The sequence below is a fragment of the Gasterosteus aculeatus genome, chromosome 13 (assembly GCF_964276395.1).
Source record: "Gasterosteus aculeatus chromosome 13, fGasAcu3.hap1.1, whole genome shotgun sequence".
Lineage (NCBI taxonomy): Eukaryota > Metazoa > Chordata > Actinopteri > Perciformes > Gasterosteidae > Gasterosteus > Gasterosteus aculeatus.
This window is the reverse complement of record NC_135701.1, coordinates 4,730,343-4,833,402: the sequence shown is the minus strand read 5'-3', so window position 1 is coordinate 4,833,402 and position 103,060 is coordinate 4,730,343. Positions and strand designations below refer to the sequence as shown.

At 45.5% G+C, this 103,060-nt stretch overlaps 7 protein-coding genes and 5 long non-coding RNA genes across 14 annotated transcripts; all 12 read right to left on the bottom strand.

Annotated features, from left to right (window-relative positions):
• Nucleotides 1-28,449: 28,449 nt before the first annotated feature.
• LOC144386335 (uncharacterized) lies at nucleotides 28,450-29,652 on the bottom strand. The gene is made up of 3 exons (XR_013452038.1): nucleotides 29,197-29,652; nucleotides 28,862-28,977; nucleotides 28,450-28,767 (listed from the first exon to the last, which is right to left on the bottom strand). It is a non-coding gene; the product is annotated as an uncharacterized LOC144386335 (long non-coding RNA).
• A 4,334-nt stretch (nucleotides 29,653-33,986) lies between these two features.
• Nucleotides 33,987-38,117, bottom strand: LOC120830617 (NMDA receptor synaptonuclear signaling and neuronal migration factor). The gene is made up of 6 exons (XM_078087082.1): nucleotides 37,977-38,117; nucleotides 36,801-36,890; nucleotides 35,739-35,866; nucleotides 35,560-35,643; nucleotides 34,453-34,486; nucleotides 33,987-34,164 (listed from the first exon to the last, which is right to left on the bottom strand). The coding sequence occupies exons 1-6, from the start codon at nucleotides 38,005-38,007 to the stop codon at nucleotides 34,061-34,063; spliced, it is 471 nt and encodes a 156-aa protein (XP_077943208.1). The 5' UTR covers nucleotides 38,008-38,117; the 3' UTR covers nucleotides 33,987-34,060.
• A 734-nt stretch (nucleotides 38,118-38,851) lies between these two features.
• LOC144386329 (uncharacterized) lies at nucleotides 38,852-42,902 on the bottom strand. The gene is made up of 5 exons (XM_078087079.1): nucleotides 42,520-42,902; nucleotides 41,909-42,000; nucleotides 41,374-41,541; nucleotides 40,408-40,512; nucleotides 38,852-39,873 (listed from the first exon to the last, which is right to left on the bottom strand). Exons 1-5 carry the CDS (start codon nucleotides 42,551-42,553, stop codon nucleotides 39,631-39,633), a joined length of 642 nt encoding a protein of 213 aa, XP_077943205.1. The 5' UTR covers nucleotides 42,554-42,902; the 3' UTR covers nucleotides 38,852-39,630.
• A 573-nt stretch (nucleotides 42,903-43,475) lies between these two features.
• Nucleotides 43,476-48,709, bottom strand: LOC120830990 (leukocyte surface antigen CD53). The gene is made up of 8 exons (XM_078087076.1): nucleotides 48,672-48,709; nucleotides 48,239-48,576; nucleotides 46,951-47,139; nucleotides 46,215-46,289; nucleotides 45,913-46,023; nucleotides 45,648-45,755; nucleotides 45,387-45,470; nucleotides 43,476-44,415 (listed from the first exon to the last, which is right to left on the bottom strand). Exons 2-8 carry the CDS (start codon nucleotides 48,299-48,301, stop codon nucleotides 44,347-44,349), a joined length of 699 nt encoding a protein of 232 aa, XP_077943202.1. The 5' UTR covers nucleotides 48,302-48,576; nucleotides 48,672-48,709; the 3' UTR covers nucleotides 43,476-44,346.
• Nucleotides 48,710-52,776: 4,067 nt separating this feature from the next.
• LOC144386334 (uncharacterized) lies at nucleotides 52,777-60,613 on the bottom strand. The gene is made up of 3 exons (XR_013452037.1): nucleotides 60,511-60,613; nucleotides 53,573-53,655; nucleotides 52,777-52,938 (listed from the first exon to the last, which is right to left on the bottom strand). It is a non-coding gene; the product is annotated as an uncharacterized LOC144386334 (long non-coding RNA).
• On the bottom strand, nucleotides 57,291-58,416 carry LOC144386332 (uncharacterized). The gene is made up of 3 exons (XR_013452035.1): nucleotides 58,038-58,416; nucleotides 57,703-57,818; nucleotides 57,291-57,608 (listed from the first exon to the last, which is right to left on the bottom strand). It is a non-coding gene; the product is annotated as an uncharacterized LOC144386332 (long non-coding RNA).
• Nucleotides 60,614-61,307: 694 nt separating the features above from the next.
• On the bottom strand, nucleotides 61,308-69,688 carry LOC144386376 (NMDA receptor synaptonuclear signaling and neuronal migration factor-like). The gene is made up of 11 exons (XM_078087427.1): nucleotides 69,307-69,688; nucleotides 68,696-68,787; nucleotides 68,161-68,328; nucleotides 67,204-67,308; nucleotides 66,547-66,669; nucleotides 65,210-65,262; nucleotides 64,045-64,134; nucleotides 62,975-63,102; nucleotides 62,796-62,879; nucleotides 61,688-61,721; nucleotides 61,308-61,411 (listed from the first exon to the last, which is right to left on the bottom strand). The coding sequence occupies exons 6-11, from the start codon at nucleotides 65,238-65,240 to the stop codon at nucleotides 61,308-61,310; spliced, it is 471 nt and encodes a 156-aa protein (XP_077943553.1). The 5' UTR covers nucleotides 65,241-65,262; nucleotides 66,547-66,669; nucleotides 67,204-67,308; nucleotides 68,161-68,328; nucleotides 68,696-68,787; nucleotides 69,307-69,688.
• Nucleotides 69,689-70,260: 572 nt separating this feature from the next.
• LOC144386328 (leukocyte surface antigen CD53-like) lies at nucleotides 70,261-76,573 on the bottom strand. Of its 2 annotated transcripts, none has more exons than XM_078087077.1 (9): nucleotides 75,951-76,573; nucleotides 75,461-75,503; nucleotides 75,028-75,365; nucleotides 73,738-73,926; nucleotides 73,002-73,076; nucleotides 72,700-72,810; nucleotides 72,435-72,542; nucleotides 72,174-72,257; nucleotides 70,261-71,202 (listed from the first exon to the last, which is right to left on the bottom strand). In XM_078087077.1, exons 3-9 carry the CDS (start codon nucleotides 75,088-75,090, stop codon nucleotides 71,134-71,136), a joined length of 699 nt encoding a protein of 232 aa, XP_077943203.1. In that variant the 5' UTR covers nucleotides 75,091-75,365; nucleotides 75,461-75,503; nucleotides 75,951-76,573; the 3' UTR covers nucleotides 70,261-71,133. The 2 variants fall into 2 exon arrangements, with proteins under 2 accessions (XP_077943203.1, XP_077943204.1); XM_078087078.1 differs by having other exon boundaries at nucleotides 75,780-75,969.
• A 2,910-nt stretch (nucleotides 76,574-79,483) lies between these two features.
• Nucleotides 79,484-87,377, bottom strand: LOC144386333 (uncharacterized). Its single transcript, XR_013452036.1, has 3 exons — nucleotides 87,275-87,377; nucleotides 80,281-80,363; nucleotides 79,484-79,645 (listed from the first exon to the last, which is right to left on the bottom strand). It is a non-coding gene; the product is annotated as an uncharacterized LOC144386333 (long non-coding RNA).
• On the bottom strand, nucleotides 84,001-85,179 carry LOC144386331 (uncharacterized). The gene is made up of 3 exons (XR_013452034.1): nucleotides 84,801-85,179; nucleotides 84,413-84,528; nucleotides 84,001-84,318 (listed from the first exon to the last, which is right to left on the bottom strand). It is a non-coding gene; the product is annotated as an uncharacterized LOC144386331 (long non-coding RNA).
• A 682-nt stretch (nucleotides 87,378-88,059) lies between the features above and the next one.
• LOC144386330 (NMDA receptor synaptonuclear signaling and neuronal migration factor-like) lies at nucleotides 88,060-96,796 on the bottom strand. Of its 2 annotated transcripts, XM_078087081.1 has the most exons (11): nucleotides 96,414-96,796; nucleotides 95,432-95,523; nucleotides 94,897-95,064; nucleotides 93,930-94,034; nucleotides 93,273-93,395; nucleotides 91,976-92,028; nucleotides 90,798-90,887; nucleotides 89,738-89,865; nucleotides 89,559-89,642; nucleotides 88,452-88,485; nucleotides 88,060-88,175 (listed from the first exon to the last, which is right to left on the bottom strand). In XM_078087081.1, the coding sequence occupies exons 6-11, from the start codon at nucleotides 92,004-92,006 to the stop codon at nucleotides 88,072-88,074; spliced, it is 471 nt and encodes a 156-aa protein (XP_077943207.1). In that variant the 5' UTR covers nucleotides 92,007-92,028; nucleotides 93,273-93,395; nucleotides 93,930-94,034; nucleotides 94,897-95,064; nucleotides 95,432-95,523; nucleotides 96,414-96,796; the 3' UTR covers nucleotides 88,060-88,071. The 2 variants fall into 2 exon arrangements, with proteins under 2 accessions (XP_077943207.1, XP_077943206.1); XM_078087080.1 differs by lacking the exons at nucleotides 88,060-88,175; nucleotides 88,452-88,485; nucleotides 89,559-89,642; nucleotides 89,738-89,865; nucleotides 90,798-90,887 and having other exon boundaries at nucleotides 91,475-92,028.
• A 570-nt stretch (nucleotides 96,797-97,366) lies between these two features.
• LOC144386327 (leukocyte surface antigen CD53-like) lies at nucleotides 97,367-102,350 on the bottom strand. The gene is made up of 8 exons (XM_078087075.1): nucleotides 102,313-102,350; nucleotides 101,880-102,217; nucleotides 100,587-100,775; nucleotides 100,110-100,184; nucleotides 99,808-99,918; nucleotides 99,543-99,650; nucleotides 99,282-99,365; nucleotides 97,367-98,308 (listed from the first exon to the last, which is right to left on the bottom strand). Exons 2-8 carry the CDS (start codon nucleotides 101,940-101,942, stop codon nucleotides 98,240-98,242), a joined length of 699 nt encoding a protein of 232 aa, XP_077943201.1. The 5' UTR covers nucleotides 101,943-102,217; nucleotides 102,313-102,350; the 3' UTR covers nucleotides 97,367-98,239.
• Nucleotides 102,351-103,060: the final 710 nt, after the last annotated feature.

Here is a 103,060-nt window from a genome sequence, read left to right as displayed (position 1 = left end):
CCGTGTTGTGGCGTTTCAGTGAAGAGTTCATCTCTAATATCCATTTCAATTTATCAGGATATTTTTGTTAAGAGATGAAATTACCTGCAGTTTGTGCATAATAGCCTTTTTAAAAATGGAAAAATACACTGCGGCAATTTAGTATTTCACTGTCAGAAACACTCGGATTATCATCTTCATTTCCCATAATGCAACTGGATAGCAAATTTGTGTTGCCCTCCGAGCCTGGTAAATATCCATTTCTTTCAACCCTAATATCTGTGACATCCACGCACACTTCAGTGGACTTTTCTCCCCTTTTCATGTGGACAGATCTTCATCTGAAGTACAATCATTTGATAGAGAGGCCTTTAAAACTTTACCAGGCCGATCCTCCATCGCATTAGACAAGGACCAATGTCCCCCTTTTTAAAACAACTGCCAGTTATTTGAAAGGAAGTATTTCTCTATTCACACTAATGATAAATAACTAGCTGTGAAAAACTAACATTGAAAGCTCTGGGGCTCGCGTCACATTTAGAAGAGTGTCCTTGCTGGTATCATAGGACATGAGTGACGTTCTCAAGCTTGTACATACACGGTAAAAGTCTTTTTGTGTGTGTGTGTGTCCATGTGAGATTTCTTGCATAGTTATACAACATGTATCATTCATGCACATATGCTTCCTAACTTTATACCCTCGGTTCCCTGCACACCGTGACTGTGTGCGTCACCGCCCGTCACCGGCTGAGCGCTTTCCGTGTCTTGTGTTGTTGTTGTTGCTGCTTCCTGAACCGTGCAAGTCAACCGAGCTGCAGGAATCGTTCATTGCGTCGGAGTGATGGAGGACTCAGGATGGGGCATCCAGGTGCCAACGCTGTTTATCATAATGTATAAGGAGAGCTTCTGGTCCAAAATGGGACCTTTTGAAGTATTTGGACCATCTCCTTATTACCGGTGAGGATGTAAAGCGTCCCCTAGTAACCGTCTTAAGAACATCACGTCATAGTGTAACTGCTTCATACAACGGGAAATCATCCCTGCTGTGGAACAACTTGAAGTGAAATGTTAAACGGTCTAAGATGACTGAAAAGGTTTTTGGAGCGGAGCACTCTACGTTTAATTATCTTACTATCATTGTTTGAAGAGCATGTGTTTTTTCTTCTGCAAATGATTGTGTCACTGTAAATTATGATTTGGTCTCTGGTGGTGGTTTCGCAGTGCAGTCCACTCATCTTAACACAAAGTAGCACGTTGCACTACATCACTGTCAAATAAACTCAGATCATTACATGTAATTACTGTTGTTATTAAAACTAGGACAATAGTGGTACACAAGTAGTGAGAATATACTTTATTTGACATCATTTTTTAACATTATGCTACCAGACCCCATTAGCAGCACATGTTTAATCGGACCCTTCTGCTGGTTTGTGCTATGAAGACAGCTATTTACAGCCAACTAGAATTTTTCACATTTTAGCAAAATAGTGATGCTCTTTGCTGTGCTGATGATTCCAATGTGTTCTAATAATCATCTTTTCTTTGGTAGTGTTGATCTTTTTCTTTGCAACATCTGCAGGAAGTTCAAAGGAACCATGTAGAAGTACATGATGGGGAAATAAATATAATGTTGGATTTATCATGCGAACTAGTACAGGCAAACACACAACAATGGTGCAGCAATTACTGGAATTCTTGCTTTTATTTGACACGTGTTTTTTTTAGAGCAACATTATAACATAATAGCTAACAGTGGCTTCCGCTCTCACTGTAATCTCTCGTTCGTGGTATTTTTTACCAACCAAGTAATGAAACGTCCACCAGTGTTAAATGGTGTAAGTAAATGTTCAGTCCTTTGCTTGGAGGTACAGTAGGATCTCGCCTACATTCATGAAACTTGTTTAAAAATAACCTTCTCTCAGAACCTTTCTTCGGTAGCAATATGCTGTGTGTGGATTTTTAGACATGTAATCTGTACATTGTTCTCAGTATTGATTTACAGCTGTGGATGACGGACTGAAACAAAGTAGAAAGGATGCTGCTCTGTTTCTTTTTGTTCGGCTGGACTCATTTAGGACTCCTCGGCTTTTCCTCCTCGGCTGTGAGTTTTGTTAAACCCTGATTACACGGCCGCTCAATTGTTGAAACCGCATCTCAAATCAATTGAATTAATCCCGCTGCTCGTTTCCCTTAAAATAGACACAGGCTGAATGGATTTCTAATGATTTTCTGATCACAATAGAAACAAAGACCTTTCGTACAGTGCTGAGGCTGCGATAACGGGAGGCATTAAAGAATCCCCGTAGACCCGAAGCTTCTAATAGTTCTGTAATTGCAGCTAACTAACCTGAAATAGAAACGCCTTTAAAAAGAGCGCCTGTCCACGTAAAGGAACTCGCCCAATGAGCGGCGTCCACGCCTCTTCACACACCCAGGGGTGCTGCAGGTCACATGCTGCACAAAGGACACACGCAGGACTTTCACTGCTGTTCGTGTCCTTCGTGCTCTCACTTATTTGCAGTTTCCACACTGTGTTTATGCTTTTTATCCACAACCCATCATCCTTTATTTTAAAACCATAACCGAGTACGTTCTGTTGCATAACTTGAAAAATGACTTTGTTTCGTAAATGTCAACATTCAATATACACTGTATCTGTGGTTTGCATAAATGTACAATGTAAAAGTCTTCTCTGGTGACGTGTTCTGACCGCTTCAGATCATATTTCTCCTCCATCAGGGGGGACAACACAGAATGCCGCCAAATATAACTGGGTGACATTTCTTTGCCGGGTCGTCGTCGTTAAAAAGAAAACAAATTGACGGTTGCGCCTTTTAAATTGAAAGTACTGTACATACGTGGTGAGCTGTGGAGAAAGCAGGAGGAGTAACCTAATGTTGTTTAGTCAAATGAAGACGAGACAGTCACACGGGCCCCGGGGAGCCAGCAACACACCATTTGATTTCCTGAGAACATAATTACACCACAGATTGGTTTTGGAACGCTCACCCTCCCCTGTTATTTTCCAAATGAAGTCCTGTGTCACTGTTGCGAGAAGCAGACCCCCCCCCTCAACCCCCCTCAACCCCTTCGAAGTTCAAATTGTTTATAAGCGCTAGAATGTCGGGGCTCAGTCGGGAGCTCGATCGACTTTGATGAGGATGATGGATTGATGCCGCTTTTGATTGCCCCCGTCGACCTCCAGCCGGGCTGAGATCGTATTTTGGGAAGAGGAGAAGATGATGTGTTTGTGTAGCGTCTGTTTCACTTGAACTCCTCAGTCACCCAACTGAGTCTACATGGTGTAAAGGCTTCCGTGGACGTAACGCGAGGCGGTGACTGTGGGGGTAACACAGGTTTGATCGTCCATAAAAAGGTATAATAGCAATCAACTTTGTATCTGGTGATTTTGATACTAGAGAAGGTTATGAATACATCTGGGTAGCTTTTCTGAGCATTTGGGTTCTTCCTTAGAATAGACATTATAGATGGAACTTTTATCCAAACTGTGTCTGAAATACTAACAAAGAAATGTGGTTGTGTTTGTCAGAAGATTTGGTTTTAATGCATTTTTCTCATTAAACATGAGCTCTACACAACATGTTTCAACGTGTTATTGAATGACTGTCAGTTATGTTATGTGACTTATGATGTAGCAGTAACTCTTTTAATTATGAATTGGCACGAGATGCGTCAATGCGCTTCGGATAAGAGGCAATAAAATATCCAATGAATTAATAAATGATCACTTTCCCTCTGACCATTCAAGCAACGGATTACATTAAATTAAACTTCATTAGTTAATGCAGAATTTAGATCCTTCAACAAAGCGATTAGTCTGGATACGACGAAGATGATCAATCTATTATATTCATACTGAGAATACTCATCAAATGCAAACTACAGCCACTGTACATGGAGATGGATGACATCACCGATCGCCTGAAGGCTAAACACATTGATCGCTGCCTGGCGGCTGGCAGTGATACGGGTCGTAAGCCCCGCCCCCTCCATGTTAGCCAATGGACTTTCTATTTTGGTACTTTTTCTCACTCTAATGTACGTTTACGCTCCGGAAATTGTGTTTGTGGGCAGGAACTCGTTTTCCGCGGCTCCGCAGCCGAACGATTCCTGAGAATTAGAATGTCTGTAGTCGCGATACATATTATATCAAGGATTACACGGAAATGACAATAACATAGAGACTATTAAGATTTTTGCCATGCATAATGTAAATGTGACCTGGAGTGCAAATGTGGTGGCATGTTACACCCCGACTGTGAGAAACCAATCTAATTATAACCCGAGCAGATGGATGTAACGTATGTGCAGAGGCTGCGTGAACCCATTGTTAGCTCTCAGCTGGGAAAAGGTCCTCAAGGGGGGTTTGTTTCAGTCCCGCTGTACGGAAATGGTACAGGAACAGACCCACACAACAAAAACACACAAATGTAGAATTCTATAAGCTGAGTTTACTGCACGGTCCCAGAAAAGACCACAGAAGCCTAACAGAAGCCAGCATGGGCTGAGAAGTTGGAGAGAGGGCCATACTCCCCGAAACATACCACTAAAATACAGCTATAATTCAAATGTGTTATCTCTCATTTAGAAAGAGCAATGGACTACGCCTGTTAAGACGCCTATATCTTCCATGGGAAATACAGATTCTCAGCCTAGAAAAAAAGGTTATAAATACAAAGCTGTTTGTAACAACACCGTACAAGAATAGCCGGGCGAACTGATTGCATCACCGCGGGAGCCCACATGATTCATCGGGCGATACAGAGAACCTGAGAAAAAGTTTGTGATTTATATATAAGTTGTTCTTGCTCTCTCCGAGTTCCTGAGTAGTGTTCCTTGACTATTTATCAACACCTTTTCTAAAAGAAGCCTTCAACACATTAATAATAAAGCTTCACTGTAATCAGTGAAGAATTGCCTCTTCCATAAAAAGTGTGACAGGACGTTAAGACTTTTGACACATTTGAAATGATGTATGATTCCTGTCATGTGGTGTCGGCCGAGTCCTTTTAACATTACGAATCCCCGATTCTGCTTGTCCTCGTCGATGTGTTGTTGGCTCAGAGTAGATCGGGTGAGCGATACTCGACACATGCGAGGGACACAGAGACAGGGAGACGCACACAGGCTCCCCGCTTTATGGACACATTATTTTAAAAAGAAATCAGAGATACATGGAACTGTTCCTCCACGTTTCAGTTTGAAACTGTTCTGCACAAGAAAAAAGGAGGAGAAGTGTGAACGCTGTCAGCGTGATTGACCTTTGCCCTGTGTGTTATCCTCCCTCACAGCTTCTGCTGTCCGCTCTGTGACAGTCGGCCATCCATCTCTCTGCAGCTTTCCTTCAGCTCCACCTCTGACTTTGTCGTAAGGTTAATTGGGTTGAGCCTCAGCTGTAGATCTTACAGTTAACATCAATCAGAGGGCTCTTACATCATTGCATATGTGTGTGTGTGTGTGTGTGTGTGTGGAGTTCCAGTGTTTCCACACTAGGTTGATATTGACTCCACCATCGTTCGCCTGCAGTTCAATGTTCTTTCTGCTCACAGTGACGCTCATCTGGGACCAGTTTCATCGCGGCGGAGTTCCAATTACATTGCAACAGCCGAATTCCAAGATGGTGACAGGAATATCGGCAAACGTTGCGTCATTATGTCAGTCCACAAACCGCTGGGTGACGCCATTCGGAGCTGAAGGCGCGGGAAGAAGACCTGGTCCAAACGCTTCAGAAGCGAGGTCCACCCTGCAGAAGTTCCCTCGGTGGGTGCTGCACTGGGAGGGGGGGGGATGCTGATGAAAGCTGGCGAGCAACACAACAAAACAACCTCTGTGGTTATTTGAGAGCCGAGTGAGGGAAGAATATTGCATTCCTCTAGGCCTTTTCGGCCAAGATACCACTTTCCCCGTGCTGTTTATGTTGGCAGAGTGTAATAAAAGCCCTCTAATCGGAGTGTGCGTTTACATAACCTTCAATTAGATCTGCTCCTATGGTCACTGGGCCTGTTCTGCAGGGAGTCAACTTCCTGCACAGGTACACATGGAAAGAATGCACGTCCATGCGTTTTTATCTATGTGACTTGATTAGTATTTTAATTTGTGATTATTATTCGGATGTATTGTATTTTATGGGTGGCACTATTAACATGTATTTTCCTTGAAAGGAATTGATGTCGATTCCGTGGGGAACCACTTCCTGACACCGAATGGTTTAATGTAGAGAAAGTTTCAGAGAATAAAAGCGTCAACGTAACCATAGTTCAAAAAGATGCTATTAGAACTATTAGAACGAGAGCAGCCGACTGTGATCACTCTGAGCGACATGCTTGGGATTTAATTACAATATAAAGCATGTGATATATTTATAGCTTTTACCCTGATGCTCTGAATACGCTGTTAAATGTATCAGTGCTTACGTTCTAGACATGAAGTCACTATCTGGGTCTTAACACAAAATCTAGCGTCTAGAAAGTCATTAAATACTAAACACGAAGGCCTAATTTAGCTTTGACCTACTAACTAACAATTTATAAACCGTTTATAAAGCTGGCTCATTCGAAGTTCGAAGTTTTTTTTTTTATTATCAGAAACTGCATTAAAACAACCTTGTTGTTCTCTCAGCCGGACTGTTTCAGCACTGTCAGCGCTCCACCTGTGTGCTGAGAAAGCTGCCTCCGTAGCACACTGCCTGGAGGGGGACAAATTGAGATAGTGAGAGAGAAAAATCAGTTGAACTCGTGCACCCGCTGGTCTGCAACATCTCTCTGCTGAGTACATTGTTTTCATAGGGCTTTTTTTTTGCTTTTCTTGCAATAAAATAAATGTCGAGAACCTCAGCATCCCCCTGATGCAATTTGTACTTTAGACATTTAAATCTGCCTTCGGCTTCCCAGGCTGGTTACAGAACATCAAATGCAATCACAGCACATACATTAGATAGCACAACACGTACAGCAGACATCAGGAAATCATCTGTCCCCCCGTGGTCATCATAACGATGGTGACCTGGTGTCGATGCGGATGATGTCATGTACCGTCACGCTGATGTTTCTTTTTAAAGTCAGACAATTATTATTTACTAAACTGTAATATCAATGAGTCGCCAATTACCCTGAAGTTTATGGAGCCAGGATTGCTTGATTGCTCCAATCGTCCAATCAGGATGCTACTAATTCCTGCGGGGCAGGTAGGCTGGAGGTGGAGGCGTGTGGGGGTGAGAGCGGCCGGCAGGGCAGGGGGACGCACTGCGTCGTGGGGGGGGACAGGAGGGCCTGCTGGGGGCCCTGCAGCAGAGGGATCAGGGACACAACATGCGTTCACTCCGTCAGCAGGAGAATCCCATCAGTTTGAGACCAAATGAATCCCGCCATGAGACATGTAACGTCCAGACCTTCTGGGTAGTTGTTGTGTCTGTTTCCTGTTCCTGTCACTCACCCCGCCTCTGGTTTCAGACACCTCCCTTCCTGTGATTGCAAGCCCCGCCCTCATTGTTTCCCCTCGTCTCCTCCCCCTGTGTATTGAGTCTGTGTCTACTACTCCTGCCAGTCTGTCTCTTATTGTTCATCAGCTTACCAGCGATTTATTACGAGTGAGACTTCCCATGTTGTTTTACAACTACAAGCAGTCCTGTGTGACACGAGTCAGATGTTACTGCGATATGTTTTAACCCCGACCTGAGGGGCGGTGATCAAAACACACACACACACACGGTTTTATAAATGTAGCTGTAATTCTGTTGTTATGTACATTCTTTATTATTATGTACTCAAGTTGTCAACACTAATGTTACATTTTAACGATTTCTTTCTATCCACATTGTCCTTTTTCTCCAATAAAGCCCTGATGAATTGAATGGAAACCAAATCAGTGTTATTGTTGTCGGTAGCTTGTATGCACATGTGACATCCCTGCATGTTTCAGCATTATAGTAAGTCGGCGGTTCATAATAACTGCGTGAAGTTTTTATTTCTGCTCCATGATCGCATCTAAATATAGTCATCATAATGAAGGCCTGTCGCCAGGAGGAGACGGCATTGTGCGATTTCTGCAAACCACGGAGACGTTGCATAACTACGTCTCTGCAACCTCTCAGAGCAAAGGACATATCAAGGGAAGGTTTTTTGAAAGTGGCGAGTCCACCGAGGTCGACTCGATGGTTGGTTCAAATTTGGCCACAAAAGACGTTTCGACACCATGTTCCAACAGAACTTGGAGGACAGATTTTGCTCCGCTCTTCACAAAGGCTGTCACACGGAATTTAAATCATATTATTATTATAGTCAGGCACTTTGAAACATAATTAACCTCAACTAAAAACCTGGAAGCGTTGGATGCAGTTATCTTCAATAATACGGATTTGTCAGTCAGAGAAGTGTTTCTGTGGCCAGAAATGGATATTACTGAATAATGACTCTTTATGCCCTGAGTTTCATAAAGATGGTCCTCAAACTTGTTCAGGTGGAATCACAAAACGGGTCCTCAGCATCGTGTAATACACTTAGTTCTCTGGGTAGGTTGAGTTATATATATGCATAAGATTTAAAAGGATATATTTCTTTGATGATATATGTAATCGTATCTATATATGTTATTAACTATAATCTATCTGCCTGCATGAACTTTAGAATTTCCCCTCCTTTCCTTGAAAGGCAGTTATGTCCCTCTGACGCGAGACACCATGTTGTCTTGATCAATTTTATTATTAATAGGGTGTCATTTTCTGTCCGCAGTAGGATCTTTTAATATCTCACTTCTGTATCATAATCTGCTACGACCTGCCCTGACTTCTCCCACTGCTGCACCACCAGGTGTGAGCAGATCTGGCAAAGAAATGACTCGCCTGTATCTGAGCAGTTTGACAGGAAGGTTTCACGGGGATTTTGAGGTGGGGTTTTTTGACAGTTTTTTATAATTTCCTGCAGAGAGTTGACCTGAACTCCACAAGCTGGTGCCGCAGGTGCTTCATGTTGCAGCTCCCGCTTCTTTTGATTTACAGGCTTTTAGTGTCAGCCAGGCAAGCTGAATATTTGTTAAATCCATCCACATGAATGATATCAATGTGCATGTCATTGTTGTGCATGCATTTTATAAATGTTTTATTTTTTGAATAGATGGTTTCAGTGCTGCACGGACAAAAGCACCACATGAATAGGACACAGGACTCCGTCTAGGTAATGTAACAGGAGACGGACTGTTAAACATTCCATTAATATATTTTGTGACCTGTAAAGTTGCTTTTTGTCTGACAGGATAACCTGCTTTGGTGACCATGGTAACCGCAGAAACTACTGGTTTATAGTTAGTTTCTGAGCTCCCTGCATATATGTATATACAGTACATATAGGCTCCCTGCATATATGTATATATGGTCCCTGCATATATGTATATACAGTACATATAGGCTCCCTGCATATATGTATATATGGTCCCTGCATATATGTATATACAGTACATGTAGGCTCCCTGCATATATGTATAAATTGTATATATGGTCCCTGCATATATGTATATACAGTACATATAGGCTCCCTGCATATATGTATATACAGTACATGTAGGCTCCCTGCATATATGTATAAATTGTATATATGGTCCCTGCATATATGTATATACAGTACATATAGGCTCCCTGCATATATGTATATATGGTCCCTGCATATATGTATATACAGTATATATAGGCTCCCTGCATATATGTATATACAGTACATATAGGCTCCCTGCATATATGTATATATAGTATATAGGCTCCCTGCATATATGTATATATAGTACATATAGGCTCCCTGCATATATGTATATACAGTATATAGGCTCCCTGCATATATGTATATACAGTACATATAGGCTCCCTGCATATATGTATATATGGTCCCTGCATATATGTATATACAGTACATGTAGGCTCCCTGCATATATGTATAAATTGTATATATGGTCCCTGCATATATGTATATACAGTACATATAGGCTCCCTGCATATATGTATAAATTGTATATATGGTCCCTGCATATATGTATATACAGTACATATAGGCTCCCTGCATATATGTATATACAGTATATAGGCTCCCTGCATATATGTATATACAGTACATATAGGCTCCCTGCATATATGTATATATGGTCCCTGCATATATGTATATACAGTACATGTAGGCTCCCTGCATATATGTATAAATTGTATATATGGTCCCTGCATATATGTATATACAGTACATATAGGCTCCCTGCATATATGTATAAATTGTATATATGGTCCCTGCATATATGTATATACAGTACATATAGGCTCCCTGCATATATGTATATATGGTCCCTGCATATATGTATATACAGTATATATAGGCTCCCTGCATATATGTATATACAGTACATATAGGCTCCCTGCATATATGTATATATAGTATATAGGCTCCCTGCATATATGTATATATAGTACATATAGGCTCCCTGCATATATGTATATACAGTATATAGGCTCCCTGCATATATGTATATACAGTACATATAGGCTCCCTGCATATATGTATAAATTGTATATATGGTCCCTGCATATATGTATATACAGTACATGTAGGCTCCCTGCATATATGTATAAATTGTATATATGGTCCCTGCATATATGTATATACAGTACATATAGGCTCCCTGCATATATGTATATACAGTACATGTAGGCTCCCTGCATATATGTATAAATTGTATATATGGTCCCTGCATATATGTATATACAGTACATATAGGCTCCCTGCATATATGTATATATGGTCCCTGCATACATGTATATACAGTATATATAGGCTCCCTGCATATATGTATATACAGTACATATAGGCTCCCTGCATATATGTATATATAGTATATAGGCTCCCTGCATATATGTATATATAGTACATATAGGCTCCCTGCATATATGTATATACAGTATATAGGCTCCCTGCATATATGTATATACAGTATATATAGGCTCCCTGCATTTGTGTTATGTATTGTGTGTACAGATATGTACATATGTTTTAATGTTTTTCTATAAGGGAGTGTCGTGGTGTGATTTTTGATACTTGTTGTTTTGTGTTCTTCCATTTCCCTGGCAGTAGGAGACGGCGGAGGGCGAGGTTGGTGCTGAACGAGACACACCTGGTTCCCATCCCACCTAATCACTTGTGCCATAAAGACAGGCTCTGCTCGTCACTCCGGTGTTGAGTATTCCCGCTCGTACCCGCTGCAACTCGTGGCTCCCGGCTCTCTTCTCCCGTGCTCTACGCCAGCCCAGCCAGCTCAACCTCCGTCGTCTCCTCCGTTTCCAGCGCCTTGTGTTTTTTGTGTATCCTGCTGTGAGGATTAAACCTTTTGAAGACCATCTTGTCTCCTGTCTCTGCATTTTGGGGTCCACCGATAACCGCACCGTGACAGAATACTCTGGCCAGTCATGGACCCCGCAGAGACCGACAAACTACGGCAGGCATTATCCATGCAAGGCACCCGAGTTGGACAACACGAGCAAGTAATCCACGAAATCATGGAAACGCTCCAGAAACTCTCCTCCGGGGTCACCCAGCTCAGTAGTCGTCTGGATCAAGTAGTCACCCGGATCCCCTCGTTGGCCCCCACCGGAGATCCACTGGTTTCGGCCGCGGCAGCAGCAGCGCCCTCAGCCCCGCTTCCCAGCCCTGTCCGTGAACCTCACATCCCCACCCCAGACAGGTATTCGGGTGAGTTAGGGACATGCAGTCAGTTTTTACACCAGTGTTCTCTAGTCTTCGATCAACAATCTGTGACCTATGCTGCTGATAAATCTAAGATAGCTTTTATTATGAGTTTATTGTCTGGCCGGGCCTCTTCTTGGGCGCTAGCCATCTCAACCAGGGATTCTGCAGTTACAAACTCCTACCTAGCTTTCGTGTCTGAGATGCGCAAAGTATTCGATCACCCGGTGCAGGGTAAAGAAGCCGGTAACCGGCTCCTTTCCCTCCGCCAGGGGTCGGCGTCAGTCTCTCACTACGCTATTGATTTCCGCATCTTAGCAGCGGAGAGTAATTGGGACGAGGCTGCACTACAAAGTGTTTTTCTAAAGGGGTTAGCTGACAGTGTTAAGGACGAATTGGCCGCACGTGATGAGACCCAGTCTCTGGACGATTTGATCTCCTTAGCTATACGGCTGGATAACCGGCTACGAGAGAGACGTAGGGAGAGGCTAGGCAGACAGGGAAACCCCCTCCCCTCCTTGCTGAACTCACCGTCTCCGGCCGAATTCCTACAGCCATCTCCGGCCACCGTTCCTGCAGCAGCTCCAGGACCCCGTTTTTCTTCCACCCCCAGTCGTGAAGAACCCATGCAGTTGGGAAGGATGAAACTGTCCCTGGCCGAGCGGGAGCGCAGAGTCCGGAACAGGCTGTGCATCTACTGTGGGCAGCCCGGACACTTCCTCGCCACCTGCCCTCAGCTGCCAAAAGGGCAGGCCCATCAGCCACCGGAGGGACGCTGGTGAGCCGAACCACATCCCCCTCCACACCCTCCAACCGCATTCTTCTCCCCGGCATTCTCCGGTACGCCCAGAACTCCTTGCCATTACAGGTTTTTGTTGATTGTGGGGCAGATGATAATTTTATTGACTCCGAACTATGTACTCAAGCTAACCTGCCAACGGAGACTCTCTCTGTGCCCAAAGACGTTTTTGCATTGAATGGTCAGTTACTCGCTCATGTTACTCACCGTACTGCTCCTATTTCCCTCCAGCTCTCTGGTAACCATCAGGAGATCATATCTTTTTTTTGTCATTCCCTCGCCCACCTGCCCTCTGGTCCTAGGTCTCCCCTGGTTAAGATTGCACAACCCCCATATTGACTGGTCTAACTCGACCATCACCAATTGGAGCATTTTCTGTCATTCCCATTGTCTACATTCGGCTATCCCTTTCCGTACCCCCTCACTGCCAAGCCCGTCTGAGACCATTGATTTGTCCAACGTCCCCTCCGCCTATCACGACCTCCAGGAGGTTTTCAGCAAGGACCGTGCACTGTCTCTCCCTCCTCACCGTCCTTATGACTGCTCCATTGAGTTACTCCCCGGCTCCCCCCTTCCCTCCAGGAAACTGTACAATTTATCTAAACCCGAAAGAGAATCCATGGAGCAGTACATTACAGACTCATTAGCGTCGGGCCTCATTCGCCCCTCCGCCTCGCCGGTGGGGGCGGGTTTCTTTTTTGTGGAAAAGAAAGATAAGACCTTGCGGCCGTGTATTGACTTCAGGGGCCTTAATGACATTACTGTTAAAAACAAGTACCCGCTCCCCCTGATCGATTCCGCTTTTGGCCCCCTGCATCATGCTACAGTGTTCTCAAAGCTGGATCTTCGTAACGCATACCACCTCGTCAGAATCAAGGAGGGGGACGAATGGAAAACTGCCTTTAACACACCACTCGGCCATTTTGAATATCTGGTCATGCCTTTTGGGCTGACCAATGCCCCCGCAGTTTTTCAAGCCCTCATCAACGATGTGCTTAGGGATATGCTCAATCGTCTCGTGTTTGTATACTTGGATGACATTTTGATTTTTTCCAGAGACCTGGAGGAACACGTGCAGCACGTAAGGCTGGTGTTGAGAAGACTGCTGGAAAACAGATTATTTGTAAAGGCCGAAAAGTGTGAGTTTCATGTCACCTCTGTCAGCTTCCTCGGTTTTGTGGTGGAAAAGGGACAGCTGAAGGCGGACCCTGCCAAGGTCCAAGCGGTGGCAGAGTGGCCATCCCCTTCCACCAGGAAGCAACTCCAGAGATTCCTGGGATTTGCTAATTTCTATAAGAGATTCATCCGTAACTACAGTCAGGTATCAGGACCACTTACCCAGCTGACGTCCTCCAAACTCCCCTTTTTGTGGTCACAGGCAGCCGAGACTGCATTTAGACGTCTTAAGAACTTGTTTACCTCAGCCCCTGTGCTCTCTCACCCAGATCCCTCTCTTCAGTTCATCGTGGAGGTGGACGCGTCGGACACCGGTGTTGGAGCGGTGCTCTCCCAGCGATCCCCTGTCGATCAACGAACTCACCCCTGTGCCTTTTTCTCCCGTCGTCTGACCCCAGCCGAGAAGAACTATGACGTGGGTAACCGGGAGCTTCTGGCTGTGGTTCTCGCTCTCCAGGAGTGGAGGCATTGGCTGGAGGGATCCACACACCCGTTCCTAGTATGGACCGATCACAGGAACCTCTCCTACCTACGCTCGGCCCGTCGTCTGAACTCGCGCCAGGCTCGGTGGGCCCTGTTCCTAGGCCGCTTCCAGTTCACCCTCTCCTACCGTCCTGGGTCGCGGAACATAAAACCAGACGCCTTATCCCGCCAGTTCTCCTCCCCTGTGGAAGACCTTCCCGTGGAGACCATCCTCCCTGCCTCCTGTGTGGTAGGAGCAGCTAGGTGGGAGGTCGAACAGGTGGTCCAGGAGGCACTACGTGACCAACCCGCCCCGGAGGACTGCCCCCAAGATCGGCTGTTTGTTCCGCCCACGGCCAGGTCCTCCGTGCTCCAGTGGGGACATGCTTCAAAGATCGCCTGTCATCCCGGTTCTCACCGGACCCTCACACTCCTCCGGCAGCGTTTCTGGTGGCCTACCATCGCAGCCGACACCAGGGAATTCGTCTCAGCCTGCTCCGTTTGTGCTCGCAGCAAATCCTCCCACCAAGCGCCCGCAGGCCTCCTTCGCCCACTGCCGATTCCCCACCGCCCCTGGTCCCATATTGCAGTAGACTTTGTTACTGGACTCCCACCTTCGGAGGGTAACACTGTTATCCTTACTATAGTTGATCGTTTCTCCAAGGCTGTGCACTTCGTCCCTCTGCCCAAACTCCCCTCGGCTCTAGAGACTGCCAACCTCCTCGTCCTACATGTGTTCAGACTCCATGGCATTCCTCTGGATATCGTGTCGGACCGGGGGCCTCAGTTCGCCTCTCGGGTCTGGAAAGCCTTTTGCCAAGCGTTAGGGGCGTCGGTCAGCCTTTCGTCTGGGTACCACCCTCAGACCAACGGTCAGACGGAGCGGGTCAATCAGGACCTCGGGTCAGCTCTCCGTTGTGTCTCTGCTAAACACCCTGCCTCTTGGTCCACCCATTTAAGCTGGGTGGAATACTCTCACAACTCCCTGGTCAGCTCCGCCACAGGCATGTCTCCTTTCATGGCCTCCCTGGGTTTCCAACCTCCCCTTTTCCCCATTCAGGAGACCGAAGTGGCAGTCCCCTCTGTCCAGGAACATCTCCGGCGAGCCCGCCGGGTATGGCGCGAGGCTGGTGCGGCCCTCAGACGTACTGCTGCTCGCAATCAGCGATTGGCGGACCGACATCGCTCCCCAGCGCCCCCATATCAGCCTGGTCAGAAGGTGTGGCTCTCCTCTCGGGACATCCCGCTCCAGACCGTGAGTAAGAAACTGGATCCCAGATACATCGGCCCTTTTGAGATTGAGATAGTGATCAATCCCAGTGTGATGAGACTCAAATTGCCTCCGGAATTACATATCCACCCTGCTTTTCATGTGTCCCTATTGAAACCTGTCTCCACCAGCGATCTGTGCCCTCCGGCCGAACCCCCGCCACCCCCCCGGCTTGTTGACAACCATCCTGCTTACTCAGTCCGGCGGCTGCTGGATGTCCGCAGGCGCGGCCGGGGGTATCAGTACCTCGTGGACTGGGAGGGTTACGGTCCTGAGGCGCGGTCGTGGGTGTCCCGCTCGCTCATTTTGGGGCCGGACTTGTTGAGGGACTTTTATCGGGAGTTCCCCGACAAGCCTGGTAGGCCGCCAGGAGGCGTCCGTTGAGGGGGGGGTACTGTCGTGGTGTGATTTTTGATACTTGTTGTTTTGTGTTCTTCCATTTCCCTGGCAGTAGGAGACGGCGGAGGGCGAAGTTGGTGCTGAACGAGACACACCTGGTTCCCATCCCACCTAATCACTTGTGCCATAAAGACAGGCTCTGCTCGTCACTCCGGTGTTGAGTATTCCCGCTCGTACCCGCTGCAACTCGTGGCTCCCGGCTCTCTTCTCCCGTGCTCTACGCCAGCCCAGCCAGCTCAACCTCCGTCGTCTCCTCCGTTTCCAGCGCCTTGTGTTTTTTGTGTATCCTGCTGTGAGGATTAAACCTTTTGAAGACCATCCTGTCTCTGCATTTTGGGGTCCACCGATAACCGCACCGTGACAGGGAGACAAGTGTAAAAGCTTGTTCAGCGTGTGTATTTTACTCATCAGGCGTTTTCTCGGTCAACGACCAAATTGATATTTCAAAAGCTGGTCACACAATTTCAAGACTGCATTTGACCTTTTACCAAACAAACCATGAATCATCTTTGAGTGTCTGCTGCGCTCTGTGAGGTCATTATCGCGGGGTTAATATGGGACTGCGTCTTGGGTCGATGGGGATTGCAAAGTGCCAATTATCACGGAACATATAACACTTCATCCAATTAGTCTTTTTTCCTGCAATAGTTAACGTTATATTTGTATTGCTGATGAGAACTCCCCAAGTCTCAATCTATCTTGAATACAATTACATTTCAAAGTTTGGGTAGAGGTTCGGATGGAGCCGCAGTAAAGAGAAACCGTTGACCAATCAACCTCCGCTCGCCCTCTTTGACATCCTTCATTCATGACACTCGAATGTGACCCTAAGGCGGCACCTTTTAGGGTGCTCGTATGTGCAGTATGTGCAGCGCATCCACAGGGCCACAGCAAACACCCTTCCAGCCCCCCCCACCGTCCTCCTCCTGCTGGAGCCACTTCAACATCCCACCCTGCGAGCACTTCATCACTGCTCGCTCACTTTTCTGCTGCTGAGGTCCCGGCGCTGGAATGGTGCCATCCTCGGCGAGTGGTCAGCGGATAACAAACGTCTCTGTCCCCGAGGCCCCGGCAACGGTCTCTGATCCATCTTCAGCACTCGGCTGTTGGCGTGCCGGTAAATCCTCAATTTCGCGGGCGCACTCCAGTTAAAGAGAACAATCGTAATGTACGACACCGGTTGCACCTACAGAGTGCGGAGAGACAGCTTTCCCAGAATGCAGATGAGGCACCTGTGGGGGGGGGGGGGGGGTGGTCCTTCACTTCCCAAATCAATTTGCGCTTCATTCTTTGATCCGAGGTCACCTTTGAAGATCCTCTCTGATGACCACAGAGTCTCCACCTGGCCCACTTCATACACACACACAAACACACGGAACCTCCTTTTTTTTCACCCTCATACTTATGAAGTTCAGAAGAACGACATGAACACAAAAGTACCCATCCGATCTGACAGAACACTTTCCCAGCAGACACTGACGGAATAAATCGTTAACCAGATATGTTTTCTTTACCTCTGGCTATTGATCAAATACGGGGTCTCTCCCTGCTCTATTTCACACGCAGCCTATGAGTCCTTTGGTTGTGAATCTGTGGGGAACTGATCAGACGCCGCGTCCCTCTGGCCTGCTTTATGTTCATCAGTCACAGCGTTAAAAGAGCATGCGGGCAGAGGTGCAAACGCCACTGTACGGGGAGATTAAAGTGTAATCCGTGTTAAAAACAACCATTATCGGGTTTTTGCGGTGATGGTTTGTTTTTTGGCCGTGGGTTGATGGTGGAGAACATGAGGCGTCTGTGCCAACAGCGATGCATCTCGGTACATTCATTTGCTTTAAAGGAGGAGTGATTTATACAGAATGGAAGCAACCTGTGTGTCCATCAAAGGTTCATCTTAAATCACCTTTCTATTGTTTGATCAAAAGTATTCTTCTCGTTTCATTTTCTAATGACAGACTTCATAGCTTTGTTTAAGAACACAGCGCTCTGAAACATTGAAGGCAAATTGCTTCTTCGAAAGCGTCCGGTTGTTACTCAGAAACCCAGCTGGATACATGCTGGCTGTGATTGTTTGATAACTGCTCCGTCTCCATAAAAGCGTCTGTATGAACCGTAGAGGAGGGTCGGCATAGAAACAGCCGGCCGCCAGAGGAGGAGAGACGACAGTCACAGCTCCATCTCCTCCCCTCAGGCCCGACATACCCGACCCTGAGACAGGGACATTTCCCAGGGTAATGAAGATGCATCCGGAATTTCAAAACAACAAATAATCAATCAATATGCACATTATTTAATGATTAAATATCCATACATACATTGATTCATATGATATTTTAAGAAATTGTAATTGTAATTGCTGATGTGGTTGCCTTCCAAAGTGAGCCACACAAGTCAATACCTGCTCAATACATGGTTACATTATTTTCAAAATAAAAGAAGGAAACTTCTCTTTGCGGTTTAGGCAACGAGACTGCTTGGTTAGATCGAGGAAAATATGGTTGTTTGGGTTAAAATAACCACTGAAGTGCATCAACAACATTCATGCAAGTTACGCTTTTACGGGCTATATACTTCCTGGATGTAGATCATTCGGATGACAAACCAAATAGTTTCTTGGGATATTTATGAATCGTGAATGGCCGTGAATGCTGGATGAGACCTGCCTGAAGATGTCACACAGCCGTGGTTCAGAAGAGAGATTTTTTTGTCCGGGAACTCATTATCTCACCAGCGAGCTCATCACATGTAAATCCAAATGTCAAGGAGGCAGTGCAACATCAACACACAGACACACATGCAAACACAAATACAGAATTATTTGCTTTGCAAACCCATGAAAACACCCAACTGGGACAAGGACTTGACCTGTTGTTGCTAACTGGGACAGACGACATGAATGCTAAATCTGTGAAGTCCTCATGCACACACACACGTACACACACCAAACATAGACAGTTAACGACTATTCAAAAGGTTAGTAATGATCAACAATGTGAAGTGAAGGACACTGTCGGGTTTTAATTATGGCCACATTAACGCTTTTTAACATTACCTACAATGTCTTCATCTGTCACTGCAGCGTGACAGTGATTTATATCTGCATCAGCAGCCATTAAACCAGGGAGGTCTATCAATGCGCTGACGTTTCTGTCCCAGCAGCCACAGCTGCACAGATTGTTGGTTGAGTAAACACTTCCACTCTGTGGACACTCAGGGTAACGTGTGTAACAGGTAGTATGCTGTTGAACTCGCTTTCAGAGTAATTATATTTGTAGATTCAACGGTTGATAAAAACATTTTTATTCCACTGCATTGATGTTGCGAGATGGCTGTAGGAGGTTCTACAGTCTTACATGTTTAACACAACCGACTCCTTTGAAATGGTCCATTCTTCTGACTGGCTGACCTGTGATCCTGCTCACCGGACCAGGCAAAAGGAACAGTCCATGTAACTCGTCCTCACCGAGCCTGTTCTTTGCCTTCTGCTGTTGTTGGAGACGAGGAGAGATTAAGGAGTGTGTTGGGATTGAATCTTTGAGGATCTTTTAATGTGAACGTGAACGCTGAGGAAACCTCAAGGTATTTCAAAGCGTCTCAGAGGGACGCCTCGCTTGCGTTGCTGTTTTCTTTATGTTTGCACGCTGGTTATGCTGGAAAAGCCTCGCTTCACACACGTAATATCAACAGAGATCTGTCGTCTCTGTGGGATGCATGCAACACACCAACTCACATGTGTCATTTTATAAAAGGGAATCTTATTTTTTCCTGGAACAGTCACTATTTTGGTTGTTTAAAGGTAAATGTTGAGAATTTCTGTTTAGGTACCTAAGCTATTTGTTCATAGGCAGTCGTATACATTACCAATTATACCACTCATACCTTCCTTTTCACTATGTAAAAAAGGTCGTAGCACAGAATGTCATGAATATGTCACAGAAAGTATTTGATAATCGTCTTATTAAAGTAAAATAGGTAAACAAAAGGGTAAAAGTATAAAATTCCATTAAACATTATGAAAAATGAATAATGTATGGGCTAAAATGTAATGTATAACGTATAGTATAATACATTGAAATTATCCATTCTACTGTATGCCAAAAAAATCACAGTACAGTATGTCATGAAAATGTAAATGCAGTACAGAATATGATTCATACTATAGTAAAACATTTCATACTATAGTGTGTCACAAAACAGCATATTATACTATGGCTGAAAAAATATAGTATTGTATTTCAACAAGTGTCAGAGTATACTATGTTGAAAAATTCAAAGTAAAGTAATTTTACTATGTATTTTTAAAAAAGTGTGAAGTTAAAATAAAATATGTAACAAAATGAATAGTGTGTAATCCAAACGTCTTTAGTATGACAAATATATTATAGTACTGCATATGAAAGTTAAAGTTAAGTCATCAAATGGTATAGTGAGTCATAGTGAGTCATGGTATAATGAGTCATAGTGAGTCATTGTATTGTGAGTCATGTGAGTCATGATATAGTGAGTCATGGTATAGTGAGTCATGGTATAGTGAGTCATAGTGAGTCATGGTATAGTGAGTCATAGGCAGTCATGGTATAGTGAGTCATAGTGAGTCATTGTATAGTGAGTCATTGTATAGTGAGTCATGGTAAAATGAGTCATAGTGAGACGTGGTAGAGTGAGTCATGGTATAGTGAGTCATAGTAAGTCATGGTATAGTGAGTCATAGTGAATCATTGTATAGGGGGTCATAGTGAGTCATGGTATAGCGAGTCATGGTATAGTGAGTCATGTGAGTGATGGTATAGTAAGTCATAGTGAGTCATGTGAGTCATGGTATAGTGAGTCATAGTGAGACATGTGAGTCATTTTATGGTGAGTCATTGTAAGTCATGGTATAGTGAGTCATAGTGAATCATTGTATAGTGAGTCATAGTGAGTCATGGTATAGCGAGTCATGTGAGTCATTGTATAGTAAGTCATAGTGAATCATTGTATAGCGAGTCATTGTATAGTGAGTCATGTGAGTCATGGTATAGTGAGTCATAGTGAGTCATGGTATAGTGAGTCATAGGCAGTCATGGTATAGTGAGTCATAGTGAGTCACTGTATAGTGAGTCATGGTAAAATGAGTCATAGTGAGACATGGTAGAGTGAGTCATGGTATAGTGAGTCATAGTAAGTCATGGTATAGTGAGTCATAGTGAATCATTGTATAGGGAGTCATAGTGAGTCATGGTATAGTGAGTCATGTGAGTCATGGTATGGTGAGTCATAGTGAGTCATGTGAGTCATGGTATAGTGAGTCATAGTGAGACATGTGAGTCATTTTATAGTGAGTCATTGTAAGTCATGGTATAGTGAGTCATTGTGAATCATTGTATAGTGAGTCATAGTGAGTCATGGTATAGCGAGTCATGTGAGTCATTGTATAGTGAGTCATAGTGAATCATTGTATAGCGAGTCATTGTATAGTGAGTCATGTGAGTCATGGTATAGTGAGTCAGTGAGTCATGGTACAATGAGTCATAGTGAGACATGGTATAGTGAGTCATGGTATAGTGTGTCATTGTATAGTGAGTCATAGTAAGTCATGGTATGGTGAGTCATAGTGAGTCATGGTATAGCGAGTCATGTGAGTCATGGTATAGTGAGTCATAGTGAGTCATGTGAGTCATGGTACAATGAGTCATAGTGAGACATGGTATAGTGAGTCATGGTATAGTGAGTCATAGTATAGGGGAGACGGAACACCTCCGCAGTCGGCAGCGGCTCGGGGACACGGAACACCTCCGCAGTCGGCGGCGGCTCGGGGACACGGAACACCTCCGCAGTCGGCGGCGGCTCGGGGACACGGAACACCTCCGGGGTAGTAGTCGGCTCGGGGACACGGAACATCTCCGCAGTCGTCGACGGCTCAGGGACACGGAACACCTCCGCAGTCGTCGTCGGCTCGGGGACGCGGAACACCTCTTGGGTAGTAGTCGGCTCGGGGACACGGGTCATGAGTCTCGGAGCGGGGACTGGGGGCGTCGGGGTCATGAGTCTCGGAGCGGGGACTGGGGGCGTCGGGGTCATGAGTCTCGGACCGGGGACTGGGGCGTCGGGGTTATGAGTCTCGGAGCAGGGACTGGGGGCGTTGGGGTCATGAGTCTCGGAGCTGGGACTGGGGCTTCGGGGTCATGAGTCTCGAAGCAGGGACTGGGGGCGTTGGGGTCATGAGTCTCGGAGCGGGGACTGGGGGCGTCGGGGTCATGAGTCTCGGAGCGGGGACTGGGGCGTCGGGGTTATGAGTCTCGGAGCAGGGACTGGGGGCGTTGGGGTCATGAGTCTCGGAGCGGGGACTGGGGCTTCGGGGTCATGAGTCTCGAAGCAGGGACTGGGGGCGTTGGGGTCATGAGTCTCGGAGCGGGGACTGGGGGCGTCGGGGTCATGAGTCTCGGAGCGGGGACTGGGGGCGTCGGGGTCATGAGTCTCGGAGCGGGGACTGGGGCGTCGGGGTTATGAGTCTCGAAGCAGGGACTGGGGGCGTTGGGGTCATGAGTCTCGGAGCGGGGACTGGGGGCGTTGGGGTCATGAGTCTCGGAGCGGGGACTGGGGGCGTCGGGGTCATGAGTCTCGGAGCGGGGACTGGGGCGTCGGGGTTATGAGTCTCGGAGCAGGGACTGGGGGCGTTGGGGTCATGAGTCTCGGAGCGGGGACTGGGGCTTCGGGGTCATGAGTCTCGAAGCAGGGACTGGGGGCGTTGGGGTCATGAGTCTCGGAGCGGGGACTGGGGGCGTCGGGGTCATGAGTCTCGGAGCGGGGACTGGGGGCGTCGGGGTCATGAGTCTCGGAGCGGGGACTGGGGCGTCGGGGTTATGAGTCTCGAAGCAGGGACTGGGGGCGTTGGGGTCATGAGTCTCGGAGCGGGGACTGGGGGCGTCGGGGTCATGAGTCTCGGAGCGGGGACTGGAGGCGTCGGGGTCATGAGTCCATGTTCCATGTTTGAGGAAACCTCTCCTGAGTCAGATGATTCCTTATTGCTTTTAAAATCGCTGAGATATTGATGACATTTGTCTGAATCAAACCCAGGGCAGACGACCATCAGCTCAATGGCAGCTCGTGTATAAGAGCTTCTGTGTGCAAACTCTGCCAGGTGTCTCATGGTGACAAAAGAATGTTCCAAGGCTTCCTGAGGTTTTATTCTCATCTTGGCACTTGAATTGAGCAACATTTGAAGGAGATTTAAAAATGACCTTGTGTCTTCAACTTCAACCTCCTCAATTGCATTTGAATATTTGTTTACTGCATCAGCCAAATTTCCAATTTGGTCGAATTCCCACTCTGACAATTGCAGCCGGTTATCATTTTCCTTTTTGTACTCTTCCGGTGTCTTCAGTCTCCATTGTCCAAGGGTCCTCTTGAAATACCGGTGAGTGTTTTTTCCAACATTAAGCAGGAGGTGTTGTGGCTGACCGAGCAGACAGCAAATAGTTTTCATTACGTCGTACGACGATTCTCCATTGAAGATGTTCTGGCAAAAAAACAATGCTGCCAAGAGACATCCCAGTGACCACATGTCAATGGGTACAGATATGGGGAGTCCCAAGGACACTTCTGGTGCTCGGTATGCATAAGGTTGTACAATCATTCTTTCCTGTACACCGGAGGCTGTCAGGGCCACACCAAAGTCAATTAATTTCACTCTGAAGGGCTCATCTTGGTGGTTGACGAGCATAACGTTGTGAAGTGTTAGGTCTGCATGAAGGAGGCCGATACCCTTCAGGGAGTTGAGTGCTACAAGTAACTGATGAGTTATAGGACGGATTTCATTAAGAGTCAATCGTTCCTCTCTCTTTAACATCAAATCCAAAAGACTCCTGTCTAGCAACTCAAAAGCGATGCAAGACTTGCCATCGACTATGAAACTGTCCATGAATCTCACCAAATTGTTTTTCTCTGGGTCAAGTGTCCTGAGCTTTTCCAGCATTTCTACTTCCTTGCCATAATCATTGCCGTCTTTGAGGATCTTTATGGCCGTATTCTCATTTGTATCCATATTGACACACTTGGCTACTTTGCCAAAACCTCCTTCTCCAATAAACTCCAATACTTTGTATCGTACAGACTTGTTGTGGAGTATGAAAAGCTCGTCTTCCTGCAATGGTTCCGGTGAGGTTGGAGTATCACAGTTGGATCCCATGCAGTATGATTCCTCAGTCCCGGAGTTGTACATGTTTGAGAAAACCTCTGCTGAGTCAGATGATTCCGTGTTGCTTTCAAAATCGCTGAGATGTTCATGACATTTGTCTGAATCACACGCAGGGCAGACGACCATCAGCTCAAACGCAGCTTGTGTATAAGAGCTTCTGTGAGCGTAGTCAGCCAGGTGACTCATGGTGACAAAAGAATGTTCCAAGGCTTCCTCAGGTGTGATTCTCATCTCAGCATCTGGATTGAGCAACATTTGAAGGAGATTTAAAAATGCCCTTGTGTCTTCAACTTCAACCTCGTCAATTGCATTTGAATATATGTCTACTGCGTCAGCCAAATTTCTGATATGGTCAAATTCCCACTCTGACAATTGCAGCTGGTCATCATACTCTTCTGGTGTTTTTAGTCTCCATCGTGAATTGGGAGTGCAGCGATTCCTCTTGAAATACCGGTGAGTGTATTTTCCAGCATCTAGCAGGTGGTCTTGTGGCTGACCGAGCAGACAGCAAATAGTTTTCATTACGTCGTACGATGATTCTCCTTTGAATATGTCCTTGCAAAAAAACAAAGTTGCTAAGAGACATCCCAGTGACCACATGTCAATGGCTTCAGATATGGGGAGGCCCAAGGACACTTCTGGTGCTCGGTATGCACAAGGTTGTACAATCGTTCCTTCCCGTACTTCGGAGGCTGTCATGGCCAAACCAAAGTCAATTAATTTCACACTGAAGGGCTGATCTTGGTGGTTGACGAGCATAACGTTGTCAAGTTTCAGGTCTGTGTAAAGGAGGCCGATACCCTTCAGGGCGTTGAATGCTACAAGTAACTGATGAGTTATAGGACGGATTTCATTAAGAGTCAATCGTTCCTCTCTCTGTAACATCAAATCCCAAAGACTCCTGTCTAGACACTCAAAAGCAATGCAAGACATGTCATCGTCTATGAAACTGTCCATGAATCTCACCAAGTTATTTCTCTCTGGGTCAAGGTTCCTGAGCTTTTCCAGCATTTCTACTTCATTGTCATAATAATTGACGTATTTGAGGATCTTTATGGCCGTATTCTCATTTGTATTCATATTGACACACTTGGCTACTTTGCCATAGGTTCCTTCTCCAATAATGTCCAATACTTTGTATCGTACAGACTTGTTGTTGAGTATGAAAAGCTCTTTTTCCTGCAATGGTTCCGGTGAGGCTGGATTTTCACAGTTAGATTCCATGCAGTATGATTCCTCAGTCCCGGAGTTGTCCACGTTTGAGAAAACCTCTCCTGAGTCAGATGATTCTGAGTTGCTTTCAAAATCACTGAGATATTCATGACATTTGTCTGAATCACAGGCAGGGCAGACGACCATCAGCTCAAAGGCAGCTTGTGTATAAGAGCTTCTGTGAGCGTAGTCAGCCAGGTGACTCATGGTGACAAAAGAATGTTCCAAGGCTTCCTCAGGTGTGATTCTCATCTCAGCATCTGGATTGAGCAACATTTGAAGGAGATTTAAAAATGCCTTTGTGTCTTCAACTTCAACCTCCTCAATTGCATTTGAATATTTGTTTACTGCGTCAGTCAAATTTCCGATTTGGTCGAATTCCCACTCTGACAATTGCAGCTGGTCATCAAACTCTTCTGGTGTCTTCAGTCTCCATCGTGAATTGCGAGTGCAGCGTTTCCTCTTGAAATACCGGTGAGTGTATTGTCCAGCATCTAGCAGGTGGTCTTGTGGCTGACCGAGCAGACAGCAAATAGTGTTCATTACGTCGTACGATGATTCTCCATTGAAGATGTTCTGGCAAAAAAACAGACATGCCAAGAGACATCCCAGTGACCACATGTCAATGGCTTCAGATATGGGGAGGCCCAAGGACACTTCTGGTGCTTGGTATACATAAGGTTGTACAATCATTCCTTCGTGTACTTCGGAGGCTGGCAGGGCCACACCAAAGTCAATTAATTTCACTCTGAAGGGCTCATCTTGGTGGTTGACGAGCATAACGTTGTCAACTTTTAGGTCTGAATGAAGGAGGCCGATACCCTTCAGGGCGTTGAATGCTACAAGTAGCTGATGAGTTATAGGACGGATTTCATTAAGAGTCAATCGTTCCTCTCTCTGTACCATCAAATCCCAAAGACTCCTGTCTAGACACTCAAAAGCGATGCAAGGCATGTCATCGACTATGAAACTGTCCATGAATCTCACCAAGTTGTTTTTCTCTGGGTCAAGGTTCCTGAGCTTTTCGAGCATTTCTACTTCGTCGTCATAATCATTGACGTTTTTGAGGATCTTTATGGCCGTATTCTCATTTGTATTCATATTGACACACTTGGCTACTTTGCCAAAAGTTCCTTCTCCAATAAACTCCAATACTTTGTATCGTACAGACTTGTTGTTGAGTATGAAAAGCTCGTCTTCCTGCAATGGTTCCGGTGAGGTTGGAGTATCACAGTTGGATTCCATGCAGGATGATTCCTCACTGCTGGAGTTGTCCACGTTTGAGAAAACCTCTCCTGAGTCAGATGATTCTGTGTTGCTTTCAAAATCGCTGAGATATTCATGAGATTCGTCTGAATCACACGCAGGGCAGACGACCATCAGCTCAAGGGCAGCTTGTGTATAAGAGCTTCTGTGAGTGTAGTCAGCCAGGTGACTCATGGTGACAAAAGAATGTTCCAAGGCTTCCTCAGGTGTTATTCTCATCTCAGCATCTGGATTGAGCAACATTTGAAGGAGATTTAAGAATGCCCTTGTGTCTTCAACTTCAACCTCCTCAATTGCCTTTGAATATTCGTTTACTGAGTCAGCCAAATTTCCGATTTGGTCGAATTTCCACTCTGACAATGGCAGCAGGTCAAAATTTTCCTTATTGTACTCTACTGGTGTCTTCAGTCTCCATTGTGAATTGGGAGAGCAGCGTTCCCTCTTGAAATACCGCTGAGTGTTTTTTCCAGCATCTAGCAGGTGGTCTTGTGGCTGACCGAGCAGACAGCAAATAGTTTTCATTACGTCGTATGTTATTATTCCTAAGAAGATGTTCTGGCAAAAAAACAGACGTGCCAAGACACATCCCAGTGACCACATGTCAATGGCTTCAGATATGGGGAGGCCCAAGGACACTTCTGGTGCTCGGTATGCACAAGGTTGTACAATCATTCCTTCCTGTACTTTGGAGGCTGGCATGGCCAAACCAAAGTCAATTAATTTCACTCTGAAGGGCTCATCTTGGTGGTTGACGAGCATAACGTTGTCAAGTTTCAGGTCTGTGTACAGGAGGCCGATACCCTTCAGGGCGTCGAGTGCTACAAGTAGCTGACGGGTTATAGGACGGATTTCATTAAGAGTCAATCGTTCCTCTCTCTGTTTTATCAAATGCTGAAGACTCCTGTCTAGCAACTCAAAAGTGATGCAAGACTTGTCATCGACTATGAAACTGTCCATGAATCTCACCAAGTTGTTCCTCTCTGGGTCAAGTGTCCTGAGCTTTTTCAGCATTTCTACTTCGTCGTCATAATCATTGTCGCCTTTGAGGATCTTTATGGCCGTATTCTCATTTGTATTCATATTGACACACTTCGCTACTTTGCCAAAACATCCTTCTCCAATAAACTCCAATACTTTGTATCGTACAGACTTGTTGCAGAGTATGAAAAGCTCTTTTTTCTGCAATGGTTTCGGTGAGGTTGGAGTTTCATAGTCAGATTCCATGCAGTATGATTCCTCACTGCTGGAGTTGTCCATATTTGTGAAAACCTCACCTGACTTTGTGCAGATGAGTCATTGTACTGGGGGTAAAACGTTTTTTCAAAATTAGACAGATGCTCACAACTTCAGCTCTCAGGAGCTCTGCAGTGGCCCCTTCTGTTATGCTCTGAGTTATGGAATGCCTCCTATTTCTAAAGAAGACTGATGAGATCACATGACAGGCATGTAACCATAGCAACCAATTTACGTCATCAAATGGTTTCTATGGTTACATTCCTGCAAAATACGTCATCATTTTCTCCAGTGTCTTGCGTTTGTCTGTGCCACAAATTGTCGGAAATGAACCATGACGTAGGCGGAGAGCTGGCGGAGGTGCGAATGGCCCGAATTAGCATATGAATGCAGCGAAACCGCGGGTGGCCGAGCCGAGCGGGCTTGAATATCCTTACTCCTTATTGGATGAAACCACAACCCACTAACAAATAAAATCACTCGTGATTGGCAGCAAAACCACACCCTGGGCAGACGAGGCTTGAGTTTCCTTGTTCATGATTGGATGAAACCACAACTTTCAATCACTCGTGATTGGTTGGCAGATCTGTCGCTGTTGGTCACCCGCCTTATTTTATTTATATATATATTATATCATATTATGCTGTATATTCATTTCATTGTTATCCTATGTAGGCTACTACACTATTATTAGGATACCAACCAGGACATCAATGAATTTATAGAGAAAATGAACATTTGACACATGTTTATGCAAAGAGAGCTTTATTAACAACACACAAACAACAACTACATACAAAGTGAGGATCTGCCCACACTTGGGTAACGGCGGTTTAAAAACTACAGCTCAGTAAACTGTCCGTTTGCCTCCTCGGGGTCGTTGACCGTCACTGGCGCCGTGTTTTCCGAGGCAGGTCTGTTGTGCAGGCGGCTCGTGTGCGTGTGGCGACCGTACGATCCACCCGAGACGCCGCCAACAACGCCGTCCCCTCCGCCCGACGCGAGCTCCACGGTGGCGGATTTCCACCTCGTCATCAGCCAGCTCACTTTGTCTCGATTCCAGCAGCTGTAAAAACAACAATGAATCAGTACTGTGCGATGCGTACGGACACAACACATCGATCAATGCACCTGAAACAAGTCAGCAAATAAACTCTGACCCGCTTTCTTCTCGCTCGACTCCGCGCTGAATCCTTCGCAGCTTCCTTCGCAATGAGTGTTTTCCGCCTGAACCTGAAGCTCCTGCGTCCCGTCTCACAATACGTCTCACAGGCGGCTGGAAAACAATTAAATGTGTGGTATGAATACAAAAAAAACCAAACGCAAGTCGCAGTAACATTTAACAAGGAAGGAGAAACAGTGTCACTTACACACAAAGAAAACGCACTTTAATAAAGCGGGTTCTGCTCACTTGTAAGGCTACTAGGCTACTCTTAGCTTAGCTTGAGGCTACGCTACTCTTAGCTTAGCTTGCAGTCATCGAGCGTATTCTTACCGCTATCGTGGGATCGTGCGCCCGTCTCCTCTCCTTTGAGTCGGTTCCTCTCCTCCATGGACACAAACCCGCAGAGTCCCGAACGCTCCAGTGGAGCGAACCGCTCGTTGATATCGGCGGTTTGTTGTTGGAGTTGACGAGACGATCCACTGAGAGCTTTCAGCTGCTTCTTCTGTCTGTCTGCGGACCGGCCGAAAGTTGGTGACCGCGGAGAGGAGTTGAAGGCGAGTTGAACGCGAGACGTCGTCCCGCCATTATTCACGAAGCAGCAAAAACCAAACAAAGGAACTGGAGATACAGTTCTTCTGAATGTTAGTGTTGTTACCTCCCACCCTCCTGCTTCGACGCTTGTGTCGAAATATGAACCAGTGCAGGGCGAAGCAATTGTATCGGTGCTCGGTTCGTTCGCTGCTGATCACGTGATCAGTGACGTCCAAAGCTTCGCTCCCGCTCAGTGACGTCATCAGTGACGTCCGAAGCTTCGTTCCGGCGCACAGTCACGTGACAGCTTCGAATTGATTCAAATGGGCTCGAAACAGGGTTGGGGCTTGTCTGTTTGATACAGTCAAAGTCAGTGTTGTAGTAGTAGTAGTAGTAGCAAATTTACAATGGAACCTGTGGCAAAGAGAGGTCGCTCCGAGATGTGGGAGCACTTCAATTTGATTTCCTCTAACAAGGTTTGTAATAGGCAGACAAAGTCTGTCATTTGTATTGTGTAATTATGGATGTTTATTTTTATTGTGGAGACCACCCGATATTTGGCTGAATCAAACATTCCACGGAGTGAAGACCCGCTAAAATATCGAATCAAACACAAACATGTGTACCCACATCTATTTGTATTAGCACGTAATCTTTTGAGCATTCCTGCCTCATCATGTCGTGTAAGCGCCTTTTTTGTAAGGCAGGGGAAATAGTATCTAAGAAACCGACTCAACCCCAATTCTGTGGAGAAAATTGTCTTTCTCAATAAAAATCAATAATAACTTCATGCCCCATCCCATGTGTCCACAAGCACTTCAATATCCTGTCATAAGAAACTGTCCAAAAGCACAATCACTGCCCCACTGACCTTTCCTCTGCAAATCACTTCCCACATTCAAACAATTCACATAAGTCCCTATGACTGCCATGAACTGCACATGCAGTAGGAAGCACTTGCTGATATTTTAAATTATATTGCTTACATGTCATATATATATATATATATATATATATATATATATATATATGTTATATATATAGTATATATGAAATATATATTATATAATCGTCTATTATATATCTTCTATTAATTATTCTGCTAGTATGATAACAAACATACATGCACAAAGGTGCAGAAAGATATAGATAAGTGTTTGTTAAACTTCTTTCCAATGTACAGAGAATTGAAATACACAAACAAGGACACAATTTAAACCTGAAAAACAATAGTTTTATTCATATAGAAATCCATGTATTTATTAGATGATTTATTGGTTCAACTTTTCATAATCCTGTTCAACCCACAGAGACTGGGCCAAAATATACTGGTAGGCTATTCAGAACATATGCACTACAAGTTTTCAACAGCAGAGGTCATCATAGAGTTTGCGATGCATTGAATGAATGAACCTTTTTCCGATACAATTGGCTGGAAAGCTTCACTGGTTCAGAAAGCTTCACTTTGCCATCACTACTGAATGTAGTAACACGCTCGTCTTGCAAGTACTGCTGTCTGAGTCGTGCCTATGACCTCACACGTGATTGGACGAGGAGTCTAAGGGTCCTCCAATCACATACGAGGTTATTGTTATACGGAAGGACCAGTATTTTAGGAAGACAAATGGTTGCGACTTTGAAACAGCTGATATGCTTCATGTAAAGCAGTGTTTTGGTGTCAGCAGAACGACTTTCCCTAGAAACTGTACAGTGGTGCCTCTTCTCCATTCCACCAGACACTCCTGAGTCTGACAGACATGCAATGTTGACAATGTATCATCACATGTACCCTTGTGTCACTGAGGTGGAATGTTTTGCCGTGACTTGTAAACGGGTAACATATATGAATGTAACTTACTCAGTCGATAGATGCAGAGCAGAAAGGTCAGCATGTGTTCATGCTAAGTGGTGTGGAAACACAACAGTTTTGAGGAACCCGTCCTTGACCCTCTAGCAGAACTACGACCAGCCATTATAAAGCAGTTTATAGTTGTTAATGTTGTGTCAAAGGGTACGGCATTTAAACATGTTCTTGCACAAGTTTCCTGGCTTCATCTCCACCCGGACAGACATTTTTATGGAAAGCCAATAGAAGTTTGGGGCTTGCAGGGAACAGACACGTCATACAGCATCATTTCTGCCAGTTGAGCGCATTGCTAGAAGATGTGTGGTTAATACATCCTCTGTGCATTTAAGTAAGACCAAAGCAAAGGTCACTGTAGTCCTGCCACTATGCACTGTAGTTGAGCTCTAGCAGACTGTGATCTCTGCAGACCCCTCATGCTGATTCAAATGTTGTTTGCATGGAATGCTCATTTAACCTTGATTAAAACTCATTTTTTAAAGAAGTGTTTTTGTGTATCTTTTTTACATAACATTTGCCTTTGCTAATGGCGTACACAGTAATCTAGCATATTTGAATTAAATAAATCAATTCAAGCTCAAATGTAAGAGTCTATAATCAGGCTACTGAGCCTGATCTATTTGTACCCGACATTTTCTTACCTTTAAAAAAAATGTCACCTGGGCTAAAACTGCCTCTGCGACCCTGATTTGCATTTGTATAGCTCACAGCATTTTCATTTACATGTCAAAGCCTCCCCTAGAATTAGGAGGAGGGGGGTCATGGGGGCACAAGGGAGGCCCACGTCAATTTATGACAATTTAACAGCCGCAAACCTGAAATTCCACGACAATTTACAGTGCCGCATACTGCCGAAAATCCCACTTTTCATGCAGTGGCAAGATCAAAGAGTGATGACACTATGTCGGATGTCATCAAATTGTTTCTATGGTTACATTCCTGCAAAATAAATGCTTTATTTTCTCCACTGTATCACACACAAAAAAACTATACTTTAATATCAGGAATCAACAAAAATATCCCAGACCGCTATGCTATGAACACAATTTACTTATCTTTTTCTTTTAAACGCGTGCATTAATATTTTTTGAAAAATATTGATGAAAAGCAACAGTGTCGATGCACGGGGCAATAAAGTCTATGATAAATAAATAAACAAACCAACAACTTCCACACACAAAGACGCGACTCTCTAGGTCGTCTTCAACAAAACACGTTACTCCACCTGTTGTTCTGGCGGTGAATTGCTCTGCAACACACGCAAGACTTTTAGAACCATGAATTGAAAGGAGTGCGTCGACGCAGAAGCCTGCGCCAGCCTTAAGTTATGCATCTTTAAATTTGGGCGCTTTTGTACCGCTGACAAAAGAAGCTCAACCCTTTGGCCGTGCCGAGTGCAGCGGTACATGTGCTTACAGAAGACGCTGCGTGAGGCGCTATGAATATTTCAGTGTGTGTGGGCAGGTTACCTGTATGGGAGTGCGGCTACATAAAGTGAGAGCGCATCAGCGTCTGAGCGCGCGGGGGGCAGGTGGGGGGGCGTTGTTGTGGCAGGGTCAAGTGTGTTGTTAAACGTGTGAGTGTGTCATAGTGGCGAGGATGAGTGGGTTTGGCTTAATTGGGTTGGTGTCAAGGGATCTGTTCTCCCTGTCATTCCAAAGTGGTGTGTGTGTGTGTGTGTGTGTGTGTGTGTGTGTGTGTATGTGTATGTGTGAGCCCTCAGAGGGCGCGGTGAAGGCATCTCTACACACTCCACAAACTTTCTTTACATTATTTTATCTTTCGCATGCACAAACAAGCGCTCCCTCTGTTCTTTTTATCTATAATACCTATTTGCAAAGGATCTTATCTGCATGGTTCTATACAGAGCACATACCTTTGTGTGTGTCTGTGTGTGTGCATAGCTCAGATGTTGTGCTTCATGTAGACATTTCAAGTGAACTCTTGCACTAACTACAGGAGGGTGAGAGTCTCTGTTTGTTCCCACAAAAAGGACCACTACCTTTTCCCCATTGGCGCTGCCCAGCACGTAGCAGCCCATGATGTGAATGAGGTTGGGCTTTGGGTTCAGCTTGCTCATCAGCCTGCCGAGCCGCCGCCAGAACCTGAGCGCAGGGGAGAGAAGGACACGAGGGGGGAAAGGAGGACAAAAGGACAGGTTGGTAGGAGGGTTAAGGGTCGGAACGGAACGATTCGACGACAGTAAGCGGACAAAGGTCGCACTTCTTGACACATTTTGGCATATTGTTATTGCAATTATTTAAATGTATAATCCAAGCGTGAAAGGGTGAAACTGAAGATGGAGATATAAAAAAAAAAACTCAAAATAGTTTGAGCCCTTTTGATAAGAGACCAACATGAGAAATGTCAGTAAATGTGGATAGGTGCTCTTTAATATTCACTCCAGCGAGGATTCAGAATGCTTCAGATGCTCAAACACAGTCAGAGAAGAGAAAACATATATAGTTTATAGGGATTCTACCGCGACATCTTTACTTTACTTATAACGTCCATCTGAATATAGTATTGACTTTATATAAAGATGTGCAACGTTACAGTTCGCCAAAAAGTGAAGACGAAGCCTCTCTTATCGCCCCGTGGTAGCTGGTAGTTGTATATCTCATCAAGACAGCAGGAGATGTGTTACTTTAAGCTGCCAAATGCAAATATCTTTCGCTTAAATTGATTTTATTGATATCTTGAGAAGCTGGTATCAGTTTTTTGCTGAATTAATTAGTTAGAAATAAGTCTTCTGCCACATTGCAAGCAAACTCTAATGTAGAGCACAAGTCAATGATTTCACAATATTGCCCCGTCTCCCTTGTCACTCACCTGACAGAAAATGAGCATGTTCCAGATCTTACAGCCTTTCCTGTAGGCCGCCAGCTTCTTCTCGATCTCCTCTGGACGCAGAATGGGAGAGAAAGAGAGAGGGAGAAAGGTGTCACTTTTCCCACTCAGCTGTAATGGTGAGACACATAAATTGGCTTTCTCTTGAGACGTCCGCACACACACACACACACACACACACACACACACACACACACACACACACACACACAGTACAAAAACAGTGAGTCATCTCGGCCCTCCAGCAAGCTGAAACTTAGTCGGTCCTCATCTTTTCCACTTGGAGTCATTTTCACTTTAGAGCTAAAAATAAAATAAAATCACACAAATGTCACACTCACCGAGGATGTCGTCAAACGTGGCACGTTCATGGTCCTTTAAATGGAAGGTTGAGGCAGAATTAGTGTTTATTTTAAGCGATACCCTTCAAATCAATCAAATCAAATTAAATGACACCACTTTGGATAATTTACAGCCAGAGGTCAGATTGGATTTACACATTCAGATTTTTACTCATTCACAATTAAGTACGTGATCTTTTTGAATAAGTTGATTAACAAGGTATGCAAGTCAAAACCAACAATTATAGTACCCAGTATAGTACCAGACTCAGCTGACCTGGATATTGTTTAAAACATGTAATACTTTATATAATACTGTTCAATATGTATTTGTATTGTATTTGATCACAAACCAAAGTATTGGACAAATTGAAATGTTGACCTGCAATCGGCTCTAGATGAGCAGGTAGAGGATTATCAAATTTATTACAATTCATCCTGAGGGGAACATGAACGTACCAACCAGGGCGATCAAACTAGTATCTGTTGAAACTTCTTAAAAAGGGGGGTTATTCTTGGGATTCATCATCCAAGACATGTCATTACCATTTTAGCATGAAAGGTTTGAATAACTGCCAAGACAATTATTATAATAATATAATAATCCTATTATGGATTTGGCAAAGCTCAAGAGGATTTTGCATCTCAATTAAAATGTTACGTTCTGTGTTTCTCTTTCCTGGAGAGAAAATACCAGCAACAGACCGTCTTTAATTCCATCTGAGCAGACAAAGAACAAGGTGCCACTTAGGAGACCATTAAAGCCAACAAGTCGCATATATCTTTAGAGAGACACCCTCTCACGAGAGGGACTGAACAGTTCCTCACTAAGACGAAAATGAAACCTGCCAACTGCACTGAATGACTCCATCACTCGCTGGGCCAACGCAGATCTTTGCTTAAGATCTTCAATATGGCAAAACCACTTGCCGTGGGTAATGGTTGCAGTTGTCCATGGTTGCAGTAGTTTCAGCTTTTCAAATATCTTTAATTTCACCAAATGTATTCAAATAAAAACAGCCTGGTGCCGCATGGTTACTGATGTCAGAATATCATGTTGTATCTTAAGACTAAATGAATCAATACAGCCGAAGGGCTGCTACTCACATAAAGAATGGGGATGATGGAGGGGTCGTCCCTACGAATGATGTTAGGGACATATTCAGCCTTTGGAACCTTGGAGGAAACTAGCTGTGGAAAATAGGACACAGACGCAGAAAAACGTGACGGATGCATTTCGGTCGGCTTAGAAAACAAATTAGAAAATCGATTGTTGAGATGCGCACCATGATTTTAGGTGGGATGAAGTCCTCTGCTTCACAAGCGACCCTCTCCATCTCCCTCTCATCATCCCAGTCGGCATCCTCATCAGGCCCTTCATCTAGAGTCCCTGAGGAGCTCTGAAGCTCGCCACCTGGCACACACACACACACACACACACACAGGAACAAAGGGCGAGATGAAAGGATTACACACAAACAAGATTAGAGAGCAGCATGCTCCATTTTAAAAGAGCTGCACCTGTTATTTTTTAAACATTTTTTTGGCCCAGAGCGGGAGGAAGAGAGGAGGACGCTCTGCTGATGCATCCAGGCGACTACGGCACACACGGCAACAGGCGGATGGACAACCAGGTGGAAAGATGAGGTTGGATGGCGAAGCGATAAGAGTGGAGACATTCAGAAGAACTGTAGCCACACAATCACAGAATCAGCAACAGAGTGTGCGGCCGCGGTGGCATCGTCTTGTTTGGAACGATGGGAACTGACTGAGACGATGCGTTACTACTTACCCATTGCATTAGCATTTCATTTGACTTTATTTTATTACTTGTGCACTGCTGTCTTGTTGTCTATTGTCACACTGTCCACTGTCGCGCACCAACCGCCAAGACAAATTCCTTGTATGTTTGACATATTTTGGTAATAAAGGTTTCCTGATTCCTGATACGTGTCAGCCTTAATAAGAGCTGGTCAAATGCTGGAAAATGCCAAGGAGAGGCGCTTGGAACGGTACTTTGGTTCCTTCCTTAATTTCTTTTAGCGTATCCTATACCAAAGTAAAAGGGGACAATGGCGCCCCACAATTCTTTGTGTCAGCGACGTTTAAAGCGAAGCACCAATCGTACAGAGATTGTCGCTGCTGATTTTGTACAGGTGATGTGTACAGTTGCATTCTAAAGTTGCAGTTGTCTTTTCCTGAGTCCTTATGAACTCTGCACCACTTTTCCTTGACGTCTTTCCTTCGACGTCAAGGAGAAGTGGTTGATGAAAAGACAATCATTTCTGTATGTTGTGCGGCATTTTGTTGTTGGTGTGTGCGTGAGGGGTGGAGAGCGTGCCACTCACTGTCTCTGGAGTCATGCATTGAGTCGGGCTTGACGGGTGTCGGGTCACTCCACGAGCGGCTGAAGCTCTTGGCCCGGCGGTCGGCAAAGGCTGATGGAGTCGGTAGGAGGGGGAGGGTGGGGGGGCAAATGCGTCATTCTACAGCACACGCACACACACTCCAAACCCCAGAAATCACAGTTCCATCTAGTTGCCCCATTGTGTGTAGCAGCCCCTGCTAATGTTTGTATTGTGGTAATTCAATATTACTGTTATTAATAGTACTTGTATGGAGCTGATTTGGCAATAATGTTGCTGTTATTTAGAGGTGAACAGCAGGGGGTGTGGCCACATGGCGTCATCACTGGGTGTGGTTACAGGTGCCTCGGAATAAATACCTGACTTGTGACAAGTGCAAGTTGTGATTATTCACTCGATTTAGAAAATAAACTTTGGATAGATCGAGAGAACATTTGTGAGGTAAAATGTATCTCTGTAGATTCATGCTTGTTTTCATAGATTCATAACGGTTTCCATTGACCAAACAGTAACAAGTGAGGGATCTACGAGTTTTACAAAGTTTCCTCAATCCTTTGGTTGGGATGTCTTACCCTTTACCACCAAACATATGAGCCACTCAAATGCTTCAAAGGGTTCACTCAACGTTGTAAGTGTCACATACAAAAATCTGATGAATCTTGCTCAAAATGTTTTATTTTTTAAACTTCTGTTGATAAACATTTGATGGAAATATTACACAGCAAACACTTGACTCACATGACGGATCAGCTGTTTAGCTGTCAGTGTCTTTCTGGTTTTATATTGATATCTGCCATGCATTGTAAACAAATATGCACGGTCTCTTGCACCGTTGAAGTTTCCAGCACAGACTCAATGTCATCAAAACAACACAATTCATTAGTTAGTTAATTGTGGCAAGACTCAAGACATACACAACAACCAAACACTTCAGTAAAGACTGACCAAATCACCTTCAAGGGGGATTTTAAGGAATAAAGTTCAGCTGGTCTGATTCACAAACACACTCCGACGTGCACAGCACCGCTGCTCCATGCATGAAGCACAAATAAATCCCAAAGTTATCGCTCACACTGTTGAGCATGAATGTATGGAAATGCTCTGACATTAGCACACTGTACATACAGTACATGTACGCTGACTGACAGCAATACTTACTCTGGACCTTCATCCTGCGGCTGCCCACCATCCTGAGGTGCTTACGGAAATTTCTACCAAATTTAAGAAAGAGAAGACAAAGAAATCAAGAATGACAAACATAAGTCAAGACTTCTTATAATTTACTGTCCCAGATGAAAAGAACTGGTCCCAAAACCAGCTCAAAGTCTCTAGTACCAGATGCTAATGCATTAGCAGGCATTATGCTAAAACCTACCTCAAAGATCCTCTTGTAGTAAAAAGTATCTACCTATCTAAAATAACGCATTCATACTTTGTTTTTACTATACAAAACGAGCAATATTTCCAGCTACCTGGAAAAAAATAAGATGCAACTTGAGAAACAGATTAAATATTATTTTAAATGACCAGGCAGGTGGAATCATATATTTCATCCAGATGGGCTTGAATTTTATTGGTTCCCTTAAACCCAAAGACTAAAGACATGAAACAGTTTTATATCATTTCTTATTTCTAGTGTATGCAAAGCAGATTATTTGGGACCCGAGACAGGACCCTGAGGCACACCACAGGAAAGAGCAGCAGTTTTAGTGATGTGGGGACCAAGTGACACAGAAATAACTACAATCACAGAGAAAGTCTCCCCAGGCTTTTGCCTTTCTGTGAGGACGCTCTCATCTACAGTATCAAAGGCTGCTCTAAGATCCAACAGCACCAAAACACAACATTCACCCACATCAGAAGAAAGCATTACGTCTTTGGAGACTGAGACCAGCAGTTACCACGGAAGTCTTCTAGCGGAAACCAGGTTGGAGCTGATCTAAAATGTTTTGTGCAGTGAAGACAGGAGAGAGCTGCTTGGCAACAGCCCTCTCCTAAAGGTTGAGATAAGATGCAGCTTAGATATGTATACAGTAATCCCTCGTTTATCGCGGGGGTTACGTTCCGAAAATGACCCGCGATAAGTGAAATCCGCGAAATAGAAAACTTTTTTTTTTTTTACAATTAGCAACTATTACATGTATACAAATACAGTGACTCGCGTGTAGGCCGTTTCACTGCTCTTCAGACTGGGCCGCTGCATCCTGACTGCGCTCTGCAGTGTTCTCTTCTTCTGAAGCCCGCGGTGCAGGTGTGTTTGTTCGGGAGAAGAACATAGTGATAGGCAGCTGTTGTCGCTCTTTTTTCTTCTTTGCAAAAAGATCCTTGTACACCGACATGCCACCATCGATTACGTTGGAGAACTGTAATGAACGGCTCGGGAGTGAGTTTTTAGCGAATCAGAATGCAGAGCACAATGCACCAAAAAAAAAAAAAAATGCAATATGAAAATCCGCGAAATAGCGAATCCGCGATAAGTGAACCGCGAAGTGGCGAGGGATCACTGTATACCGGTTTAAAATCATCATCTTTTTATTTAAAGCTACCAGATAACCCTGACTCAGAGGAGAGGGGGATCTATGAACCAGTCGGCGTTATTTTTTCGGACTTACAACAGCTTTTATAATCACTAACACCCGCACATCGAGACTGCTGAGTCAAATCCAAGCCGGTGAGTGTGTGTCTGTGTGCAGCTATCGAACCCTCTCAAACCGGCTGTGACCTTTTTCCAACACACACACACACACACACGTTGTACTTCTTCAGGCCGCTAATTTCATAAGATACGGTCGATGGTGCTGAAAGGAGAGCTTCAACTTGTGCGGCCATTTTCAATCCAGGTTCCTTCATATATCAGGATAAAGGCAATGCAGACTCCCGTCACAGCCGCTGTGGGGGGCTTGCGCTGGGCGTGGTGGTGGGGCGGTCTCACCTGTGAGCTCTCCAAAGCTGCTGCTTCTGCCTGGAGCTGTCTGCTTAGTCTCTCCCCCTCTGCCCGTCCGGTGCTGACGGCGTGCTCTTTGCGGCCGCGCGCCTGCTCCATCTCACGGACCTCCTGACCACATTACAGACCACAAGCATCGGCTCAATGACGCGGTGGTGGTTTACATTAGATTCATCCAATACGTGCGTCTTCCTTACAGCTTCTCTGGTTTCCTGACCAAAGGCTATTGTGTAATGTTTCATCTACTTTTGTAACTGAAAACACATTAAGAAATGTGTCAAATATGTCAAGTTGTACTTGATAAATGGGCTGGCTAGTTACTTCCTGTTAGAAACAAGACTGCACACTGCTACAGGTGTCCTGGATCAACTGGAGTAGCTGCAGTAAATAAAGACAGATAGTTATTGAGGCTCTTTAGCTGATGAGCCTGAGCTCAACAAGGCTGCACTGCAAAGTGTGATTAGACGTATCGCTGACATGTCTGCAGACATCGAGAGCGTGGTTTCAGTTATCGGTGTACTTTCATGACATTATGTAATCCCCTTTGAGTGTAAATAGAAAAAAGTATCTCCATATTGATAAGCTACTATCGGTGAAGTCCTTTGACTACCGCCTGCTTTCAGCGTATCCAACAGCAGAGCTCACCTGCTGCAGGTGGTCATGGATGTGCTGGTAGGTCTTTTGGAGTTCCTTCGCCCCGGTGACCTTCATTCTCATCTTGTCAATGTTGTTCTCCAGCTGCCGTTTGCGCTGATATTAAGTAAATGAAGGGAAAAGGCCGTAGTGTGTTATCAACAATATGACGGGACAACTTGAAATGTAAGGCCGGGCAAGGCAAGTGTATTTGTAGAGAACATTTCAGGCCATTCTAAGCGTTTCACATTAAACGGTTAAAACCATAGAAATGAATAGAAAGGGGAAATTTAAAAACAATTAAGAAAATGGATTGAAACATAAAACAAGTTAAACAAAAAGCTTAAAATAGCTTTATGTAACTAAATACATCTAGCGTGAGCTGGACGTCCAGCTTGGTGAGACGTGCGTCGCATATTTAGTTGATAGTACATTTTTACAAAAATAGTCAAGCAAATTGGAACATGTCGGTGGGGGCGAACACCAAATGATTGAATGTGTATTTAAAACTTGTCTCCGCAGGGGAAGTACCATCCGGTACAGAGCGGGGCGACGATGCAGCAGCACATCTGGAGTGGATGCTCCAGATACAAAAATGGACACTGCATTTAGAGGAAGTATTCAAATCAATATGTGTTTGCTGGGGGGGGCATACATGTTTCCACGGTACCGCGGCCTTCAGCTCCATCCAGTTGTTTTTATGCGCCGTCGTTTAAACTGGCATTCAGTGCATTGGTACCATTGATAAGTACACTGGTAACTGGTGAGTGACTCTGGCGCTGCATTAAATGTACATGAACTCAACGTCTCCCTCATTCCAGGCATATTGCAGCCAAACGTGTGACGCTGGCAGCACCGGTGTCCTTAGAGGGAGCGCGGGTCTGTCATCATGCCCCGACTTAGCACACACACTCAAGGGGGCAAGTTGTGTGCGTCACTGCTTCTATGTTGAGATGCGTGTTCACATGCGCTCTTCACCTGCTCGCATGAGTCTTCACCGTTGTAACCAGGTGGCCTGACGCTTTTGTCCCTCAGCGTCTTCCGCAGCCGCTTCACCGCGGCCTCCTTTTCAGTCACGGCGAACCGTAGTCGGTTCTGCTCTCTGATCAGACGTTGATTTCTAGCCTCCGCTTGTTTGATTTTTTTCTGAATGACATAAGGATAAAACAATAATTGAGAATCAAAAACGTTTTTCCCACTGCTCATTTAGGGAGTCGGGGTCTTGTCCTGGTTGAGGAGTGTGAGGTCAGCAAGCGCCAACCAGGCAAACGGGTCTGATAAGGATGAGAATTAGAGACACAATGTTTTTCCTGATGTTTGGTCAGTTGTTCTCCTGCCTTTGCAAACGCAGCGCGGATACTTGTGATCTGACAAATAAATCTACCAGGACGAGAGAAGTTGTTTGGCTGAATTCTTGCAGTTTTGATCACGTTTTTTCATAATGCATCAAATATGAGCTCAACGTGTCGCTTTTTAAAAAGGTTTGTTTTCGAATGGGGAGTTGTTGCAGTACCTTCAGTTGACTGTCAGACCATTTCCTCGCAGGTTGGTGGAAGTCGTCCCTGACCGGACCTGCAGCTCCGTCCTTCGCCTCAGACACTTTCTCTGGAAATGTAGACGGTGCTTTGTTCAAGATGGATCATCTCGAATCGCCACTAATGGCCAACTAAATGCCATTAGTGTATAATTCACATTAACAGTATTTAACTGAGAGGTTACGGTTTAGTGTAATACCACCAAATCAGCTGGAGTCATTACATTTGTATTAATTGTTTTACTGGACAGTTGGCTAACGTTACAAACTGCCCGATTGAGGAAGCAGTGACGTTATGTTTGGTTAGCGTTAGCTAACGTTACAAACTGCCGAAGCAGTGACGTTGTTTAGCGTTAGCTAACGTTAGCTAATCTGTAATGCAGCTAACCGTTAACTACCGTAATATGAATTATTATTTAACCAATGATGGACTTGTTGCTAATGTTTTGTCACAGGTTAACCAACTTGGTTAACCGAACTAACGTTATAGACATGACTTGAAAGACATTTTAAGTGGGGAAAAAGAAGAGACGCGCGCTTATTCACCGCAGTCTTAACACCTGTGTTAACTGGATTAACTTTTTAAATACCCGAGGCTTTGCTTTGAAGACTTGGATCGTTCATCTTTGTAGTGCCGGGGAACTTATTGTCCAGACGTCGTCTTAAAAAAACAGTCTAAATATCTCAGCCAGCCGTCACCTTCTGGCCGAAGGGAACTCAATTCAAATGTAACAGTGTTTCAGTTGCTAACGTTGTTTCCCTCTTGGTTCCCGTTTCTACGCGTGTCATGCTTTTCAATTCCGGCAACTGGTTAATCATAACTGAAAACTACGGACCGTTAACCATCACAACTTGTTTTGAATCAACGGCTCCCTGACTGTTGGACAGAAGCAGGAGTCTATTGGTCGCGTGAGCATGAAGGAGGAACAACGAGCGGCGCGATGGCGACACCTGCTGGCCGCCTTCGGCCTCTGCTGCGGACCCACGTGTCTCACAATGTGCGACGTACTTTACACACGGCACGCAAATTACATCCACTTTACAAACATATGTATATGTAAACTTTGTATTTGGAGGACGGGAAAATAGTTGCCAAATGACATTAAATAAAGGTATAATGAATGCAATAAAAAGGTAACAAAACAAATAAACCACTCCAAGAAATTTGATAATCAAACGCAACATACATATTTAAAGTGTCATACATTTGGCTCTATATATTTGTGGATGGTAATGAGGTAGGAAACGCTTATTAAAAAAGGCAGAGCTCGGCTGTGTGGGGATCGAGATTTATATTGCACTCAGACCAGTTGATTTATAACAGAGGTAAACAAACCTTACCTTTCACAACGTACCTTTAATGTTCCAGCAATTTACTTGTAAATGTTTAAGGTTGATTTATTACTAATGTTAAGCACAGACTTGCACAACAAAAAGCAGTTGTAGTTCCTTAATATGCAACTCTGTGACAAAACAGTTTTTATTTTATTTGCATCATGAGGAATATTATCAGAAGCACCAAGGAAACTCAGACGATACAGTGGTATTTTTACGATAAAAAACTTTACTGACTTAATCACGTTTCACTCTCAACTCGATACAGAACATGGGCTGTAATACAGACTGATACACAGATAAGTAAATGTCTAAACTTCGCTCATAGCTCATTGGCTATTGCTGTGTTATTACAAATTATGAAAATCTGTTGACTAATGTTTCCATTTTAAAAAGAAATAAAAATTACATAATATATACCAGTTAAGCTACCTCACACATTAACATCTTACCAAGTGGTTTGTGATTTTAATTCCTAAAACAGCAATGGCAAGGATTATTATTGTGGCTTCCTCGCACAGCAGGAAGCGGCCGATATTTCAGAAGAATCAGAATCACCCGAAAAACGAAGCAATTAATTTTAAAAATGCTGTTACAAGCACATTTTTTTAGGTTTATTTTAAATACTGGTCATCCAAGCCTGGATTTAGAGACCAAAGTCTGAACAAAGAATTAAGACATTGGATAAGTGGAACCAGATGGGTCTGGAACCGCAGGCATATTATTAACCGAATATCTTGAAATCAAAAAACTATTTTAAAAAAATGGAGGAAAATATTGAAAACTCAATGAATAAGGTTAAAAAGTCTTACGGTCCGACACCAGTTTGTCTTTCAAAGTTGAACGAACTGGGAAGGGCAGGTGCCACAAAGTAGTTCACGTCATCTATAGTCATGGGGAAACAGACCTCCGGGGGGCTTTGAGGAATCATGTCATCCATCTTATTCACATCACAGGACAAAGTCAATAGTGATGATGGGCGGCTGTCAAAGAAGGACCGTTTCTTTTTGGGGCGGAATAATAAACAGGTGACACGGGGAGCAGCATCGTGCCAACATACAGGAGGTCGGATTCAATTGGCTTCACTTGTAACCCAAACCCTGTCGACTGAGGAGGCAAAAGAGGGGGACGGTGATGGACAGACAGATAAACTGAAAAGAAAGAAAACAGGTATAAAAAACATAGTTAAACATGAAAACGCTGCTTGTCAGAGCCACAGAACATGTGAAGAAATACAAATTCAAATGTGACATCTCAGAGCTCTTATCAGTGTTAGAATGGAAACAAAAGGAGAAAGCACTGTGTCATGTCACAGGGTAATCTCAGCTGCAGCTATACAGAGAACATTTGCGTATTCATTTTGGTTTTACGCGCCACAACGTCACTCTGCCGCCGCTCTAATCCACGTCCTATTGATGTGACCCGTGTGTGCACGTAGACACCAGCTGGCGCACGTAGTGGAGCACAGAGCAGCTAAACGGATATTTCCCTCAGGTAACAACTTGTCGTCAGGAATTAGTACTATTTCTTCTTAAATCAACTGTGAAATACACTAAAATTAAGTATCTATCATCCAATTTGTTTCTCATCTCTTTCATATTTTTTGGTGTGGACCTCTGGGCCTTTTCCTGCAGATCACCACCTCTCTACTGAATTGACCTCTTTGTCCCCTAAAGGTCACATGACTGGGAGGGGAGCCGTCTGTCAGTGTGTGTCACAGTGAACTTATCATTTTAGTTTTGGCTCCAATTATTACTACTGGGTCGAAAAGGACCGGAACAACACAATGGTCATAATTTCAACCAGAGCATTTTATAATTTAGTGAAAAAAATGTTTTTGTTTTATTTTGTTGGAAAACAGATCCCTTACAAAGTCAAAAGGCCTTGATGCATGAAAAAAATAATTGATCAGGTTCTTTTATGCATTTAAAACCCCAAACGGGTCGGTGCCGACCCTAACAAGGCTCACAATTTAGCTATATATCCCTTTTCTTTATATTTGTATGTAGTAGGGACCCACGCAACATGTTTCATACTTGATGTGAAACAGAACTATAGGTTTTAGTTAGCTGAGCTGTTGAATTCTCCCTTCTCAGACTGAGGGAAATAAGATGGATCGTACCTGCAGGATGAACATGGCGGCGACGCCGGCGCCTGTGCTGCGATAGTTTCCTGAAAACCAGTCCCTCAGTTTCACCAGACAACCCTGAAAGACAAAGCGTCTGCGGTGATCCTTCACAGCAGGAAATGAAACACGCAGAGTAGGAAAGCGTCCGGGACAGAAGGAACGGGACGGAGGCTGGCGTTGTTAAATCACAGACACTGCACACTACGGAGAAGCACGGAAACGGGTGTTTGGTGCAGCGATGGTCGTGGAGGTGACCTCTTCCCAGTAGGTGCGCGTGAAGAGGTCACAGGGGTCCTTCCTACAACAGGAGATGGGCACGTCCCCTTTCCAGTCTGCCACACCGTGGACTCCACAGCACCTGAACTGTACCAGAAAAACACCCAACAGCCTTTCAGAATAAGCCCCTCTCTGCCACTCCAAAGGATTTCAACTGAAGCAGTGAACATTTGGTTGAGGTGCAGACTTTCACCGTTAAATCCACCAATATAACAGAAACGCCACAGTTTAGGACCCAGTTTACCAGGTGCTGGACGGCATCGAAGTCTTCTTTGAGGGTGGTGTTGATCTCTGAGCCCGACTCTCTGTAGATCTCCAGGCTCCGCGTCAGGTCTTCTTCAAAGTACGTGTGGATCTGCAGGGACAGACGAGGCGTTATCCGCAGTGCGCCGCTGCCCGATGGACATGAAAAGACATCGCCGCAGTACGTGCTGGACGAGAGGACAGCGGTAAGGTGTCCCACGACCAGCCCAAAGCAGTTTGAGGGGGAAAATATTCGCCAACAGTGTAACACAACTCCCTGGGAAAGTGTCGAAAGGCTCTTACCTCTCTGCTGTAGACCAGGAAGACACAGGCCATGGCCAACTCCACCAGCATCAGGATGAACAACAGGACGAAGAACTGCAGTCGGGGAGAATCACGTTCAAGCGCGAGTGACTTTGGAGTGAGAGTTGCAACCGGTTATCAGTATCAGGTCAGTATCGGTCAGGCGAGTCTGTGTCGCCTCGTGATGTCATTCATCAGCTCTTTTAGGCCGTAACGTGCTGAGGCGTCTCTGTAGTAGTCTCTGGTTTTATTGGAGCCAGAAGTGACCCCCCCCCCCCCAAAAACAACACTGAAAGGGTCACAGGCCAAACGCTGCGTCCATCACAGTAAGCCCGCCCTAAAGCTTTATGGTCTATTTGACTATAAACGGACCATTGTTTACTAAATGAACGTCATGCTGTTATCAAGAAGCTGTTTACAATGTAAGTAAAATTTGAAGTGGGGTCATTTTCCCATCACACCTCTTTCTACAACCACGGCAGCTTTTAGGACACTTGCTCGTTGGGCAGGAGGTTGCGTCCCAACAGCAAATTTATAATTCACATGGCAACAGTGAAACGGGTCTCGTAGTTTACAGGCTACATTCCTTTCTAGAGTCCCACGTGTCATTTGATCAGAGCTTATCGGTATCGGCGCAGGCGGGAAAAAAACGAAACCCGATCACCGGGTCGTCGGCGAGTACGACGTGCACGTGGGTTAATGTTAACAGACGGACCGAACCGACGCGAACACTCACGTTGACGAGCATGCAGCGGTTCTCCTTCATGGCCCCCATCACTCCCAGGTAACACACGCAGCAAATGATGGTGCCGGTGGCCACCACGGTGTTGGCGGGAAAGATGGGCCAGAAGGTGGTGATGAGGGAGGAGAACTTGGAGTTGATCATCTGGAACTCGCCCAAGGCCACCGTGAAGGCGGCGCACAGCTGCAACGTGCACAGAGCGGAGAACTGGTTATTATATGCAGATGTGAAGCAGGCACGTGCACAGGTAGACCCCCGGTGGGGCTCAAGCACCTGCCCCTTTGCCCTGGATGAGAAAAGTGCCCCATGTTTCCCTCATTCATCCATATTTCAGAATAAAAAAATACTCTCTCTGGCATCAATTCCCCCCAAATGTGTTTTGATATCTGACGGGGCATTTATTTCTCGTGAGAATTTCGCCCCAGCATGATGATGATGATGATGATCCTCTTCCTCTTAGTGCTCGCACAGTGCTGAGCGGCAAACGGCTGCAGCATCGGAGAAACAAGGGATGACGTTGTTTGGTGATAAATGAACCACGTCATTAGCGCCGCTGAAAACATTACGTCACAACTGGCCTGACGTTTGCTAAAAAAATAAACAAATAAACGAAATGTCGAAGCCTCGTCGAGCCGTTTACGGACGTTTGTCATATTTAACGGAGAGGGAGAGATACAGGCAGGCAGAGAATAGACAAGTTCACTAGTTTAGTTTGATTTAATTCAATTATTGAAAGTATTAAGTTGAGCTACATGACAGTCTGGTGACGTATATTGTTCTATATTATTAGTGTAATGCTGCTTATGCTTCAACTGTCAGAAAACAGTCAAATAAATGTGTGTGTGTGTTGTCTTGATAGAGATTAGGTAAGTCACTCTTACTTATTTATCTCAATTACACAATTTGCAGCATAATGCCAAGAAATGCGAGTCTGTAAAGCGGAAGGACAGGGGAAATCCTACTGTGTTCTTCATTCATTTATTTTATTATTAGTATTTTTAATTTCATGAATCATTTTGCCCGTTTGTTTTGGTTCGAGCACCTGCCCCCCCACAAAATGTCAGTGCACGTGCCTGATGTGAGGGGAGGTTGGGACAGCGCGGCAGTGAGACGTTCACATCCGCTTCTTCTCATTCAAGCATCACTGCATCAAAGTCACACAAGGATCCAATAGACTAAAACCCATAATAATAGAAGATACATTTCATTCAATGTCCCTGTTACATTAAAGAAGGCTGCTGTTTCGTTGTGAAGTCTGCATGTCCTACGCGTCGGTACTTACCCAGCACAGGAAGTTGAGACTTATCACCAGAGTTTTCAGGTGCTTCACACAGGAGCGCTTCATCCTTCCTGACCGTCCCCCTCAGAGAAGAAAACCCTAACAAGACGATCCGCAACGGCGCACAAGTCGGGGTGCGTTACGGCTCCACGTTACAGCTGCATGCCGGAGGACGTGCTTGGAGGGAACGCTGTCCTGCTGCAGTCGACGGGTGTTTACAGAACACCAGTGTTTGATGTGGCAACACCGGGCCGTCATCGGGTGACCTGTTCACGCTCCACTTCATCATTCTTATCGCCCCGCTCTTATCTCCGTGGTTAACCATTTGTTGCAGGTTCGCACTGTACACGTGAGACCGGGTTTCGTTAAAAGACGGTTGGGGATGTGCGGACGCATCGTGTAGCTGCTCATCCATCACAGTGAAAGTGTCTCTTACCCTGAAGTGTACACTTGATCCAGATCGCACCACAGAAGACACGCTGACAGAGAAAGGAGTCCGGGAGAAAAAGACAGATAATTTGAAATAAATGTAGTTATTGGGAAAATGTTCAACATTTAACTAAAGAACTTGTAGCTTTTGCTTTGACCAACAATTAGATTAAACATCTAATAATAATTATGATGCCTTCATAAAAAACAGGCTTGGAAAGAGACAAAGAATGCACATTAAATACAACTGAAACCAAATTAGAATATTCTGAGGAAAAGAAAAGAAACCGACAAGCTCTTGATCAGAACATAAGCTCTTTACTCACATTTTTTTCAGGAAAGTGGTTTTGATCAGAATTGTTAAATTGGCTCTACATTAAATAATGAACTACATGACAGATGGGAGGATCATGGACTCCATCAAAGCGCTCGACACAGTAGAGAGAAGAAAGCGGTTTGACTTGGTACAGAAAACCTCCCCAGTAGTTTACACTCACACGGATATTCCACCTGTGTGCACGGCCTTTATGGAGGTCAGTGGAGCGCCGTTTGGGCGACGCCCACCTAGCCGATGACCCGAGTCCGTCTAACAATGGATGCATCCGGCGCTGCCTGCTGGTGCCGGTTGCATCAGTGTTGCGTTGACGTGACGTCCCGTTCTTCTGCACGGCTACATGCCGCTGATGGTCGACAGAGCTAAAAGGTCACATGACCACAAAGGAGCGAGGTTTTTCCCCATCAAGTTCAGTACAACAAAAACAAAAAATGCTGCTTTAACTTATCACAGCGGAGACTCCAGAGAGTAAACAAACCAAACCACTTCCTCTTTGTGGCGCGACCGGACGCGGAGGAGGAGCTCGGACCTGGGAGTCCACTCTGGTTCTGTCTCGGTCCGTTAGGGCGGATCTTTGTGCTTTCAGACGATGAGCGCGAACAAAATAAATCACATTAGAGCAGCTTTGTCTCATCTACCTCTTGCAGACACATGCAAAGACACACAGGCACACACACACACACAGGCACACACACACACACACAGGCACACACACAGGCACACACACACACACACAGGCACACACACACACACAGGCACACACACAGGCACACACACACAACTGGTTGTGTTCTCGTGGCTTCGGGCTTCCGACCCGCGAGGTCGTGCGTTGGATTGTTGGGCTCAGTGATGCTACGGCAGTCTTTGCAATTGCTGTGATGGATGCTGATTAAGAAAAACATCGTAAAAGACTAAAATAAAAACAATGTACGTAGAAGCGGCCTCTCTCTCTCCCTCTCTCTCTCTCTCTCTCTCTCTCTCTCTCTCTCTCTCTCTCTCTCTCTCTCTCTCTCTCTCTCTCTCTCTCTCTCTCTCTCTCTCTCTCTCTCTCTCTCTCTGAGTGACGGAGCGTGGAGCTGAGAGCGATACCGTTTTTCCGTGTGGGTATTTCCACTAGTTAATGTGGGAACGTAGGTAGTTTGTGTGGACTTGGTTTTTAGAGGTCTGTGTTTGTGCAGTGCGCGTTTTTTGCGGCTGATCGGCTCGCGCTGGTCGGCGTGCTAAACGCCGCCATGGATCTGACCCGACTGACGCGGAAGCACGGCGTTAAAATTCCGGTTTCCCGTGCTCGGTGGAGGACTGCAGCCTGGCCGTGGGGGAGATGGTCGGTCACGGCAGCGTAAAGTCCGCCGCCCGCATGAACAACGCGGTGGTGATGTTCATGGACAGCGTGGACAAAGCCAACATGGTGGTGGAGAAGGGGATCGTGGTGAACGAGACGTTCGTGCCCGTCCTGCCTCTCGCCACACCAGCGACCCGAGTCACGGTCTCTAACGTTCCCCCGTTCATCAGGGACGAGATGTTGACCAGAGAATTGTCGAGACACGGGATGGTCGTGTCTCCCATTAATAAGGTGTCCTCGGGTCTCAAATCCCCTGAACGCTCTACATCAGGGGTCTCAAACTCAAGTCAGGTACGGGCCAGATGCAGCCCACCTCGACCGAACGCGGGCCAGACCATTCCGGCCGACGGGGGGATGACACTGACGGTCCGACCGGCGAACGGAACGGTCGGCGCTGGGGTGGAGGTTGTAAGTGGCTGCTAACAGCGAGGTTGCTACAATATAGAACTCGCGGGCCGCACTAACATTACACTTTCATATGAAGGCGAGGGCCACAAAATATCGTCCCGAGGGCCGCAATTGGCCCGCGGGCCGCGAGTTTGAGACCCCTGCTCTACATGATCCTCAACAAAAAAAACGAGGATCTGAACGTGGTGTTCAAATTAAGAGTGGATGGGTTTGACTATGTGGTGTTTGTCAACTCTGACAGCACGAAATGTTACCGGTGTGGCAGAGAGGGACATCTGAGCAGGACATGTCCAGAGAAGACCTCTACTGGTCACAGCCAAGGTGGGAAGGAAAGACAAGAGGGGACAGTTGGGGTCCAACAGGGAGGTGAAACGGGGACAGGTCAAGTCCAGAAGAGTGCAGTGAGTGAGGGGGGGGAATGCAGGGTCCAGCTGGTGGAGAGAGGGACTAATGGGGTAAATGAAGACACGGGTGGCGCCCAGCAGGTGGGGCAGGCGAGTGACGGAGCGAATGAAGGGGTGAGTGGGGCCCAACAGGTGGGGCAGGCAGGTGACAGAGCGAATGAAGGGGTGAGTGGGGCCCAGCAGGTGGGGCAGGCGGGTGACGGAGCGAATGAAGGGGTGAGTGGGGCCCAGCAGGTGGGGCAGGCGGGTGACGGAGCGAATGAAGGGGTGAGTGGGGCCCAGCAGGTGGGGCAGGCGGGTGACGGAGCGAATGAAGGGGTGAGTGGGGCCCAGCAGGTGGGGCAGGCGGGTGACGGAGCGAATGAAGGGGTGAGTGGGGCCCAGCAGGTGGGGCAGGCGAGTGACGGAGTGAATGAAGGGGTGAGTGGGGCCCAGCAGGTGGGGCAGGCGAGTGACGGAGCGAATGAAGGGGTGAGTGGGGCCCAGCAGGTGGGGCAGGCGAGTGACGGAGTGAATGAAGGGGTGAGTGGGGCCCAGCAGGTGGGGCAGGCGAGTGACGGAGCGAATGAAGGGGTGAGTGGGGCCCAGCAGGTGGGGCAGGCGAGTGACGGAGTGAATGAGAAAGCAGACGAGGTCCAGCTTGCGGGTCAAGGGGGCGTAGGGATGGAAGAAGGGGCGAGTGGGGTCCAGCAGGTGGGTCAAGGGGGTGAAGGGAGGCAAGAGGAGCCGGGAACGGGTTTGGGGACCTACATTGAAGGGACCCTGTCCACGGACAGCGACATGGACATGGAGGGAGAAGAAGAGGCGCTAAAAGTCTCCCGCCTGAAGAGAAAGACGGAGAGCAGAGGGGGCTCTCAGGCCAAGAAGGGGTCAGGGAACAGAGAGGCAGAGGGAGGGGGGGCAGCAGGAGCGGAGTCTTCTGTGGACAGCGTCTCCTCTGGCGGGACGGCCACCAATTGCTACAGCGTGGGGAGGGTGAAACTCTTCCTGAAGACCACAAAGAACATGAAGGGGATTAAGCTGGAGGACTACTTTCCGGATATGGAGAAATTCGGTCGTACTGCTCGGGAGGGTGCGAGCAAACGAGGCAGTTCCCGATACACGCAGCAGGAGGTCTTCCGGCTGCGAAAGATTGTCCAGAAGATCAAGAATGGCAACGAGAGGGCTGCTGGGGACTGAGTGGGGTACCGGCGGAGGTGAGGAGCCAGTGACCAGATGGACTACCAGTTCATCGGCGGAGTGGGCGGTGTGCGTTGATGCTGCAGAGGAGCCTGGTGTGGACTGGCTGATAGGAGATCGTGGCGTTCTTCTGTGTATTGATTGGACCTTAATGTCATCAGGCAATATTCTTGTTTGTGTTTGTTTTTTATAAGAAAATAAAGGTTTATCAAAATCAATCTCTCTCTCTCTCTCTCTCTCTCTCTCTCTCTCTCTCTTTGCCCGTACAGCTTCATAGTTCTCTGCCTTAATGCTACATCTCATTCCCCCGACTTAGCCATCAGAATCAAACAGAAGAACTGTTGATGTATTAAATTTCATCGGCATTTTGATGTGGTTCTTTCACTGGAATGGATCTGTGTAGAAGCCTCTTATCTGGCAATATTACAACCGTTTCAAAACTTACCGTGAGTCGGCTTTTGGAGTATCTGAGGAGGAGAAAGGTGTCGTGGAGGGCGTTGCGTGCCGTGGCCGTGCATCCCCTGAGCTCGGTGGGCCGCCCGTCGTAGTCGTGGTCGTAAGACAGAGTCCCATTCCCCAGCATCAACGACACGTACGGGAACGTTCTCTGTGACGGGAGACGGGGGGAGGTGAGGGGGGGCGCGGCAGCAGCAACAGTACAGACGCGCCACAAGAACACGAAGCGCATGCACGCGATGAGGCGTCACGTGGTGAGACGGGGAAGAGATGGAGGTAATGAGAGGAACGTTTCGTAACGAAGTTCCAGGCTGGGTCTTCTGCACATTTCGAGGGGGCGTGGGGGGGTGGTTGCAAAGAGAAAAACACGCTTTTGATATAATTTTTGTATAAAAAAGCACCAGCGACAAGCTGGTCGTGCGGAGGAAGCACAGTAGGGCCGAGATCCTCCTTGTGGCAGTGGCAAGTGGGTGGCAACTTTGTGGCAGGCAGCGGCAATCGCCAGTAAATCAGTCGGCGTCACAACGGCACGCTGGGTGGGAGGAGCCAATTTTTCCCAGAAACAACTGTTATTTGTACGACAGGTCAGCTGCTGTAAATATTTTATTTTATTTAATTTTATTGGAGACACGTGAGCCCCCGTCTTCTTATTACAGAGGCTAATTTTAGGTTTGGACCGGCGGGTTCCGTGTAGGGGGTGGGGCTCTCAAGTTTGATGCCACCCACTTGCCACTGCCACAAAGAGGATCTCGCTGTCACTCAGGAAGCAACCGGCCGTCACTCACGTCGAGGTTCTTTTCGACGTTGGGGTACGCGTCCACGAATACGCCGAGTCCGGTGAACTGGTTCATGCTGCCGAACACGGCGCCTGTGGAGACAAACACAAGGATCATTCAGGCCTTTTCACAGTGTGTGTTTAAGGGGGGGGGGGGGGGGGATGCTTCTTGGCATTGTTCAGTCGGGTTCAAGGCAAGCCTCTGATTGGAGGACGACCGTGCTCCCCTGAGGGACAAATAGAATCTCATCTGAGGGACAAATAGAATTAAATTAAAGTAAAATCTACTAATAGATTTTAAAAAACGACTAACCATCGAGAGGAAAGGGGAGAAAGTATAAACAGGGTTAGGGTTAGGGTTAGGGGGGTTTACGTTATATGGTGAATAGGGTTAGAAGAAGTGAAGTTAACCCAGGAGCACCAGAGGCCTGAAACTACAAAATAAAAGTCGTGAACCCAAAACGTGGCTGTTCCGGTGAGGTTGAAGTATCACAGTTGGATTCCATTTAGTGTGCCTCCTAAGTGTTGGAGTTGTCCATGTTAGAAGAAACCTCTCCTGAGTCAGATGATTCCATATTGCTTTCAAAATCGCTGAGATATTAATGACATTCGTCTGAATCACACGCAGGGCAGACGACCATCAGCTCAATGGCAGCTTGTGTATAAGAGCTTCTGTGAGCGTAGTCAGCCAGGTGACTCATGGTGACAAAAGAATGTTCCAAGGCTTGCTGAGGTGTTATTCGCATCTCAGCCTCTGGATTGAGCAACATTTGAAAGAGATTTAAAAATGCCCTTGTGTCTTCAACTTCAACCTCGTCAATTGCATTTGAATATACGTTTACTGCGTCAGCCAAATTTCCGATTTGGTCGAATTCCCCCTCTAACAATAGCAGCTGGTCATCATACTCTTCTGGTGTCTTCAGTCTCCATTGTGAATTGCGAGTGCAGCGTTTCCTCTTGAAATACTGGTGAGTGTATTTTCCAGCATCTAGCAGGTGGTCTTGTGGCTGACCGAGCAGACAGCAAATAGTTTTCATTACGTCGTATGTTGATATTCCTAAGAAGATGTTCTGGCATAAAAACAGACGTGCCAAGAGACATCCCAGTGACCACATGTCAATGGCTTCAGATATGGGGAGGCCCAAGGACACTTCTGGTGCTCGGTATGCACAAGGTTGTACAATCATTCCTTCCCATACTTCGGAGGCTGTCATGGCCAAACCAAAGTCAATTAATTTCACTCTGAAGGGCTGATCTTGGTGGTTGACGAGCATAACGTTGTCAAGTTTCAGGTCTGTGTAAAGGAGGCTGATACCCTTCAGGGCGTTGAGTGCTACAAGTAGCTGACGAGTTATAGGACGGATTTCATTAAGAGTCAATCGTTCCTCTCTCTGTAACATTAAATCCCAAAGACTCCTGTCTAAACACTCAAAAGCGATGCAAGACATGTCATCGTCTATGAAACTGTCCATGAATCTCACCAAGTTGTTTCTCTCTGGGTCAAGGTTCCTGAGCTTTTGCAGCATTTTTACTTCCTTGGCATAATTATCTACGTATTTGAGGATCTTTATGGCCGTATTCTCATTTGTATTCATATTGACACACTTCGCTACTTTGCCAAAACATCCTTCTCCAATAAACTCCAATACTTTGTATCGTACAGACTTGTTGCAGAGTATGAAAAGCTCTTTTTTCTGCAATGGTTTCGGTGAGGTTGGAGTTTCATAGTCAGATTCCATGCAGGATGATTCCTCACTGCTGGAGTTGTCCATGTTTGAGAGAACCTCTCCTGAGTCAGATGATTCCGTGTAGCTTTCAAAATCGCTGAGATATTCATGACATTCGTCTGAATCACACGCAGGGCAGACGACCATCAGCTCAATGGCAGCTTGTGTATAAGAGCTTCTGTGAGCGTAGTCAGCCAGGTGACTCATGGTGACAAAAGAATGTTCCAAGGCTTGCTGAGGTGTTATTCGCATCTCAGCATCTGGATTGAGCAACATTTGAAGGAGATTTAAAAATGCCCATGTGTCTTCAACTTCAACCTCGTCAATTGCATTTGAATATACGTTTACTGCGTCAGCCAAATTTCCGATTTGGTCGAATTCCCCCTCTAACAATAGCAGCTGGTCATCATACTCTTCTGGTGTCTTCAGTCTCCATCGTGAATTGCGCGTGCAGCGTTTCCTCTTGAAATACTGGTGAGTGTATTTTCCAGCATCTAGCAGGTGGTCTTGTGGCTGACCGAGCAGACAGCAAATAGTTTTCATTACGTCGTACGATGAATCTCCATTGAAGATGTTCTGGCATAAAAACAGACGTGCCAAGAGACATCCCAGTGACCACATGTCAATGGCTTCAGATATGGGGAGGCCCAAGGACACTTCTGGTGCTCGGTATGCACAAGGTTGTACAATCATTCCTTCCCATACTTCGGAGGCTGTCATGGCCAAACCAAAGTCAATTAATTTCACTCTGAAGGGCTGATCTTGGTGGTTGACGAGCATAACGTTGTCAAGTTTCAGGTCTGTGTAAAGGAGGCCGATACCCTTCAGGGCGTTGAGTGCTACAAGTAGCTGACGAGTTATAGGACGGATTTCATTAAGAGTCAATCGTTCCTCTCTCTGTAACATTAAATCCCAAAGACTCCTGTCTAAACACTCAAAAGCGATGCAAGACATGTCATCGTCTATGAAACTGTCCATGAATCTCACCAAGTTGTTTCTCTCTGGGTCAAGGTTCCTGAGCTTTTGCAGCATTTTTACTTCCTTGGCATAATTATCTACGTATTTGAGGATCTTTATGGCCGTATTCTCATTTGTATTCATATTGACACACTTGGCTACTTTGCCAAAACATCCTTCTCCAATAAACTCCAATACTTTGTATCGTACAGACTTGTTGCAGAGTATGAAAAGCTCTTTTTTCTGCAATGGTTTCGGTGAGGTTGGAGTTTCATAGTCAGATTCCATGCAGGATGATTCCTCAGTCCTGGTGTTGTCCATATTTGTGAAAACCTCACCTGACTTTGTGCAGATGAGTCATTGTACTGGGGGTAAAACGTTTTTTCAAAATTAGACAGATGCTCACAACTTCAGCTCTCAGGAGCTCTGCAGTGGCCCCTTCTGTTATGCTCTGAGTTATGGAATGCCTCCTATTTCTAAAGAAGACAGATGAGATCACATGACAGGCATGTAACCATAGCAACCAATTTACGTCATCAAATGGTTTCTATGGTTACATTCCTGTAAAATACGTCATCATTTTCTCCAGTGTCTTGCGTTTGTCTGTGCCACAAATTGTCGGAAATGAACCATGACGTAGGCGGAGAGCCGGCGGAGGTGCGAATGGCCCGAATTAGCATATGAATGCAGCGAAACCGCGGGTGGCCGAGCCGAGCGGGCTTGAATATCCTTACTCCTTATTGGATGAAACCACAACCCACTAACAAATAAAATCACTCGTGATTGGCAGCAAAACCACACCTGGGCAGACCAGGCTTGAGTTTACTTGTTCATGATTGGATGAAACCACAACTTTCAATCACTCGTGATTGGTTGGCAGATCTGTCGCTGTTGGTCACCCGCCTTATTTTATTTATATATATATTATATCATATTATGCTGTATATTCATTTCATTGTTATCCTATGTAGGCTACTACACTATTATTAGGATACCAACCAGGACATCAATGAATTTATAGAGAAAATGAACATTTGACACATGTTTATGCAAAGAGAGCTTTATTAACAACACACAAACAACAACTACATACAAAGTGAGGATCTGCCCACACTTGGGTAACGGCGGTTTAAAAACTACAGCTCAGTAAGCTGTCCGTTTGCCTCCTCGGGGTCGTTGACCGTCACTGGCGCCGTGTTTTCCGAGGCAGGTCTGTTGTGCAGGCGGCTCGTGTGCGTGTGGCGACCGTACGATCCACCCGAGACGCCGCCAACAACGCCGTCCCCTCCGCCCGACGCGAGCTCCACGGTGGCGGATTTCCACCTCGTCATCAGCCAGCTCACTTTGTCTCGATTCCAGCAGCTGTAAAAACAACAACGAATCAGTACTGTGCGATGCGTACGGACACAACCCATCGATCAATGCACCTGAAACAAGTCAGCAAATAAACTCTGACCCGCTTTCTTCTCGCTCGACTCCGCGCTGAATCCTTCGCAGCTTCCTTCGCAATGAGTGTTTTCCGCCTGAACCTGAAGCTCCTGCGTCCCGTCTCACAATACGTCTCACAGGCGGCTGGAAAACAATTAAATGTGTGGTATGAATACAAAAAAAACCAAACGCAAGTCGCAGTAACATTTAACAAGGAAGGAGAAACAGTGTCACTTACACACAAAGAAAACGCACTTTAATAAAGCGGGTTCTGCTCACTTGTAAGGCTACTAGGCTACTCTTAGCTTAGCTTGAGGCTACGCTACTCTTAGCTTAGCTTGCAGTCATCGAGCGTATTCTTACCGCTATCGTGGGATCGTGCGCCCGTCTCCTCTCCTTTGAGTCGGTTCCTCTCCTCCATGGACACAAACCCGCAGAGTCCCGAACGCTCCAGTGGAGCGAACCGCTCGTTGATATCGGCGGTTTGTTGTTGGAGTTGACGAGACGATCCACTGAGAGCTTTCAGCTGCTTCTTCTGTCTGTCTGCGGACCGGCCGAAAGTTGGTGACCGCGGAGAGGAGTTGAAGGCGAGTTGAACGCGAGACGTCGTCCCGCCATTATTCACGAAGCAGCAAAAACCAAACAAAGGAACTGGAGATACAGTTCTTCTGAATGTAGTAACACGCTCGTCTTGCAAGTACTGCTGTCTGAGTCGTGCCTATGACCTCACACGTGATTGGACGAGGAGTCTAAGGGTCCTCCAATCACATACGAGGTTATTGTTATACGGAAGGACCAGTATTTTAGGAAGACAAATGGTTGGGACTTTGAAACAGCTGATATGCTTCATGTAAAGCAGTGTTTTGGTGTCAGCAGAACGACTTTCCCTAGAAACTGTACAGTGGTGCCTCTTCTCCATTCCACCAGAACTCCTGAGTCTGACAGACATGCAATGTTGACAATGTATCATCACATGTACCCTTGTGTCACTGAGGTGGAATGTTTTGCCGTGACTTGTAAACGGGTAACATATATGAATGTAACTTACTCAGTCGATAGATGCAGAGCAGAAAGGTCAGCATGTGTTCACGCTAAGTGGTGTGGAAACACAACAGTTTTGAGGAACCCGTCCTTCTAGCAGAACTACGACCAGCCATTATAAAGCAGTTTATAGTTGTTAATGTTGTGTCAAAGGGTACGGCATTTAAACATGTTCTTGCACAAGTTTCCTGGCTTCATCTCCACCCGGACAGACATTTTTATGGAAAGCCAATAGAAGTTTGGGGCTTGCAGGGAACAGACACGTCATACAGCATCATTTCTGCCAGTTGAGCGCATTGCTAGAAGATGTGTGGTTAATACATCCTCTGTGCATTTAAGTAAGACCAAAGCAAAGGTCACTGTAGTCCTGCCACTATGCACTGTAGTTGAGCTCTAGCAGACTGTGATCTCTGCAGACCCCTCATGCTGATTCAAATGTTGTTTGCATGGAATGCTCATTTTACCTTGATTAAAACTCCTTTTTTAAAGAAGTGTTTTTGTGTATCTTTTTTACATAACATTTGCCTTTGCTAATGGCGTACACAGTAATCTAGCATATTTTAATTAAATAAATCAATTCAAGCTCAAATGTAAGAGTCTATAATCAGGCTACTGAGCCTGATCTATTTGTACCAGACATTTTCTTACCTTTAAAAAAAATGTCACCTGGGCTAAAACCCCCTCTGCGACCCTGATTTGCATTTGTATAGCTCACAGCATTTTCATTTACATGTCAAAGCCTCCCCTAGAATTAGGAGGAGGGGGGTCATGGGGGCACAAGGGAGGCCCACGTCAATTTATGACAATTTAACAGCCGCAAACCTGAAATTCCACGACAATTTACAGTGCCGCATACTGCCGAAAATCCCACTTTTCATGCAGTGGCAAGATCAAAGAGTGATGACACTATGTCGGATGTCATCAAATTGTTTCTATGGTTACATTCCTGCAAAATAAATGCTTTATTTTCTCCACTGTATCACACACACAAAACTATACTTGAATATCAGGAATCAACAAAAATATCCCAGACCGCTATGCTATGAACACAATTTACTTATCTATTTTTTGAAAAATATTGTGCGTCGACGCAGAAGCCTGCGCCAGCCTTAAGTTATGCATCTTTAAATTTGGGCGCTTTTGTACCGCTGACAAAAGAAGCTCAACCCTTTGGCCGTGCCGAGTGCAGCGGTACATGTGCTTACAGAAGACGCTGCGTGAGGCGCTATGAATATTTCAGTGTGTGTGGGCAGGTTACCTGTATGGGAGTGCGGCTACATAAAGTGAGAGCGCATTAGCGTCTGAGCGCGCGGGGGGCAGGTGGGGGGGCGTTGTTGTGGCAGGGTCAAGTGTGTTGTTAAACGTGTGAGTGTGTCATAGTGGCGAGGATGAGTGGGTTTGGCTTAATTGGGTTGGTGTCAAGGGATCTGTTCTCCCTGTCATTCCAAAGTGGTGTGTGTGTGTGTGTGTGTGTGTGTGTGTGTGTGTGTGTGTATGTGTATGTGTGAGCCCTCAAAGGGCGCGGTGAAGGCATCTCTACACACTCCACAAACTTTCTTTACATTATTTTATCTTTCGCATGCACAAACAAGCGCTCCCTCGGTTCTTTTTATCTATAATACCTATTTGCAAAGGATCTTATCTGCATGGTTCTATACAGAGCATATACCTTTGTGTGTGTCTGTGTGTGTGCATAGCTCAGATGTTGTGCTTCATGTAGACATTTCAAGTGAACTCTTGCACTAACTACAGGAGGGTGAGAGTCTCTGTTTGTTCCCACAAAAAGGACCACTACCTTTTCCCCATTGGCGCTGCCCAGCACGTAGCAGCCCATGATGTGAATGAGGTTGGGCTTTGGGTTCAGCTTGCTCATCAGCCTGCCGAGCCGCCGCCAGAACCTGAGCGCAGGGGAGAGAAGGACACGAGGGGGGAAAGGAGGACAAAAGGACAGGTTGGTAGGAGGGTTAAGGGTCGGAACGGAACGATTCGACGACAGTAAGCGGACAAAGGTCGCACTTCTTGACACATTTTGGCATATTGTTATTGCAATTATTTAAATGTATAATCCAAGCGTGAAAGGGTGAAACTGAAGATGGAGATATAAAAAAAACAACTCAAAATAGTTTGAGCCCTTTTGATAAGAGACCAACATGAGAAATGTCAGTAAATGTGGATAGGTGCTCTTTAATATTCACTCCAGCGAGGATTCAGAATGCTTCAGATGCTCAAACACAGTCAGAGAAGAGAAAACATATATAGTTTATAGGGATTCTACCGCGACATCTTTACTTTACTTATAACGTCCATCTGAATATAGTATTGACTTTATATAAAGATGTGCAACGTTACAGCTCGCCAAAAAGTGAAGACGAAGCCTCTCTTATCGCCCCGTGGTAGCTGGTAGTTGTATATCTCATCAAGACAGCAGGAGATGTGTTACTTTAAGCTGCCAAATGCAAATATCTTTCGCTTAAATTGATTTTATTGATATCTTGAGAAGCTGGTATCAGTTTTTTGCTGAATTAATTAGTTAGAAATAAGTCTTCTGCCACATTGCAAGCAAACTCTAATGTAGAGCACAAGTCAATGATTTCACAATATTGCCCCGTCTCCCTTGTCACTCACCTGACAGAAAATGAGCATGTTCCAGATCTTACAGCCTTTCCTGTAGGCCGCCAGCTTCTTCTCGATCTCCTCTGGACGCAGAATGGGAGAGAAAGAGAGAGGGAGAAAGGTGTCACTTTTCCCACTCAGCTGTAATGGTGAGACACATAAATTGGCTTTCTCTTGAGACGTCCGCACACACACACACACACACACACACACACACACACACACACACAGTACAAAAACAGTGAATCATCTCGGCCCTCCAGCAAGCTGAAACTTAGTCGGTCCTCATCTTTTCCACTTGGAGTCATTTTCACTTTAGAGCTAAAAATAAAATAAAATCACACAAATGTCACACTCACCGAGGATGTCGTCAAACGTGGCACGTTCATGGTCCTTTAAATGGAAGGTTGAGGCAGAATTAGTGTTTATTTTAAGCGATACCCTTCAAATCAATCAAATCAAATTAAATGACACCACTTTGGATAATTTACAGCCAGAGGTCAGATTGGATTTACACATTCAGATTTTTACTCATTCACAATTACAGTACGTGATCTTTTTGAATAAGTTGATTAACAAGGTATGCAAGTCAAAACCAACAATTATAGTACCCAGTATAGTACCAGACTCAGCTGACCTGGATATTGTTTAAAACATGTAATACTTTATATAATACTGTTCAATATGTATTTGTATTGTATTTGATCACAAACCAAAGTATTGGACAAATTGAAATGTTGACCTGCAATCGGCTCTAGATGAGCAGGTAGAGGATTATCAAATTTATTACAATTCATCCTGAGGGGAACATGAACGTACCAACCAGGGCGATCAAACTAGTATCTGTTGAAACTTCTTAAAAAGGGGGGTTATTCTTGGGATTCATCATCCAAGACATGTCATTACCATTTTAGCATGAAAGGTTTGAATAACTGCCAAGACAATTATTATAATAATATAATAATCCTATTATGGATTTGGCAAAGCTCAAGAGGATTTTGCATCTCAATTAAAATGTTACGTTCTGTGTTTCTCTTTCCTGGAGAGAAAATACCAGCAACAGACCGTCTTTAATTCCATCTGAGCAGACAAAGAACAAGGTGCCACTTAGGAGACCATTAAAGCCAACAAGTCGCATATATCTTTAGAGAGACACCCTCTCACGAGAGGGACTGAACAGTTCCTCACTAAGACGAAAATGAAACCTGCCAACTGCACTGAATGACTCCATCACTCGCTGGGCCAACGCAGATCTTTGCTTAAGATCTTCAATATGGCAAAACCACTTGCCGTGGGTAATGGTTGCAGTTGTCCATGGTTGCAGTAGTTTCAGCTTTTCAAATATCTTTAATTTCACCAAATGTATTCAAATAAAAACAGCCTGGTGCCGCATGGTTACTGATGTCAGAATATCATGTTGTATCTTAAGACTAAATGAATCAATACAGCCGAAGGGCTGCTACTCACATAAAGAATGGGGATGATGGAGGGGTCGTCCCTACGAATGATGTTAGGGACATATTCAGCCTTTGGAACCTTGGAGGAAACTAGCTGTGGAAAATAGGACACAGACGCAGAAAAACGGGACGGATGCATTTCGGTCGGCTTAGAAAACAAATTAGAAAATCGATTGTTGAGATGCGCACCATGATTTTAGGTGGGATGAAGTCCTCTGCTTCACAAGCGACCCTCTCCATCTCCCTCTCATCATCCCAGTCGGCATCCTCATCAGGCCCTTCATCTAGAGTCCCTGAGGAGCTCTGAAGCTCGCCACCTGGCACACACACACACACACACACACACACACACACAGGAACAAAGGGCGAGATGAAAGGATTACACACAAACAAGATTAGAGAGCAGCATGCTCCATTTTAAAAGAGCTGCACCTGTTATTTTTTAAACATTTTTTTGGCCCAGAGCGGGAGGAAGAGAGGAGGACGCTCTGCTGATGCATCCAGGCGACTACGGCACACACGGCAACAGGCGGATGGACAACCAGGTGGAAAGATGAGGTTGGATGGCGAAGCGATAAGAGTGGAGACATTCAGAAGAACTGTAGCCACACAATCACAGAATCAGCAACAGAGTGTGCGGCCGCGGTGGCATCGTCTTGTTTGGAACGATGGGAACTGACTGAGACGATGCGTTACTACTTACCCATTGCATTAGCATTTCATTTTACTTTATTTTATTACTTGTGCACTGCTGTCTTGTTGTCTATTGTCACACTGTCCACTGTCGCGCACCAACCGCCAAGACAAATTCCTTGTATGTTTGACATATTTTGGTAATAAAGGTTTCCTGATTCCTGATACGTGTCAGCCTTAATAAGAGCTGGTCAAATGCTGGAAAATGCCAAGGAGAGGCGCTTGGAACGGTACTTTGGTTCCTTCCTTAATTTCTTTTAGCGTATCCTATAACAAAGTAAAAGGGGACAATGGCGCCCCACAATTCTTTGTGTCAGCGACATTTAAAGCGAAGCACCAATCGTACAGAGATTGTCGCTGCTGATTTTGTACAGGTGATGTGTACAGTTGCATTCTAAAGTTGCAGTTGTCTTTTCCTGAGTCCTTATGAACTCTGCACCACTTTTCCTTGACGTCTTTCCTTCGACGTCAAGGAGAAGTGGTTGATGAAAAGACAATCATTTCTGTATGTTGTGCGGCATTTTGTTGTTGGTGTGTGCGTGAGGGGTGGAGAGCGTGCCACTCACTGTCTCTGGAGTCATGCATTGAGTCGGGCTTGACGGGTGTCGGGTCACTCCACGAGCGGCTGAAGCTCTTGGCCCGGCGGTCGGCAAAGGCTGATGGAGTCGGTAGGAGGGGCAAATGCGTCATTCTACAGCACACGCACACACACTCCAAACCCCAGAAATCACAGTTCCATCTAGTTGCCCCATTGTGTGTAGCAGCCCCTGCTAATGTTTGTATTGTGGTAATTCAATATTACTGTTATTAATAGTACTTGTATGGAGCTGATTTGGCAATAATGTTGCTGTTATTTAGAGGTGAACAGCAGGGGGTGTGGCCACATGGCGTCATCACTGGGTGTGGTTACAGGTGCCTCGGAATAAATACCTGACTTGTGACAAGTGCAAGTTGTGATTATTCACTCGATTTAGAAAATAAACTTTGGATAGATCGAGAGAACATTTGTGAGGTAAAATGTATCTCTGTAGATTCATGCTTGTTTTCATAGATTCATAACGGTTTCCATTGACCAAACAGTAACAAGTGAGGGATCTACGAGTTTTACAAAGTTTCCTCAATCCTTTGGTTGGGATGTCTTACCCTTTACCACCAAACATATGAGCCACTCAAATGCTTCAAAGGGTTCACTCAACGTTGTAAGTGTCACATACAAAAATCTGATGAATCTTGCTCAAAATGTTTTATTTTTTAAACTTTTGTTGATAAACATTTGATGGAAATATTACACAGCAAACACTTGACTCACATGACGGATCAGCTGTTTAGCTGTCAGTGTCTTTCTGGTTTTATATTGATATCTGCCATGCATTGTAAACAAATATGCAGACGGTCTCTTGCACCGTTGAAGTTTCCAGCACAGACTCAATGTCATCAAAACAACACAATTCATTAGTTAGTTAATTGTGGCAAGACTCAAGACATACACAACAACCAAACACTTCAGTAAAGACTGACCAAATCACCTTCAAGGGGGATTTTAAGGAATAAAGTTCAGCTGGTCTGATTCACAAACACACTCCGACGTGCACAGCACCGCTGCTCCATGCATGAAGCACAAACAAATCCCAAAGTTATCGCTCACACTGTTGAGCATGAATGTATGGAAATGCTCTGACATTAGCACACTGTACATACGGTACATGTACGCTGACTGACAGCAATACTTACTCTGGACCTTCATCCTGCGGCTGCCCACCATCCTGAGGTGCTTACGGAAATTTCTACCAAATTTAAGAAAGAGAAGACAAAGAAATCAAGAATGACAAACATAAGTCAAGACTTCTTATAATTTACTGTCCCAGATGAAAAGAACTGGTCCCAAAACCAGCTCAAAGTCTCTAGTACCAGATGCTAATGCATTAGCAGGCATTATGCTAAAACCTACCTCAAAGATCCTCTTGTAGTAAAAAGTATCTACCTATCTAAAATAACGCATTCATACTTTGTTTTTACTATACAAAACGAGCAATATTTCCAGCTACCTGGAAAAAAATAAGATGCAACTTGAGAAACAGATTAAATATTATTTTAAATGACCAGGCAGGTGGAATCATATATTTCATCCAGATGGGCTTGAATTTTATTGGTTCCCTTAAACCCAAAGACTAAAGACATGAAACAGTTTTATATCATTTCTTATTTCTAGTGTATGCAAAGCAGATTATTTGGGACCCGAGACAGGACCCTGAGGCACACCACAGGAAAGAGCAGCAGTTTTAGTGATGTGGGGACCAAGTGACACAGAAATAACTACAATCACAGAGAAAGTCTCCCCAGGCTTTTGCCTTTCTGTGAGGACGCTCTGATCTACAGTATCAAAGGCTGCTCTAAGATCCAATAGCACCAAAAGACAACATTCACCCACATCAGAAGAAAGCATTACGTCTTTGGAGACTGAGACCAGCAGTTACCACGGAAGTCTTCTAGCGGAAACCAGGTTGGAGCTGATCTAAAATGTTTTGTGCAGTGAAGACAGGAGAGAGCTGCTTGGCAACAGCCCTCTCCTAAAGGTTGAGATAAGATGCAGCTTAGATATGTATATACCGGTTTAAAATCATCATGTTTTTATTTAAAGCTACCAGATAACCCTGACTCAGAGGAGAGGGGGATCTATGAACCAGTCGGCATTATTTTTTCGGACTTACAACAGCTTTTATAATCACTAACACCCGCACATCGAGACTGCTGAGTCAAATCCAAGCCGGTGAGTGTGTGTCTGTGTGCAGCTATCGAACCCTCTCAAACCGGCTGTGACCTTTTTCCAACGCGCGCACACACACACACACACACACACACACACACACACACACACACACACACACAAGTTGTACTTCTTCAGGCCGCTAATTTCATAAGATACGGTCGATGGTGCTGAAAGGAGAGCTGCAACTTGTGCGGCCATTTTCAATCCAGGTTCCTTCATATATCAGGATAAAGGCAATGCAGACTCCCGTCACAGCCGCTGTGGGGGGCTTGCGCTGGGCGTGGTGGTGGGGCGGTCTCACCTGTGAGCTCTCCAAAGCTGCTGCTTCTGCCTGGAGCTGTCTGCTTAGTCTCTCCACCTCTGCCCGTCCGGTGCTGACGGCGTGCTCTTTGCGGCCGCGCGCCTGCTCCATCTCACGGACCTCCTGACCACATTACAGACCACAAGCATCGGCTCAATGACGCGGTGGTGGTTTACATTAGATTCATCCAATACGTGCGTCTTGCTTACAGCTTCTCTGGTTTCCTGACCAAAGGCTATTGTGTAATGTTTCATCTACTTTTGTAACTGAAAACACATTAAGAAATGTGTCAAATATGTCAAGTTGTACTTGATAAATGGGCTGGCTAGTTACTTCCTGTTAGAAACAAGACTGCACACTGCTACAGGTGTCCTGGATCAACTGGAGTAGCTGCAGTAAATAAAGACAGATAGTTATTGAGGCTCTTTAGCTGATGAGCCTGAGCTCAACAAGGCTGCACTGGAAAGTGTGATTAGACGTATCGCTGACATGTCTGCAGACATCGAGAGCGTGGTTTCAGTTGTCGGTGTACTTTCATGACATTATGTAATCCCCTTTGAGTGTAAATAGAAAAAAGTATCTCCATATTGATAAGCTACTATCGGTGAAGTCCTTTGACTACCGCCTGCTTTCAGCGTATCCAACAGCAGAGCTCACCTGCTGCAGGTGGTCATGGATGTGCTGGTAGGTCTTTTGGAGTTCCTTCGCCCCGGTGACCTTCATTCTCATCTTGTCAATGTTGTTCTCCAGCTGCCGTTTGCGCTGATATTAAGTAAATGAAGGGAAAAGGCCGTAGTGTGTTATCAACAATATGACGGGACAACTTGAAATGTAAGGCCGGGCAAGGCAAGTGTATTTGTAGAGAACATTTCAGGCCATTCTAAGCGTTTCACATTAAACGGTTAAAACCATAGAAATGAATAGAAAAGGGAAATTTAAAAACAATTAAGAAAATGGATTGAAACATTAAAACACAAACTTAAAATAGCTTTATGTAACTAAATATATCTAGCGTGAGCTGGACGTCCAGCTTGGTGAGACGTGCGTCGCATATTTAGTTGATAGTACATTTTTACAAAAATAGTCAAGCAAATTGGAACATGTCGGTGGGGGCGAACACCAAATGATTGAATGTGTATTTAAAACTTGTCTCCGCAGGGGAAGTACCATCCGGTACAGAGCGGGGCGACGATGCAGCAGCACATCTGGAGTGGATGCTCCAGATACAAAAATGGACACTGCATTTAGAGGAAGTATTCAAATCAATATGTGTTTGCTGGGGGGGGCATACATGTTTCCACGGTACCGCGGCCTTCAGCTCCATCCAGTTGTTTTTATGCGCCGTCGTTTAAACTGGCATTCAGTGCATTGGTACCATTGCTAAGTACACTGGTAACTGGTGAGTGACTCTGGCGCTGCATTAAATGTACATGAACTCAACGTCTCCCTCATTCCAGGCATATTGCAGCCAAACGTGTGACGCTGGCAGCACCGGTGTCCTTAGAGGGAGCGCGGGTCTGTCATCATGCCCCGACTTAGCACACAGACTCAAGGGGGCAAGTTGTGTGCGTCACTGCTTCTATGTTGAGATGCGTGTTCACATGCGCTCTTCACCTGCTCGCATGAGTCTTCACCGTTGTAACCAGGTGGCCTGACGCTTTTGTCCCTCAGCGTCTTCCGCAGCCGCTTCACCGCGGCCTCCTTTTCAGTCACGGCGAACCGTAGTCGGTTCTGCTCTCTGATCAGACGTTGATTTCTAGCCTCCGCTTGTTTGATTTTTTTCTGAATGACATAAGGATAAAACAATAATTGAGAATCAAAAACGTTTTTCCCACTGCTCATTTAGGGAGTCGGGGTCTTGTCCTGGTTGAGGAGTGCGAGGTCAGCAAGCGACAACCAGGCAAACGGGTCTGATAAGGATGAGAATTAGAGACACAATGTTTTTCCTGATGTTTGGTCAGTTGTTCTCCTGCCTTTGCAAACGCAGCGCGGATACTTGTGATCTGACAAATAAATCTACCAGGACGAGAGAAGTTGTTTGGCTGAATTCTTGCAGTTTTGATCACGTTTTTTCATAATGCATCAAATATGAGCTCAACGTGTCGCTTTTTAAAAAGGTTTGTTTTCGAATGGGGAGTTGTTGCAGTACCTTCAGTTGACTGTCAGACCATTTCCTCGCAGGTTGGTGGAAGTCGTCCCTGACCGGACCTGCAGCTCCGTCCTTCGCCTCAGACACTTTCTCTGGAAATGTAGACGGTGCTTTGTTCAAGATGGATCATCTCGAATCGCCACTAATGGCCAACTAAATGCCATTAGTGTATAATTCACATTAACAGTATTTAACTGAGAGGTTACGGTTTAGTGTAATACCACCAAATCAGCTGGAGTCATTACATTTGTATTAATTGTTTTACTGGACAGTTGGCTAACGTTACAAACTGCCCGATTGAGGAAGCAGTGACGTTATGTTTGGTTAGCGTTAGCTAACGTTACAAACTGCCGAAGCAGTGACGTTGTTTAGCGTTAGCTAACGTTAGCTAATCTGTAATGCAGCTAACCGTTAACTACCGTAATATGAATTATTATTTAACAAAAGATGGACTTGTTGCTAATGTTTTGTCACAGGTTAACCAACTTGGTTAACCGAACTAACGTTATAGACATGACTTGAAAGACATTTTAAGTGGGGAAAAAGAAGAGACGCGCGCTTATTCACCGCAGTCTTAACACCTGTGTTAACTGGATTAACTTTTTAAATACCCGAGGCTTTGCTTTGAAGACTTGGATCGTTCATCTTTGTAGTGCCGGGGAACTTATTGTCCAGACGTCGTCTTAAAAAAACAGTCTAAATATCTCAGCCAGCCGTCACCTTCTGGCCGAAGGGAACTCAATTCAAATGTAACAGTGTTTCAGTTGCTAACGTTGTTTCCCTCTTGTTTCCCGTTTCTACGCGTGTCATGCTTTTCAATTCCGGCAACTGGTTAATCATAACTGAAAACTACGGACCGTTAACCATCACAACTTGTTTTGAATCAACGGCTCCCTGACTGTTGGACAGAAGCAGGAGTCTATTGGTCGCGTGAGCATGAAGGAGGAACAACGAGCGGCGCGATGGCGACACCTGCTGGCCGCCTTCGGCCTCTGCTGCGGACCCACGTGTCTCACAATGTGCGACGTACTTTACACACGGCACGCAAATTACATCCACTTTACAAACATATGTATATGTAAACTTTGTATTTGGAGGACGGGAAAATAGTTGCCAAATGACATTAAATAAAGGTATAATGAATGCAATAAAAAGGTAACAAAACAAATAAACCACTCCAAGAAATTTGATAATCAAACGCAACATACATATTTAAAGTGTCATACATTTGGCTCTATATATTTGTGGATGGTAATGAGGTAGGAAACGCTTATTAAAAAAGGCAGAGCTCGGCTGTGTGGGGATCGAGATTTATATTGCACTCAGACCAGTTGATTTATAACAGAGGTAAACAAACCTTACCTTTCACAACGTACCTTTAATGTTCCAGCAATTTACTTGTAAATGTTTAAGGTTGATTTATTACTAATGTTAAACACAGACTTGCACAACAAAAAGCAGTTGTAGTTCCTTGATATGCAACTCTGTGACAAAACAGTTTTTATTTTATTTGCATCATGAGGAATATTATCAGAAGCACCAAGGAAACTCAGACGATACAGTGGTATTTTTACGATAAAAAACTTTACTGACTTAATCACGTTTCACTCTCAACTCGATACAGAACATGGGCTGTAATACAGACTGATACACAGATAAGTAAATGTCTAAACTTCGCTCATAGCTCATTGGCTATTGCTGTGTTATTACAAATTATGAAAATCTGTTGACTAATGTTTCCATTTTAAAAAGAAATAAAAATGACATAATATATACCAGTTAAGCTACCTCACACATTAACATCTTACCAAGTGGTTTGTGATTTTAATTCCTAAAACAGCAATGGCAAGGATTATTATTGTGGCTTCCTCGCACAGCGGGAAGCGGCCGATATTTCAGAAGAATCAGAATCACCCGAAAAACGAAGCAATTAATTTTAAAAATGCTGTTACAAGCACATTTTTTTAGGTTTATTTTAAATACTGGTCATCCAAGCCTGGATTTAGAGACCAAAGTCTGAACAAAAAATTAAGACATTGGATAAGTGGAACCAGATGGGTCTGGAACCGCAGGCATATTATTAACCGAATATCTTGAAATCAAAAAACTATTTTAAAAAAATGGAGGAAAATATTGAAAACTCAATGAATAAGGTTAAAAAGTCTTACGGTCCGACACCAGTTTGTCTTTCAAAGTTGAACGAACTGGGAAGGGCAGGTGCCACAAAGTAGTTCACGTCATCTATAGTCATGGGGAAACAGACCTCCGGGGGGCTTTGAGGAATCATGTCATCGATCTTATTCACATCACAGGACAAAGTCAATAGTGATGATGGGCGGCTGTCAAAGAAGGACCGTTTCTTTTTGGGGCGGAATAATAAACAGGTGACACGGGGAGCAGCATCGTGCCAACATACAGGAGGTCGGATTCAATTGGCTTCACTTGTAACCCAAACCCTGTCGACTGAGGAGGCAAAAGAGGGGGACGGTGATGGACAGACAGATAAACTGAAAAGAAAGAAAACATGTATAAAAAACATAGTTAAACATGAAAACGCTGCTTGTCAGAGCCACAGAACATGTGAAGAAATACAAATTCAAATGTGACATCTCAGAGCTCTTATCAGTGTTAGAATGGAAACAAAAGGAGAAAGCACTGTGTCATGTCACAGGGTAATCTCAGCTGCAGCTATACAGAGAACATTTGCGTATTCATTTTGGTTTTACGCGCCACAACGTCACTCTGCCGCCGCTCTAATCCACGTCCTATTGATGTGACCCGTGTGTGCACGTAGACACCAGCTGGCGCACGTAGTGGAGCACAGAGCAGCTAAACGGATATTTCCCTCAGGTAACAACTTGTCGTCAGGAATTAGTACTATTTCTTCTTAAATCAACTGTGAAATACACTAAAATTAAGTATCTATCATCCAATTTGTTTCTCATCTCTTTCATATTTTTTGGTGTGGACCTCTGGGCCTTTTCCTGCAGATCACCACCTCTCTACTGAATTGACCTCTTTGTCCCCTAAAGGTCACATGACTGGGAGGGGAGCCGTCTGTCAGTGTGTGTCACAGTGAACTTATCATTTTAGTTTTGGCTCCAATTATTACTACTGGGTCGAAAAGGACCGGAACAACACAATGGTCATAATTTCAACCAGAGCATTTTATAATTTAGTGAAAAAAATGTTTTTGTTTTATTTTGTTGGAAAACAGATCCCTTACAAAGTCAAAAGGCCTTGATGCATGAAAAAAATAATTGATCAGGTTCTTTTATGCATTTAAAACCCCAAACGGGTCGGTGCCGACCCTAACAAGGCTCACAATTTAGCTATATATCCCTTTTCTTTATATTTGTATGTAGTAGGGACCCACGCAACATGTTTCATACTTGATGTGAAACAGAACTATAGGTTTTAGTTAGCTGAGCTGTTGAATTCTCCCTTCTCAGACTGAGGGAAATAAGATGGATCGTACCTGCAGGATGAACATGGCGGCGACGCCGGCGCCTGTGCTGCGATAGTTTCCTGAAAACCAGTCCCTCAGTTTCACCAGACAACCCTGAAAGACAAAGCGTCTGCGGTGATCCTTCACAGCAGGAAATGAAACACGCAGAGTAGGAAAGCGTCCGGGACAGAAGGAACGGGACGGAGGCTGGCGTTGTTAAATCACAGACACTGCACACTACGGAGAAGCACGGAAACGGGTGTTTGGTGCAGCGATGGTCGTGGAGGTGACCTCTTCCCAGTAGGTGCGCGTGAAGAGGTCACAGGGGTCCTTCCTACAACAGGAGATGGGCACGTCCCCTTTCCAGTCTGCCACACCGTGGACTCCACAGCACCTGAACTGTACCAGAAAAACACCCAACAGCCTTTCAGAATAAGCCCCTCTCTGCCACTCCAAAGGATTTCAACTGAAGCAGTGAACATTTGGTTGAGGTGCAGACTTTCACCGTTAAATCCACCAATATAACAGAAACGCCACAGTTTAGGACCCAGTTTACCAGGTGCTGGACGGCATCGAAGTCTTCTTTGAGGGTGGTGTTGATCTCTGAGCCCGACTCTCTGTAGATCTCCAGGCTCCGCGTCAGGTCTTCTTCAAAGTACGTGTGGATCTGCAGGGACAGACGAGGCGTTATCCGCAGTGCGCCGCTGCCCGATGGACATGAAAAGACATCGCCGCAGTACGTGCTGGACGAGAGGACAGCGGTAAGGTGTCCCACGACCAGCCCAAAGCAGTTTGAGGGGGAAAATATTCGCCAACAGTGTAACACAACTCCCTGGGAAAGTGTCGAAAGGCTCTTACCTCTCTGCTGTAGACCAGGAAGACACAGGCCATGGCCAACTCCACCAGCATCAGGATGAACAACAGGACGAAGAACTGCAGTCGGGGAGAATCACGTTCAAGCGCGAGTGACTTTGGAGTGAGAGTTGCAACCGGTTATCAGTATCAGGTCAGTATCGGTCAGGCGAGTCTGTGTCGCCTCGTGATGTCATTCATCAGCTCTTTTAGGCCGTAACGTGCTGAGGCGTCTCTGTAGGAGTCTCTGGTTTTATTGGAGCCAGAAGTGACCCCCCCCCCCCCAAAAACAACACTGAAAGGGTCACAGGCCAAACGCTGCGTCCATCACAGTAAGCCCGCCCTAAAGCTTTATGGTCTATTTGACTATAAACGGACCATTGTTTACTAAATGAACGTCATGCTGTAATCAAGAAGCTGTTTACAATGTAAGTAAAATTTGAAGTGGGGTCATTTTCCCATCACACCTCTTTCTACAACCACGGCAGCTTTTAGGACACTTGCTCGTTGGGAAGGAGGTTGCGTCCCAACAGCAAATTTATAATTCACATGGCAACAGTGAAACGGGTCTCGTAGTTTACAGGCTACATTCCTTTCTAGAGTCCCACGTGTCATTTGATCAGAGCTTATCGGTATCGGCGCAGGCGGGAAAAAAACGAAACCCGATCACCGGGTCGTCGGCGAGTACGACGTGCACGTGGGTTAATGTTAACAGACGGACCGAACCGACGCGAACACTCACGTTGACGAGCATGCAGCGGTTCTCCTTCATGGCCCCCATCACTCCCAGGTAACACACGCAGCAACTGATGGTGCCGGTGGCCACCACGGTGTTGGCGGGAAAGATGGGCCAGAAGGTGGTGATGAGGGAGGAGAACTTGGAGTTGATCATCTGGAACTCGCCCAAGGCCACCGTGAAGGCGGCGCACAGCTGCAACGTGCACAGAGCGGAGAACTGGTTATTATATGCAGATGTGAAGCAGGCACGTGCACAGGTAGACCCCCGGTGGGGCTCAAGCACCTGCCCCTTTGCCCTGGATGAGAAAAGTGCCCCACGTTTCCCTCATTCCTCCATTTTTCAGAATAAAAAAATACTCTCTCTGGCATCAATTCCCCCCAAATGTGTTTTGATATCTGACGGGGCATTTATTTCTTGTGAGAATTTCGCCCCAGCATGATGATGATGATGATGATCCTCTTCCTCTTAGTGCTCGCACAGTGCTGAGCGGCAAACGGCTGCAGCATCGGAGAAACAAGGGATGACGTTGTTTGGTGATAAATGAACCACGTCATTAGCGCCGCTGAAAACATTACGTCACAACTGGCCTGACGTTTGCTAAAAAAATAAACAAATAAACGAAATGTCGAAGCCTCGTCGAGCCGTTTACGGACGTTTGTCATATTTAACGGAGAGGGAGAGATACAGGCAGGCAGAGAATAGACAAGTTCACTAGTTTAGTTTGATTTAATTCAACTATTGAAAGTATTAAGTTGAGCTACATGACAGTCTGGTGACGTATATTGTTCTATATTAATTGTGTAATGCTGCTTATGCTTCAACTGTCAGAAAACAGTCAAATAAATGTGTGTGTGTGTGTTGTCTTGATAGAGATTAGGTAAGTCACTCTTACTTATTTATCTCAATTACACAATTTGCAGCATAATGCCAAGAAATGCGAGTCTGTAAAGCGGAAGGACAGGGGAAATCCTACTGTGTTCTTCATTCATTTATTTTATTATTAGTATTTTTAATTTCATGAATCATTTTGCCCGTTTGTTTTGGTTCGAGCACCTGCCCCCCCACAAAATGTCAGTGCACGTGCCTGATGTGAGGGGAGGTTGGGACAGCGCGGCAGTGAGACGTTCACATCCGCTTCTTCTCATTCAAGCATCACTGCATCAAAGTCACACAAGGATCCAATAGACTAAAACCCATAATAATAGAAGATACATTTCATTCAATGTCCCTGTTACATTAAAGAAGGCTGTTGTTTCGTTGTGAAGTCTGCATGTCCTACGCGTCGGTACTTACCCAGCACAGGAAGTTGAGACTTATCACCAGAGTTTTCAGGTGCTTCACACAGGAGCGCTTCATCCTTCCTGACCGTCCCCCTCAGAGAAGAAAACCCTAACAAGACGATCCGCAACGGCGCACAAGTCGGGGTGCGTTACGGCTCCACGTTACAGCTGCATGCCGGAGGACGTGCTTGGAGGGAACGCTGTCCTGCTGCAGTCGACGGGTGTTTACAGAACACCAGTGTTTGATGTGGCAACACCGGGCCGTCATCGGGTGACCTGTTCACGCTCCACTTCATCATTCTTATCGCCCCGCTCTTATCTCCGTGGTTAACCATTTGTTGCAGGTTCGCACTGTACACGTGAGACCGGGTTTCGTTAAAAGACGGTTGGGGATGTGCGGACGCATCGTGTAGCTGCTCATCCATCACAGTGAAAGTGTCTCTTACCCTGAAGTGTACACTTGATCCAGATCGCACCACAGAAGACACGCTGACAGAGAAAGGAGTCCGGGAGAAAAAGACAGATAATTTGAAATAAATGTAGTTATTGGGAAAATGTTCAACATTTAACTAAAGAACTTGTAGCTTTTGCTTTGACCAACAGTTAGATTAAACATCTAATAATAATTATGATGCCTTCATAAAAAACAGGCTTGGAAAGAGACAAAGAATGCACATTAAATACAACTGAAACCAAATTAGAATATTCTGAGGAAAAGAAAAGAAACCGACAAGCTCTTGATCAGAACATAAGCTCTTTACTCACATTTTTTTCAGGAAAGTGGTTTTGATCAGAATTGTTAAATTGGCTCTACATTAAATAATAAACTACACGACAGATGGGAGGATCATGGACTCCATCAAAGCGCTCGACACAGTAGAGAGAAGAAAGCGGTTTGACTTGGTACAGAAAACCTCCCCAGTAGTTTACACTCACACGGATATTCCACCTGTGTGCACGGCCTTTATGGAGGTCAGTGGAGCGCCGTTTGGGCGACGCCCACCTAGCCGATGACCCGAGTCCGTCTAACAATGGATGCATCCGGCGCTGCCTGCTGGTGCCGGTTGCATCAGTGTTGCGTTGACGTGACGTCCCGTTCTTCTGCACGGCTACATGCCGCTGATGGTCGACAGAGCTAAAAGGTCACATGACCACAAAGGAGCGAGGTGTTTCCCCATCAAGTTCAGTACAACAAAAACAAAAAATGCTGCTTTAACTTATCACAGCGGAGACTCCAGAGAGTAAACAAACCAAACCACTTCCTCTTTGTGGCGCGACCGGACGCGGAGGAGGAGCTCGGACCTGGGAGTCCACTCTGGTTCTGTCTCGGTCCGTTAGGGCGGATCTTTGTGCTTTCAGACGATGAGCGCGAACAAAATAAATCACATTAGAGCAGCTTTGTCTCATCTACCTCTTGCAGACACATGCAAAGACACACAGGCACACACACACACACAGGCACACACACACACACACAGGCACACACACAGGCACACACACACACACACAGGCACACACACACACACAGGCACACACACAGGCACACACACACAACTGGTTGTGTTCTCGTGGCTTCGGGCTTCCGACCCGCGAGGTCGTGCGTTGGATTGTTGGGCTCAGTGATGCTACGGCAGTCTTTGCAATTGCTGTGATGGATGCTGATTAAGAAAAACATCGTAAAAGACTAAAATAAAAACAATGTACGTAGAAGCGGCCTCTCTCTCTCTCTCTCTCTCTCTCTCTCTCTCTCTGAGTGACGGAGCGTGGAGCTGAGAGCGATACCGTTTTTCCGTGTGGGTATTTCCACTAGTTAATGTGGGAACGTAGGTAGTTTGTGTGGACTTGGTTTTTAGAGGTCTGTGTTTGTGCAGTGCGCGTTTTTTGCGGCTGATCGGCTCGCGCTGGTCGGCGTGCTAAACGCCGCCATGGATCTGACCCGACTGACGCGGAAGCACGGCGTTAAAATTCCGGTTTCCCGTGCTCGGTGGAGGACTGCAGCCTGGCCGTGGGGGAGATGGTCGGTCACGGCAGCGTAAAGTCCGCCGCCCGCATGAACAACGCGGTGGTGATGTTCATGGACAGCGTGGACAAAGCCAACATGGTGGTGGAGAAGGGGATCGTGGTGAACGAGACGTTCGTGCCCGTCCTGCCTCTCGCCACACCAGCGACCCGAGTCACGGTCTCTAACGTTCCCCCGTTCATCAGGGACGAGATGTTGACCAGAGAATTGTCGAGACACGGGATGGTCGTGTCTCCCATTAATAAGGTGTCCTCGGGTCTCAAATCCCCTGAACGCTCTACATCAGGGGTCTCAAACTCAAGTCAGGTACGGGCCAGATGCAGCCCACCTCGACCGAACGCGGGCCAGACCATTCCGGCCGACGGGGGGATGACACTGACGGTCCGACCGGCGAACGGAACGGTCGGCGCTGGGGTGGAGGTTGTAAGTGGCTGCTAACAGCGAGGTTGCTACAATATAGAACTCGCGGGCCGCACTAACATTACACTTTCATATGAAGGCGAGGGCCACAAAATATCGTCCCGAGGGCCGCAATTGGCCCGCGGGCCGCGAGTTTGAGACCCCTGCTCTACATGATCCTCAACAAAAAAAACGAGGATCTGAACGTGGTGTTCAAATTAAGAGTGGATGGGTTTGACTATGTGGTGTTTGTCAACTCTGACAGCACGAAATGTTACCGGTGTGGCAGAGAGGGACATCTGAGCAGGACATGTCCAGAGAAGACCTCTACTGGTCACAGCCAAGGTGGGAAGGAAAGACAAGAGGGGACAGTTGGGGTCCAACAGGGAGGTGAAACGGGGACAGGTCAAGTCCAGAAGAGTGCAGTGAGTGAGGGGGGGGAATGCAGGGTCCAGCTGGTGGAGAGAGGGACTGATGGGGTAAATGAAGACACGGGTGGCGCCCAGCAGGTGGGGCAGGCGAGTGACGGAGCGAATGAAGGGGTGAGTGGGGCCCAACAGGTGGGGCAGGCAGGTGACAGAGCGAATGAAGGGGTGAGTGGGGCCCAGCAGGTGGGGCAGGCGGGTGACGGAGCGAATGAAGGGGTGAGTGGGGCCCAGCAGGTGGGGCAGGCGGGTGACGGAGCGAATGAAGGGGTGAGTGGGGCCCAGCAGGTGGGGCAGGCGGGTGACGGAGCGAATGAAGGGGTGAGTGGGGCCCAGCAGGTGGGGCAGGCGGGTGACGGAGCGAATGAAGGGGTGAGTGGGGCCCAGCAGGTGGGGCAGGCGAGTGACGGAGTGAATGAAGGGGTGAGTGGGGCCCAGCAGGTGGGGCAGGCGAGTGACGGAGCGAATGAAGGGGTGAGTGGGGCCCAGCAGGTGGGGCAGGCGAGTGACGGAGTGAATGAAGGGGTGAGTGGGGCCCAGCAGGTGGGGCAGGCGAGTGACGGAGCGAATGAAGGGGTGAGTGGGGCCCAGCAGGTGGGGCAGGCGAGTGACGGAGTGAATGAGAAAGCAGACGAGGTCCAGCTTGCGGGTCAAGGGGGCGTAGGGATGGAAGAAGGGGCGAGTGGGGTCCAGCAGGTGGGTCAAGGGGGTGAAGGGAGGCAAGAGGAGCCGGGAACGGGTTTGGGGACCTACATTGAAGGGACCCTGTCCACGGACAGCGACATGGACATGGAGGGAGAAGAAGAGGCGTTAAAAGTCTCCCGCCTGAAGAGAAAGACGGAGAGCAGAGGGGGCTCTCAGGCCAAGAAGGGGTCAGGGAACAGAGAGGCAGAGGGAGGGGGGGCAGCAGGAGCGGAGTCTTCTGTGGACAGCGTCTCCTCTGGCGGGACGGCCACCAATTGCTACAGCGTGGGGAGGGTGAAACTCTTCCTGAAGACCACAAAGAACATGAAGGGGATTAAGCTGGAGGACTACTTTCCGGATATGGAGAAATTCGGTCGTACTGCTCGGGAGGGTGCGAGCAAACGAGGCAGTTCCCGATACACGCAGCAGGAGGTCTTCCGGCTGCGAAAGATTGTCCAGAAGATCAAGAATGGCAACGAGAGGGCTGCTGGGGACTGAGTGGAGTACCGGCGGAGGTGAGGAGCCAGTGACCAGATGGACTACCAGTTCATCGGCGGAGTGGGCGGTGTGCGTTGATGCTGCAGAGGAGCCTGGTGTGGACTGGCTGATAGGAGATCGTGGCGTTCTTCTGTGTATTGATTGGACCTTAATGTCATCAGGCAATATTCTTGTTTGTGTTTGTTTTTTATAAGAAAATAAAGGTTTATCAAAATCAATCTCTCTCTCTCTCTCTCTCTCTCTCTCTCTCTCTCTTTGCCCGTACAGCTTCATAGTTCTCTGCCTTAATGCTACATCTCATTCCCCCGACTTAGCCATCAGAATCAAACAGAAGAACTGTTGATGTATTAAATTTCATCGGCATTTTGATGTGGTTCTTTCACTGGAATGGATCTGTGTAGAAGCCTCTTATCTGGCAATATTACAACCGTTTCAAAACTTACCGTGAGTCGGCTTTTGGAGTATCTGAGGAGGAGAAAGGTGTCGTGGAGGGCGTTGCGTGCCGTGGCCGTGCATCCCCTGAGCTCGGTGGGCCGCCCGTCGTAGTCGTGGTCGTAAGACAGAGTCCCATTCCCCAGCATCACCGACACGTACGGGAACGTTCTCTGTGACGGGAGACGGGGGGAGGTGAGGGGGGGGCGCGGCAGCAGCAACAGTACAGACGCGCCACAAGAACACGAAGCGCATGCACGCGATGAGGCGTCACGTGGTGAGACGGGGAAGAGATGGAGGTAATGAGAGGAACGTTTCGTAACGAAGTTCCAGGCTGGGTCTTCTGCACATTTCGAGGGGGCGTGGGGGGGTGGTTGCAAAGAGAAAAACACGCTTTTGATATAATTTTTGTATAAAAAAGCACCAGCGACAAGCTGGTCGTGCGGAGGAAGCACAGTAGGGCCGAGATCCTCCTTGTGGCAGTGGCAAGTGGGTGGCAACTTTGTGGCAGGCAGCGGCAATCGCCAGTAAATCAGTCGGCGTCACAACGGCACGCTGGGTGGGAGGAGCCAATTTTTCCCAGAAACAACTGTTATTTGTACGACAGGTCAGCTGCTGTAAATATTTTATTTTATTTAATTTTATTGGAGACACGTGAGCCCCCGTCTTCTTATTACAGAGGCTAATTTTAGGTTTGGACCGGCGGGTTCCGTGTAGGGGGTGGGGCTCTCAAGTTTGATGCCACCCACTTGCCACTGCCACAAAGAGGATCTCGCTGTCACTCAGGAAGCAACCGGCCGTCACTCACGTCGAGGTTCTTTTCGACGTTGGGGTACGCGTCCACGAATACGCCGAGTCCGGTGAACTGGTTCATGCTGCCGAACACGGCGCCTGTGGAGACAAACACAAGGATCATTCAGGCCTTTTCACAGTGTGTGTTTAAGGGGGGGGGGGGGGGGGATGCTTCTTGGCATTGTTCAGTCGGGTTCAAGGCAAGCCTCTGATTGGAGGACGACCGTGCTCCCCTGAGGGACAAATAGAATCTCATCTGAGGGACAAATAGAATTAAATTAAAGTAAAATCTACTAATAGATTTTAAAAAACGACTAACCATCGAGAGGAAAGGGGAGAAAGTATAAACAGGGTTAGGGTTAGGGTTAGGGGGGTTTACGTTATATGGTGAATAGGGTTAGAAGAAGTGAAGTTAACCCAGGAGCACCAGAGGCCTGAAACTACAAAATAAAAGTCGTGAACCCAAAACGTGGCTGTTCCGGTGAGGTTGAAGTATCACAGTTGGATTCCATTTAGTGTGCCTCCTAAGTGTTGGAGTTGTCCATGTTAGAAGAAACCTCTCCTGAGTCAGATGATTCCATATTGCTTTCAAAATCGCTGAGATATTAATGACATTCGTCTGAATCACACGCAGGGCAGACGACCATCAGCTCAATGGCAGCTTGTGTATAAGAGCTTCTGTGAGCGTAGTCAGCCAGGTGACTCATGGTGACAAAAGAATGTTCCAAGGCTTGCTGAGGTGTTATTCGCATCTCAGCCTCTGGATTGAGCAACATTTGAAAGAGATTTAAAAATGCCCTTGTGTCTTCAACTTCAACCTCGTCAATTGCATTTGAATATACGTTTACTGCGTCAGCCAAATTTCCGATTTGGTCGAATTCCCCCTCTAACAATAGCAGCTGGTCATCATACTCTTCTGGTGTCTTCAGTCTCCATTGTGAATTGCGAGTGCAGCGTTTCCTCTTGAAATACTGGTGAGTGTATTTTCCAGCATCTAGCAGGTGGTCTTGTGGCTGACCGAGCAGACAGCAAATAGTTTTCATTACGTCGTATGTTGATATTCCTAAGAAGATGTTCTGGCATAAAAACAGACGTGCCAAGAGACATCCCAGTGACCACATGTCAATGGCTTCAGATATGGGGAGGCCCAAGGACACTTCTGGTGCTCGGTATGCACAAGGTTGTACAATCATTCCTTCCCATACTTCGGAGGCTGTCATGGCCAAACCAAAGTCAATTAATTTCACTCTGAAGGGCTGATCTTGGTGGTTGACGAGCATAACGTTGTCAAGTTTCAGGTCTGTGTAAAGGAGGCTGATACCCTTCAGGGCGTTGAGTGCTACAAGTAGCTGACGAGTTATAGGACGGATTTCATTAAGAGTCAATCGTTCCTCTCTCTGTAACATTAAATCCCAAAGACTCCTGTCTAAACACTCAAAAGCGATGCAAGACATGTCATCGTCTATGAAACTGTCCATGAATCTCACCAAGTTGTTTCTCTCTGGGTCAAGGTTCCTGAGCTTTTGCAGCATTTTTACTTCCTTGGCATAATTATCTACGTATTTGAGGATCTTTATGGCCGTATTCTCATTTGTATTCATATTGACACACTTCGCTACTTTGCCAAAACATCCTTCTCCAATAAACTCCAATACTTTGTATCGTACAGACTTGTTGCAGAGTATGAAAAGCTCTTTTTTCTGCAATGGTTTCGGTGAGGTTGGAGTTTCATAGTCAGATTCCATGCAGGATGATTCCTCACTGCTGGAGTTGTCCATGTTTGAGAGAACCTCTCCTGAGTCAGATGATTCCGTGTAGCTTTCAAAATCGCTGAGATATTCATGACATTCGTCTGAATCACACGCAGGGCAGACGACCATCAGCTCAATGGCAGCTTGTGTATAAGAGCTTCTGTGAGCGTAGTCAGCCAGGTGACTCATGGTGACAAAAGAATGTTCCAAGGCTTGCTGAGGTGTTATTCGCATCTCAGCATCTGGATTGAGCAACATTTGAAGGAGATTTAAAAATGCCCATGTGTCTTCAACTTCAACCTCGTCAATTGCATTTGAATATACGTTTACTGCGTCAGCCAAATTTCCGATTTGGTCGAATTCCCCCTCTAACAATAGCAGCTGGTCATCATACTCTTCTGGTGTCTTCAGTCTCCATCGTGAATTGCGCGTGCAGCGTTTCCTCTTGAAATACTGGTGAGTGTATTTTCCAGCATCTAGCAGGTGGTCTTGTGGCTGACCGAGCAGACAGCAAATAGTTTTCATTACGTCGTACGATGAATCTCCATTGAAGATGTTCTGGCATAAAAACAGACGTGCCAAGAGACATCCCAGTGACCACATGTCAATGGCTTCAGATATGGGGAGGCCCAAGGACACTTCTGGTGCTCGGTATGCACAAGGTTGTACAATCATTCCTTCCCATACTTCGGAGGCTGTCATGGCCAAACCAAAGTCAATTAATTTCACTCTGAAGGGCTGATCTTGGTGGTTGACGAGCATAACGTTGTCAAGTTTCAGGTCTGTGTAAAGGAGGCCGATACCCTTCAGGGCGTTGAGTGCTACAAGTAGCTGACGAGTTATAGGACGGATTTCATTAAGAGTCAATCGTTCCTCTCTCTGTAACATTAAATCCCAAAGACTCCTGTCTAAACACTCAAAAGCGATGCAAGACATGTCATCGTCTATGAAACTGTCCATGAATCTCACCAAGTTGTTTCTCTCTGGGTCAAGGTTCCTGAGCTTTTGCAGCATTTTTACTTCCTTGGCATAATTATCTACGTATTTGAGGATCTTTATGGCCGTATTCTCATTTGTATTCATATTGACACACTTCGCTACTTTGCCAAAACATCCTTCTCCAATAAACTCCAATACTTTGTATCGTACAGACTTGTTGCAGAGTATGAAAAGCTCTTTTTTCTGCAATGGTTTCGGTGAGGTTGGAGTTTCATAGTCAGATTCCATGCAGGATGATTCCTCAGTCCTGGTGTTGTCCATATTTGTGAAAACCTCACCTGACTTTGTGCAGATGAGTCATTGTACTGGGGGTAAAACGTTTTTTCAAAATTAGACAGATGCTCACAACTTCAGCTCTCAGGAGCTCTGCAGTGGCCCCTTCTGTTATGCTCTGAGTTATGGAATGCCTCCTATTTCTAAAGAAGACAGATGAGATCACATGACAGGCATGTAACCATAGCAACCAATTTACGTCATCAAATGGTTTCTATGGTTACATTCCTGTAAAATACGTCATCATTTTCTCCAGTGTCTTGCGTTTGTCTGTGCCACAAATTGTCGGAAATGAACCATGACGTAGGCGGAGAGCTGGCGGAGGTGCGAATGGCCCGAATTAGCATATGAATGCAGCGAAACCGCGGGTGGCCGAGCCGCGCGGGCTTGAATATCCTTACTCCTTATTGGATGAAACCACAACCCACTAACAAATAAAATCACTCGTGATTGGCAGCAAAACCACACCTGGGCAGACCAGGCTTGAGTTTCCTTGTTCATGATTGGATGAAACCACAACTTTCAATCACTCGTGATTGGTTGGCAGATCTGTCGCTGTTGGTCACCCGCCTTATTTTATTTATATATATATATTATATCATATTATGCTGTATATTCATTTCATTGTTATCCTATGTAGGCTACTACACTATTATTAGGATACCAACCAGGACATCAATGAATTTATAGAGAAAATGAACATTTGACACATGTTTATGCAAAGAGAGCTTTATTAACAACACACAAACAACAACTACATACAAAGTGAGGATCTGCCCACACTTGGGTAACGGCGGTTTAAAAACTACAGCTCAGTAAACTGTCCGTTTGCCTCCTCGGGGTCGTTGACCGTCACTGGCGCCGTGTTTTCCGAGGCAGGTCTGTTGTGCAGGCGGCTCGTGTGCGTGTGGCGACCGTACGATCCACCCGAGACGCCGCCAACAACGCCGTCCCCTCCGCCCGACGCGAGCTCCACGGTGGCGGATTTCCACCTCGTCATCAGCCAGCTCACTTTGTCTCGATTCCAGCAGCTGTAAAAACAACAATGAATCAGTACTGTGCGATGCGTACGGACACAACACATCGATCAATGCACCTGAAACAAGTCAGCAAATAAACTCTGACCCGCTTTCTTCTCGCTCGACTCCGCGCTGAATCCTTCGCAGCTTCCTTCGCAATGAGTGTTTTCCGCCTGAACCTGAAGCTCCTGCGTCCCGTCTCACAATACGTCTCACAGGCGGCTGGAAAACAATTAAATGTGTGGTATGAATACAAAAAAACCAAACGCAAGTCGCAGTAACATTTAACAAGGAAGGAGAAACAGTGTCACTTACACACAAAGAAAACGCACTTTAATAAAGCGGGTTCTGCTCACTTGTAAGGCTACTAGGCTACTCTTAGCTTAGCTTGAGGCTACGCTACTCTTAGCTTAGCTTGAGGCTACGCTACTCTTAGCTTAGCTTGAGGCTACGCTACTCTTAGCTTAGCTTGCAGTCATCGAGCGTATTCTTACCGCTATCGTGGGATCGTGCGCCCGTCTCCTCTCCTTTGAGTCGGTTCCTCTCCTCCATGGACACAAACCCGCAGAGTCCCGAACGCTCCAGTGGAGCGAACCGCTCGTTGATATCGGCGGTTTGTTGTTGGAGTTGACGAGACGATCCACTGAGAGCTTTCAGCTGCTTCTTCTGTCTGTCTGCGGACCGGCCGAAAGTTGGTGACCGCGGAGAGGAGTTGAAGGCGAGTTGAACGCGAGACGTCGTCCCGCCATTATTCACGAAGCAGCAAAAACCAAACAAAGGAACTGGAGATACAGTTCTTCTGAATGTAGTAACACGCTCGTCTTGCAAGTACTGCTGTCTGAGTCGTGCCTATGACCTCACACGTGATTGGACGAGGAGTCTAAGGGTCCTCCAATCACATACGAGGTTATTGTTATACGGAAGGACCAGTATTTTAGGAAGACAAATGGTTGCGACTTTGAAACAGCTGATATGCTTCATGTAAAGCAGTGTTTTGGTGTCAGCAGAACGACTTTCCCTAGAAACTGTACAGTGGTGCCTCTTCTCCATTCCACCAGACACTCCTGAGTCTGACAGACATGCAATGTTGACAATGTATCATCACATGTACCCTTGTGTCACTGAGGTGGAATGTTTTGCCGTGACTTGTAAACGGGTAACATATATGAATGTAACTTACTCAGTCGATAGATGCAGAGCATAAAGGTCAGCATGTGTTCACGCTAAGTGGTGTGGAAACACAACAGTTTTGAGGAACCCGTCCTTCTAGCAGAACTACGACCAGCCATTATAAAGCAGTTTATAGTTGTTAATGTTGTGTCAAAGGGTACGGCATTTAAACATGTTCTTGCACAAGTTTCCTGGCTTCATCTCCACCCGGACAGACATTTTTATGGAAAGCCAATAGAAGTTTGGGGCTTGCAGGGAACAGACACGTCATACAGCATCATTTCTGCCAGTTGAGCGCATTGCTAGAAGATGTGTGGTTAATACATCCTCTGTGCATTTAAGTAAGACCAAAGCAAAGGTCACTGTAGTCCTGCCACTATGCACTGTAGTTGAGCTCTAGCAGACTGTGATCTCTGCAGACCCCTCATGCTGATTCAAATGTTGTTTGCATGGAATGCTCATTTAACCTTGATTAAAACTCATTTTTTAAAGAAGTGTTTTTGTGTATCTTTTTTACATAACATTTGCCTTTGCTAATGGCGTACACAGTAATCTAGCATATTTGAATTAAATAAATCAATTCAAGCTCAAATGTAAGAGTCTATAATCAGGCTACTGAGCCTGATCTATTTGTACCCGACATTTTCTTACCTTTTAAAAAAATGTCACCTGGGCTAAAACTGCCTCTGCGACCCTGATTTGCATTTGTATAGCTCACAGCATTTTCATTTACATGTCAAAGCCTCCCCTAGAATTAGGAGGAGGGGGGTCATGGGGGCACAAGGGAGGCCCACGTCAATTTATGACAATTTAACAGCCGCAAACCTGAAATTCCACGACAATTTACAGTGCCGCATACTGCCGAAAATCCCACTTTTCATGCAGTGGCAAGATCAAAGAGTGATGACACTATGTCGGATGTCATCAAATTGTTTCTATGGTTACATTCCTGCAAAATAAATGCTTTATTTTCTCCACTGTATCACACACAAAAAACTATACTTGAATATCAGGAATCAACAAAAATATCCCAGACCGCTATGCTATGAACACAATTTACTTATCTATTTTTTGAAAAATATTGTGCGTCGACGCAGAAGCCTGCGCCAGCCTTAAGTTATGCATCTTTGAATTTGGGCGCTTTTGTACCGCTGACAAAAGAAGCTCAACCCTTTGGCCGTGCCGAGTGCAGCGGTACATGTGCTTACAGAAGACGCTGCGTGAGGCGCTATGAATATTTCAGTGTGTGTGGGCAGGTTACCTGTATGGGAGTGCGGCTACATAAAGTGAGAGCGCATTAGCGTCTGAGCGCGCGGGGGGCAGGTGGGGGGGCGTTGTTGTGGCAGGGTCAAGTGTGTTGTTAAACGTGTGAGTGTGTCATAGTGGCGAGGATGAGTGGGTTTGGCTTAATTGGGTTGGTGTCAAGGGATCTGTTCTCCCTGTCATTCCAAAGTGGTGTGTGTGTGTGTGTGTGTGTGTGTGTGTGTGTGTGTGTGTATGTGTATGTGTGAGCCCTCAGAGGGCGCGGTGAAGGCATCTCTACACACTCCACAAACTTTCTTTACATTATTTTATCTTTCGCATGCACAAACAAGCGCTCCCTCGGTTCTTTTTATCTATAATACCTATTTGCAAAGGATCTTATCTGCATGGTTCTATACAGAGCACATACCTTTGTGTGTGTCTGTGTGTGTGCATAGCTCAGATGTTGTGCTTCATGTAGACATTTCAAGTGAACTCTTGCACTAACTACAGGAGGGTGAGAGTCTCTGTTTGTTCCCACAAAAAGGACCACTACCTTTTCCCCATTGGCGCTGCCCAGCACGTAGCAGCCCATGATGTGAATGAGGTTGGGCTTTGGGTTCAGCTTGCTCATCAGCCTGCCGAGCCGCCGCCAGAACCTGAGCGCAGGGGAGAGAAGGACACGAGGGGGGAAAGGAGGACAGAAGGACAGGTTGGTAGGAGGGTTAAGGGTCGGAACGGAACGATTCGACGACAGTAAGCGGACAAAGGTCGCACTTCTTGACACATTTTGGCATATTGTTATTGCAATTATTTAAATGTATAATCCAAGCGTGAAAGGGTGAAACTGAAGATGGAGATATAAAAAAAAAAACTCAAAATAGTTTGAGCCCTTTTGATAAGAGACCAACATGAGAAATGTCAGTAAATGTGGATAGGTGCTCTTTAATATTCACTCCAGCGAGGATTCAGAATGCTTCAGATGCTCAAACACAGTCAGAGAAGAGAAAACATATATAGTTTATAGGGATTCTACCGCGACATCTTTACTTTACTTATAACGTCCATCTGAATATAGTATTGACTTTATATAAAGATGTGCAACGTTACAGTTCGCCAAAAAGTGAAGACGAAGCCTCTCTTATCGCCCCGTGGTAGCTGGTAGTTGTCTATCTCATCAAGACAGCAGGAGATGTGTTACTTTAAGCTGCCAAATGCAAATATCTTTCGCTTAAATTGATTTTATTGATATCTTGAGAAGCTGGTATCAGTTTTTTGCTGAATTAATTAGTTAGAAATAAGTCTTCTGCCACATTGCAAGCAAACTCTAATGTAGAGCACAAGTCAATGATTTCACAATATTGCCCCGTCTCCCTTGTCACTCACCTGACAGAAAATGAGCATGTTCCAGATCTTACAGCCTTTCCTGTAGGCCGCCAGCTTCTTCTCGATCTCCTCTGGACGCAGAATGGGAGAGAAAGAGAGAGGGAGAAAGGTGTCACTTTTCCCACTCAGCTGTAATGGTGAGACACATAAATTGGCTTTCTCTTGAGACGTCCGCACACACACACACACACACACACACACACACACACACACACACAGTACAAAAACAGTGAATCATCTCGGCCCTCCAGCAAGCTGAAACTTAGTCGGTCCTCATCTTTTCCACTTGGAGTCATTTTCACTTTAGAGCTAAAAATAAAATAAAATCACACAAATGTCACACTCACCGAGGATGTCGTCAAACGTGGCACGTTCATGGTCCTTTAAATGGAAGGTTGAAGCAGAATTAGTGTTTATTTTAAGCGATACCCTTCAAATCAATCAAATCAAATTAAATGACACCACTTTGGATAATTTACAGCCAGAGGTCAGATTGGATTTACACATTCAGATTTTTACTCATTCACAATTAAGTACGTGATCTTTTTGAATAAGTTGATTAACAAGGTATGCAAGTCAAAACCAACAATTATAGTACCCAGTATAGTACCAGACTCAGCTGACCTGGATATTGTTTAAAACATGTAATACTTTATATAATACTGTTCAATATGTATTTGTATTGTATTTGATCACAAACCAAAGTATTGGACAAATTGAAATGTTGACCTGCAATCGGCTCTAGATGAGCAGGTAGAGGATTATCAAATTTATTACAATTCATCCTGAGGGGAACATGAACGTACCAACCAGGGAGATCAAACTAGTATCTGTTGAAACTTCTTAAAAAGGGGGGTTATTCTTGGGATTCATCATCCAAGACATGTCATTACCATTTTAGCATGAAAGGTTTGAATAACTGCCAAGACAATTATTATAATAATATAATAATCCTATTATGGATTTGGCAAAGCTCAAGAGGATTTTGCATCTCAATTAAAATGTTACGTTCTGTGTTTCTCTTTCCTGGAGAGAAAATACCAGCAACAGACCGTCTTTAATTCCATCTGAGCAGACAAAGAACAAGGTGCCACTTAGGAGACCATTAAAGCCAACAAGTCGCATATATCTTTAGAGAGACACCCTCTCACGAGAGGGACTGAACAGTTCCTCACTAAGACGAAAATGAAACCTGCCAACTGCACTGAATGACTCCATCACTCGCTGGGCCAACGCAGATCTTTGCTTAAGATCTTCAATATGGCAAAACCACTTGCCGTGGGTAATGGTTGCAGTTGTCCATGGTTGCAGTAGTTTCAGCTTTTCAAATATCTTTAATTTCACCAAATGTATTCAAATAAAAACAGCCTGGTGCCGCATGGTTACTGATGTCAGAATATCATGTTGTATCTTAAGACTAAATGAATCAATACAGCCGAAGGGCTGCTACTCACATAAAGAATGGGGATGATGGAGGGGTCGTCCCTACGAATGATGTTAGGGACATATTCAGCCTTTGGAACCTTGGAGGAAACTAGCTGTGGAAAATAGGACACAGACGCAGAAAAACGTGAAGGATGCATTTCGGTCGGCTTAGAAAACAAATTAGAAAATCGATTGTTGAGATGCGCACCATGATTTTAGGTGGGATGAAGTCCTCTGCTTCACAAGCGACCCTCTCCATCTCCCTCTCATCATCCCAGTCGGCATCCTCATCAGGCCCTTCATCTAGAGTCCCTGAGGAGCTCTGAAGCTCGCCACCTGGCACACACACACACACACACACACACAGGAACAAAGGGCGAGATGAAAGGATTACACACAAACAAGATTAGAGAGCAGCATGCTCCATTTTAAAAGAGCTGCACCTGTTATTTTTTAAACATTTTTTTGGCCCAGAGCGGGAGGAAGAGAGGAGGACGCTCTGCTGATGCATCCAGGCGACTACGGCACACACGGCAACAGGCGGATGGACAACCAGGTGGAAAGATGAGGTTGGATGGCGAAGCGATAAGAGTGGAGACATTCAGAAGAACTGTAGCCACACAATCACAGAATTAGCAACAGAGTGTGCGGCCGCGGTGGCATCGTCTTGTTTGGAACGATGGGAACTGACTGAGACGATGCGTTACTACTTACCCATTGCATTAGCATTTCATTTGACTTTATTTTATTACTTGTGCACTGCTGTCTTGTTGTCTATTGTCATACTGTCCACTGTCGCGCACCAACCGCCAAGACAAATTCCTTGTATGTTTGACATATTTTGGTAATAAAGGTTTCCTGATTCCTGATACGTGTCAGCCTTAATAAGAGCTGGTCAAATGCTGGAAAATGCCATGGAGAGGCGCTTGGAACGGTACTTTGGTTCCTTCCTTAATTTCTTTTAGCGTATCCTATACCAAAGTAAAAGGGGACAATGGCGCCCCACAATTCTTTGTGTCAGCAACGTTTAAAGCGAAGCACCAATCGTACAGATTGTCGCTGCTGATTTTGTACAGGTGATGTGTACAGTTGCATTCTAAAGTTGCAGTTGTCTTTTCCTGAGTCCTTATGAACTCTGCACCACTTTTCCTTGACGTCTTTCCTTCGACGTCAAGGAGAAGTGGTTGATGAAAAGACAATCATTTCTGTATGTTGTGCGGCATTTTGTTGTTGGTGTGTGCGTGAGGGGTGGAGAGCGTGCCACTCACTGTCTCTGGAGTCATGCATTGAGTCGGGCTTGACGGGTGTCGGGTCACTCCACGAGCGGCTGAAGCTCTTGGCCCGGCGGTCGGCAAAGGCTGATGGAGTCGGTAGGAGGGGGAGGGTGGGGGGGCAAATGCGTCATTCTACAGCACACGCACACACACTCCAAACCCCAGAAATCACAGTTCCATCTAGTTGCCCCATTGTGTGTAGCAGCCCCTGCTAATGTTTGTATTGTGGTAATTCAATATTACTGTTATTAATAGTACTTGTATGGAGCTGATTTGGCAATAATGTTGCTGTTATTTAGAGGTGAACAGCAGGGGGTGTGGCCACATGGCGTCATCACTGGGTGTGGTTACAGGTGCCTCGGAATAAATACCTGACTTGTGACAAGTGCAAGTTGTGATTATTCACTCGATTTAGAAAATAAACTTTGGATAGATCGAGAGAACATTTGTGAGGTAAAATGTATCTCTGTAGATTCATGCTTGTTTTCATAGATTCATAACGGTTTCCATTGACCAAACAGTAACAAGTGAGGGATCTACGAGTTTTACAAAGTTTCCTCAATCCTTTGGTTGGGATGTCTTACCCTTTACCACCAAACATATGAGCCACTCAAATGCTTCAAAGGGTTCACTCAACGTTGTAAGTGTCACATACAAAAATCTGATGAATCTTGCTCAAAATGTTTTATTTTTTAAACTTCTGTTGATAAACATTTGATGGAAATATTACACAGCAAACACTTGACTCACATGACGGATCAGCTGTTTAGCTGTCAGTGTCTTTCTGGTTTTATATTGATATCTGCCATGCATTGTAAACAAATATGCAGACGGTCTCTTGCACCGTTGAAGTTTCCAGCACAGACTCAATGTCATCAAAACAACACAATTCATTAGTTAGTTAATTGTGGCAAGACTCAAGACATACACAACAACCAAACACTTCAGTAAAGACTGACCAAATCACCTTCAAGGGGGATTTTAAGGAATAAAGTTCAGCTGGTCTGATTCACAAACACACTCCGACGTGCACAGCACCGCTGCTCCATGCATGAAGCACAAATAAATCCCAAAGTTATCGCTCACACTGTTGAGCATGAATGTATGGAAATGCTCTGACATTAGCACACTGTACATACAGTACATGTACGCTGACTGACAGCAATACTTACTCTGGACCTTCATCCTGCGGCTGCCCACCATCCTGAGGTGCTTACGGAAATTTCTACCAAATTTAAGAAAGAGAAGACAAAGAAATCAAGAATGACAAACATAAGTCAAGACTTCTTATAATTTACTGTCCCAGATGAAAAGAACTGGTCCCAAAACCAGCTCAAAGTCTCTAGTACCAGATGCTAATGCATTAGCAGGCATTATGCTAAAACCTACCTCAAAGATCCTCTTGTAGTAAAAAGTATCTACCTATCTAAAATAACGCATTCATACTTTGTTTTTACTATACAAAACGAGCAATATTTCCAGCTACCTGGAAAAAAATAAGATGCAACTTGAGAAACAGATTAAATATTATTTTAAATGACCAGGCAGGTGGAATCATATATTTCATCCAGATGGGCTTGAATTTTATTGGTTCCCTTAAACCCAAAGACTAAAGACATGAAACAGTTTTATATCATTTCTTATTTCTAGTGTATGCAAAGCAGATTATTTGGGACCCGAGACAGGACCCTGAGGCACACCACAGGAAAGAGCAGCAGTTTTAGTGATGTGGGGACCAAGTGACACAGAAATAACTACAATCACAGAGAAAGTCTCCCCAGGCTTTTGCCTTTCTGTGAGGACGCTCTCATCTACAGTATCAAAGGCTGCTCTAAGATCCAACAGCACCAAAACACAACATTCACCCACATCAGAAGAAAGCATTACGTCTTTGGAGACTGAGACCAGCAGTTACCACGGAAGTCTTCTAGCGGAAACCAGGTTGGAGCTGATCTAAAATGTTTTGTGCAGTGAAGACAGGAGAGAGCTGCTTGGCAACAGCCCTCTCCTAAAGGTTGAGATAAGATGCAGCTTAGATATGTATATACCGGTTTAAAATCATCATGTTTTTATTTAAAGCTACCAGATAACCCTGACTCAGAGGAGAGGGGGATCTATGAACCAGTCGGCATTATTTTTTCGGACTTACAACAGCTTTTATAATCACTAACACCCGCACATCGAGACTGCTGAGTCAAATCCAAGCCGGTGAGTGTGTGTCTGTGTGCAGCTATCGAACCCTCTCAAACCGGCTGTGACCTTTTTCCAACACACACACACACACACAAGTTGTACTTCTTCAGGCCGCTAATTTCATAAGATACGGTCGATGGTGCTGAAAGGAGAGCTTCAACTTGTGCGGCCATTTTCAATCCAGGTTCCTTCATATATCAGGATAAAGGCAATGCAGACTCCCGTCACAGCCGCTGTGGGGGGCTTGCGCTGGGCGTGGTGGTGGGGCGGTCTCACCTGTGAGCTCTCCAAAGCTGCTGCTTCTGCCTGGAGCTGTCTGCTTAGTCTCTCCACCTCTGCCCGTCCGGTGCTGACGGCGTGCTCTTTGCGGCCGCGCGCCTGCTCCATCTCACGGACCTCCTGACCACATTACAGACCACAAGCATCGGCTCAATGACGCGGTGGTGGTTTACATTAGATTCATCCAATACGTGCGTCTTCCTTACAGCTTCTCTGGTTTCCTGACCAAAGGCTATTGTGTAATGTTTCATCTACTTTTGTAACTGAAAACACATTAAGAAATGTGTCAAATATGTCAAGTTGTACTTGATAAATGGGCTGGCTAGTTACTTCCTGTTAGAAACAAGACTGCACACTGCTACAGGTGTCCTGGATCAACTGGAGTAGCTGCAGTAAATAAAGACAGATAGTTATTGAGGCTCTTTAGCTGATGAGCCTGAGCTCAACAAGGCTGCACTGCAAAGTGTGATTAGACGTATCGCTGACATGTCTGCAGACATCGAGAGCGTGGTTTTAGTTATCGGTGTACTTTCATGACATTATGTAATCCCCTTTGAGTGTAAATAGAAAAAAGTATCTCCATATTGATAAGCTACTATCGGTGAAGTCCTTTGACTACCGCCTGCTTTCAGCGTATCCAACAGCAGAGCTCACCTGCTGCAGGTGGTCATGGATGTGCTGGTAGGTCTTTTGGAGTTCCTTCGCCCCGGTGACCTTCATTCTCATCTTGTCAATGTTGTTCTCCAGCTGCCGTTTGCGCTGATATTAAGTAAATGAAGGGAAAAGGCCGTAGTGTGTTATCAACAATATGACGGGACAACTTGAAATGTAAGGCCGGGCAAGGCAAGTGTATTTGTAGAGAACATTTCAGGCCATTCTAAGCGTTTCACATTAAACGGTTAAAACCATAGAAATGAATAGAAAGGGGAAATTTAAAAACAATTAAGAAAATGGATTGAAACATTAAAACAAGTTAAACAAAAAGCTTAAAATAGCTTTATGTAACTAAATACATCTAGCGTGAGCTGGACGTCCAGCTTGGTGAGACGTGCGTCGCATATTTAGTTGATAGTACATTTTTACAAAAATAGTCAAGCAAATTGGAACATGTCGGTGGGGGCGAACACCAAATGATTGAATGTGTATTTAAAACTTGTCTCCGCAGGGGAAGTACCATCCGGTACAGAGCGGGGCGACGATGCAGCAGCACATCTGGAGTGGATGCTCCAGATACAAAAATGGACACTGCATTTAGAGGAAGTATTCAAATCAATATGTGTTTGCTGGGGGGGGCATACATGTTTCCACGGTACCGCGGCCTTCAGCTCCATCCAGTTGTTTTTATGCGCCGTCGTTTAAACTGGCATTCAGTGCATTGGTACCATTGCTAAGTACACTGGTAACTGGTGAGTGACTCTGGCGCTGCATTAAATGTACATGAACTCAACGTCTCCCTCATTCCAGGCATATTGCAGCCAAACGTGTGACGCTGGCAGCACCGGTGTCCTTAGAGGGAGCGCGGGTCTGTCATCATGCCCCGACTTAGCACACAGACTCAAGGGGGCAAGTTGTGTGCGTCACTGCTTCTATGTTGAGATGCGTGTTCACATGCGCTCTTCACCTGCTCGCATGAGTCTTCACCGTTGTAACCAGGTGGCCTGACGCTTTTGTCCCTCAGCGTCTTCCGCAGCAGCTTCACCGCGGCCTCCTTTTCAGTCACGGCGAACCGTAGTCGGTTCTGCTCTCTGATCAGACGTTGATTTCTAGCCTCCGCTTGTTTGATTTTTTTCTGAATGACATAAGGATAAAACAATAATTGAGAATCAAAAACGTTTTTCCCACTGCTCATTTAGGGAGTCGGGGTCTTGTCCTGGTTGAGGAGTGCGAGGTCAGCAAGCGCCAACCAGGCAAACGGGTCTGATAAGGATGAGAATTAGAGACACAATGTTTTTCCTGATGTTTGGTCAGTTGTTCTCCTGCCTTTGCAAACGCAGCGCGGATACTTGTGATCTGACAAATAAATCTACCAGGACGAGAGAAGTTGTTTGGCTGAATTCTTGCAGTTTTGATCACGTTTTTTCATAATGCATCAAATATGAGCTCAACGTGTCGCTTTTTAAAAAGGTTTGTTTTCGAATGGGGAGTTGTTGCAGTACCTTCAGTTGACTGTCAGACCATTTCCTCGCAGGTTGGTGGAAGTCGTCCCTGACCGGACCTGCAGCTCCGTCCTTCGCCTCAGACACTTTCTCTGGAAATGTAGATGGTGCTTTGTTCAAGATGGATCATCTCGAATCGCCACTAATGGCCAACTAAATGCCATTAGTGTATAATTCACATTAACAGTATTTAACTGAGAGGTTACGGTTTAGTGTAATACCACCAAATCAGCTGGAGTCATTACATTTGTATTAATTGTTTTACTGGACAGTTGGCTAACGTTACAAACTGCCCGATTGAGGAAGCAGTGACGTTATGTTTGGTTAGCGTTAGCTAACGTTACAAACTGCCGAAGCAGTGACGTTGTTTAGCGTTAGCTAACATTAGCTAATCTGTAATGCAGCTAACCGTTAACTACCGTAATATGAATTATTATTTAACAAAAGATGGACTTGTTGCTAATGTTTTGTCACAGGTTAACCAACTTGGTTAACCGAACTAACGTTATAGACATGATGTCAGGGGGGGCGTGTGGGAGGCGGGACTCAAACGCAGAGTTGTCAGGAAACACAAAGGACTTTAATAGTCCAAAGGTTAAAGCAAAGTCCAAGGGGCAAAAACACACAGGATCCAGGGGAAAAACAGCAGGCAGGAAACTCCGCGACGAAAGACAAGGACATGCGTGGCTAAAGACAATGACGCGACAAGTGACACAGGAGACACACGGCTTAAATACACAAGGGAGGTGCAGGTGATTGGACACAGGTGGAAACTATTAGACAATCACAGGGGATGACGGGACAAGGCAGGAAGTGAAGTTACCCGGGGACACGAGTGGCAGAAAACTACAAAATACAACAGGAAGTGAACCACACCGTGACACATGACTTGAAAGACATTTTAAGTGGGGAAAAAGAAGAGACGCGCGCTTATTCACCGCAGTCTTAACACCTGTGTTAACTGGATTAACTTTTTAAATACCCGAGGCTTTGCTTTGAAGACTTGGATCGTTCATCTTTGTAGTGCCGGGGAACTTATTGTCCAGACGTCGTCTTAAAAAAACAGTCTAAATATCTCAGCCAGCCGTCACCTTCTGGCCGAAGGGAACTCAATTCAAATGTAACAGTGTTTCAGTTGCTAACGTTGTTTCCCTCTTGGTTCCCGTTTCTACGCGTGTCATGCTTTTCAATTCCGGCAACTGGTTAATCATAACTGAAAACTACGGACCGTTAACCATCACAACTTGTTTTGAATCAACGGCTCCCTGACTGTTGGACAGAAGCAGGAGTCTATTGGTCGCGTGAGCATGAAGGAGGAACAACGAGCGGCGCGATGGCGACACCTGCTGGCCGCCTTCGGCCTCTGCTGCGGACCCACGTGTCTCACAATGTGCGACGTACTTTACACACGGCACGCAAATTACATCCACTTTACAAACATATGTATATGTAAACTTTGTATTTGGAGGACGGGAAAATAGTTGCCAAATGACATTAAATAAAGGTATAATGAATGCAATAAAAAGGTAACAAAACAAATAAACCACTCCAAGAAATTTGATAATCAAACGCAACATACATATTTAAAGTGTCATACATTTGGCTCTATATATTTGTGGATGTAATGAGGTAGGAAACGCTTATTAAAAAAGGCAGAGCTCGGCTGTGTGGGGATCGAGATTTATATTGCACTCAGACCAGTTGATTTATAACAGAGGTAAACAAACCTTACCTTTCACAACGTACCTTTAATGTTCCAGCAATTTACTTGTAAATGTTTAAGGTTGATTTATTACTAATGTTAAACACAGACTTGCACAACAAAATGCAGTTGTAGTTCCTTGATATGCAACTCTGTGACAAAACAGTTTTTATTTTATTTGCATCATGAGGAATATTATCAGAAGCACCAAGGAAACTCAGACGATACAGTGGTATTTTTACGATAAAAAACTTTACTGTCTTAATCACGTTTCACTCTCAACTCGATACAGAACATGGGCTGTAATACAGACTGATACACAGATAAGTAAATGTCTAAACTTCGCTCATAGCTCATTGGCTATTGCTGTGTTATTACAAATTATGAAAATCTGTTGACTAATGTTTCCATTTTAAAAAGAAATAAAAATTACATAATATATACCAGTTAAGCTACCTCACACATTAACATCTTACCAAGTGGTTTGTGATTTTAATTCCTAAAACAGCAATGGCAAGGATTATTATTGTGGCTTCCTCGCACAGCGGGAAGCGGCCGATATTTCAGAAGAATCAGAATCACCCGAAAAACGAAGCAATTAATTTTAAAAATGCTGTTACAAGCACATTTTTTTAGGTTTATTTTAAATACTGGTCATCCAAGCCTGGATTTAGAGACCAAAGTCTGAACAAAAAATTAAGACATTGGATAAGTGGAACCAGATGGGTCTGGAACCGCAGGCATATTATTAACCGAATATCTTGAAATCAAAAAACTATTTTAAAAAAATGGAGGAAAATATTGAAAACTCAATGAATAAGGTTAAAAAGTCTTACGGTCCGACACCAGTTTGTCTTTCAAAGTTGAACGAACTGGGAAGGGCAGGTGCCACAAAGTAGTTCACGTCATCTATAGTCATGGGGAAACAGACCTCCGGGGGGCTTTGAGGAATCATGTCATCCATCTTATTCACATCACAGGACAAAGTCAATAGTGATGATGGGCGGCTGTCAAAGAAGGACCGTTTCTTTTTGGGGCGGAATAATAAACAGGTGACACGGGGAGCAGCATCGTGCCAACATACAGGAGGTCGGATTCAATTGGCTTCACTTGTAACCCAAACCCTGTCGACTGAGGAGGCAAAAGAGGGGGACGGTGATGGACAGACAGATAAACTGAAAAGAAAGAAAACATGTATAAAAAACATAGTTAAACATGAAAACGCTGCTTGTCAGAGCCACAGAACATGTGAAGAAATACAAATTCAAATGTGACATCTCAGAGCTCTTATCAGTGTTAGAATGGAAACAAAAGGAGAAAGCACTGTGTCATGTCACAGGGTAATCTCAGCTGCAGCTATACAGAGAACATTTGCGTATTCATTTTGGTTTTACGCGCCACAACTTCACTCTGCCGCCGCTCTAATCCACGTCCTATTGATGTGACCCGTGTGTGCACGTAGACACCAGCTGGCGCACGTAGTGGAGCACAGAGCAGCTAAACGGATATTTCCCTCAGGTAACAACTTGTCGTCAGGAATTAGTACTATTTCTTCTTAAATCAACTGTGAAATACACTAAAATTAAGTATCTATCATCCAATTTGTTTCTCGTCTCTTTCATATTTTTTGGTGTGGACCTCTGGACCTTTTCCTGCAGATCACCACCTCTCTACTGAATTGACCTCTTTGTCCCCTAAAGGTCACATGACTGGGAGGGGAGCCGTCTGTCAGTGTGTGTCTGACAGTGAACTTATCATTTTAGTTTTGGCTCCAATTATTACTACTGGGTCGAAAAGGACCGGAACAACACAATGGTCATAATTTCAACCAGAGCATTTTATAATTTAGTGAAAAAAATGTTTTTGTTTTATTTTGTTGGAAAATAGATCCCTGACAAAGTCAAAAGGCCTTGATGCATGAAAAAAATAATTGATCAGGTTCTTTTATGCATTTAAAACCCCAAACGGGTCGGTGCCGACCCTAACAAGGCTCACAATTTAGCTATATATCCCTTTTCTTTATATTTGTATGTAGTAGGGACCCACGCAACATGTTTCATACTTGATGTGAAACAGAACTATAGGTTTTAGTTAGCTGAGCTGTTGAATTCTCCCTTCTCAGACTGAGGGAAATAAGATGGATCGTACCTGCAGGATGAACATGGCGGCGACGCCGGCGCCTGTGCTGCGATAGTTTCCTGAAAACCAGTCCCTCAGTTTCACCAGACAACCCTGAAAGACAAAGCGTCTGCGGTGATCCTTCACAGCAGGAAATGAAACACGCAGAGTAGGAAAGCGTCCGGGACAGAAGGAACGGGACGGAGGCTGGCGTTGTTAAATCACAGACACTGCACACTACGGAGAAGCACGGAAACGGGTGTTTGGTGCAGCGATGGTCGTGGAGGTGACCTCTTCCCAGTAGGTGCGCGTGAAGAGGTCACAGGGGTCCTTCCTACAACAGGAGATGGGCACGTCCCCTTTCCAGTCTGCCACACCGTGGACTCCACAGCACCTGAACTGTACCAGAAAAACACCCAACAGCCTTTCAGAATAAGCCCCTCTCTGCCACTCCAAAGGATTTCAACTGAAGCAGTGAACATTTGGTTGAGGTGCAGACTTTCACCGTTAAATCCACCAATATAACAGAAACGCCACAGTTTAGGACCCAGTTTACCAGGTGCTGGACGGCATCGAAGTCTTCTTTGAGGGTGGTGTTGATCTCTGAGCCCGACTCTCTGTAGATCTCCAGGCTCCGCGTCAGGTCTTCTTCAAAGTACGTGTGGATCTGCAGGGGCAGACGAGGCGTTATCCGCAGTGCGCCGCTGCCCGATGGACATGAAAAGACATCGCCGCAGTACGTGCTGGACGAGAGGACAGCGGTAAGGTGTCCCACGACCAGCCCAAAGCAGTTTGAGGGGGAAAATATTCGCCAACAGTGTAACACAACTCCCTGGGAAAGTGTCGAAAGGCTCTTACCTCTCTGCTGTAGACCAGGAAGACACAGGCCATGGCCAACTCCACCAGCATCAGGATGAACAACAGGACGAAGAACTGCAGTCGGGGAGAATCACGTTCAAGCGCGAGTGACTTTGGAGTGAGAGTTGCAACCGGTTATCAGTATCAGGTCAGTATCGGTCAGGCGAGTCTGTGTCGCTTCGTGATGTCATTCATCAGCTCTTTTAGGCCGTAACGTGCTGAGGCGTCTCTGTAGGAGTCTCTGGTTTTATTGGAGCCAGAAGTGACCCTCCTGGCTAATTCACATGGCAACAGTGAAACGGGTCTCGTAGTTTACAGGCTACATTCCTTTCTAGAGTCCCACGTGTCATTTGATCAGAGCTTATCGGTATCGGCGCAGGCGGGAAAAAAACGAAACCCGATCACCGGGTCGTCGGCGAGTACGACGTGCACGTGGGTTAATGTTAACAGACGGACCGAACCGACGCGAACACTCACGTTGACGAGCATGCAGCGGTTCTCCTTCATGGCCCCCATCACTCCCAGGTAACACACGCAGCAACTGATGGTGCCGGTGGCCACCACGGTGTTGGCGGGAAAGATGGGCCAGAAGGTGGTGATGAGGGAGGAGAACTTGGAGTTGATCATCTGGAACTCGCCCAAGGCCACCGTGAAGGCGGCGCACAGCTGCAACGTGCACAGAGCGGAGAACTGGTTATTATATGCAGATGTGAAGCAGGCACGTGCACAGGTAGACCCCCGGTGGGGCTCAAGCACCTGCCCCTTTGCCCTGGATGAGAAAAGTGCCCCACGTTTCCCTCATTCCTCCATTTTTCAGAATAAAAAAATACTCTCTCTGGCATCAATTCCCCCCAAATGTGTTTTGATATCTGACGGGGCATTTATTTCTTGTGAGAATTTCGCCCCAGCATGATGATGATGATGATGATGATCCTCTTCCTCTTAGTGCTCGCACAGTGCTGAGCGGCAAACGGCTGCAGCATCGGAGAAACAAGGGATGACGTTGTTTGGTGATAAATGAACCACGTCATTAGCGCCGCTGAAAACATTACGTCACAACTGGCCTGACGTTTGCTAAAAAAATAAACAAATAAACGAAATGTCGAAGCCTCGTCGAGCCGTTTACGGACGTTTGTCATATTTAACGGAGAGGGAGAGATACAGGCAGGCAGAGAATAGACAAGTTCACTAGTTTAGTTTGATTTAATTCAACTATTGAAAGTATTAAGTTGAGCTACATGACAGTCTGGTGACGTATATTGTTCTATATTAATTGTGTAATGCTGCTTATGCTTCAACTGTCAGAAAACAGTCAAATAAATGTGTGTGTGTGTGTTGTCTTGATAGAGATTAGGTAAGTCACTCTTACTTATTTATCTCAATTACACAATTTGCAGCATAATGCCAAGAAATGCGAGTCTGTAAAGCGGAAGGACAGGGGAAATCCTACTGTGTTCTTCATTCATTTATTTTATTATTAGTATTTTTAATTTCATGAATCATTTTGCCCGTTTGTTTTGGTTCGAGCACCTGCCCCCCCACAAAATGTCAGTGCACGTGCCTGATGTGAGGGGAGGTTGGGACAGCGCGGCAGTGAGACGTTCACATCCGCTTCTTCTCATTCAAGCATCACTGCATCAAAGTCACACAAGGATCCAATAGACTAAAACCCATAATAATAGAAGATACATTTCATTCAATGTCCCTGTTACATTAAAGAAGGCTGTTGTTTCGTTGTGAAGTCTGCATGTCCTACGCGTCGGTACTTACCCAGCACAGGAAGTTGAGACTTATCACCAGAGTTTTCAGGTGCTTCACACAGGAGCGCTTCATCCTTCCTGACCGTCCCCCTCAGAGAAGAAAACCCTAACAAGACGATCCGCAACGGCGCACAAGTCGGGGTGCGTTACGGCTCCACGTTACAGCTGCATGCCGGAGGACGTGCTTGGAGGGAACGCTGTCCTGCTGCAGTCGACGGGTGTTTACAGAACACCAGTGTTTGATGTGGCAACACCGGGCCGTCATCGGGTGACCTGTTCACGCTCCACTTCATCATTCTTATCGCCCCGCTCTTATCTCCGTGGTTAACCATTTGTTGCAGGTTCGCACTGTACACGTGAGACCGGGTTTCGTTAAAAGACGGTTGGGGATGTGCGGACGCATCGTGTAGCTGCTCATCCATCACAGTGAAAGTGTCTCTTACCCTGAAGTGTACACTTGATCCAGATCGCACCACAGAAGACACGCTGACAGAGAAAGGAGTCCGGGAGAAAAAGATAATTTGAAATAAATGTAGTTATTGGGAAAATGTTCAACATTTAACTAAAGAACTTGTAGCTTTTGCTTTGACCAACAATTAGATTAAACATCTAATAATAATTATGATGCCTTCATAAAAAACAGGCTTGGAAAGAGACAAAGAATGCACATTAAATACAACTGAAACCAAATTAGAATATTCTGAGGAAAAGAAAAGAAACCGACAAGCTCTTGATCAGAACATAAGCTCTTTACTCACATTTTTTTCAGGAAAGTGGTTTTGATCAGAATTGTTAAATTGGCTCTACATTAAATAATTAAAAAATTAAATTAAAAAAAACTACATGACAGATGGGAGGATCATGGACTCCATCAAAGCGCTCGACACAGTAGAGAGAAGAAAGCGGTTTGACTTGGTACAGAAAACCTCCCCATGTAAGGGGTGCAGACAAGGGTGTGGGTTCAATTGCACGACTCGGAGACACAAGTAGTTGCAGTAAACCAATTTTACTGTTGGATGGCAGTACAAACACGGGTGTAAGAATTCGACAGGAGGCAGGTAGGTGCAAAGGTCGTAAACGTTCCGGTCCAAGGTCGGTACACGGGCAGGCAGTCGATCACCAGGCAAGGTATCCGGCAGGGAAAAGGCAGAGACGTAACGCGTTAACCAGGCAGGGGTCGGTAACAGGGAG

Excerpts from the sequence above, each read along its gene's own strand:
- LOC120830617 (XM_078087082.1), bottom strand. The coding sequence starts at position 38,007 with ATGGTGGGCAGCCGCAGGATGAAGGTCCAGA. Across the intron at positions 35,867-36,800 it reads AATGCATGACTCCAGAGACA|GTGGCGAGCTTCAGAGCTCC; the intron begins GTGAGTGGCACG and ends TGTGTGTGCCAG. Across the intron at positions 34,165-34,452 it reads CACGTTTGACGACATCCTCG|AGGAGATCGAGAAGAAGCTG; the intron begins GTGAGTGTGACA and ends TTCTGCGTCCAG.
- LOC144386329 (XM_078087079.1), bottom strand. The coding sequence starts at position 42,553 with ATGAACGATCCAAGTCTTCAAAGCAAAGCCTCGG. Across the intron at positions 41,542-41,908 it reads GGTCTGACAGTCAACTGAAG|AAAAAAATCAAACAAGCGGA; the intron begins GTACTGCAACAA and ends TATGTCATTCAG. Across the intron at positions 40,513-41,373 it reads GTGAAGACTCATGCGAGCAG|CGCAAACGGCAGCTGGAGAA; the intron begins GTGAAGAGCGCA and ends ACTTAATATCAG.
- LOC120830990 (XM_078087076.1), bottom strand. The coding sequence starts at position 48,301 with ATGAAGCGCTCCTGTGTGAAGCACCTGAAAACTCTGGTGATAAGTCTC. Across the intron at positions 45,756-45,912 it reads TCGATGCCGTCCAGCACCTG|TTCAGGTGCTGTGGAGTCCA; the intron begins GTAAACTGGGTC and ends TTTCTGGTACAG. Across the intron at positions 44,416-45,386 it reads CCGCCATGTTCATCCTGCAG|TTTATCTGTCTGTCCATCAC; the intron begins GTACGATCCATC and ends CTTTCTTTTCAG.
- LOC144386376 (XM_078087427.1), bottom strand. The coding sequence starts at position 65,240 with ATGGTGGGCAGCCGCAGGATGAAGGTCCAGA. Across the intron at positions 63,103-64,044 it reads AATGCATGACTCCAGAGACA|GTGGCGAGCTTCAGAGCTCC; the intron begins GTGAGTGGCACG and ends TGTGTGTGCCAG. Across the intron at positions 61,412-61,687 it reads CACGTTTGACGACATCCTCG|AGGAGATCGAGAAGAAGCTG; the intron begins GTGAGTGTGACA and ends TTCTGCGTCCAG.
- LOC144386328 (XM_078087077.1), bottom strand. The coding sequence starts at position 75,090 with ATGAAGCGCTCCTGTGTGAAGCACCTGAAAACTCTGGTGATAAGTCTC. Across the intron at positions 72,811-73,001 it reads TCCTGGTCTACAGCAGAGAG|ATCCACACGTACTTTGAAGA; the intron begins GTAAGAGCCTTT and ends CTGTCCCTGCAG. Across the intron at positions 72,258-72,434 it reads CGCGCACCTACTGGGAAGAG|GGTTGTCTGGTGAAACTGAG; the intron begins GTCACCTCCACG and ends TTTGTCTTTCAG.
- LOC144386330 (XM_078087080.1), bottom strand. The coding sequence starts at position 96,447 with ATGAACGATCCAAGTCTTCAAAGCAAAGCCTCGG. Across the intron at positions 95,065-95,431 it reads GGTCTGACAGTCAACTGAAG|AAAAAAATCAAACAAGCGGA; the intron begins GTACTGCAACAA and ends TATGTCATTCAG. Across the intron at positions 94,035-94,896 it reads GTGAAGACTCATGCGAGCAG|CGCAAACGGCAGCTGGAGAA; the intron begins GTGAAGAGCGCA and ends ACTTAATATCAG.
- LOC144386327 (XM_078087075.1), bottom strand. The coding sequence starts at position 101,942 with ATGAAGCGCTCCTGTGTGAAGCACCTGAAAACTCTGGTGATAAGTCTC. Across the intron at positions 100,185-100,586 it reads ACCGCTGCATGCTCGTCAAC|TTCTTCGTCCTGTTGTTCAT; the intron begins GTGAGTGTTCGC and ends CCCCGACTGCAG. Across the intron at positions 99,919-100,109 it reads TCCTGGTCTACAGCAGAGAG|ATCCACACGTACTTTGAAGA; the intron begins GTAAGAGCCTTT and ends CTGCCCCTGCAG.